The sequence below is a fragment of the Empidonax traillii genome, unplaced genomic scaffold (assembly GCF_003031625.1).
Source record: "Empidonax traillii isolate 1590-97213 ecotype Southwest subspecies unplaced genomic scaffold, ASM303162v1 scaffold69:size3087049, whole genome shotgun sequence".
Classification (NCBI taxonomy): domain Eukaryota; kingdom Metazoa; phylum Chordata; class Aves; order Passeriformes; family Tyrannidae; genus Empidonax; species Empidonax traillii.
The window spans coordinates 985,220-1,090,183 of NW_020955262.1; the positions used below are offsets into that span (position 1 = coordinate 985,220).

General features: G+C 38.5%; 1 protein-coding gene and 1 long non-coding RNA gene across 6 annotated transcripts in view; one reads left to right on the forward strand and one right to left on the reverse strand.

Moving 5' to 3' along the window:
* Positions 1 to 5,028: 5,028 nt before the first annotated feature.
* On the forward strand, positions 5,029 to 64,181 carry PTPRC (protein tyrosine phosphatase, receptor type C). The gene is made up of 31 exons (XM_027880406.1): positions 5,029 to 5,117; positions 5,203 to 5,320; positions 38,035 to 38,061; positions 38,499 to 38,636; positions 39,240 to 39,326; positions 39,784 to 39,813; positions 40,581 to 40,799; positions 41,405 to 41,506; positions 42,344 to 42,511; positions 43,373 to 43,504; positions 44,810 to 44,971; positions 47,806 to 48,002; positions 49,816 to 49,876; positions 50,555 to 50,663; positions 51,840 to 51,871; positions 53,026 to 53,141; positions 53,653 to 53,743; positions 53,840 to 53,916; positions 54,146 to 54,182; positions 54,610 to 54,707; positions 55,645 to 55,770; positions 57,186 to 57,343; positions 57,825 to 57,960; positions 58,420 to 58,569; positions 59,004 to 59,094; positions 59,403 to 59,536; positions 60,401 to 60,535; positions 60,840 to 60,962; positions 61,540 to 61,718; positions 62,392 to 62,527; positions 63,296 to 64,181. Exons 2-31 carry the CDS (start codon positions 5,254 to 5,256, stop codon positions 63,566 to 63,568), a joined length of 3,591 nt encoding a protein of 1,196 aa, XP_027736207.1. The 5' UTR covers positions 5,029 to 5,117; positions 5,203 to 5,253; the 3' UTR covers positions 63,569 to 64,181.
* A 37,394-nt stretch (positions 64,182 to 101,575) lies between these two features.
* Positions 101,576 to 104,964, reverse strand: part of LOC114055851 — a 60,691-nt gene continuing 57,302 nt past the window's right edge. For 3 of the 5 annotated variants that reach the window (XR_003570848.1, XR_003570845.1, XR_003570849.1), the window contains 4 exons: positions 102,845 to 102,938; positions 102,133 to 102,200; positions 101,973 to 102,044; positions 101,576 to 101,888 (listed from right to left, as the gene is read on the reverse strand). This is a non-coding gene — a long non-coding RNA (uncharacterized LOC114055851). Of the gene's footprint in view, positions 101,889 to 101,972; positions 102,045 to 102,132; positions 102,201 to 102,844; positions 102,939 to 104,414; positions 104,551 to 104,964 lie in introns of all 5 variants that reach the window. The other 2 variants (XR_003570846.1, XR_003570847.1) reach the window with 2 other exon arrangements.

The window sequence follows — 104,964 nt, forward strand, 5'->3', positions numbered from 1 at the left end:
ATACTTTGGGAAGGATTGTAAGCATTTTCTTCTTTTTCTGTGTGGGCTCTTTGGGTCCGCAGGTGTTACTGTAGCTTTGACTCATGTTCTTTCAGGCCTCCTGCAAGCATGGCACAACCATGACTTTCCAGATGGTGCAGGTAAGACAGTATTTACTGCAGAGTGTCATATAATAGTGTATAGTTTTGCATACAATTTGGGAAAATTATCCAGCAGACACAGATTTGGCTAATAAGAAGCAATCAGCAAGCAAGTAACCAGTTTTGCTGAAGGCAGGGCAGATTTGGTGAAGGTAACAGGGGGGACCCTGCACAGAGGGAGCTTCTTTAGTCCCTCCAGCTGTAATGGTACTTTGAGTTTGTGTGATTGCACAGAGCACAGCTGCTTTTTAAAGCTGTGGTTGTTTATTTGCTGAGACACAGTCATATGAGTGTCTATAATAATCTAAGAAGTTAGTACTAGGAGAAATGAAACTGTGGGAAAAAAAGAAGAATCAGACTAAGAGAAGGAAAAATCTGCCAGTGTTGAAGAGCTCTTCTAAATGACAGTTCAACAAGGAGTGGTCCATGAGTAGCAAGTATTCAAATAAATGTTGTCCCTCCTTTTCCCTTTCAGAGGGTGATGGAAGAGTACAAAGAGAGGACATCATGGGTAAAAATATTTATTTGATGTTTCATAATGTGAAATGAACTCATTCACTGTGCAATATTTGAACAGCATGTATTAAGCCGAATCCTGAGCTGTTCTCAATGTCCAGCACTCATTCAAAACCAGGATGTTCAGCACAAATCTGACTCGGTGCTTACAGGTATGCTGCCACTGTTTATGCGTGGCACATTCTAAATGGACCTGTTAAAAGGAGCTATTCAAGAACAGTCACATCACAGTGACTGAGCCTAGTGTTATGCTGGAACAATTCTGTGTGTAAGCAAGAAGTAGGTGCCTGGCACTTCTGAGAGCTTATCACAGACTTATTGCTCATTTTGGGCCAGATTGTGAATAGTGCCTGAGGGATACCAGAATACGTTCTCTGTCCTGAGCAGGTACAGCACAGATCATGCAGGCACCATATGAAGTGAAGATGTCAAATCATCGTTGCCTGAGGGTTGGTAGCAGCACAGCAGTATGCTTGCACAAAGAGCTGTATTGTTTACTCTTGACCTTAAAATAATTTGATCCAATATGACATATTAAGTAAAAATGTTTTCTTTCTTCAGGAAATAGTTCTTGGCAATTGCAAACAAGCCTGAAATAGTATGTACAAAATAGAATCCCTAGCAAATATTCAATGAAAAATTAAGAGTATTATAACATATGTTCTCTAGCAAGAACAATGTTTTCAGAGTAGCACTGTCAAATTAGTTTTGCTGGATGAAATGCATTATGCAGGTAACCCCCCGTTGATTTAAACAGAGTTGCCCTTGGGATAAATTTATCCCGTGTCTATTAGTGTGTGCAAAGGTGTGTGCCTTCAGTTTCTGTGCAACTGCCTAATTCTGATATACAGAATATCAGTGTAACTGAGCTGAGCCATATGAGATGACTTCAATGCAAAGGAAATTATACAAAGCAAAGAAAGTCTGCATAACTTTAAGTAATGTATGCTTTGAATCGATGTGTGGAGTCTGCAGATAATTTAATTTTTTTTAATTTTTAATGCTTTTTACTTTAGTCTTTCAAGACCTCTGAAGAAAAAGAAAACACACGTGAGTTCTCAAGAACACATTTCTTGAGAAAACTAATTCATACTACATTTTGTAAACACATGAACACAAAACAGTATTAGGTTTAAGTACTAGTGGAGAACACTATTGCCTAAATTAACCCTCACCCTTCTCCCCAGTAGACCCTCAAACAAACAAATGCAGCCCAGTTAAAATCCTCTGTGATGAATGCCAGTGTGACACCATATTGACTCTGATAATCTGGACTTGGTAGTTGTGTTGTGTGAGGAAGATGAATGCCCCAGTGTTATCAGGTCAAGCTCTTAGGGAAATGAACACGGGGTGAAACTCAAGTGCACAAAGTCATATGGAGAGAGAACAAAGAGAGTGGGGCTTCTCTGACATCTTTCAGTCACAGTTCCTATGCACTGAACACAGTGAGCACCAGAAATGAATGCTTTTGGGTGGCACAGGGCCTGTAGGTCTTAGTGTGCGGGGTAAGTGTGGTTGTTGTTTGATACCTGGTGACAGATACAGAGTGGGGCAATCTTTGGGGGCAACCTGTGATAATCCAACCTGAGACAAAATTTTTTTTGGATTGTGGCTGTATGAAAATGCTGCTCATACCCTGGTTATTGCTACTCTTGCCTTCCTCTCATCTTTCCAGTCTGTTTCCTCCTGGCCCTGTGGTACCAGGCAGAGATGGCGACTGGTCTGGGGAGGACTTTGTGGGGTAGAAAAGGGAAGTGTCAAAACTGTGTTACATGGGTGAGGAGTTCATGCTCTCCCTGCCTGTAGGGTAAATAGTGATGGGTTTTATGGCTGAATTTTCCTTGGCTTTGCTGTTACCTACACAGTGGGCGAAGACAGCCAGGCAGGACCATCACTAAGTAAGGATGCCTTCAGAAGCAAAAAACCTGAAGTGCTTTGTGTAGTTGTACCTGAAGATCAAACCATGCCCAGTGCACTCTGTAATCTGATGCCTTTGTTCAGCACAATTCACAAAACAGAGTTACAGAAACACCTCCTGGTAGAAAGCCAGTTGATGGTGACTGTGGAGGCTGTTAGAGATCTTGGTGTCTCTCAGCAAGCTCTGAGATTGTTTGGGTTCTGGGCAGAGCTTTTGCACTGTCTAAGATCAGTCACTGAGTAACTACAGCATTTTTTCTGATGTGTATGAGAGACTGTGCAGGAAGATGGGTGTGTGCAGTGTTTTGAGGTTCACAGCTGCTTGCTCCAGTGCTGTGGTCTCATTAGCAGTGAGAGAACCAGACCCCCCACTCTGGGTTACCCAGGGGGATGACTGAATAGCCCTAGGACTGACTCAGAAGTGGGAGAGAAAGAGAACTTGGAATAAGCATTGATGATACCTTTATCATTGTCTTCTTAGTCATCAATTATTATTCCTATCCAGGACATCTGAATCATGTGTAAATGAACACAAATAAAAAAACAAGGTGAACTTTTATTGCATCTTTCCATGAAATAATTTGATTTTTCTGTCTCCTTAAATCATCTGTTTCAGAAATCTGTTGTAAGAATAGAGTAAGATTTGCTTCTTACACAGTTTTTTTTATTTGGTTGGTTCTTTTTGGGGACCTATTTTGGCTCTTTTCATAACTTACAAAAGAGAGAGACTTCGGAAGAGATTGGTAGCTTGAGGATCTGCACATTTTTAATGAAATTTTAGAAATACTTATTAATACAAATTGATGTTTCTGGTTTTGATTCTTTCCAGCACAGAGGAAGTAACTGCTATAGTTATGTACTGACATAATCATTTGACTGATTAAAAATTAAAGCTCTGTCCTGAGAAAGGATTTATTTTAATAACCCATTGTTTAATGTGCAGGTAGAACAAATTAATCCTCTCCCATTCCCTCAAAAGGAGGATTTTGTGTTTAACCTTGGGAAGAAGGCTGCAGTTCATGTTTGGAAAAAGACTTCATATGTTCAAATGGAAATACCACACAGTCCACTGTGCGGGAATTTGTCTTGGGGACATAGCTTGAAAAGCTGAGTGGAGGTTGTGTAAAACTGCTGGGGAAGGTCAGGTGGGAATGGAGCCTGGTTCTTTTTGAGAACCTTTATGAGAAACTCTCCAGAGGATGTCATGCAGTCCTTTCATCAGGTAGCACAGTTCAGCCATGCTCTCATCCCGGTTTTGGATAGGATGAAAGGGACTAAGATGTCAGTGCTGCAGACAATGTATGGCTATAGTCCAAACTTATTTGTGACAACTCCAGAATGATGAAATTATTGTTTATCAAAATCAAAGTCGCTGGAGTGTCAGAGTGATATCATTATATCAGTTTTGTTCTGAACATATTTGCAATATAATTATTATTGCAGAGAGTTTGTATAGAGAAGTACTGCTTAATGGAAGCTAAGATTTTGGCCTGTGTTGTAAGACTTGACTCATAGTTGTAGAAGATGGGTTTAATCTTATGAGGAGTTCATTTCACTAGTGTCATTTGTGAATTATTATTTGAATTTGTTCAACTTTTTCCTGTGTGATACTTAGGAAGTCTCTGGAGGACTTACAAAGAGGCAGCACAAAAGAATTCTCTCTGCTTATCTGTCTCATGCCAGGGTTCTGCTATTTCTTTTAAAACTTTTGAAACCTTCAAATAGAGAAGCAATTCTAATGTTTATTCCTTTTGTAATCTGCTATATAATGGACATTTGTTATCAACTTATTAACTTATTTGTTATTTGTTATTTTTTGAGAACTACCTTGGTGCATCCAGTGAGGGAAAATGTCTTTGGTGTACCTTGCATGAACTCCATGAGAAGGACAACAATCCTCTGGCACTATCATGGCAAAGAATTGCAGTGAGCTGCCTAATTAGGTACTGAACATTACAGAAAACAGAAATAGACTATCTCTATGCATTTGTTGTATATAAAATGTCATCCTTGTAGAAAGATTCAGAAGTATATCCCATAGAATCAAAAAATAGTTAAGATGGGAAGGGCCTATGGAGATGATCTAGTCCAACCCCACTTTTAAAGGATTTCATTTAACTATCAGTTACTTCACTTGAGGATGCATCTATTTTTGTTGTGGGTTTAAATGTTCTGTTTCCTGATGGTTTGGGTTTCTCTTTCTCTCAACAGAAATCTCTAGAACCATCCATAACACAGAAAAGTGAATATGAAGACAAAGGATGCCTTCGTTAAATCCAGTCCTCTGAAAAGTTAAGTCTTGTGTAGCTCCCCTGTAGAAAGGAAGAAATAGCTGAAAACAGTCTATTTAATTTGAATTAAGGAAGCTGAGTATTACTGCAGGAACTTAAGAAAAACCCTTTTGACTTCCTGGAAACTGAAAGAAGGTTTTTTTTGAAGAAGTAATTGTCTCTGACATCACAAAACTGCATAGCGAGTTTGCGGGTGGTTAGTTTGGGGTAAGAGAAGGAAGCAACTCCTTCACAGATAAGCAGGCAGGGCAATGTATGTGCCTACTTATTCTCCTTTCTGGTTCAAGTTTTGCGGAGAAATTCTTTTGCGGACCGATAACATTTATTTTGCTTTGCAGAGAGAGACACATGCTGTTTCATAAGGATACGCCTGATTTCCAGAAATAACCATGTTTTTGTGGCTTAAACTCTTAGCATTTGGCGTTGCACTTCTGAGGCAGGATGCTTTTCTCAAAGGTAGGTAGCAACTGATATTTCTTTCTCTCGTTCTGAACCCTGAATATCCTCTGTAGATGTAAAACCAACGGAAAGCTTTGCAAAGTGGAGAAATACCATCTTGCTTCAAAAATTAGAATCCAGTTGGATGCAATGGTATCAGAACCCAGATCAGGAAGGTTGATGCATAATGTGCTGGGCTAAAATGTCTTCCGCATGGTCGTATGTGAGAGTTACACGAACCATTTTAAAAAAAGCCCCCCAATTCGCAGCTATATTTGAAAAAGAATGCATTTAGATCTCTTATGTGAACCTGTTCATTGCAGTCTTTGTTTGGCTTCATCTCATGATGCAGTACTTTGTTTTCCGTGCTTAAATCCTTCAAGAAAAAAAATCTTCCCATCAGTGTTAGCCACTCCCTGATCTCAGAATCTGCTTATAGTTCCTCAAATTTTGATTTTTTTAATTTTTTTTTTCTTTTTTTTTAGTGCGGTGGAGTTAGTTAAAAAAAAAAAAATCTAAATTAGTCTCTACAATTGGTAAATTACTCATTTTGTAAAATAGATGTAATTTATTTATTTTATAAAAACTGCACCTTAAAGAGTCTTCAGAATGTTTAATTACCCCACTGTAGGTGAATTTGTTGCTTGGCTTTTTTTACTTTTAGAAGGGAAAGATAGAGCCCAAGAAGATGATCTTGCAAAACATGATAGATGAGACAGATAATATTAGTAGCAAGAAAAGCAATTAATCTTGAAGTAATACTTCATATAAAGACAAAAACTTATCTATGTTTAAGAAAATAATTTCTTCCGAAGAAAATGCAGCATTCTTACTTGTATGTACCTTCCATCAGTTTAGCTAGTAATGTAATTTGGGATGGTTGATGGCAGACACAGAGGCTTTTCTCTAGGTTAATGTTGACCCTAAAAAGTGGTTTGAAATATATTTTCTGAAATGGCAGTAAGTTATATGCAGGGCTGAAATCTCTTTTCATATACATTGAATTTATGCACACCTCTATCCTCATGTCACTATAGTAACTCCAGGTTTATACTGATGTAAGCAACAAAATGATCTGCCTTTAGTTGATAACCAGCGAAGAAGAGCATTTGAAGCCTGAGCATTAGCTTTCTTGTCCTTCAAAGCCTCTGAAGAGAGGCAGCACTGAATAAATCTGGTTGATAGCTGCTGGATATTATAAGAAAACAGGTGAATGCTGAACTGCAGAGGAAAAGAACAAAATCTCTTTCTTTTCCTGTCTTTTTTTTTTTTTTGTCTGCTGTCCTACTTTCCATTTTATAAGTCTTTCTGAGACTTCCTGCTGCTCCCTTTTCTCCAGAAAAGGCAGGTTACTGTCTGCTCTCTCAACCACCTTCACAGTCAGTCAACATGTCAGCTAACAGAGAGGGCAGGAAGGTGGATAGACAGGTAGTAGTATTTTATTTCAAGTAATAGTTATTTTCTCTGTCTACACACAGTAGTCTAACTAAAGCCAGTTCCTCTCTACATTTACTAAACAGAAGAGCCTCAAAGAAATGCTAAGTTTTAACTCCTCTCTTCTACATTAAGGCAATTAAGTCTCCCGCAGTAGTATCAAGTACTCAACGTCACAGACCTTGCCTTTACCATGCAGTTTGGCACAGAGATTGCTCCTCCTGTCAGAGGGACAGAACAATTGTACTTCTTTTTTGCTGTGCAGATTGCTTTGCCTTCCAACTATGGGACACTGGGCACTCTCCTCAGGAGGGGTTTGTTCATGGAGGAGCAGCGTTTTGAAAAGGTGACATAGGCTTTGGTTTTGGTATAGGCTTTGGTTTTATGGCAATCACTTTTCAGGCACTTGATTGTAAGTGTTTTGGAAGGCATCAGGACTTCTTTTGTTATTACTATAATTATTTTCCAAGGGCCTATTGTACCTAGTGCTTTTGAAAACTTGGCAGGAGAGATGTTAAGGTTGTCCAACTTCCTCCACAAGCTTAGACATCCTATAAAACATATCTTATTTCTTGTAACCACCAAGCCACTTTTAAGAGCATCAAACTACATTAAACCAAACAAAATAAATGAAGTTATAGCCTGCACAAAGAGCTTTTCACTGTGTAAATCCCTCAAATAAAAACCAGGTATCCAACTGATTATCCTGGTAAGAAACAGATGTGTAGTGCTATTTGTGGATGTACCTATACATACCAATATATGGTATATATGTTAATAAACAGCAAACTTGGAGTTCAATCTGTCCTTGTAAACATTTGCATTGCTAAAACATCCCATTAAATTAATCAGTGTTTTGTCCACTGTTAGTCTTTCTGTCGACATGGAGTAGCTAGCTTTACTAAAATCTTTAGTTGCCAGATGTGTAGTTCTTAAAATCTTCAGTGTAAGCTTGAGAATATAACACTTTATAGTATCTAGGATGACTTCCCAATTGAAAAAGTTATCCTGGCATACCTGATAAAATTCATCAATGCCTGTTTATGCAAAAAAAAAACCCAACCCCAAAAAAACCCTTAGCCAATTCAATTAAAAAATCCCAATACCCCCAAAATTGACCAATGCCAATAACCTCTCCCCTGAAAAAATCCAAAAGCAACAAAAAATAAACCAAAAACCCCCAACCCAAACCAAGAAAAGCTTGAAAACACCTTTGTTTCCATTTAGAAAAAAAACAATGCTTGCTGAACAAGCACTTTTTCCATTTGATCATTATTTCAGGTTCCCACCCTCCTCCACAAAAGTATTAGCGATATGACAGCTTTCAAAAGCCTTCACCCATCTCCTGAGCCACTTCCTTTATGTCAGGAAACTAAATAATTGCTCGATGGTTTTGGGTGTGACTTTTTTATTTGCCAAGTTGAAAGTACCAAGCTCCAGCAGTAAGACTGTACTGCTTTTGTCTGGGATTCCATTAATTTTCATCATAGTAGCTACTATGGGACTTTGTTTTGGATTTGTGCTCAAAACAGTGTTGGTAATACAGAGATTTCTTCTTTATTCTTTATCCAATACAACCACATTAACAACCACCTGACCTCCCACCCTTTGATATAATACACAGATATTATTCACTTAGTCTATTGACCACCTCTGCAAGATGTTCATAAAATGCCCACAATATGTGGACATAAAATGTCCATTGAGTCCATTTAGTCCATGACTTTGGCTCCATGTTGTGGTGGTCACTCAAGACAGGAGAGGTGGTTTGTAGCGTGGTTGTTTTGTGCCAAAGCCAGTTCAGGTCTGGTCCCTGCTGCACTTGCTCTGCTTCTTTTAAGGCTTCTATTCCACTGATTTGGATGATTCCTGTTATATTACGTATATTTGATATGTATATATTTATATAATTCCTATATTATACAACTCAAATCATGGGTTACAACAGTTTAAGTGTATTTCTATTACAATCTCTACCCCACTCTCTATCATGTTTAACAGTACAATGAACTCCTCCCTTGCCCTTGGTCCAGCTTCAGCTTATGCATAAACAGTCCCTTAGGGTTGTACTTGCTCCAAGCGTAGTCTTTTCTATGATCCACAGTCTCTTGAGGGTGACAGCTGCTGTTGTGTGGATTTATCCACAGCCACAGGTGCTTTGCGGGGGCACCTGTTCCACCACGGCCCAATCCATGGGCCACAGTGCCTTCAGGGATACACCTGCTCCAGCGTGGCCTTACCCACAGCCACCCTCTCTTCAGAAGTGAATGTGCCCAACATGGTCTTAGCGCTGGCTGTGGTACCTCCGGGGTGTTCCTGCTCTGTTGTGGGCTTATCCATGGCCACATGGTTTGAGGTGCTCTCAGGGTCACCTCATGCACAGTGTGCTTAAAGGTATCTGCTGCAGCGTGGGCATATCCTTGGCACAGTGCCTTCAGAGGTGGCACACTTATAGCCACGAATGCTTTGAGATGTACCTGCTCTAGTATGTGAACTTATTCATGGCTCTGAGAAGCTTCAGGATGTCCTGCTCCCACATGGACTCATCCACAGGATGCAGTCCCTTCAACTCGAGTTCACACTGGAGTTCCATCATGACCAGTACAGCCCAGCACAAACAGCAGCCATGCCCCAGCCATCTGCCAGTCCCTGTGCATCACCATTGCTGATATCAAAATGTTCCCAGGCAGAGCAGAGCGAGGTGATCAGCAGAACAACAAGCAGCGAAAGCAAAAAGCAGCCACTCATGAGCTCAGACCCTCATACACCGTAGGGCAGTCGAGCTTAGGGCAAGCACAAGAGCCTGCCCAGAGCAGGCACAAGAGCCTGCCCAGAGCAGGCAAACAGCAATAATGGCTATAAATTCCATCTAACATATTCCAGTCAAGTCTGCGGTTATCTCAAACCCTTTGAGAGCCATACTGGGGGCCAAAGAGGGCTTGTTGTGGTTTGGCCCCAGCTGACAACTAAACTCCATCCAGCCTCTTGCTCACTCCCCTGCCCCAGTGGGATGGGGGAGAGGATCAGAAGGGTAAAAGTGAGAAAATAAATGGGTTGAGTTAAAGACCACTTAATAGGGGAAGAAAATGAAGAAATTAATCCACTGCTTCCCCTGGGCAGGCAGGTGTTCAGCCATCTCCAGGAAATCAGGGCTCTGTCATGTGTAATGGTTACTTGGGAACACAAAAGTCATGACTCCAAATGTCCCCACTTCCTCTTTCTTTCTTTCCCCGGCTCTATATACTGAGTATGATGTCATATGGTATGGAATATCTCTTTGGTCAGTTGGGGTCCAACTTGTCCCACCTGTTTCCTCTCCCAGATCGTTGTGCACCCTCAGCCTCCTTGCTTGTGGGGCAGTATGAGAAGCAGAAAAGGCCTTGAATGTGTAAGCACTGCTCAGCAATACAGAAAACTTCCCTGGATTATTAACCCTGTTTTTCATCGCAAATCCGAAACAGCCCCATGCTTGATATTGTGAAGAAAATCAACAGCAAAAACCAGCATACAAATGAAATCTGGTCATGCAGTCTCCATGCCCAACAGCTGTGGAGGTTTCCAGTTGGAAGTGTTATGTTTTCTTTGCACGGACATCAGTAAAGCTCATCCTATGGCCTTGATTTTCTGTGAAAATCTTTTTCACGGATTTGTCTGTACCCTTGGAAAGATTCTGGCAGACGTAATTTTTAAGAAGAGGAACTTAGTAATACTGGCTCATTTTATGTGCAGGATAAAGGATAAGGGGAATTGCTCTGGCAAGAGGATGTATATTAAGATAGAAGGAAATGAAGTGGAAACTTTAGAGCACTATCTCTTATATTGCCATCTTACAGATACCCCACTGAAGGTTCTGTTTAGGACTGTTTTTTGTTGTAGTGGTGCATTTAGGGGTTTGTGAAACACATACCCCAGAGTCCTGCACTCAGGGACCTCTTAATCATTTGCAACAAATTGCCACTTTATACATCTTGCACTGTTTGAAAACTTTACTCACAATCAGCTGTGACAGAGTTTGTGCATGCACAGATGGCAGCAGTTTCTCTCACTTCCTGGGCTGGCCAGACACAAGCAACTTCTAAACTGGAAGCTGTTTAGTTTCACTATGGTGTCATACCTAAGCTATGGGCAGGACACAAGTTCATCAGAGCTCAGCAGCACTCTAGCTGAGCTACATGGTTTCTGGACTACACATCTGATTTTCTTTATCCATTTGCCTAGACCTGCACAAACACACCAAGCAGATGGCTGGGTTGTTGATGTGGTGTAGGTATATCTGTTGGTGCAGACAGGGCAAGAGACCTTGGGTCTTTCTTATGTAGTATGGAAAAGATGTTTTCTAGTCATTTTGTGTTCACTCACATCTTTATATTCATATACTAAGAATCTTTTACCAATAAAAAACTGCCATGCAGAGACCAGTTCCAAAGAAAATCCAGCTCTTGGTGGCATGGGATTTGGAACCACTTCCTTTAGTTTCAATATGGTGAACTTATGTTTATATGTTTAGGTTCTGAAGAACAAATCAACAGCAAGAGTATTAGAAACACTACATAATGAGATAAGACAGAAGAAGTGTGGGGAGGAAACAGGATGAAATGACTTTTCAAAGTATATCTACTATCAGGAATCAAGCTCTGTTTTTCTGACTCCCCTGACCTATCTGCAGAATTGCCTGCCAGCCTTGAAAGTGTGTGTATGCATTAAACAAGTGGCAGTTTCCACAGTGAAATTGTGAATGCATCATATATAGTGCCTAAAAATTATTCTGTTTTCTTTTGCTGTGCAGCTGCCTTGTGGTGTGTACACTCTACCATGCCGGGAGCAAGTAAAGGAGAACAGCAGGCCATGAAAATGTTCTGTCCTCTGTTTACATTCTTGATCTAGTTTTAAGAGTTAATATTCATAATCATACATCTGGCCCACCAGGAAGGCAGAACGAATTAACCCACAATGAATTCTCTGCTGTCATGGCTTGACTTCTCTTCGTGCTCAGCCAACCACTTCCTTTAGTTGGCTCGAGTGTCTCTGCCTTGTCCCGTGCAGTGCAGACCTGCCCTGAGCTTTGCCACTGTCGCTGCCCTTCCTTTGGGTGCTGTTGCCACTGTGCTGTCAGTGCTGGGGGTGAGAGCAAGTGCGTGAGAGCACAGCATGGGGGTGGCTGCAGAGCTGAACCCCGAGCCAGCCAAGTACCGAGAGGCGCTGCAGGAAGGCGTGATGTGTGATGTGCTGGGCCAGGCTGGCTAGCGGGAGTTCAGCTCTTTGTGGCTGGGAGTTCCTTTGAAACCCTGGCAAGAGCATGTGTGTCACAGGAGTGTAATGGCTTACGTGGAGCTGCACTGTGTTAATTGTGCCCTGCTCGGAACACAGACCTTTTGAGGGGGCTGCTTGGGCTGTGACTGCCAGTCCTGCCTGGGAAAGAGCCATTGCCCCTGAGCTCTGCTGCTTTCTGCATCATGCAGGGATGTCTGTTGCTCATGTTGATTTATCTTTAGTCACATATGAGTAGAAATCGTGCAGTTTTTTCTTTCAGACAAACTTATGAAGTGCATCCAATATGTTTTGGAGGAACTAGTTGGCTTTCTTCAAAGTTCAGTTTAGGCCCTGAGGCACTTGTGTGCAAAAAAATGATAAAAAGTCTGAAGAGTGGCAAAACTCTGACTTCCTCCTGTAAATATCAAGATTAAAACAACAGATACAGTTATGAAAGCTGTTTATTTCCCTGCAACTTGACTGTTCTTTCAGACTGTGTGTCCTGATGTATTTCCAGGCTATCCATACACTTGCAAACAGATCTTTTTCACTGGTGTTTCAGTAACTCTTACAGCATTTTATCTATTTCCAGGCTTTTTTCCCTTTCAAGTAAAGCAGTTTGGGGCCTTCAATGCCAGGATTTCAGAAACTAGCTGTGAGCACTTCAGTTCTAGCTTATATTATCCATAGTGTTGTATAGCTAACAGGATCCACTTCTTTTCTTTTATACCACTACTTTGCAGTACTATTCTTCCAGTTATTCCCTCAGTGTCAGGGAAGCCTGCTTGCTTAGGTTTCTATTCTTTAGTTTCAAAGACTTCTCTTACAATCTATCTGTTCTTCATTCATAATTCCACTGCCTTGCACAGAGTCTGGAGGTACCTTCTGTAGTGCATGAATGACTTTTTTGTTGTTGCAAAAATGTGGACTCCATGCAGCAATATTTTTAATTGCCATTTGAAATAGATTCTTTTCCTGACAGTAAGAGAAATAATCAAGGTAGCTGTCTAATAGAAAAATGCAGCCATACAATGAAGCTATCTGTACAATATATAAGGAAATAGTAGTTCACTAAATGAAGCATATATGTCCCATATGAGTTGAAAGATTTTACACTCAGGGAAATATAGTGTAATAAAGAACTACAGCTCAGGTGGTATTAAAAATACAGGGCTAGTAATGTCTTTCCAGGTAACCATATACATTGCAGAATATGTGAATGGAATATTTAAGGTAGTATTAGGCCCTGAACTGTTTCTATAGGCTTGTGAGTTAAGACTATGTAGGTGTAAAATAAGGTTTGATAAATGGCAAAGCATACTCAGGTTTCTAGAATAAGATCAGCTGCAGTCTAGGCTGTCTCAGAAACTCCTGGTATGAAGTTTTAAGGTGTTTTCATTTCTCCAGAGCTCAGTTTCGTCATCTGCCAGTTGAAGATAGTAACATTTACCTTGTTGAAAAATATAGAGTCCTAATTCCTCAAATATTTACAGCTATGCCTGTGTCTTGCAACATGTAAACTACCACCAATTAATCTGAAGAACCTGGTTGTGCATTAGAGTATTTTGGATAGTATATTTGAGCAAAGAAAGCAAAAGCAAATGAAGCAAATGACTTGTGCATAAATTTCTGCCTTGTCCTCAGTCCTAAAGCACAGGTGTTGTCAATGGGGAGCTGATACTTTAGTGCTGAGTAAGATCAACCCATACTGTGCTTAACTTCAGCAAATCTGAAATTCTGTAAAACATCATCACATCAACTGTAGTCTCTATTTTAGCCAATATTGGGTGAAAGAGCTGAAGTTGTTTAATGAGTTCTTGTGAGACACGGGAACAGGACTGCACACAAGAACAGGACTGCCAGCTTTTTACTTCCTGTGTCTGTGGATGAGATGAGAAGGTGTGCTTAACAGACCATAGCTGCAGAAGGCTTCATGTTATAAAGTATCCGCCACACTTAAGGGTAAATACAACAGTAGGCCTGTCAGCATACGATTCAAAATCGTACATTCACATAATCAAAGGAAAGATGACCAATGTTGCTACTGCAGCAGTTCAGGTAATCTTCTCTAGATAGACTTTTGATGTCTAAAATGAATGCAGAATCACTTGTGTGTGCTCCTTAGAGAAATCTTTTGGTTTTAATGAGTTTTGGATAGAGTATCTTGAGGATTTCTTTATTTGTTTCACACTTCCTTGGAAGAATTTAAATGATAAAACATATTTTTAAAATTAGTTGGATTTTTTTCCCTTGGTCCCTAATGGCAGTAAGAGATTACTGCCCTATGTCTCTTGTGTTACAATACGCAGTCTCCCTCTCCCCAAAACACTGTGTGTGAATGTGCAGGCCTGTGCAATGTATCTGAGAGAGTGGAAATATAACATTTGTAATACTTCAGGCTGACTACTGACTACACAAAAAAGCTTGACTTTGCTTGCAGCTTCATTAATGCTTCTGCGCTCAACTGTGCTGCCTCAACAGAAGTGAAAGACCTTTCTACATCCTCCACACACCTGCAGTCTAGTGTGTTAGTCTGAAGTAAGAAATGTGGTTGAGGTTTGAAGGAAAGATGTGAAAGAGCAGAAAGAAACATGCAGTAGTAGACATTAGTAGCATTTCTGATTTTGCTGTCCTAGTCTGCTAATAAAATGACTTAGAATTAAATGTTTCTGAGAGACACTCATTACTCTCACTCTTAGAAAAAGTTAAGAATAGCTTCACCCGGTGTCAACTTCCACACCTACAGTTTAGGAGGCTTACAGTGGAATTGTGCTGAATACGAGGGAGACAGTTCAAGGAAATGGATGTGAAACCTATAAAGAGTAATTTATCCTTGACAATAATGGATCAAGGTTTTGTAATACTCAGAGGTGAAACTTCCATAAAATCCAGTGATGTTTGGACATCCAAATTTAGCACTTTATACTTTTCTGAAGATTGGTCAGTTTGGCCATGAGGCTTTTGAAGTGATGAAATCTGTACTAAGATAGTATTTACAGAGGCACACCATTTCTGGAACTCACCTACAGATGCCTTTTGAATCAACACGGGATGTATTGAGTTAATTAGGAACCATATACGAGTTTAGGAGAAAAAGTCACCAAAAAATTCCAAGATTTGTGGCTCAGATTATTTCAAAAGCTAACAAAAAAGTGACAGCTGCATTTGTCTTCCTGCTGTAATTAATGCAGCATTTAAGGGCCTGCTAAAATGCAATTTTGCACTGCCCTGAATAAATGGGCAAGGGTTTGGTGCACTAGCTGGTTGAAGTTTTTGTGTTAATATTGGGAAGAGAGCCATTTACAATGTGGAAGTGGTTCAGCCTCAGAGATGTCAACAAGTGTGTCGTCATTGCAGGAGGGTGCCTTAAATGGCAAGGGAAGGATTGCTCGCAAACCACAGCTTCTAAAAAACACACTCCTCACTGAGACCATGTCAGAAGAAGACCATGTCAGAGAAGCCATTTTTGACTGCTCTCTCTGCAGCTGATGCTGTTTCTCTTCACAACAGATTTGCTGCTTACCTGAGTTTCACCTAGTGGTGACATCAGTGGAAATTCTGAAGAGGCTTCTTACAGGATTTTAATTTTTTTTTAACCTACTGGGGGTCTTCAGACTCCCAGTTCTGATTTCCTATTAGCTGCCCAGAGAAAATTGTTTGGAGGAGACATCCCTGATTTTGACTATAAGCTCCAAAACACTTGGAACTGTTTTTAATTAAAAGAAAATGATCAAATTTTCAGAAGACTTCCACATGTTGGTCACTGAGACAACATGAAAAAATTGTAGTGTGCAGCTGCAAATTAATATTTTCCAAAACTTTTTATGAAGTTGTGAATAATGAATACTTGGAAAGTCAGGATAGAGCTGCTCCTCTGTGTGAGTGTTGACTGTCTGTCTGACCTATGTCTACAGTAGGGTAAATGGTCACAGTCATGATCCAGTGTTCTTGTTGGGCCAGGTGCTGTAGAAAACTAGGACCAAATATGCTCTTGTCTTCAAAGGATTTCTGATCTGGTTCTGGACAGCATGGATATTTCTTAAAAAGGAATGGTACAGAGGCAAGAGGAAAGACAGATAATGGAAAAAGTAATAGTAGCTTACGTGCTCAGCCAAAGAACTTGCATAATCCCCTGTGCTATTCATTTCCTTTTCTGAGAAAGGGACATACTACACCTTATTCAAAGCAGCAGGCAACTGAATAAATTATTCCCAGGATTTAAAACACACTCTCCTACATAGGTACATGTATTAAAAGTATCACATTGAGCTCTTATAACTTTTTTACATGACAACTGGCACAAGTATTCCTGGAAAAACAACACTTAATGATAAAATTGCTGCAGGTAAAAATTTACATTGTTCCAAAGCTCCTCTCTTGCTATATAGAAACATTAAAAGATCAGGTCACATACAAAGGCACTATATTTATTTGCAATGATTATTTTCTCCAGCTGTTTAATCCTTTCATTAACATATTGCATTCTCTCACCAGTGACTGAAATACAGTAAACAAACAACAGAATGTGTAGATGATGTGTTACCAACACACATACACACATTCTCTGTCTTGTATCAGAGAGAATGTAGTCTTACCCTTCTGATTCTCAATTCTTGCAGCAGTTACTCAACCTGCAGGAGATGAACTGACATGAACAGCATCTGGATATGAAAAAGAGGGACCACATTCTGTTCAGTTAAAAAAAATAATTTAGGTTGCACTCAGCATTTTCATATCTAAATGCTCATAAATAGTAATAACAATAATAAATTAATTTTTACCTATAATTGACCTAAGAGATTTATTTAAACTGGAAAAAAAAAATCATGTTTCCTGAATATCAGATGGTGAACTCTGTAGTCTCTAGGGATTGCCTGCAACTAATTCAAGTGGGATGTGAATCCGTATTACAGTACAGAATATTTTTAAAAATATTTATTGAGTACTACAGAGGTTTGTTTTAGGTTTGTTTTGTTTTGGGGGGAATTGATTGTTTTTAATTTGCTGTGTTGGATTTCAGAGTCATAATGACTTTTGGGTTCTAGATAGCTGCAAGTTTGAGTGAAAAGATTGTGTTGTGAAGTGCTAAGGGTTTGGAATGGCTCTGTTTGCTAATGCAGTCGTTGGTCATAAGATGCATCTGTAAGTAGAGCCTTGGATGGAGCTGTATTGTGTAATATGTTTGTAATAACTGTTCAATAATATCTTTCTTTAAAATCTGATCGATCTCTGTTATGGCAGTTTGTCCTTATGATAACGAGCAACCACAGGTAGCAGGAAGCAGGTACTGTAACCCTACATCCTTTTTCAAAATCACTTCAGATCTTTAAGGTAGTCTTTGGAAAGCATTGCAATGATTGGTAGAGTAATAAATCTCATCTGTGGCTGGTGCCAGATCTTTACAGTGTGGGTGGATGCAATCAGTGTCTTCATGGAAAGAAGTTCTGGTCAGATCGTGAAGCCAAATGAGAGGAGATTGATGTTGTGGGACAGGAACTCAGGATGTGATGGTACATGTATTGCTGCCCCAAAGCATGAGGGAAATGGTGGTAAAAGTGCTTCTTTAAGAGAAGAGACTGGATGCTGGGGCTGATGTGGCAGTGGGGAACAGCTGGAAGGAGGCAGAGAAAGAAAGACATCAAAAAGTGATAGGAAGCCTCTGTGTCATCCTGCAAGGCCTGAGATAGCAACCAGTGTCACTGAGGGGATTTGGCATTTTCACATTTGTAGTGGCTTATAATGAATGTGCTGACACATTGATAACTTGTAGTAGCAACTGCAGTCTGGATGCTAAAACAAAAGGCATGGGTTTTTTCCAAAAAAATCGGAGGATTTTTTTCATGTAGGGAGTAAACAAGTATTGAAGGCATTATCACCATTTCACATTAGTCTAAAAAGGATTAAAACCTAATGGCTTTTAATCCTCGTTTCTTCAGTGATAGCATTTTTTCCTTTCTCTTTTTTGTTCTCTTTCCTATTTTTTTTACTTTTTTTTTTTTTTAAGTAGCTCTGATTTGCTGCTAGTCCCTTGTCTCCTGTCAACAGCTCCAAAGCCAGGGAAGAGCTGGATTGGTGGGCCACAGTGGAAGAAGCTGTTAAATCTGCTAAGATTGTAATTCTGAGCCTACTGGGAAACAGTCATGGAAATAATGCACTTCATTTTCTTAGTGATTATATCTGATTCATTTTGAGAGAGAAGCACTAACACTCTTGAATTGATTCATCAAGATAGGTAGCATCTTTAGATGAGTATGGAACATTACCTGACCTTTGATGGATATTTTGATAAAAGCAGACACACAGGCCTAGGCAGAGTCTCCAGGAAGTGTAGGTAGAATACTGTCATTCTTCCACTCTAAGAAAGATTATAGGCAATTCTTAAGGGGGTGTGTGTGGGGAATTCTTGTTCAGAAAAGTAGCTGAGAATGTCTCTCTTCTCTAGAGAGTAAGGATATTGTGCAGAATGAATACAGAGAGGAAGATGCAATATCTAATTATGAAAAATGTATTATTTTTCCAGTCAGAAAGGCATCTCATTCATATCTTAATAATGGTTAGAGCTGCATTACTGAAATGATTGTAGTGTCCCTTCTGAAAATTCTTACCTGGAGAAGCTTTTAAACTATGTGAGAATTTTGCTAAGACATTATAGCTTGTCTTCAAAATCAGTGTTACTAAGATTTTACTATTTTATTTATTTAAATCTGTGCCATTGAGAAAGAAGAGTTATTCACTAATTTAAATTTGAGCCAATTTCAGTGGGGTTCTTTATAGCAAAAATAAAATACATACCTATCAGTCTAGACACACAAGCCACCCTATAGCCACCATTCAGGATTCCCGAATCATTAACAGGATGCCAGTTCTTATGGCATGTGGTTCTATGTACATAAGTAGACGTACATTAATTCTGAAGGGCCTAAAGTAGATTTCTGCTTTCAGGAATGTACCTGAACCTTGATTATTTCACAGACATATAAGTAGTTTTGAGTGAAATGTAATGTCAGAGACAGTCATTTTCATCTTATAGGTGAGGTAAATAAATGTAATTTCCTTAAAAGACCCATAAACAGTTTTTTATTACAATATTACCCTAAAAAAATATTTGTGTCATTAGAGGGAAAAGTAAATATTTGCAGAAATCAGACCACATATTTGTTTTAGTAAGTGCTGCTAAACATTACTGATTAAAGGAAATGCAAAAGAAAAGAGCCTTGAGACACCTGTTCATCGTAGCAGATTGTCACCTCATAGAGCTGATATAAAATATTTCTACTTCACAAATGGACTTCAGTGCACCTTCATAAATACCTTACTGCTCCACAGAGCTCAGAATACTTTAGCAAAGAAAAGTTACTGTTTCCATGTTAAATGGAAACAGATCCAGATAGCCGATTTCTAAAAGGTCACTTGAAAATCTGTTGAACAAAAAGAAATATTCTGGACTTTTCTCTAAGTAAGAAGCAAAAAAAAAAGGAGAGGAAATTAAGACAAAAGAAGAAGCATTTTTTTATTCAAACATTTAAGTTGGTTGGTTGTGACTGTTATTTCATAAAGGAAGTCACATACTTTGTAGCAGACTCAGGCAAAAAGCCGTATTGAACATCCCAAACCAAGAGTGTAACCATGATTATTGTACAAAATAAACCATTCACTTCATCAACCCTGTTAGTCATTGAGCAAAGCGGTAGGAGGCCTGTGTCACCTGAGCTAGTTGCAGAAATCCTGGGCTAACACTGTGCATAAAGTACTTGTCATCAAAACAAAGGGTGGACACAAGAACTTAATCTGATATTCAGCAAAGAGGTGTGCAGTAAGACTTGAGGCATTAACCCTTCTTCCTGGGAGAGGATTGCTGTCAGCTTCAAAAGACAATTTCTGCTTACTTCCAGGCAGGGGTATCAAACTGAAGCACAGATAAAAGGATTGCTTGGACAGTTGGGTCAGATCAGAGGGTGGCACTTTTCAAATGCCCTGGAGCATGAGCAATAGTAAATCAAGAGGAGAGAAATAACAAAAATGCACTAATAATTTTGCAGCAGGACTCAGTGTGTTTAACAGCTGCATTTACCCTTATGATCCAGAATGATTGTGTCACTTGCAGGAGGCAAACGCAAATGGGAATTAACATTGTCATCATGATAGGTTTCAGTGAGGTAGATTGTTGTAGAAATGGCCATCTACATTTCTTGTAAAAGAAATCCAACCCCCAAATCAAAACACATCAGCTGTGCTGGTGATGCAAAGTCCTAACCCCACGTCTTAGGTCACAGTGACACAACTCTTTGAGTCTTGTTTCAATCCATGGACATACAATAGTGTTTTCATTGGAGGTGGAAGGTGTTGCAGAGTGCATGTGGTTGCAGTGTTGGTGCAGTCAGAAAGGCGGATGAGGTGTCTCACTACAGGAAATGTTATCATTAGGGAAATGATCTGTTACAAAATTCATTGTGATGCCACATTTCAGAACAAAAAGTGCTTCAAAGCTTTTAGCTCAAAACCAAATCCCTATGACTCCTTTTCATACAGAGACAGGAGATTTCACTTGTAATAAAGAAAGCTGGGAATGACTGACACTGTGTGATGCTGAGTATTTGAAATGTTGGATGGTTCTTGACCAGAGATTCCATCTAGATGCTTCACAATGCAGTTGCTGGAGAAGAAACCTGATTGATTGCAAATAGATCCTGTCTTGGTCTCTCTGCTCACTATCTTTGTGGAACACTAGCTTTTCATTTGATGACTCTTTGCTAATAATAATTAGATTTCATATTATTTAAGCGTGCAGTGTTTGCAGTCTTACTGGTGCATGTTTTTAGTATTACTTTTGATGAATTTATTAGTGTAATCACCCAGTTGGTGAACACTAGCCCAGCTTGTGCCTTCTTTGTGGGTGAAGCCTTGCTATGAGGAAAAAAGAGGAAGTTGAGAAGATTCCATAGTTTCTCAACTCAGTTGTCATCCGCATGCTATAGGGAAAAAAAAAGGTTTTAAACATCATACAGAACAGATTCTCCAGATGTGGGGGGTTCAAAGGATTCTCTGGACATGCAGGGGTTGCTCATCTTCTGCAAAAACCAATTCTGGCCACTTTCCTGGCTTGCAAAGACCAGAGGCATTTCAAGGACATGTCCAGGTCCATTGCACTTCCTTTGTACTGTCAGCAGATTAATCATTAAACAGAATTACTTTTCTGTTTTTCTTCTGGCATTTTGTATCTGTCTATCAGGCCAAACTTTACTGTAATCAACTGATTTTTTTGCTGTTTTCTAATTTTTGTAATTCTGTTAAGCAGACAGAAGGAATTATTTGGGTTTTTTATGTAAATTAGAGAAATTGTGTTAATAAGAATATTTTTCAAAAGCTTAATAGCGCAAACTATGAAATAAAAAAAAATCCATAAAAATTATAAGGTAGAATAGAAACACGTATGTAGAATCACACTTCGAACACCATTAAGTTAGACTGGAAACAGGGCATACAAAGAAACAGAGTTAATTTATCCAGTAGTATCAAGCTCCCAGTATATCTAACAAAAGAACTTCTGGCACAGTTTAAGGTGTTGGCAGAGATGTACCATGGAGAGCTTTGCCTTGAAAAAAGGTACTTGAAATCAGTCTTATAAAAATATATGCACACTTGGTATTAGAAAGTGAAAGAGGCAAGTATGTTACATAAATATGTTTTATTTCTAATATATATTTATGCCATCTTCTGTGTATAATTTAAGTTGCATCTCTGAAATCCCCAGAGCTATTTCTACAGAATATAAGCACTAGTCTTCTCTTAGACAAGTTGTTTAAAAGTCAGCTCTAGGAGAAGGCATTTTAGAATGTATGGCAAAGAAAATATACAACTGTAAACTGAGCTCCTAGAACCTATAAGGAAATTCTGACAACACACTGTGCATGTGTGTGCCTGAGCCTAAATGGAGAGCAAACAGTAAAGACAGAAGAAAAAAAAAACACCTGGGTTATGAGTGTTTGTACAGGTACTAGCGGTATTCTGAAGCTGGAAATCCATCTGAAGTGATGCTAACTACAGAGTTCTTTTAGGAAAGAGCTCTGCACAAAGCTTATAAGTGTTGTCTTTAGAAAGTAAGTTTCAAAGCTAAATGTTGTGCAATTCCCACAACATTTCTTGAAGGACTTACATGAACTTCCAATAAAAATAAAAAAAAATAAAACCCAGCTGCCTAAGCATCAGTCGCTATGGTGGAGGTAGTCAGTGTACTACAGGAATCATCTTTGGGCTTTAGATCAATGAAGCTTCAGTAATTAAAGAATACTTAAAATAGTCATAGCAGAATCATAAAAGGAAAAATTACTTTGGATGTTTGTGCTGGACAAGTTGGATCATCCTAGTCCAGGACAGCCACTGGATATTCTGTGCAATGCTCATAGAAGGTAAACTACAGTCTTATTTCTTAGATCTATTAGCTCATAGTGCAATGCCCCGTGAGCTTTGTGCTATTGTGGTTGCCTGTGTAGTGCTTTGTAGTTAAAAATGAAAAATGAGCCATTAGGGCAGCAACACTTTCTGGTACTTTAGTTTTGCAGAATTCTGTGTCTTCAAACAATGTGGGCTGAAGTGTTAATGTTTTTGTGCATTGCTACTGTTCACCTTACCCCAATGAGGAAGTTCACTCATTTGTGGGCTGACAGGCAGCCTTGCCTGGGAATGGGACAGTGCTTGCTCACAATGCAATCTGAGAGCTGTTTTGCTTCGTACAGACCAGCGCTCTGCAAAATGGAGATAAAACTAAGGCACCCACATCCTGTCACACCACGTAGTTCTTGCAGGCTGCCATTTACCAGGAAACTGAGAGAAGTCCATTAGCTCCAAACGCTGTTAAAACAGCAAAGGGCTTGATTTCCCTTGTACTGTGTAGAGGTGAAAGCGAGCCCTGTGAGCGAGTCCTTCTGCTGGGGCAGCTCAGTCTCTTCCTGGTGGTGTCAGAGAAGGAGCAAAACCACCTCTGACTACTTGTCAGACATATCAGGTTTGCAGGTGAACATGAGTACATTCTCCTAATTTGTAGCGAATGCAACTTTTCTTGTACATCTGTAATCATTATCTGCTGTCAGTTCCCATGTCTGTTCTTATCCTTGCACAAAACATGGTAAATACAGAGCTTAAAATTATTGAAAAATTAAAATATATTTTATTTTTTAAATACCTGTACATTTCAGATAAAATTCTAGACTAGAGAAATTGTCATTTATTTTTATTATTTTATAAAGTTACTTTTATTTATATTTATTTTTTATATATAAAAATAATATATATAAAAATAAATATTTATTTTTTTATTTATAAAACATTTTATTTATCTTTAGCAATTAACTTAAACAGGGCTGACAGAGTCTGTTTTTTAAGTACTTATTTGGAAATTAATATCTTATCATCTGAAAAGAAACATAGATTTTAATTAAGCTTTCTAGTTTATCAGAAGTCGAACATTATCCCATTGAAATCTAGTCAAGTCTAGGAAGAAAAACATAGTGCCATGGTTGTATGTCACAGGCCTGCTGGGCAAGCAAACCTAAATTACTATCTCTGTAGAAGATTGCACTGATCTTTTTGATCTTATCTCCTCTGAATTTCAGAATTTCTGATCAAGTTAGCAGAGAGACAGCAAGCTGTCGGGGCATCCCTAAACAGGCAACCTAGATGGCAATTCTGAAGCAGCTCTAAGTTTCTAGTCAAAACCTGGTGTAAGAACAGGTCACTGTTTAGGATGTGGAGACTGAACACATCTTTTACATGGGGATTTTTGTCATGTGGAGGCACCGTCATAGTCGTGGGCCAGTTTCCTGCAGTGTGACATAAGCAGGTGCATGATGGTAAGATAAGGAAGGGACGGGCCCCCTGAACACGGGACCACTGCAGTTTAGAGGTTGGCTGTGGAAGCTGCTTCAGAAGAAGGAGGGAATCGGGAGCTTCTAAGCATTGGATGGTAGGGGAGGCAGGAGGCAAAAAAAAAAAAAAAAAGAAACCAAAAAGTAGCCAATCACAAATGGCTTTTGAAATTTTAGGCTTCCCAGCGAAGAGTATACCATTGTGGGGTGGTGGATGTGCAGAATGCAGGACCTGCAGCTATCCCCAGTCCCCTCTCTGAGCCCATTCATCCATCAGCACTGCTTCACAAGCTGTTGTCAGTGTCACCAGTAACACAGAACCTGGGAAGGAATATATGAAGACATTAGTCAGACTTACTGCTAGAGACCTAACAGATTTAGCAGTTTTGTTACTTTTAAGTGTTCAAATAATTCTTTTGCCTCTTCCTAGCAAGGTGGAGCACTGCAGTGGGTTTTATCTATTTTGTGTGATGTCTCTTATATTTCTGCCAAACCTGCATACAAAGAGTGAGCAAAACTTCAAGCTGACCAATGTTGACCTCTCAGTTTTGTGCCCTGAGATCCAAAGTCAGAAATTTAGCAAGACAATGGGAACCCTCCCATGGTTAAGCCACTCAAATCTACACTGCAGTTGATTTAAACTGAAATGGGAGTTTGACCAAATGCCTAACTGTTATGACTCATAGTCAAAAAGGACATGACTACACGGTACAGCAAAGCAAGGCAGAGAGACCCCCGAACAAGCAGTAACATAGGTGGCAGAAGCAGAGTTTTTACAACCACATTTGGGAGCATAGTGCCAAAACTCATTAACATTGATGCAGTAAAAAATGACTTTCATTAGCAACTGCAGTAACTTAAAACTGAAAGACAAAGCAAGCTTGGCAATTAAGCCATTTTAGCATTGTGTACCTTTGCACAAGTAAAAGCACCTGCACTCCTGGCTGGAGAGCAAATGCTCTGGTGAGAGGCCCACATTCCTCATGTAATGTAGATCCTTGTTCACAGGAAAAAAGCCATGGTCAAATATATTGCAACTGTTCTAATTTGAGAAGTACCCTGTGATACCAAGTACAGTGGGATCCCACTCAGCCATCAGTCACTCATCTCAAAAGTTCCATTTCCATTCATGAGAGGACCGAATTCCTTTGGGACAGCTGTCTGCCCCATATATGTGCCAAAATATATTGACAGCCTTTAATTAAATTTTCTTTCACATCATGCTCTGGCCCCGGAGAATTGGCTATTCATTCCCTAAAAGAAATATGTTATATCCTTGGTATGGAGTTCCATTCCCTGATCACTGCATTCCTTATTTTCCTGGAAGTTTAATACTCGTAAACATTTTCTTTGTCCCCGTCAACCTAAGGAAGGCTTTATCCTGTCATCACTGCAGATGCCATTGGTCTGTCCTTAATATCTTTGGGTCTTGGCTATGTAAATGTACATAAAGAACGTGATTTATTTCCAAAAGGAAAGGAAGATCCCATTGTGCTAACAATGCAGAATTAATTGGGTTTGCAGCAGGCATTACAATGGGCAGAGCATTGTGCATTCTTGACCATGGCTTTTTCTACAGTTCCCTACAAAACAATCTTGTGCAGAAAAGTGGAAATTCAGAAGCTAGAATTTTATGCTTTTATAGACTTTTCAGAGTTTCTAGATGTGAGATATTCTTGATAATCTTAACTAAAATGCTGCAGCTTGTTTGTCTTTCAGTAAAGTAATTTCTATTGCCTTGGGCACTGTTGGGCCCATTATAAGTTGTCTTTTGTAATTTTAATATGAATTAATCTGCCTTGAAAGTTTCAGTTTGCAGCATTAAGTATTACCAAAACAGACAAATCGACAAAGAGTTTGGGTGTGGGTTCAGTAGATTGTGCAGGGTTTTGATCCTAGTTCAATTTATCCAAGTACTAACAGTACGCACACTGGTGCAGAGGAGCCCATGGAAATCCAGGTAATTCCACACTGGAGTTGGTCTTTGTGCCCCAAATGAAGCTACAGAAAAGGCTCACGTGCCTTCCTGAGCCAGCAGACCTGAAGGTTGAATTAACCACTGTCAGTCCTCACTTCCTATTTGTGTTTGTTGTTGGGGGGTTATTTAAGTTCTTATGTGCTTATGTGTCATCTGCTAACGTGCCAGACTCTGTAGCAGTCTTGACTCAGGTCATCTTTATTCAAACTATGGGCTTAATTCTTACTAAAGTCAGCGTTGAATTTGGGTGCAAAAGTACTTCTTTGAACACCTACCAAAACTTTTTATCTTTTGTGGTTTGTTATAAAATTATCATATTCTCAAATTTTGTGGGGCATACTCATGAAATGCTAAATAATAGGTGGTAAATAATGTCTTCAAATGCCTTAATCTACACAACTGAGAAATTTCTTACATATTTCTTTAGTTAAAAATGAAAGAGCAGTTAATTTTACAAGGTCGTGTGGTCACATATTCACCAGGATTTCAACCAAATGCTGTAAAACGTGGACTTTGAGAGAGAAAAATCTTACCCACATTTGCACATCCTGTGTCGCTCTGCTTCAGCTTTTCCATCTGTCCTCACAGAAAACAGTCCACATGCTACTTCCAAACTGCTCCATCTATGTGCATGTGTGCATACAAACTGATACTTGTTTTACAGATCCAATTGGGTTTCTGACCTCCCACTTCCAAGTAGTAGTTGTTCTTGTTATTGTCATAAGATGTGTAATGCTACGTCACACGTATTTCTTATTATTAGACATCAGAGATGTTTACAGGTCTGTGGAATTTCCTGCTTGTGCATAGCTGGGCCTATATGAAGAGTGTAAAATTATTTGGAGCATGAAATTGAATGTTCTCTTCACTCTGGCCTGAGGGCTTTCCCTGGGTCCCTATACGTTGAAAGGTCCATAAAATCCTTTTCCTACATAAATTCTTGTCTAGCATCTTTATGTAAGATCTTTGATTTTGCTTTTCCTCCACAAACTTAATATTTTTAAAAATAAAAAAATTACAATTAAAAAAAAGGAAAATATTTTCGAAATACTAATGAAAATTGCTTGCCACATACAAAAGATGGAAGCATAGACTGTTTATGTTCCTTTTGCCTTGAATTATTTCAAGTAGTACAGAAATTAGTCTTGTTCAAATCCCGCAAAACACGAGCTTTAGATTTCAGAGGTTCTTTGCTGGAATATGGGGCACCACAATCCCTGTGAGCAGAGTAAAGTTCTTCCATTCCAAGCCTTTATTTTCATTTCCTGAAACATTCAGCATACTCCATCTTTTAGGAAAGAACAGTCAGCGCAGCATTTAAAGCAAAAACAGATGAACTGTTTTCACCTCTTTTTGCTTATGATCATCAGATGGTTTGTTAGTTAAAGCTGGAGCTCACATCTCATGTTTTTTATAATGATAACAGCAAATAGAGAAAAAAGCAACAGATTTGAAATGCCGTGAATGGCACAGAGTTGGGCACCAAAATTGCTGATTTGATTTCAAAAGAAAAATATAGAAGGAATGGGGTTCAAGAAATCACTTTCACTTAACATTTTTTTTATTGAATTCAGGAGGAGTTGAGTGTACTCAGCTCTCTTCTGAAATCTGTTCGTCATTGCTTCTGACATGACGTGAAGTACAGGTCCCTTCTTGATAGTGCTGGCTCAGCTTCCCTGAAGGGACAGAGCCCAGGTCTTGCAAAAATTTGGAGATAGTGGGAGGCTTTCACATGTGTGTGCAGGGCCCTCTGGGGAGCTCCAGTTCTAGGAGTTTCTCTCTTTGCAGCCCTATGACTGTTCCTGTTTATGCAATCAGACAGATGTGAGCATATTTTTTTATGGCGCTTTCAGATCCCCTGTCTGCAAACTTCATGATTTTAAATGGATATCTAATTGCAATATGCCACTGTCTCCACTTTGCATGGGATGTTACACAGGCACAGAAATGAAGGGTACACCCAACCACTCATGCAGTACGTGACTGAAAATGGGAATCCCTGTGTAGGACTTGGTCACAATCCCAGTTTTTCTCATTCTGGCTGAGTACAAAATGGATTTCAGGTTATATATCAAATATAGGCAATTTTGATTAAATAGTGGTAATTTCTGCTTTTCAATAAAAAATTATTGATAAATTTTAAAAGGCAGTTTTCTAAATGATAATTATATGCTTTCCTGAATGATTTACTTCTCAAATGATTTTTGAATTAGTAATGGTGGTAGAATCTGACTCTTACATGATGCTTCCTATCAACATTTTGTGTGTATATATTACTGTGTTTTAAATTGTACCCTAACAAGCATGCAGTTGATTTAGCTGTTGGTCAGTGAATACTGTTTGTCACAATATTTTATGAATACCAAAAATGTTTTTCAGTAGCATATTTGATGAAGGATATTCAGTTCTGATCATGTTTGCCCTGAATGTCTGGAGGAAAATTTAAAAAGTGAGGATAGTAGCCAAGTAAAATCACTCTCCCTTGAAAGAAAGAGAGTTTGCTGGGTGCAGCTGGCAGCCCCGGGAGGGCGAGGAAGCTGCCCAGCAGGCAGAGTTGGTATGGGAACGGTTCTTCACTGAGCTGCATGATTTTTTTTCCCTCTGTACTCTCTCTCCTTTCAAGAAACAGAAGCTAGTTGTCTATCAGCCAGTGCTGGTTAGGATCTTCTCCTCATACTGGAAGAAATCTGGGTCATAGGAGATGACTGAGACTAGCAGGATAGTTTAGAGCATTGCTGCTTGGAGATGTGAGGCTGGGACTTCAGCTCAGGGAGCAAAGGGACTGCTGAGGGTCCTGTTAAGCTCGGAGCAAGAAGCTGTAGAAATAAAAATGACAGATCACTGGAAAAGGAAATTTTTGTGCCACATCTTTATTCTGATTTGTGCCTTTCTGTGGCAGTTAAGAATCTTTCAAAGGCTGAGACTGTGCAGGCAGAGTAACTGAGCGTAGTGAAACCCAGCACTGTGCACTGGAGGTGCAGAGCAATGGCACACGCATTACTCTACTGTGGAATAAAGCAGCTAGTTTTCTTTAACCCTGAACTGAACAACCATCAGAGAATTCAACTAAAACTTAATTTGGGGAGTAGGTAAAGTCAGATCCTCACTCAGATCTTAACTGTGACTCCAGTGTGCTCATCTGAAACTGTTCTCTTCAAAGACAGCAGCTGACTCCCCCAGCCCCAGCATTTGGCTATGTAATAGAGTTGCTTCAGTAGCACCAAATATCACTGCAATCCAAGAAGTTTTTAGGGGCTATTAAAAGGATGGATTTATGAATTTGCACAATACTAGAATGTTTTTTGGGGATCTTGTTTGTAGAGTAGGTTTTTTCTAAGAATTTGTGCTTGGTTGTTTTTCTTTTAGTATTTATTTTGTAACATTGGAAATGTTCCTTTCCTTTTTTCCATTTTGTCTGACTCAGACATTGAAGAATACTCATATTCCTTCATTATAAATAATATGAAATGAAGATAAGCAACCTGACCTTGAAATTCAGACTTTCATCTGAAACTTTTACTGGCTCAGAATGAAATGTGTATCTAAGGTTACCAGAAAAAAAAAAAAAAAAGGCAAAAAAAAAGCTTAAATGAAATGTTATGGTGTTTTTTCAGAACCCCTGTGTTTTCTTTCCATTTTTGATTGTGTTTTGATCCCATTTTGTAGGACAGCTAAGTATTTGCAAATCCAGGTGATGTCAATTGGAGACAGAGATGTTCAGAGCAGTTGAATATCAACTGTTTACCCTCCTCCCTCTGCTCCCCCAGGCCAGTTAGCTATTTTTATTTGGGTTTTTAACATAGCAGAAGATCAGAGAAAAAAACTATTGCAAAAAGGAATAACTCACAGGTAGATGTCATTTCTTGAAAAAAAAGTTCATTTCCTTTTAAAAATCACTGGCTGAATTTTTTTGAAAATCACTGATTAGAGTCCTCACTGAGATAATGCTCCCAGTAAGTACAGAGCTGTTGATGCAAAGACTTCATGCTAATAGGTCTCTAGCAAACAGAAGATATTTCTGGTTTCAACAGGCTTCATGTTGTCAGTGGCTAAAATGTTGATGCTAGAATCATAGACTCATAGAAAGGCTTGGGTTGGAAGGGATTTTAAAGATCATCTAGTTCCATCCCCTACTCTTCATATGGTACTAAACTGTTTATGCTTTGAAGTTTGAGCTGATTAATGATAATTTAGAGAGATATTTTCAAGTTGTTTCTGTTTTTTAGAGCAAAGGACCCATTTTCTATTGCTAGCAAAATTACATAAAAAGCAATATGCAATCAGGAAGAACTACAAAACCAGATAATGCTTTAATCTTGAAGGGGCTCAGAGATATCTGCCTCTGAGATTCAGAGAAGCAAGTCAGATATTTAAATCAACCATGGTCCAGTGAAAAAGTCTGAGATGAAGAAGTTTACCCCTACCTCACACTCACTTTATCACAGTCATTTCTCAGCTGTAGCCCCTTTTCCTGATCAAAACTCTTTAGAACTGAGTTGCCTTCAGCTGTCCTCCATAGCTCCTCAGGACTAATAGAGTTGGTAATTGCAAAAACACGGGAGCAGGAATTGAGAGGACAATGTAATAGCTCTGAGTTCTTTCCTCCTTCTGCTTGCCATAAACAATATCCATTCAGCAAACCTAGAGGCAGCCTGTCCGTATCACTACCAAAAGCACTGTGGAGATCAAGGAAGGTACAGCAGGGCTAGAAAAATCATGACTGAAGTTAGGGACTGGGTAGCAGACAAGTTTAGCGTGGTAACAACGTGGATCTGGCTCATGACTTTGTGTGTGCACAAATACTGACAATATATAGAGGACAAAGCAAATATTAGCACAGTTTTTCTGTTGTGTGTAGCACAAAATTGCCAAGCAAATATCACATCTTCCAGTCCTCGTGGACAGGTGTTTCTTTATGACTGTGGATAGCAGCCAGTGCTTCATAGTGGAAGTAACTGTTACATCAGGGTTTGATATTCTCCTCCCTTGCAGACAATTCACAGGGTGACAAGTACTCCCTGCAAAGCAGCCTGGACTTTATCCCAGAGATTACCACCCCCCCACCACATCATATTAATGAACCTGTACAACTAAAAATAATTACCCATGCAAATGTGGTGAAAAGGAGTTCAACAGGGAAATTTCATGCCTGCACTAGAGAAGTGGTTTAGCACTAAGATAGGTCTGATTGCTTGAGCATGTGGGTGCTATGGTAACTCAGCTTCACCATTTGGAAGCACTTGAGCTCTAAACCGCAGTAAGCTGCACCCTCTTCCTTTTGAGGAGGGTTCTGTAGAAGAAAGGCAGAAGTAAGCAGCACTAGAGAAACCACAGAGCAGCAAAGGTGTCGTTAGCTGTAGTTGTACAAGTGGGTTACTGCAGTTAAAGTCGTCCTAGGAAGACTGAGGATGTCATTTAAAGTACGGTGCAGGGATATTGTGCCTGCTAAGCATACAATATTCCTGCATATTTATTTTAGGTTTTTCAAGAGGTGTGTACCTGGCAAAAAGGGCTTGATTTGCTGCTTTTGGTTTTTATTCTACTTGGGGTTTATGGTTTTGAGAAATTCTACGTATCACTGGTAGCAAATGTTGCTTCCATTAAATAAATATTTCCTGGTGGAAATGTCTGTTTTGATCTGTGTTTTTATTTTTCTCTGGAAAAATTAAACTCTTATGTTTATTTGGCATAGTCAGAACCAGAAAATTACTTTTTGTGAGTGATCAGAAGTATTTAATTTCATTTCAGTCTAGCTGAGGAAAAATAGTATTTCAGGATTTTCCTTGTGCTTTTTTTTCCTCATCCTTTTCTTAAGACAGGCTCAGTATGTTAGCAGAAGTTACACCTGGTATTAATTTGTTTTAGCTGATGAATGCTGACAAACTTTGATGTTTGTATTTCCCCCTTTTTCCTGAGCTTATAGCATTATGTTCCTCCTTGTATCTGTCAGCTGTAAATTCTTAATTCTGTCTCTTTCTTCTGGCTGCTGCCCTTGTAGTTGATTGCTGGTTAATTTGAATTTTTCTCCTTCTCCGTTGCTGTAAATGCTGATTACGCTTATAGTTGACTCTGAAATAGAGAAGGGTAGAGATAACTCCAGTTCTGGAAGGTGGGCAGCAAGGAAAGAGTCATAGAACAAGCATGAATTTCAGAGGTGAGTTTTCACCAACAATTTAATACCACATTAGCTGTAGTGTAGTCCTGCACTTATTCCTGAGCTGTGCTCTGCAGGATGAGCCGAGGCTTCCCCAGTGCAATTCAGGTCTGAGCACTGGCAAGTGTCTTGGGAACATAAAGGCTTTTTACTCCACATGTTTTAAACACAGATTAAAAGTGGTAAGAAAGAATGCCAGGATCAGGCTCTGAGGCAACAGTGCAGTGTGTTAAGGAGTGGTTATGGGAGACAATTATTAATGAACTTGTACAAAAGGAAATCTTTCAAGAAATCAAATGGAAACTATTTTAGTTATCATTCTGAGGAGTCAGAATGGATGTTGCTGATGCCGAAAGGGGAACAATCAGCATTTCTCAATCAGAACTCTTATGAATTCTGTTAAATTAAAATTTACTGTTCCAAGATTATATCCTCAATATCTGGTGAAAATAAATATTGTCAATGCTGCCCATGGGAAATACATTATAATATTTATTTAATTCTAATTCCTATGATTGGTATAGGGGTATGAAGACTTTTACCAATTAGATTATGGATAACTTTGAAGTGATTTGACGGCTGCATCTTCAGTGACCACAGGAGTGAGGGTTTTTAGGGCCCTCCCAGTTACACAAGAAAATTCTACACTATAAACTCAAATGAGTAGTTTATTTTCTGACTCAGAGCATGCAAAATTTCACATATTTTTAATATGAAGTTTATATGTCATTTTTAAAATCAGTTTTCAAAAAGCAGCAATTTGTCTGGAAACTAGGAAAGGATTTGGGTTTTCCCCCCACCCCCAGAGTCAGTGATAAAGAATCAAGTGTAATTCTGCAGTTTGTGATTATGAAAGCACTTCAGCACACATGATCCCACGTATAACATTTGAGGGGTCCTCTGTGGTGTAGGATTACTCAGATGTTGAAGTGTTTGCTAATCTATTCTTAGGTCTGCACAGATTTGTTTATAAAGTAGCAATGGATCCCTTTATTTTGTGTTTGCAGCAAAAAGAAGCAGTAACATCTCTGGCCCTGATGCTCATTTACTTTAAGGTCTCTTTAGCTGGTTCTGGCAGCACAAGGGAGCCTTAAAGTAGGTGTGAATTACATCCTATCCCACTTGAAGTTTAAAAATAAATCAAAGAAGGGCAGCTGGCAGCAGTTTGTAAGGCTCCTTGCCTTACTCACCCTTCACCTCCCACCAGGAACTGTTCTTTTTTTTGCAATTTAGTATTGGCTTGCAGTGGAGCTGCAATGTCTGTGCTGTTTGCTAGAAGACCCCCTCAGAGAGCTTTACTCCATCTGAACAAGTAGACCACATCCTGTTGCGTTCTGTGCAGATGTGAAGAGCCCTGACCCTGCTGAAGCTGAGCTGTTCAGCTGTAAAGAGAGAGGAGACAGAATCTGGACCTACACAAGCTGTTGGTGTAAAATGCTGCCCGGTGGGGGTTGCTGGGGTCTGTCCAATATGCCAAAGGCTGGAGAGATCCTGGGAAAAGGGCAGTAGCTCTGCAGAATCACTGAGCATTTTTCCTGGCAGCAAAACCCAGCTGCCAACTGTTTTACAGACGCGAGGCCGAGAGGAAGGATTACTTCCTCTGCCCCCTCCCAGCTCTGGCAAAGACACGCGGAGTACAGCTGGATGTGAAGAGCCAGCTGGTATGGTACCACGCTAGATAAAACACCAAATGCACTGTTAGAAGAAGAGGCATCCTCCTTTCCACACTTCTCTATGGTGTATTTTCCAAGGAATGCAATCCTGCAGCAATCCTGTGCTCAGAGGGGACAGCCTGAGCAAGTGCAGTCCCCTGCCCAGCCCTGCAGGAAATACAAAACTGGGTCCACTTTACTCACTGTGCAAATTAAGCAGCAGAATGGAATTAAAAGGCATGTTCCCTGTCATCAGCTAATGTATTTTCACACCTATAAACGTGATATTTTTAGGCTCTTAATGCCAATTCAACAGTATCTCCATCTTATCAGTTGGAGTTTGAGTTATTAATAACATCACACACACGGGAAATGTGTGCTGGCACTTCCTTCTGCTGGAGAAGATCAGACCCTGGATTTACTTGAAATACAGCATCTTTTAACATATTCTAGGGCCGAGTTGTATCCTGCTGAGTCGCTTAGTCCTGCCAAGTGGAAAGCATTTTCCTTAGAGGGCAGCAATAAACTGTCTCCTTATATGACTGTACTTAGATGGGTGTGACCACAGTTCAGTGCAGTGGGTGCAGTCAGTACTGCAGAGGTGATGTAGCAGCTGCTGCACTCCCAAATGGGACCCAGGCAGCCTGCTGTCCTAAGGCTTTGAAGTGATAGACTTTTATTTTTGGCGGCCTGGTTCCTTTGACAGTTTTTCCATTTTCTCTTCTTGTTGAACATTGAAAGGTTTCTTCATAATGCAGTAGTCTCATGTTTCACTCACAGGGCCTGTGTGTCTTTGAGCTTTCAGGTGAGAGTGGTCAGCTCATTTGTGTTTTTAGGTGTATTTTGTTGGCAGCCTGTCATTCCACCTAAAACCTCTCTTTCTTCCAGCAGCTGCATTCTGTCTGCCAACTGGTAGCCAGAGAGGAAAGGGAATGAAAGCAATTAGCCAGATTCCCATCTGCCTTTGGGATGTGCTGATTATATCCTTTTCCAGGGCACCTGCTTATGGCCAGATCTGCTCAAACATTACTGATGAATTGCAAATCTCTTAGTCAAGTCAGCAGGAACCAACTGGTGACCAAATCAGGAGAAGGGAAAGGGAAGTTTAGAGAAGTTCCTTCAGTAGTAGGATCTTTGTGTATGCTCTAATTCTTCCACTTGAATTATCTACACATGCTGTTTTCAAAATGTCCTATGACTGGATGCGGTTTAAATTTTGAGAAAAGGATCCTGTGTAAACTCATACAAACTTGATTAGTTTGGTAATCATCAGGCTTTCATAGTGCACAGCACGTTTTTTGGAGGGTTAGATATCCTTATTAAATTTTAAAAGATATTTTTAGATTGCAGCCTTCAAACTTCCAGAGTTATGTTTTAGAACATAGACATGAGCAGACAGTTTTGTCTTCGAGTTTAACTTTTTTCGCCCGAGGTTGACTCAGACATATTTGTCTCTGCTGTGGGACATTTTTGAAAAAATAAATGAGTTGTAGCAATATACCTTCTAATCTTGGAGTAGCAGAGTCTGCTCTATTGGGATCCTTCTCTAATTTGCTTCGTTTTACCCAGTATCTCTCAATAAGGTCACACAAGGAAATGTATCTGCTTTGCTGTTTGAGAGGATTTTTTAGTGTTCTGGTGCCACCTATTGAATTCTTTTCAACTGCATCCTATTCCATAGCCATAATAAAGCATGTCAGAGAATAGAATCACAGAAGAGCAGGAGACTTTTAAAATGCTTAGAAGGATGTAAAACTGCCATGAAATTTTGGTAAAAATGCCAGTGCTTAATTGGAGGGGGAAAAGGGGCAATCTAGGACTGTTCCAAACTGTTTTAAGACCCTGGTCTGAGAAGGCAGTTGGACTAAACAACTTCTTGAGGTCACTTCTAGCCTGAAATTCCATGATTATGTGTAACATTTAGCATCTGTCACTGTGAATGAGCAATAAACCTCACACTAAACTGAAGCTAGTAGTTCTAGTCTTTAATTTACAAGGGATGGGGAGAATTACCTTCTTAAGGAAGTGAATGAGGCATCCAGAAACAACACTGTGACAAGCTTATGAGCCCACTACTTGGAAGAGGGAACTTTGATGTATGTGTATTTTTGTCCCCATTATGTTTGCATGAGAGATCAGTAAATAGCTTGAAAAGTATTTCTGAATGTTTCACTAATCTCTGAGCAGAGTTTAATTTAGAATGTTTTCTGCAACTTCTAGTATTCTGTTCTTGGAAAAGTTTTCTAAGTGAAAATTGATCTGTGTAGATGCTCACAGAAAATTAATTTTTGGCTTGAGGTATATCTGATGTGCTGAACCAGAGTAAGATTTGGGAAGGAAGGGGAATAATTGATTCTTCAACTTTGGAAATAAACGAATCCCATAATGGAATTTAGAGTGACCAACTGCCAGTTTTCAAACACTGAATTTTAAAAGAAAATGTGAAAATGCATTCAAAGTTAATTGCCCATGACAAATATGAATGGATATAAATGTTAGCTTTTACAAGGTTCCTTGGCATTTTCATATATATAATTAGATTATGCAATTGTTGTAAAGAAATGTTCCAGACAGGAGATTTCAAATGCTGAAGGTACACTGATAGTTCAAAGGATCAGCTATGTTTTTGTTTCTGATCTGCAACACTTCTCAGATCAGGAGATCTGCTAACATTCTGTAGCTTTGAAAAGAATTTGTGATCTGTGTCTCAATTGAGAATATGTGGAGAATGAATTAACATACTAGACCTGTTAATATAGCGGCTTCTAAACCCATGTCATTCTGTCTGTTGTCTGTCTATTACTTTTTTAGACATTATTCTCTAATAATTAGGAGCAATTTTATTTTGACAGTTTCATATGATTTCAGGCAAAGTGTAGGCAGACCATGTCCCCATGTCATGGACCAAATTTTAGGCAACATCTCTGCCCACTTCTGTAAAGAAAGAAATAGCTGTCTCTGCATCAGTGTTTTTAGCTGAGCTTCATTTGACTTCTGTTGATACTTTTTCTGTAGAATATCAGATTACCAGCTTTTTCCAAATTTTAATTTGTAGTAAGAGATCTTGAATAATGTGCAGCCCACAAGAAATTCAACTGCTCACTAGAAAAATATTTACAAGACATTAGTTTTGTTTACATTCATATTCATATCATGGCTTATATACACACTTCATGACAGTTCTGAGCACAAAGAAATTGCTCACTGTCCACAGGGGGATTTTTTAATGGCTCTTGTTGGTCTTCTGAACTGTCCACACGGCTGTTGAGCAGCCAAGACCTGTGCTGCTGCTTGTCAATAAGGATAAAACCTTAGGAGTTCCAGGAGCTCTGCCAATGTTGATCTTCTATGTCAGAGATGAGAGACGTGGTTTTGATGCTGGCAAGTGGACAGGGCAAGAGAACGTGTATCTTTCATAAGTATTGCAGTTTGTCACATAAACCTGATTTTTTTGCTTTAAAGGTTGAAGGAATTTGTTTTCAAAAGAGTAGAGATACAGCAGTTGTGAAGTGCCATGTAGGGAAGCTGAAGTAACAGAGAAATTATAAACAGGGAAGTAATGTCTGAACAACACATGTTCCACAGAAAAAAAGATATATAAATTCCAAGATACAAATATAGTGGGAAACGACTAGTAGAAAAAGAGAGAGAGAGGAGGAGAAAGGAAGGGACAGGTGGGTGAAAGTTCATGGAATAGCCCCAGCAAGGAGTGTATGAATAAGTGGGTTTGTTCCTTGTTGAAAGCATAGCAGGCTGCTTTAGAGGGATATGTCTGGAGGGAACTTTGGGGATGGATTTCAGGATTCTTGTGTCAAAGTGGAAGTTTATAATCCTCAAAATTACTAAAAGATCGTGGCCTTCCAGTACTTAAAGAGGACTTATAAAAATGAGGGAGAATGATTTTTTAAGTGGGCAGATACTGATAGGACAAGGGAGAATGGTTTCAAGCCTAAAAAAGATGAAGGATTGAGATTAGATGTTAGGAGGAAATTCTTTACTCCTGTGAGGGTGGTGTGGCACTGGAACAGATTGCCCAGAGAAGTTGTGGATGCTCTGTCCCTGGAAGTGTTCAAGGACAGGCTGGATGGGACCCTGAACAACCTGATCTAGTGTGTGGCATCTCTGCCCATGGCAGGGGTGTTTGAACTAAGTGATCTTTAAGATCTCTTCCAACCCAGGCTATTCTGTGATTCTATGATTCTATGATCATATACTTCATTTTTTTGGGGGGTCTGGTTGTTGCTACATCCAATAAATATTTCTTAAGAATGTATAATTCCACTGGAAAAGATAAGCTGATAATTGCAAGGAAGGAATGTGTCTTTTTTTATTTTTAGCATATGATTGTGTTTAATGCCTTGAAAGTTTAATTTAAGCTTTCTCTCTCTCTTTCTCTTTTTCAGGAGAAGATGCAGCAACGACCACACCTGGTAAGAAACTTAGTTTACATGGACAGAACTGCATTGAATTTCTTTCTTTTTTTCTGACAATTTCTTCATTCCTTTACCCACACATGGTTACTTCACAGAGTGTGTCATTCACTTCACGAAATGAAATATGCTGTCTTGGTAGGCAAGAATAACAGATAAGTCTGGTTTTGAGTAATGCATTTGAGTATATTTTAAAATGCAACATTTAGCGTGAAAGAGGTACAGTCAACCCCAAAAAGGTTTATACTCACTGGATGTTCATCTGACAACTGTTGGACCCCCTAACACTCTGGGTGTTCAGTGTGCCTTTGCTTACTAACAAATTCCCAGTGTGAGAGTGCTCCAGCACTGCGTTCCTGTGTTGTGGACAGCTCTGTGTTCCTCCTTGGGCGGGCAGACTCCGAGCATTAACAAAACTGCTGTACCTCTCACCACAGGTGTCTCTCCTGCAGACAGCACATACTTCTCCACGCACTCAGGCTCCATCCCTGCCAAGGAACTCATCAATCCACCACACGACAGCACTGCTGCCCTCACCACACGCACTCCCATTGCCTCCGAGAGTCCTTCACCAGGTTTGCCGTCTTCCCTTAGATGTCACTACCCGCTCTCAGAATTATAGGGGAAGACTAAGTAGTTCAACATCAAGGTAGCCTTTTCAGCTTATGGTTCAGCAAATGGAAAAGTTGCCTGCAGTTTGGCACAGGATTATTACCAGGACCTGGTATCTGAAGGCCGAGTCTTGCAGTCACCGCAGCAGTATCAAAATGCCAGCTGCTGTCAACAAGGCTGCTGCCAGTGCAAGAGCAATAGGAATGGGCCTGAAAGAGAATATAGAAACCTGTCTCTGGTTTATAAGCAGGGGGATAAATATTGAGCTATAGTAAGTCATATAGTGAGCAAGACGTGATCTGGCAAATGAGCACTACAAGAGTTCCTTGCACCTCAGAAAATTCATTTGTAAGTGGTATACTCCTAAAAATTTGCTTCCTTCTTAAATACTCATTTTCTATTATATTTGCTATCCTAACATTACTTTCCTTTCAGCTTTCTTCTCCAAGTTACAAAAATCCTTTAAGAGCGGGAAAGGGCTGTGATATAAGAGATTTCTGACGTCAAAGCAATATGAAAAAATGAATTTCACTTTTAATGCTGATACGTTGTTTATTTCCTTACAGATGATTACAATTCAACATCCTTGCACAGCACCACCTCACCAGCCAGCACGCCAGCAAACACTGGGATCACCCCCACTCACACAATAGGTGACAAACTTGCACACAGTTACCACAATTACGATGCTTGAAGCACAGAAAATGTGCTAGAATGAGGCAATTCATTCTGAATTTCTGTTATCAAATAAGCATACAAATCAAGCATACAGCTGTATTAAACTTTAGGGTGCTTTTAGGCATCTGTGTGTGATTTTGGAATATTCTTGTGTAACTTCGTATACAGAAATATTATTAAAGACAGTTTGATTTCTAGTTCAGTGATGTCATTGAAAAATTGTGAAACACACTTGATCTCTAAAATAACTAGTAAACAATGGGGTTTTATATATAGCTGATGTTTTCTTCCCTATTTCAAATGCAAGAGGAGTGCTAGGTAAGTTTACTTGTATTGAATATATTTGATGAAGAGTTTGGGACAGTATTGGTCACCCTTCTCCAGTGCTCTGTGGAAAAAAACAAACCTTCATTTTGTTTCCTTTTCTTATAGGAACCACAGTGACAACTCCATTACCTTGTGGTAAGAACCAAACCTCTTATTCTCTCTCAGTCTTGAAATGTGACCAAATAGTAAAGTCAAATGCAGAAAATTGGTAAAGCTGATAAAATATTAAAAAAGAAAAGAAAAAACTAATCAGTTAGCATCTTGAGTTATTTTATAAAATGTCTTCCAGTTCTAGAAGAAGTAGGAATAAAGTTATTAACAATTCTAGTCTTCTCACTTCCACTTCCAGTTCTCTGGAATTGCCCTGCGTTAACAACTGTTGATATCAGGCCTGCAGAATTGATCAACTTCATCCCACTAGGCCCTCTCTCGTTTTTCCCCATCATGCTGATAATCCCATGGTGTAAAGTGCAATTCATAAGTCACGTAGAACTAAAGTTTAGACATTGATTTATCCCTCTTCAGAATTAGAGGCCTCTGTAATTTTCAAGAATAGACCATAGCCATTATTTACTCAATGGAAACAAATGATCTAACGTTTCAAAACAAAGCATTTCACTTTGATGTAACATTTTAAATGAAAGTAAATCTGTTTCTGGAATGTTCATACTTTTAGTTTTCTTAACTAGAGAATTATTGAAAAGAATATTTTACTAAGGAAATTTTCTGTTTTGACTAAACATTTTTCTTAAGTAAAAGATAAATAAAAAGCAAAAATAAAGATTGAGGAGCAGATAATATTCAGTATTTTCTGATTCTTAAAACACATGGAGGTGCCATAAAACATTTAATTTTTTTAAAAAAAATTGTCATAAAGCCTTTGTTTGCTCTTTTTCTTTTAGGTGGTGGTATTTCTAGCAGCATAAGTAAAGAATACGAGAATAACACAGTTGACGTTGTGCTGAGAAATCTCACAATATCCAGAGAATATGTCATTGTGGAGGAGAACAAAAGGATAATTGCAAGTTCCAGCACCCATACAGTATTGCTTCGGAAATGCATGAAATACACAGTCCAAGTTACAAACTGTCCAGACAGTTATAATTTTACTGTTCCAACAGGTAGGTATAGAAGGGATTTAGTAGGGTTTCTTTTTTTTGATGGCGTTTTTAGTTGGTTTTGTTTTGTGTTCTTTTTTTTTCTTTCTTTATTTCTTTTTTTTTTAATATGTAGTCATTCAGCTTCCCTGGGTTTCAGTATCTATTTTTGTCTCTTTTGAGAGAATCAGATGAAAGTTTTTTATACTTTGTACTTGATTTGCAAGATATTTTTAAGTTGCACATTAAAACCCCTCAGTATTTTCTTGAAGTATAATGTAATAAAACTCGTAATTTTCTCACTGTTAAGGGAAAAAGGAATTAAACTACATTGACAATATGCAGTGTGATAAGCAATAGCAAGACCAGCCACCACTTCAAAGCTGCTATTTATGCTGAAAATTTGGACTAAAATTTCCATTTATTATTTAAATGTCATGGTGTCTTTACCTCGTGTAGGCTTTTTCAACTTTTACCTTCCCTTCCTTGTTAAATTCTTTGTATATTACCCTGTGCCAATTGTTTCTTTATATTGCAGAGCAAGTAAAAAATATAAAAGAGCAAAACTGTTATTTAAAGAATCAATATAAAGAATGTCACAGGGATGCATAATATTAATTCTATTTCAGTTGACAGTCAACCTCTTGAAGTTGAGAACGAAACCAACGTGTCTGCACAGCTATGTTGGAATAGCTCACTTGCCTGTGCTTATGTGAATGCCACCTGCGAAGGTAAGTCCCTTCTAAAATATTATAAAAGATGATTATTTATTTATTCATTCCTTTTTACAAGCAATGCTGATGTTGTCTTTAATGACAGATTTAGCCTTTTGTCAGATTTAAATTAATTGTTCCAGTTTGAGGGAAGGGTAGTTTAGAATTTCTGATATCAGCAGTCTGGGGACTGCCATCCCCACACACTGCAGATCTGGGGAAAGTACAAACCCAGAGAGATCTTTTGCTGAGTTCATCAGCTTCACAAATTGCAGGCTTCTGGAGATTTTGGGTCCTGCTTGGATGTCTGTAGGGGAGCTGAATGTTTTGGAAATCCTGCAGTTGGTGAGTCTGCTGTGAGCTGATCCCTTGCAGGCTGCCTGGGCAACTGGCTGTGCAGGCTCCTGGATGGTGGAAGTCCAGGCTCTCTGCTCCTGGGGCCAGCCAGCATGAGGAGATGCTGGCTCAAAGATAGCTGATGTTATAGGGAAGATATTGATGCTGAATGTCCTCAAGTGTCCCAGAAAAATGTCTAATGAATGTCTGGGGCTGGAAATTTCCTGTTTCAGGGAACTGAAGAGATAGGAAGCCATTCTAGGGTTCTGCCAGACTCCCATGACATATTATGATTTCTGTGGGAAACCTGTTTTCTAAAAAAATCAAATCATAGGAGCTTTCAAAAGAACCTAAAACTAGTCATTGGACCAGTCTGTACATTTTTCTGTTTGGAATATTGTGATAGCTTATTGCAAATTGCATTGAATAAATACAGTAGAGAAAATCCCAGTTGAAATGGGGCCATGCACATTTGGAGTTGTGAAAAAAATACTGACCACACTCTTCTTGTGTCTACAGATTCACCAAACATGATAGTTTATCCAGACTCTATAGCTTCAAATCAAAAGAAATGTAAACTCCTGGAAAATTTATCACCCAACCGGATGTACAACTGCACTGGAACCATGTATTTTCATGAAAATGCAGTTGCCAGCCAAAGCTTCAACGTAACTACAGATTATGGTGGTAAGTGCAATGCTCATTTTTGCTTTACGTTCCACATACTTCTGGGAACCCCTACAATGAGTCCTCCTGTCTGTGTTTCCTGCAGTTGAAGATACATTTTGAGAAACGTGCTCTGCCACACTCAGGTGCTCCTCCAGCTTCTCCCTCATCTCCTCCCTTGTGTTTGTTCTGTGCTTGCAGTCACAGTCTTCACCTCCCTCTCCAGCTCCAGTCTCAGTCTTCCAATCTGGTGCCTTTCTCTTCTCTAATCAGAGATTGTGATTTTTATTTTTTGTTGTTTTGGAGGTTGAGAGCATGGCCAAATATATGAAATTTTGAAGGAAGACACATACAAGTGCAGGCCTAGTCAGAAACAGGTCTTAAGTTCTTGATTTGAAGAGAAGCATGATAGAATAATTGCCAAGAATACCTTCATATAAAATGATATTTTTTTTTTCCAAAGCATTGTCCTTGGAAATAGTTTAGCTTTATTTTTCTGAATTAAAAAAGAAAACAACATAAATCAGGTAACCTACAGATAAAAATGCAGGCCAAACACTGGGTTTGTTAAAATTATAAGAGAATAAAAACAATGGTTAATATTTGGAAATGTTGGACAATTTTAGTAATATGTGATATTGCTGTATTCACCTTACCTAGAATTAATTAAATTTATGAAATTGCTGTAATATGATGCTTTTACATAGACTCAGTTTATATTTATGTATCATTTTTGGAATGAAACAGAGTACGATAAATGTTTCTCATTGTTTGGTATCTTCCTTTAGTATCTGATGAAATTTAACTGATCAAAGTAGGTAAAAAGAGGAATATTTGCATTTTCATTTATTGCTAATTATTGTTACTTTTCTTTTCCGACAGAACCAGAAGCACCAGAAAACCTTAAAGTAAGTTATAGCGAGAGAGATGTAACAGTTACATGGAACGAACCCAGCAACACTTTAAATGGTCCCATACATGGCTACCTTGTGCAACGCTTTGTCTTAGGCCGAGGTAAGTATATTCACGGTTAAATAATTCATTGCGTGTACATAATTACAGAGCACCAAGCATGATGCACGGTCAAACCATATTGGAATCTCTTAAAACTGCCTTTTTTTTTATTTTTTTAAACAAACATTTACATTTCTTTCCTTTGAGGTTTATTCCAGTTGAGCCTTCATTTAAGATTATTCAGTTTCCCATGCCAGGACACAACCCTGTCACCTTCAGTTCTCATTTTTCTTGTATTCAGTTTTAGTTCTGAGAGTTGCCCAATCAGTTTGCAGAATGGTGCTCTCTGTCTCAGAAAATGCTGCTATAGCTGGTCAATATATTCTCTGAGAAGACCAGAACCTGTCTTCTGAGTAACAACAATGTATGTAAAAGCAAGGGATCCTGAGTATAGAAGTTAGTATAAACCTGTTTAGGTGGGTATAGCCAGAGGATTGTCTTCTACTAAATGACCACTCCTTTCAGAAATGCTGGTCTAGGCCACCTTGCATTTAAATGGACAAGTTTGTATTCATTACACTGGGATCACATTTTCCAGATGTGAGCTTCTCTTCAAAACAAGGATTGGAAAATGAGGTTTTTAAATTGAAGAACCTGATAATAATAGGTGTGTTTCAGGTTCAAGCTAGCTCTGACTTAATTCATCCTTTCTGTTCACATACTGCAGGTTATGTAAACCTGGACTGCCAGAGGAACCAAAGGCTGTTATGGTGCTGTGTTCCCCAGATACAAATAATCTCTCCCATTCTCCATGCCCTGATTTTGACTACTACCCAAAAGGGTGGCAGCCCCAGGAAACAGTTTCTGTGGTTGGTTTGGCTTGGCCAGTGTGGAAGACTGAGGTAGTAATGTCTGGGAGCAGGGAGGTCACATCTGAATCAGCCAGAAGGAAACATGGAAAGGCCATTTCTCCCCAGTTTCCAGGCCACCAAAGCCCCATTTGCAATGTGGATTGATAGCTTTGCTCGAGTTCTCCTGCAATTCCTTTCTCTCCTGCTCGCTATCACTGAAAGCACACAACATCTCTGACACCACACCAGTACAGACTCGCTCACTGTGCAGTGAGACCTTTCTACTAACCCCTTCCCAAGCTGAATGCAGAAGAAAGTGTCTTTCCTTTTGTGGTTTTATATTTCTTCCTCTTTCTGAGCCTTCATTGAGTATTAGTAAGCCAGAAAAAGCAACCAAGTAAAAGGCAATTAAAACAGAAATACACATGACAGTGGTTTTAGGTAGCTGTGATGAAGAGTTCCTGTGCTTATAGAATAGATTTAATTAATTTCATTAATTAATTTCATTTTTCAGTTTTTCCTGAAGAGATAAAAATCAATGAGACTCGCTGGACTTTCGAAGTAGATGAACCGTACAGCAACGTTTCTGTGTGGGTGGCTTCATATACATACAACAAACATATGAGAAGACTTGAGAGTAAACATCAAATGCATAACTTTACAACAAAAGAAGGAGGTAAGTCTCTTGTTTGCTAACTATTATGAATGAGGCTGATTATAACACAAAGAATATGTACTCTTCTCTTGTAGTTCATTATACTTTAGACATGGTATTGCTGTTAACCAAAAAACTGATTAACATGAAAATAATTGTATTGACATTCCCATTACTAGTGTCTCTTTTTAAATTTTTTAGTCTTAATCTGGTTTTATTTATGCACTTGGTATTAGTATTATTCTTATATATGTAAGATTTAAAAAAAAAAAAAGAGTTCTTTATTCATTTGCAATTCTTGTTAAGATTTTAGAAAGCATTACGTCCCAATCTAAAGAAAAGATTCAAATTAAACAAAAATAGAAAGAAAAACGTCTGTGTTTTATTTTGCGGTTTGCAAGATACAAACCTATGCAGACTGTACCTTCTCTCTGTAGTTACCTGTTTGCTTGAAGCAGACCTGCACTACCCAGGCTACACCAGCACTGATGTCTGCCCTGGGTGTCGATTAGATTGGTTGTACATGAACACAGTTGCCTTCCAGCATCAGCTTAAAGACAAATATGTGCCAGCCCTTGTGCTGACAGAAAGATCTGTGCAGCTTTTTGGGGTTATACTTTCCAAAGCTTAGCCCTGTGGTCCTGATTCTCTGTTTGCCATGCATGTTCACTTGATAAATCTATGTGAGAAGCCTGAAAACCCCCAAACCAACAGACTTCATGGATATTCTCCTGATGCAGAAAAGGCGTAATAGAGATGCAGTCCTTTTTACTTTGTCGGGGGTTTTCCCCCTTTTAGCCTTCAGATGTAGAGCCTAATCCTATTTAACTCCTGCTTTGAGGAAAAAAGCAACAAAACAAAATCTAAACCTACCCAAACCCTCATATCTATCTATTTTTTTTCCAGTACTTGTTTAGCTCTAGCTGCATCACCTCCAGATTTAGCTAATATAGTTATACAACTACAGGAAAACTATGATGGCTTACACCTCGAAAGATACTAAATTAATATTTCATTTAATTTCATTGAATAAGCAAAAGATTTTTTTTTTAGTGAAAAATAAAATATTATCTTTGTGATAGTGATATAATGATAATTTAAAGTAGTGATTGCTTTCCCCCCCCCCCCCAATAACAGGAGTAATTAAGTCTTTTGTTGTTTCTAGGAATCATGAAAAGTCTGCAGAAATGGATACATAAGAACATTAAACCTGACTGTTCTTTTTATTAAATGTGCTTCTGTAGATCTTTGGGAAATGCTTCTGGCAGGCTATTGTTTTGAATTTGAATCTTATCCCTCTGTGGAATATGCAGAGCTTTTGCAGCCAGTTTTATAGACAATCCATGTAAAGATTAGAACCCCCTGATTACTCTGGGTCACTGAACTAACAAATTTTAGTTTATAGTTTGAGATATAGAGGGACCAAAACTGTCAAAAAAAAAAATCTGGTAAATTAATTAATTGATGAATGTAAACATTTTGATCTGAAGCTTAATTGTAACAGAAATTTTAAAATGGCTTTAATTTTTAGGCAGCCCTAATTTGAGCATGATCATAATTCTTTTCTCTATGAAAATCTTGTTTGAGCATAATATATTTTGAAACCTCCACTTTCTGGGGTTCCACTCATATTTTAATAACTCAGGTGAAGATTACATGTACACTAGAAGTTTACGGGTCTCAGAACAACCTCATGTCCCTTATTTTTTTGAGAAAATGACAAGTTGCTTCCCTTCATGAATTAATGGTATTGATTGGACCTTCTCCAACTGTTACAACATGGTCAAGCAGATAGTGGAAGAGTTTTATGGCTTCTTGAAAAGCACAGTGTATCAGTAGAGCACAACTCCTTGGAAGCAGGAAAACCCCTACATTTTATAAAACGTGTTTTCATCTTCAACAAACACATTGCCTGCAGAAGAGTTCACTTTCTGCTTGTCGTTGCTCTCTCAGTGGTATGTGGAATAGGAATAACAGGCCTGCCCTGTGGATTAAAATGAGCAGATATGTCATAACCCCTCACACTCAGCCAAGGAAAATACCCACGTGAGATATCTGATCTGCTCTTAGCTCTTTATATGAAGAAAAAAGTAGCTGCTTTTTCTTTTTTTTTTTTTTTTTTTTTTTTTTTTTTTTTTTTTTTTTTTTTTTTTTTTTTTTTTTTTTTTTTTAATATACTACTTTGCAAGTTGAAGTTATTTTGAAGAAAATTTTCATGATGAAGTTCTACTGAAATGTGGCCAGTGGGCCTGCCTTATGGAGGAGGTTATCTACTTTCCAAAAGGTTTTATAAGCTCTCAGTTCCTTGGGCTGTGCCCCTCAGTCTGAAACATGTTTACATAAATTTACAAGATTAGAGTTAGAAAACACAGGTTAGACTTAACAGATTCTGTATCGTTAAAAAGTAAAAAGTTGTTGTGGTTTTAGGCCAGCTTTAACACACCAGTAAATTCTGGCAGAAAATTTCACTTATAGAAGTTTTGAACTAAATACTGACATGGAAAACTCTTTGTCCTCCTGCCTTGTCTGTTGTCCCATGTTCTTCAAATGAGAAAGTGATGTCAGATGTAAGAGTGAGATTTGACATCATACTGTGTTCGCAGCCTGACTGTCAGTAGACCTCTGATCTTCCCAGCCTTTTCATTTCCACTTTACATCTTTTCCAGCTCAGATGAGCCTATGGTTAAGTCAAAACTGATTTTACTTATCTTGTTAAATTGGGACTGAATTTTTAAGGAAGAAAATGTATGAAATTTATATTAGGAGAGAAGATAAACAGATGTGAGCACATACAGTGTGAAATGTTGGGTTTGAAATGATGAGAATAGTACCACTAATACTTCTTCTGTGTACAGTACCGCAGAAAGTGGCTGCTGTTGAAGCAAAGTTGACAGCTGATAATGCTGTCTATATTAAGTGCAAAAGTCAAAAAATATATGGACCAAAAGCAATATTTGAATTGACTTGGGAGAACGATGGACAAAACACTAGAAATGAGAGCTGTGAGTTTAAAAGAGAGGATCTTTCATACTTGACAAATTATACATTTAAGGTAAGTAAGCTTATTGTATTAAAATATATAAAATATTGCAGCATTTTCGTTGTTTAGCCATATTATATTTCATTTTAAGAAAAAAAAAGGTGAATATAGTGGTAGGGGAGTTAATCTGTGGATCTGTAGGCTACAGATGTAAAGAAATAGCTATTATTTTGGAATTAAAATGTGTATGTGCCTAACCTATCAGGCAATTCCTCGTGTGCTATTCCACATAGGTTCTGACAACAAGAAAAATATGAGCTGGTTAGATTGTTTGTACTTGGAAAAGAGAGAAATGTTAGATTTCTATACATTTAAAATAGTTTCTTCAATATATGACTGATATCTTAGTGTTTAAAACACATTCCATTTAACGAATATGTGACTGTCATTTCAATCAGAGTATAAACGTGGGGTTTAAGTCTTGAGATAGTTGCTCAGAAATAAATTGTTCAGATTTTTCCACTGTGAAGATTTTGGATGTAAAGCAGTCCAGATCCTTTCGTATGTTCTTACATCAGCCTCTTACAAACCAGTCCTTGTTTCCATACAAAATATGTCAAAAATATGTCAAAAGCTTTGCTTTCCCGAAGGCCTCCTGCTATTTTCTTTTCTGTCAGGCATTTCACTCTTTTGGGGTTTGTTGCTTGCAAAACCAATGGTGTTGTGTGATTCCCTTAATGTGGCCAGTAGGAATGTTTTTTATATCCCAATAGGTCCTCTCAGTAAAGTTTAGGCAAGAAAGTAACGAGTAAGAATGATGGAGTTTTATTGCTATTAGGAATCAGTTTCACTCATTTCCCACAATCTTTCCCTCTTTTCTCTGTTTTTATCTGAAGAAATGCTGTGTCAGAGAACTCGAGTAGTCTTGGTTTTATTCCAAGATTTTGTCAGCATTTTCCTGACAGATTCTGCTCAGAGAGCTTTATATTTGGAAAATACAGATGAAGTCCCATAGGACCAAAAGATTCTTGCATGACCCAATATCACAAGACCCCCCTGAATTCTTGTAAGCTTCTTGTACACCACCTGCAGTGAGCAGTTTTCTTTACGGAAGGAATTTGCTTCTCTGTCTGTAAACTCCGGCTTTTGATTTGCACTCGTTTTGCCCAATTCTTAATGGAAAAACAGAGAAAAACTTATGACCATTGCTGGTAATGAAAGAACTCTGGGTCAAGTTATAGAAGACTCAAGAAAAAAAAAAAATCAGTGTGAAATATTTGAGGTACAAACTGCCTTTTAGATCTGATAGGAATTCTATTAAGGAAATGGAAAAGTTGAAGAAATGTTAAGCATATGAAAAAACATAAACAAAGCAAAACATAGTATTTTAATACCAAAGTACCCAAATTTAATGATGCAAGAAAGCAGCTTATTGAATTAAACTCCTATGAATTACTTCCTGTACAGAAATTTGTATTAAAGTATCAAATTCTGTTGACTATTTGTATATGGACGGTTGAAGCAAATGAGTGTTTTTTTATAAAATGCTTGGCTATTTTTCAGATTTGAGAGACTTGAAAAGATATAAAGTTGATTTTTCCTTGAGATGCATCTGATTTTCATTTTATAAGACGTGATTCCTATTTTGCTGACTTTTTTCTCTGTCATCTCCATATTTTTGAATCTATATCTTGCTGTAACCCAAGCTGCACTATAAATGGTTATACAGAGATATAGCAGATGATGCTGTCAATGAGGTTGATGAATTGAAAATAGATGGATGAATTTCAATATCCAATGTGCTTCATTTTCAAAATAAATTGTATGCAGAAGTTTTTGGTGTTTATATCTTAACATCTCTATTATTCTCACTTGCTGCATACAGATCACAGTGTTTAACAGCAAATATAGAGGGGAGGCAGTATGGGGGAGTATAAGAACCAGATGTAAGTAAATTTAAAAATGTCTTTTTACCTTTATACTTCAGTATAATATAAATAATGTAAATTGTGAATTACATTAAATTGCTCCTAATTAAAAATCCAAATTGCGTGTTTTACAGTTCATAGTTGATCTGCATTTAAAAATATTATCTTCATTAAGTATTAATATAAGAGATCATGTTGACAAGTCATTGATCATAATGTGGAATTATTGCACAGCTGTGGTTTCTTCAGGAAACATTCAAATGCCAGTAGAAATTATTTTCTGTAACTTAAATTATTCAGTTTAGGATTACTTTCCTGAGTTCAGATCCTGAACATCTGTGGCTTGGCAGAGATTCCCAGTGTGCAGGTCAAGAGCAGCTGAGAGCTCCATTGCTCAGGTGAACAGGTCACACAGAGCAGGAGACAAGCGTGGTAATGATGAACTAGTGAGCTGTAGCATTTTGGCAGGTGGACGTGGAGAGTTTAAAGGCAAAGTTTTCTTAATGAAGAAAGAAAATTCCCTTCTCTGCTTTGGAATAGCAAACTTAAACCAAACCACATAAAATTATTTGTTTGGTTCTTTTCTCAAAACAAAACCAAAACCAAGCAAACAAATCAATGAGCCCTGGTTCTCGAAAGTATACAGATAAAAAAAGGAATTAAAATAACAAAAACTTATTCTTTTTCTGTTGCCAGATAATTCTAGAGCCCTGATTATATTCTTGGCATTCTTGATCATTGTGACATCAATTGCTTTGCTACTGGTTCTGTACAAAATCTATGATCTTCACCAAAAAAAGCTTAGGTAAGGTTCATGTTTCTTCACTCCCTTTCAAAAATGTGGGGGGAGGCTTTCTGTTTTTTCCCAAGATTTCTCAGTGGGAAGTGGAAAAATGTTGCAAGTTTGATGTTTTATTAATACTGGGAAAAGATATCCTTTTACCACTTAATTGTTTCAAAAGAAGCTCATTTCTTGGTGTTTGTCTGACAACACAATGAAATAGATATAGAATCTTTCTGCTCTACCCTTGTTCAAGGCACAGAAGAAATGATCTGCTGGAATAAAATGTCTTTTCCCTGGTTTTGGGAAAAAAATATTCAGGAATACCTGGATGGTATTTCCTTCATGATTTAAATCAAAAGTAATGACAATAATACACACTGTCTTGGAATTCTTTCACATGCTTGTTCACCCCAAACTGTATCTAAGGAAAACTTTGTTTATTATAGTAAACTCCAGGTGACTCAGCAGTTCTGTAGGATAGTGGACGATGATGGAGGAGTGGTTATTGCCTTCCCCAGTGCCTGTGCCAGAGTCCCTGACTGCTGCTATTGCTGTGAGGGGAGGTGGTGCCATGTGTGAGGGGCATTTGCTGCTGGTACACACAGAAGACTTTGGGCAACTTCTTCTGAAACCTTTCAACCCCCTGGCAACAACAGAACTTGATGTCTCATCTCTTCCAGTCCCTTTTCCCTCCCAGCTCTTCCCCTTAGCAGGATAGGGAGCTGCTCTTGCTCAGATGCAAACTTCTGTGCTTAGGGAAGCAAAACTAATTTTTGCTTGTACAACTCTGAAGATTCTGACTTGGTTTTGGCTACTTAGAATTTAAACTTCATTATATTTTATGCATGTGTTGGTTTTCTATGGCAAATGAGAAATTAAGATGGTGTGGTAAATCACTCCAGTGAAGAAATTAAAGATGAGTTTGCAGTAGGTGATATGGACAAAATTCTGCAAGTGGCAAAGCTATTTGATATTGTCCCCTTGTTTCTCCCCCTCAGTAGTGCTCAGGAAGACAAGGATCCCAAACACCTCTGCATAGTCCCAGTTGCTGTGTTCTTGTTTCACAGAGAACATATAATGCAGTCTGCTGGCTAAGAACAGCCTTGCTGTTCCCATACAAAACTGATTTTATTTAACTCATTATCATATATATGTCTTACTAGTCAAAGTGTTTACAGATGCTTTTGCTTCTTACAGCAACTCTTCTGAAGACGTGAACCTCGTAGCAGGTGAGTCATTATATGTTTAGCAAGTGGAAATAAAATTAGTCTCAGGTCTTGCTGCCACCTTTGGACTCTTGACATTCTAGGCTGTATACATGGATTACAGATATCAACACGTTAACACCTTATACGGAGGGAAAAACACTTCAGTAAATTTGTAAAAGTATTTATGCTTGAATGAACTGAAAGTTTGGCAGTATTTGAAAAATTCTTAGTTAGTGTTTAATTACAAACTCAGTTTTGTTATCTCAGACACTCTTTGTGGTATTTTTAACACTGAGAGTAAGTCCAGAATCAAATAGAGCTTCAACCAGAATTTCCCTTTTCTGTGTGCCTTGTTCAAAATAAGAAATTAAACATTAGCCAGTTGTTTTTTAATTAAAAATTTTGAAGGCTTTCAAATCCCAAATCTGAAACCAAACATTTTGTGCAACATTTTGGACAAGATTTCGAAGCCTGTAAAGAAAGACAGGATCAGTCAATACCATAGAGCTTAAAGAAAAAATAATTTATAACACTCAAACCCACAGAAACCAACTACATGACATACTGTGCTTAGCTTAGGTACATGGTTACTAAAAAAAAAAAAAAGCAACTTTCCAATGTAAATAAAAAATTAATAAATGTCTAATAAGAGATGTTAAAACTTGTTCAATCATTACTTTGTGATTCAAGATGATGTAACAGGTTACTGCACTCAGAGAATAAATTGGAGGAAATTTGGAAAATTAGGCAATTCGTTGCATTTGTAGGTTGTTTGCACAGTATTTCCCTGAACCACTGGCAATAACTGATCAGAATTGAAGTAGAGGGCAAGGCTGTGTAACTCTTGTGGTGTTTGGGGGTGTGGGTGTGACCTGAAGGTGACAGTCAACACTTTGGTACAAAAGCACTGTTAGTGCAGCGTCCCTCCCTGCACGTGGCCTCCTCCGGAGGTGTCTCCAGTCAGGCAGCAAAGCCAAAACAGTTCTGTTATTCCCATGGCCTGTTCTCTCACAGCTGGTTCAGGCAGCACCAGTTTCTAAAAAAATGAAAATTTTGTTAAAACAAAGAAGCTTGTCCTCTTCCTAATTGACCTGACAGCATGAGAACCACCATTACTGAAATGTGATGTACATTTTGAACATCAGTAACAATAAATGTTCAACTCATTGACACAGTTAAAGATGATGAGAGGCAACTTCTCAACATAGAACCAATACCTTCAGAGCAATTGCTGGACACGTACAAGAGGAAGATTGCAGATGAAGGAAGGCTTTTCTTGGATGAATTTCAGGTTTGTCCTTGGCTCAAAATATACCACAGATTTTTAGCCAGGTGGTTGAAAAAATTCCGTTTGGGAGCATGTTTGAATCACTAGTTAGAAATAAATAAATAATCTAGAAAATTGAGCAAATTCTGTCTAAGGTCAAATAGGCCTCAGTTAATTTTGCTACCATCTTCTCACTGTAAAATGACAATACTTTTTTTTCCTGAAGGTGCTTTTCAGCAAAAATATAAAATAAGCAGTCTAAATACTTGTCATTCTAAAATAACTTTTAATGCATATGTTTTATACTCTCTTACTGCATAGCCATGTGGATAAAAATGATATATAATTGTGGAGATATATATTATGTTGAGGGAAAGAAATTCAGGTATAAGAAAGATATGAAGTAATATCATATAAAGTAGAATGTTATCTTCCAAATTCAGTAATACCAACTTATTTCCACATGTATTTGACTGTAAATAGAAACTTTTTAAAATATACATTTATTTAATAAAAGAAAAATTGTATTTTACAGAGTATTCCTAGAGTTTTCAGTAAATTTTCTATAAAGGAGGCCAAAAAAAGCCATAATCAGAACAAAAACCGTTACATTGATATCCTTCCATGTGAGTATTTGTTATAATTCTGGTGCATTTTATAAATATTTGATTTCTCACTGCCTTGAGATAATATAATTTAAAAAAAAAAAATTCTTTAAACAGATGACCATAACCGTGTAGAGCTCTCAGAGATCCCAGGAGATCCAGGATCGGACTATATCAATGCGAGTTATATTGATGTGAGTGACTTTTACTGAAAAAAAATCTTAGACACTATTGAAGAAATCCTTTAGTCTGTACATTTAATGCATCAATATCTTTAAGTATTTCCATTTGAGTTGTTTCCATCTTTGTAATGTATTCAGTATTATTTAACTTTTTTATATTGAATTTGTTTTTTAAAGTTAAAAATCTTTCAGAATGTTCATGCTTGCTTTCCAAAGGTTGATAACAATGTACTTTTTATAGGGCTTCAAAGAACCAAGAAAATACATTGCTGCACAAGGTAATTTTTAACCTTAAAAGAATATGCTTTCTTTATTCACTCATTTCTTTTAGAGTAGTAAAAGCCTATTATTAAATTTAAAGAAAAAAATGAAAATCTGAAATTTTGAAACTTAATATGAAAGAGTCGTCAGTGAGTTTTTGCTTAGGGAATTTTGTGAAGATTAACAAATTGCACTTCAAAGGCAGATTTCTCACGTTGTATAATTTAACACCAAAAGTTTTCAGATTTTATAGCTATGCACTAAAGATAAATATGACATGTTTAAAATGTAGCCTCACGGCAGGAGTCATAATGAAATCAAGTATGTGGCTGTTATTTGCGCGATCACTTAGTTTTTCAGACTGCATGGCTAAGCTTGCAAGAAGGCAAGTGTTTTTTCATGTGGCTGCACTCTGAAAAAGTCCTTTAAAATATCTCCTGCTAGGCCCCAAGGATGAAACCACAGATGATTTCTGGAGAATGATCTGGGAACAGAAGGCAACAATTATTGTCATGGTGACTCGCTGTGAGGAAGGAAAGAGGGTGAGAAATATCTATCCTTCTGTCCTTCTGTCTATCTTTCTCTCCTTCTTTTGTCTGAAAACAGAGTGGGTTGCTGTGCTGAAATTACATTTTCTTCTTAGTCCTTTGTTTTCCTTCTTCGGTGTTCTGTTGTTGTGGCAGAACCTCTGTTGGAAAAGCATGGCAAAACAGTGTTGCCTTAGGAATTACCAGTATTATCAGAAAATATCACTTTAGTCACATCTGTAAGTAGCAGAGGGTGAGCCTCCAAATTACAATTAATTAACTCAGAAAAGGGCTCAGGGTAGAATTCTGGCTCCTCATAGAGCTGTCATAAAAGGTATGGTTAGTATTTTTCTTCTGTCTCTTCTGATATCCTGCCAATGTCCTCCATAAATCCTAAGTAGAATATTTTTCATTTGTTGTCTTTGCCCCTTATTTAACTGGAAGGTTGGGTGCTTCTGGCTTGCTTTTGTTCCTTATTCCAGGTACAGCAGGAAGAAGGGGATCTGCTGTTTTAAGTGTTCCAAAGATGTTGGCAGCATGCACATTTACAGCACACCCAAGTTGATGTTATAGGCAGGCAAGAGCAACATCCCTCACTGAAGACTGAAAAAAAAAGGCATGGAAATAGCTGCAAAAACGTTTCTACAGCATTCAGGCACCAGCAGCAGTTGCTGTTCACTTTTTCAACTAGTGTACAGGATTTTTTTTTCCCCCCACTTTACATCTGTAATTAAATTCCATGGCCAAAAACTTCAGGTCAGAGACCTGAATTGCTGGATATTTGGAATTATTTACCTAAGCAGTGCCAGCCTTTTCATGAGAGGACAAGACCTGTGAGAAGTTGAAAAAGCTATAGTGAGATGACATCCATTTTAAATCAGACTTTTTTTCTAGCTCTCAGCCCTCTACTACTTTGCTGTTATGCTGCTCACCTAAATTCATATCTTCATAGAACAAATGTGCCCAGTACTGGCCATCAATGGAGAATGGATCTGCAACATATGGGGACATCATCGTGAAGATCAATGAAAGTAAAACATGTCCAGACTATGTCATTCAGAAACTCCACATCACAAATGTAAGTTGATTCAAAAGTGTGAGACTGACTGGAAATGGAGTGTCTGTTTGGAGTCTGTACTTTTAAGAGAGAAGAGTCAGCCATCTATGGAAGATGCTTTGCTGTATTTTCCTCAGCAACATGTAGCTTCAAAAAAACTTCATACATGTAGGTGCCATTCCTTGCAAGAAATACAAGTCAGATATGTATTTCGCAACTTCAAAATGTATTTTCTTTAATTCTCTAAAATCTACATTTAAGATGAAACTACTAATATGCTAAGTATTAAAAAAATTATATATATACACTGTGGTCTCTTTAGATGTTTAGATTGTGCTGTAACACAGAAATTTTGCTGGTTTGTGTGTAACTCAGCATAACCCTCTGCAACTAAACTCAATGTGACTCACAGATCACCATTATTTACCCTCATAATAATTGTACGGTGGAACAATCACAAATTATAGTAATCCCAAGTGCATTTATAAACATAAGTATTTTAAAACTACCATTTATCTATGTGTAGAATCATTAAGGCTGGGTAATTTCTACCTTTTATACAGCTGAAATCATGCTAGCTGCTCTATGTGTAATTGAGAACAAAATTTGCCATCTAAGGCCAAATGCGAATCTCAGGCCCTTTGAAAACTGCTTCAATGAGGATAAACAGAGCATAAATCATAGCTAAAAGCATTAAGATTCAAAGAGTAAATCTGCTGACAGATCTTCAGCAAAGGGAACACACTCCACCCATCTTGATCCATGATTACAGCTGGAAATTCCTATTCTGCTGTCTCATGTTGCATTAAAATTTGCTCATGAAGCAGTCTGATTAAAAGAAAGCTGTAACTTAGTGTGAAGTCAGTGAGAATATCAGGAAGTTAAGAATTAACTATTAACAAAGACATTGCTCCATCACTTGAGCAATCTGACATTAGAAATGAGAGACTGCAGCAGGCTGAGAGCTGACATTTTTAGAGCCGTCTGCTTTGCTCAGCTGACATCATATTTATATAGAAAAAATGGATACTAGTTGTGGGATTTAAGAGTGGTATCTGGCAAGAAAGTGGAGACTTATGCAGTTGTGGTGGAATAGGGATGTATAATTACTGAAACAATGGCAAATAACTTTGTGAATAACTCTGCCACAACTGGATAATTCAACTTCAAATAAGAATTTGAGGGTTCATTACTGGGGAAATGCCCACATAGCCATATTAAATCCTAGCCAGTAAAAGAATTTCATTGAGATGTTTTTCTCATTTTGATTTATAATCCTGGTTATCAAAATCTATGTTCTCTTTTAATCTAGCAGTAACATATCAAAGTAGGACTAAAGACTTTATATGCTTTAAGCTTTATTCTACTGGCTTGGACTTATGTACACATATATATAGAGAGAGCGAGATTAAAACCCCACACTTCACTTTTTCTAGGGAAGAGAAAGAACAGCTGGAAGAGATGTCACTCATATTCAGTTCACAAGCTGGCCAGACCATGGGGTCCCTGAGGATCCACATCTCCTGCTCAAACTCCGACGCAGAGTTAATGCTCTCAGCAACTTTTTTAGTGGCCCAATAGTGGTCCATTGCAGGTAAATATATATTATTCTTTAAAAAATTTTAATGTTAAATAAAAATGAAATGAAACCATTTAAAAAAGGGAGGGGGCAAAAGCGTCTGATCCCAAATCTTTTGACTTGAATACTTGAAAATGAGGCAGCCAAAGGATCACAAGGAGGAGTGTTTTCTGAAGGATATGAAGAATATTCAGGTGGGTAAAACAGGAGGATACACAGACTTTTGGAAAACAGCCAGTGTTGTGCTACTCTGGCTATAAGCATCACATTTGGCAACATTTGCCTTGCTTTCATTAAAAGACACCAAAAATACAAACTCACCACTGTTTGTGTTGCCAATTAATTTACAGCAAGAACTGTCTTCAGTTGCATTGAATTCTTGTTGTTACGCTTTTCCACTTCCCCTCTGTCAAGGACTGCTCCCCTCAGAGTGGAACCGGGAGATGCCATCTGGATTCCCTCTGGATGAACAAATCCCTTTTGTTCCTGTTTGCAGTGCTGGTGTTGGGCGCACTGGGACATACATAGGAATCGATGCCATGCTGGAGGGGCTGGATGCAGAAGGCAGAGTGGATGTTTATGGCTACGTTGTGAAGCTGCGTCGGCAGCGATGCCTCATGGTTCAAGTCGAGGTATGTCACTAAAACTCCTGTCACTTCGAGCTCTCCACTGCTTGGGCTTCATCAGTATTTCTCAGAAGTGCACTGCTCAGCCTTGGGTACTGCTACTCTTCAGTTGAAGTTGTTCATGGAATTCACAAACGCAAAATTGGGATTGCAGAGTCAAACTTAATTTTCAAATTCTAAAAACTGTCTGCCTAAGTGCAACTTTCACTTGAGTTGAGAGTACAACAAAAGTTGTGGTCTGATGCAAAGCATGTTTTAAACTTATTTAAGTATTTTGCAGTTTGAATACCTGTATTTAATACTTGTATTTAATGCCTATTTAATGTTAATGCTTAATATTATTAACACTGATGATATCAGGGGACTAATAGTTCCACAATGGTTTTAAAAAGTGATCTGATTTATTTTTTTTTTTTTTACTCCTTAATAACTTTATGTTTAAACTCTTCAAATGGGAAACACCAGTCACAGTACATCCTTATTCATCAAGCGCTCGTGGAATACAATCAGTATGGAGAAACAGAGGTCAGTCTCTCAGAGCTGCATTCCTACCTTAACAATCTCAAAAGAAAAGACCATCCCAGTGATCCTTCTCTGCTGGAGGCAGAATTTCAGGTAAATAAGCATTATAGTCTGGCTGACCTTACTTCCCACTTCTGTTAGAAAGCGCCTTGCACAATAGTCATGAGATAGAGATACTGTATGTAATAGATCGCTTTGGTGCTATTTTATTTCTCTGGAACAGAAAGAATTTCTTTGCCTTCATGAAAAAAAAACCCTGTACATTAGGAAATTTTATTTCTGCTTTTGGTGTTGGTATTTTTAAGAAATTTGGAGATCACAGAATAATTACTTGTGTTTGCGTGCATGATGTCCTGTGCTATAGTACACGGTGTAGCAGGTATTGTTAAACTGCAGTTGAGATGTGCCCAGAGTTTAAAGAATTAAAGTAAGGAGTGAGATGAAGGCTGGGTGTGAGTGTTGAGGGGAGGCAATGATCTCAGGAACTATTTTATTCAAGCATAATGCCAAACATACTCTTTCTTTAGCGATTACCTTCCTATAAGGGGTGGCGGACGCAGAATAGTGGGAATCGTGAGGAAAATAGAAGCAAAAATAGGAATGCCAACATAATTCCATGTAAGTATTTCCATGAACCTTCCTTTATTTTAGCTGTTATCTTCTATAAGAACAAATTACCTTTTAGAGTGGTATTTGATTAGTTTTCTCAACACTGTAAAACTATGACACTTCTCATCATGTTTTTAAAAAAAGAGAGATGAGGTTTTGACCTGTGAATTATTTGGAGTGTTTATTTTAAACGAGGTGACCTTTGTTCTGCAGTCTGTTGTGAAAGGACTGGCCTTTCCCTATCCCCCCCACCCCGCCCCACTAATGCCACACCCGAGGGGCTGCGTGCTGTGAGGGTGACACTTTGTCTCATGCAGATGACTTCAACCGAGTGCCGATCAGGCACGAAGACGAATGCAACAAGGAGGGTGAACATGATTCGGATGATTCCTCGGATGAGGACAGCGACTGTGAGGAATCAAGCAAATACATCAATGCTTCCTTCATAACTGTATGTATTTAGAGGATCCACTATAAGTATTTCACGAGCTTTCAGCTAAAACAATATTCTAGCTTGAGCTCTTACCCTCTTGTTGGCTTCAAAATAGAATAGGAATTACTTGAATAAGGGAAAAGGTCTGGCAAATACATCTGTGTCCAAAACCACTAGTAGTCTTCAGACTGGCCTCATGATAACTTGTATTTCTATTAGTGGGCATCTGCCTACAAGCTGAACCATATCAATATTTTCCCTGTTAGTGAAATATAAGTATAGTTATTCCCATATACCTAATCCTATTAGTTAGAATTGGAGGCATCATTTTTTTGGTATCATTATATACCCAAAGAAGGAGAGCAGATATTGGTCACTGATGAAGTAATGGATTTTAATGGAATTACTAGCAAAGTTCAATTTATCCGAATGCTTTGAAATTCTGCACAGTTAGGATACCTGTTCAAGGTGAATGTATCTGTATTTTTAGGTTGCTCACTGTGAACCGACTGGTGCACCAACTTTGTGTGGTATAAACACAATTTCTTAGTGGCAAAACTGAATGTCTGTCTAGAATTGAATGTTTTAGCCCTTAAAAATTTGCTTTGCAGAAAATGGCAGGGTGAGGTCTCACCCACTGCAGCATCAGTATACCTTGTTGTCAGTCTGTAAGTGATATTCTTGTTAGGAGGATTGATTTTAATGTCATTTGAACAGTAGAATTCCTGTAAGACCACTGCATACTGTGACAGGCCTATTTTCCCTCTAAACAAAATGATTCATTAGTTTATTTCACTGGGTATTCCTCAAATGACAATAAGTTCTATTGTTTGACAATCGCATTTCAAACGAATTCAAGAAAATAACAAAATTCTTTTGTAGGGTTACTGGGGTTCGAAAGCCATGATTGCAACGCAGGGACCACTGCAGGAAACTATTTCTGACTTCTGGCAAATGGTGTTCCAAAGAAAAGTCAAAGTCATTGTTATGCTGACAGAGCTGAAAGAAGGAGATCAGGTGGGGGCATCGTTTGCACAGTGACATCTGTGCGAAGAAAACACTGCACTGCACTCTCTCATTCCCTTGCTGCAGTTAAGCACGTTTCATAGGATGAGGAATCTGTATTTCCAATACAATTTGTTCTATTATTTACCTACTTAGTTTACTTTCTAGTGAATTTTTGAGGTAAGAGCCCACAATACTATACTTTAAAATACAATGAAACTCCTACTACTTTAAAGTCAGTACATTCTATAAGTGCATGTGGAAGTAAAAGGAGATCTGAATGGTAATCGCTGACTTGTACTTTTATCCGTTTTAGGAGCTCTGTGTGCAATACTGGGGAGAAGAAAAACAAACACATGATGGCATAGAAGTTCAAATGACAGATGTCAACCGTTGCCCAAGCTATACCATACGGGCATTTGATGTTACACATCTGAAGGTAGAAGTTTCTTTGCAAATTCCAAAGGAAGTTTTAAAGGAAGTTTTAAATTTGAAAACAAATTTATAAACTTAGCCTGAAGAAAGAGAAGGGACAGTTTCTACTACAGTTACCTCGTGCTCTACGAAATGGAATTTTTTTTCACAGAATCACAGGATATTCTGAGTTGGAGGGGACCTACAAGAATCATCAAGTCCAGCTCTTAAATGCATGGCCCCTACAGGGATCAAAACCACAACCCTGACATTATTAGCACCATGCTCTAACCAGATGAGCTAATCTCAAGTGTCTCTTCCAGACCAGAAGTTAATTATGACAAACGCTATAAATTGGCTCAAGTTTCCTATTTAGTGAGTTGCTGAGGTGGTGGTAGTGGAGTCTGAAGAGATCAGCTGTATTTTGTATTTTGAGCAAAGCTTGGATGTTTACCTACCTCATATTCAGGAGGTAGAACTCACATTATTCTGCAGTTCCTCAGGAATATAATTCTTCCTTTCTAAATAAGCAGAAGTAGAGGTATTATGTGAATCTTTATTTTAACTTGAACATTGACATCATCTCCACTGCTGTTTTTCAGACAAAAGAAACACAGAAGGTGTATCAGTATCAGTACCATAAGTGGAGTGGCTTTGACATTCCAGAAACCCCCAAAGACTTAGTCAACATGATTGAGAAAATGAAACAAAAAATTCCAGCCAGACAAGTCACCGAGGACAACAGGAGAACCCGCAGTGTCCCACTCCTTGTCCACTGCCGGTGGGTCTAAATGCAGCACTTACATTCAACTAGCTCAAAGTTCTGCATAGACGTAGTAACCACAGTTCTAGGATGCCCACCTTTTTCCACAAGTCTTTCCGTGTGTCTGGAGACTCAGCTCCCCCCAGAAGATTCCTTGAGTTGCTCAAGCTTGACCTTTTGGATTGTAGTGAAGAAAAGCAAGCACACTTCCCCTGGGCAAGCACAGGTGCAGAATAGGTGGTAAGAGCTGAGTGCTCTTGGCTGGCACACCTATTTTCTGGTCAAATGCTAGGTCAGGGTGCATTGTAGCATACACTAATGAAGATCCAGAAGAGTTTTAAGGTTCATTTCTTGCTCCAGTACATAAGTCTGCTTTTTTAGGTTCATTTCTAGGAGTACAATTGCATACCATCTAAACCGAAAGATAGTCCTGCTAACAATAGTTGAGACTGTAAGTCTGAAATTTTGAATTTCTCTCTTCCCCTTAAGTGGCACTTGAGATGCAGGTAGCCTCTAGATAAACTATATACACATAATACACATATACTTAACTGTGACAACTTCAGTCCAGTAAAAAATGCCTTGGAAATGTAATTCATTATGAAGGCTTTAAAATATATCTAACATTAAGTCGGAAGACTTGCTGATTTTACATTGTAAATTTACATGTACATTTTGCATTGTCTTCTAGTGATGGATCACAGCAGACTGGTGTATTTTGTGCTTTAATGACCCTCCTGGAAAGTGCAGAAACAGAGGAAGTAATAGATGTTTTCCAAGTAGTAAAAGCTCTTCGTCGCACCAGGCTGGGAATGGTCTCCACCTTTGTAAGTAAATGTTATGAATTAACAGAAAAAATTATGAGATTACTTACCATGGTCACGAATATCCTCATAACCTTATGCATAATTGCTATATATGGAACACTCATTCTAATCAGAACATTCACAGCCACTCACCACTATTTGGGCATTGGCCCTTACTGATAGGAATGTGAGATGTCCAGAGCTGCAATTCTGTAACACCTTTGGGAAAGGTTCCATAGTGTAAAACTGTAAATTGCATAAACTGCTGTTCCTGCAGTTGCTTTAGGGACGTACATGCAGTGTCCCTGGAGTTCTGCAGTCAGCAGGCTCGCTCCACTGCCCAGGCCACTGACTGTTTGCTTTCAACCACTCCAGAGGAACTGTCTCTGTGGCCCACACTGTGCATTTGCTAACAAACCAGACCTAAGTGTCATCAATTTGGAGCACCTTATTAGGTGATTTTCCTAAACTGTTTACACTATGTGTTGTTCACAACTTAGGTACTCTAAAAACCATATTTTTGGTACTTCATCAACCAAGAGGGTACCAAGTGACAACTTGGAATGTCCAAGGCAGGCAGTTTCAGAGACGTTACATACACATGAAATCAGAGCAAACCACAGGAGCAACACTCTGTACGCCAAAAAATGTGCAGGCTGCTTCATATGCAGTCTAGCATGTCCAACTACAGTCTGTATTTCTAAAATTCAAGGAAACAGAGAAATAATGGGTTTATTCTTGGGCTCTGAGCATTCCAGTCACACTAACTTTCTTCTCTTTATCTTTAAGGACCATTACCAATTTCTGTATGACACCATTGCCAGTACCTACCCTGCACAGAATGGACAAATAAAGAAGAACAGCCGGCAGGAAGATAAAGTTGAATTTTGCAGTGAAGTAGGCAAAACAGATCAGGAAACTGATTTGATCACTATTGATCTTACCCCACCAACACCAGAGGAAAATGAGCCACCTGAAATATGTGATGATTCTAAGGCTGCAGATAGCACTAAGGGAACAGAAAATTCTACAAATGGCCCCACAACTCCAGTTCTAACTTAGGGCTATACTGAAAAAAAGAAACAATGCTTTTTCAAGTGCAAAAAGTCTTAAGCAAAATAAGAAATATAAGATTTCTTCCTCTTCCCACTTTTTTTTTTTTTTTTAAATTTGAAAATGTTTAGTTATATCATTTTTTTCAAAGGTACAAATTTAAAGGAATACTTGAAACCTGTAAAGAGTGACAAAGAACTGTGGAAGCTTAATTTGTGCATGAATTTTCATTTAGTACTTCTTCAGAAACTTTTTCACAATTTTTATACTTTTTTTTTTAAAAATATGTACAGTGTAATACTATGCTGAGCAGTGGGAAGGAAATTATTTTACTTCTGTAACAGGGAGAAAAGCAACTCAGAACAAGATTAGTGTGTTGCAAGAACAGATCTGTCCTCAAAACTAGTAGCAAGTAAGTTAACCTACTTGGTAAGCAAATATTCCAGCATTTCAGGAGTGCTGACCACGCTCTGCATTAATAATACTCTGTGGGACTTGCAGGACTTTGACAAAGACTTTTAGAAGCTTATTGTTTACATCATGTGGCAATTCCAAGGAATTTAGACCTACAAGGAATCTTACTCCTCCCATGTCAAAGCAGAATAGAAATTTTTGCATTTTTCCAACTGTCCGCAAGGTGTCCTTGTTGCTCCACATATTTTTAATCTGATATCCCAATGTTAGACTCCTATAAGAGCCTGGAGATCAGTATTTGAATCATTGCAACAGTTCTGATAGAACACACATTCTGTTTACTCCTAGAGCTTAAAATACTGCGTGCTTGCACATCTATTTCTTATGCTTACTTTTATTTAAAGGGACTACTCCCATGTATGCATCCAAACTCTTTGCAGAATTGGAAAATACTTTGATACGTTTCCTCAAAACCTTGTAGATTTTAATTGGTATAGGATTTTTTTTTTCATAATGAGATTTTGTATGTTACAGTTGTGATATTTTTACTATTTCTTGCTGAATTTTAGCCTACTGTTTTTACAACAAATAAAAAAGTTAATAGTTGACAAGATGGAAATTATTTTGTTCTCTAGATGTCTTCAAACTGATCATTTGCTTCTAAATGCACAAAATCTTGTGTTGTCCCATACAGGAATAAAATTTACAAATTTCAGTAGGAAAACACAGCATTTAATCCTTATGAAACTGTGTGTATGCCCAGGTAAGTGTCATGACTCTCATAACAGAGGAAAGAAACTTCATTTTTCCTTTTGCTTGAAGCCATTAAAGGAACAGTCATGCAACAGATTCAGGGCTCCTAGCTTATCACTGCTTGTTCCTAATTTCTCATTACAAAACATAATTGAAAATACTCAGAGAGCCGCCTAAACAACGTGTACAAGTCACACTTGGTTAAAACACTAATTGAATTGTGCTGTTACTCTAGATCAAATATTTCATTCACAATTATGAGCTCAGACAAGTGCTTCCTGGCAGCCTTGCTTGAATAAGTGGCAGCAAGCAGACACAGAGGCAGAGGGATTCCCCTTGGCTGTCAGCTGAACTGCCTTTTCAGCTCGAGTCGTGTTAGGTGATAAACCAACAAAGCTGAGGGGGTTATCTGTGGAGGAAAAACTCTAATGACTACATGGGAAGAAAATCTGAAAAATATTGTAGGCCCAAAATCTGTTGGCTAGTTTTAGAAGAACATGTCAAAATTGCAAATTTAGCATTACTTGAAGATGGATGGATAAAGAGCCTTGGAAGCAGATTGGCTCACTGCCATTCACTGCATGACACAAAACAATTAATTTGTTTTCCTTCTTTTAAGATTTGGCCGCTGTAAAACCTCTCTAGCTAGTTGAGGTAGTAAAATAAAGAGGCAAGTGCTGCTACCTATGGTAAATATGTGGACACAGAGACTAGTCACACTTTTAGGAATAACTTAAAATGTTTCCCAAATCAAAAATTACACAAAAATTTTCATTTTGTGTTAAATCTGAGGCACTCATACATGTCAATTCCTTAAAAATTGGTTCTTGTGGTTTTTAAGCTCCTGCAGCACCCCATGGTAAAAATTTTGGGGAATTTTGTTTTGCTTAAATTATTTTCTAGAATGATTTCGATGTTCTTTTCATGGCATATTTAAAAAAAAAAAAAAAAAGCCAGGTTAACTCTTGATTTGTGCATGTATTTTGAAAGAAAAAGCCCTATCTTAAATTTTGCTTCATTAGTAGCGTAATCAGAGAAACAGAGCTTTACACTGTAACTGCTCAAATGTGCCTAATGTGAACCACTTGCAGTAAAGTTCCTTACACTCAAAAGGAGATAAACTGAGCTCTCAGCTTTTAATTATTTTCAAATTAAAGAACACTTTGTACTATTCAATCTCATTACATTCCTGTATGACAGTTGAGAGAGCGTGTCTTGACACAGCTCAGAAGTTCTCATTGCTTCTAGGAATTCTCTATGTGTGTCAGGATTGTCCTTTGGATTCCAAAAATCCACGAGGTGGTGACACAGAGCTTGTAGAAGGTGGTCCTTGTGCTGGATGCTCCACAGTCACTAGGCTTAATTTCAGGTTCCCCAGGAACACAGTGAAGCATTTTACAGGTGAGTCACAAAGCCCGAGCTAATAAGTTTTGCTGGGAATTGCTCTGGCTCTGTCAGGGCAAGAACACTTTTGTAGCACACTGGAGACCTGGCGTAGCCTAAAAGCTGAGAAACAAACACTCAAAATGAAAAATATTTGTTTCCTCAAGCAGATCTAAGTTACACAAAGACTGCTAACCACTGCCTCAAGCTGAATGAGCTGCTGGTGGAGAGTGGTTTATAATCTGAAGTCCAGGATAAAAATAACTAAGCAACAGACGAGCTGGGAGAGGAGTTTGAGCAACAAATGAAGGTAATCAAGTGTTTATGTGACCAAAGGGACTGGATTTCTCCAACAATTTTCTGTTTGGAAGCTGACATAAAAAAGGGTATGGAAAGGTGACAGTGGGGTCTGGTGTGGGAAGATGTCTGCAAAAGATTCTGCTCGCTCAGATAACTGCAGTGGAAAACGACTGTGGAAAACTTTTGTTTAGTTTTTGTTTCATTTTTTCCTGTTTCTTGTGCTCTATAATGAACAAGAGATTAAAGACTAAAATCTTTTTCAGAGTGTACATTATGATGCAGCACAAAACTAGGCCAGCACACAGAGCCCTGCTGGTCAGGGATGCCCTTCCAGGAGGTGGTAAAAACCCTGCTGCCCTCCCACACCTCAGCTTCCACCGCTGCATTTGGGCTCCTGTGGGGTATGTTTGTGCCTGCTCCTTTTCCCACCCGTTTGTGCAGCCAGTGCAAGTCTGAGGCACGTGCAGTGCTGAAGACAGGAGTTACAAAGAGAAGCAAAACCCCACCATCATGAGCTGTTTGTTTGTGTGAGATAGCTAAGAAAGTAGAGAGTAGTGGCTCCAGACAGGTGTTTCATTAGGTTGGAAGTTGTGTCCTTTATTTAACATTCCTCAGAAAAACTCTCCAGTAGCAATGCTTATCTCTTTGACAAGGTGTCTTGCTTTTGCAAAGGCTCAGGGTTTTTTGACATTGTACATTCTGCAGATTGCCTCTAAAAGTACATCAGAAATTCTCTGAGGGCTCTACACAGATGTACCACAGTTATTTTTCCATACATAAAGCAACTGTTTGCCAAGAACCAACGTGCTGTGTTTTAGACCAGGGAAAACTAAAACAGAAGAAAAAAAAATCAGTTATAGGATACAGAACATATTTGTATAGAGCAGCTATACTTCAGAAACAACTTCTGAAGAATAGAATCCAGCCATTTGAAAGGTACAGCAACAGAAAAAAGTTTTATACAATGCTTTCTAAGTCAATCTGTCTTTTCAATGCAAAAGAAAGAAAGGTGGTGACTACAAAAGTACTGAGAAAGTGAGTGCTCAGAGATCTTTCTAGGTATAAAAAAGTTATTTAGGAAGGATACTCAGTACAAGTTATTGTAAAATAATAATCTCATTGTTTTAACCTTACATAATTATGTCCTCAGACTCAGGATTGCCAGCATCAGCAATGTATAATGTTACTGATTTTTTTTTAAAATTAACATAACAAACCTTTTTCAGAGGAATAGGCAGATAACTATTTACGGCTGGGCTGCCTCTTGAATCCCACATCTGCACAGTGCCATGGCTGGCAGTGCTAATGTAGTCGTAAGTGTGACTGACAGACACACAGAGGAAAAAATAGAACGAGGTTTACATTGGATCAGTTTTAGCACTCAGAATCGAAGTTTTGGTTTTGGAGATGAACCCTCACGATAGGCTGACCTTACCTGGCAGTGAGCTGAGAGCCAGAGCTCACACCTATCCACGCTTGGGGTGGACCATTTGTATTTTCAGAGCCTCCCGGCAGGCTGTGCTGAAACCCTTCAAATGCCTTTTGCTCTCTTCCGAGCCTCCTGCAGTACATCCAGCTTGCTCCATTTCAGTAACGTGGAGCCATTTGAGGTAATGAAGATGGCATTTGTTTATGCAGCACTGCAGAGTCTGTGCCTGTCCGAGACCAAGCACTAGCTGCGGCTCAGAGTGTGTACGTGCCTCTGAGGGTGTGCGCGTGGATCCTGCAGAGCCCCAAGTGTGAGATGACGTTCCGAGCCAGAAATTGAGGAGCTGTTGATTGGGCAGCTGCTCGGCTTTAAGAAAGAAAAAGAGGAGAAATAGGGTTGGCATGGTGGGCCTGTACTAACTTTTTTTGTGGGGCAGTGCAGCTGATGGGCTTTATAATAGTGGTTTTCAGAAATGAATTTGCAAAAACATAAGCCACAGGTGAGGTACAGGAGACTGCATGCCTGCACGGTGCTCGTGTTGTCACAGATTAAATCAATGCTGGCATCAGTGGCTGCTAAATAAGTATTTGTCAGCTCTCCTGATGTTGCAATAGAAGTCAATGTGTGTGTTCTTCAACTGCAGAGAAAAATGGTAAAAAAATGACAATAGAAAGTTACCACTGGAAAACAGTGTTTTTGCCAAATGTAGACATTTGGCAAGAAGTGTCAATTTTGAATTTTTTTTCTTGAAAAAAAGAATAATGAATAATTTTAATCCTATTTTACTAATGTTAATGTCATTTTGAGAATAATAGTATCTTGTTCTAAGTTTAGTACTGTACTTTCTTTTACTCCTGCTATTTTCTGAAATGCTTAATACTTATTATTTTTAATATATCATTGTGTCGTTGAAACCACTTCAACACTAAAACAGTTCAGTATCGTTAAGTGTTTCCTTTCTCTACTCTGCTTTCTTAATATAATTTCTATTTAGCAATAAAATGAAATTCTGACTTCATATATTGATTTAGCATAAATAAAATTCTCACAGAACAGGAATTCAATTTCTTAAATGGCATTAATAAATTATTCCATAAAGAGTTATGTCTCCTTCCCGAGAGAGCAAGGCATTTCCACTATCAAATAGGGCCTTGCCCTGCTCCAGTCACAGTGCAGGGCAGGCAAGGCTCACAGCCAACCCCTTTGCAGACAGCCTTGCAGACATTTCCACAGTCCAGTTACTTGAAGTCTCCGACTTTTCCTTCTGTAGCTCTTGCTTCAGCTACTGAATTGTGACCTCTTCTTATTTGAATATTTTTATCAGCTTTTTAGGTTTTCTCCTTATTTGGAAGCTCTAGCATTTAATTGATTTGAAGAGCTATCTGTTTCTCACAAGAGCCTTCATCTCCTAGCCCAGCCCTATCCCCATCCTCCCTTCCTTTTTTCCCCCCATCCCAGGTGCCAGGAAGCAGCAAGAGCCAGCTGCCCTGCCAGGTAAGCAGAGCCCAGCTCAGGAGCAAAGCAGGGGAGGCACAACACCTGCACGGGCAGTGTCCCACTGTGTTCAAACAGGCTGAGCACAGCAGGCTGTGACAGTAACCAACCTCAGACAGCAGTCTGACAGACAGCAGGCAAGCGCAAAGGGATGACACAGCTCTGAGGCCAAGGATTCATGATGGTGAGTCAGGCTCAGCCAAGAGCATGGCCAGCTGCAGGTAGACCTACAGCTCAGCAAGTCTAGGCAGGGCTCCTTACCTTACTGCCTCTCCTTTCCTGGCCTGTGACAAGATACAAGTTTCAGTTACATCTTCTTTTCTCACGGTCTTGGACTCCCCTTTGGCATTGCTGGCTGTGTAAAGGGACTGTGCCACCTGGCATTGTGGAGGTTGATTGCTTGTCATCGCATGGGATTTGTCGGAGCTTGTGGCATGCTGACTCATGAAGACCTCATACCAGGTTGGTGAGCTAAGGGATGTCAGCGTGGCCTCTCAGCAGCGGTGCTGTTGTATCACAGTGCACAATTCCATGGGCCCTGCTTTATTGCTTCTGAAGAGTGATGATATTTGAGGTCTTGTATATTCAGCTGGCAAGAAAACTATTGAATCTTGTAAAATCAATGCCATGGGTGCCAAAGTAATATTAGGACTAAAACTCAAAACTTTATTGAGAAAAAGTATCAGTTTGTGCAGAATTTGGAGTTAAGAGTTAAATGTATAGAGATGTGAAAAAAGCTGAGTTTTATTGGCTTGCAGATAGGATGCTCGTGTATATTTTCTTTCAAGGCCCATTTCCATTCTGAGAGCTAAATCTGCATCTTAAGTGAATCCTCCCATTGTCTGGTCAGCTGAGGTTTTATTTTGAAAGTTCATCTTAGATAAGATAGGAAAAAAATAGCCACAAGCCAGATATTTTGTTCTTTACATTTCCATCTTGCAGGAACAACTTTCTGATGGTATTTTTTGAGAACCACAGCTTCAAGCTTGCTAATTTTGAATTCCTAATTCAGTATTCCTAAAGTGGTGAATTGTGCATTGCTGCACAGAAATGTATTAACAAGAACTTAATCTCGTTTTCTGGTCTCCTGTTGGAGCAAAAAGCTGTATAATGTACAGTATATTTGGTGATGTTTTCTGAGGGAGCTGTTTCCCTCTTCTTTCTTTTTAAGAGATGAGAGAGTTGAGATACCAGTTACTTCTTTTTGTGCTCAAACAAGGAGAAAAAGGTTCCTTGTCCCAACATATGTGTGTATCCAGGCAGCATCACAACTCATGACAGGCTACAGTACAAGCAAATGGTTAAGTTTTGGCTATAGTAATTTTTTGGTCTTAAGCTGGTTTGAGTGTTAAAGGCCTTGAAGCGTTTAAAGGCCGCTGTTCTCGTCCAACGCTTAGGTGAGAGGCGCAGCCATGAACTGACGACGTGTGAAATGGAGATCTCAGCCCTGGTCACACGGGAAGAGTCTGTCCTGCTGTCAAGGCAATAGTTCTGCAAATTAGGCTGCTTGCCATACATCCAACTGGACAAAATGAGTGTAGCTTGGTTTCAAGGATCTCAGGGCCCCTTTACCGGGGTTTGTGTACTTGTAAATGTTGTCGTTGGCACAGACACTCTGCAGCCTTCCTGTAGGTGCCTTTTCGTAGTGAGGAGCTTCCTTAAGCCCAAACAGAGCAGGCATGAGGCCAGCAGCAGTGCCAGCTGCATGGCAGGAGGCAGTGCTGGAGAAAGAGTAAGGCAACTTGAACTGAGATGGTCCCACACTCATAAAGAAACGCTCAGGAGTCACCAAATGAATACTATCAGCAGCCATTTCAATCTCCTCTCCCTTTTCTACTCCAGTGTTTCGATGGAGCAGGTGGGTATGGCTTTCCTTTTATTAATGGACTTTTTGTTTTGCTTTGGTTCTTTTCTGCATTGTGTTTCTTTTTTTTTTAATTGCATCCAGCACTTTATTATTTTAAGCTTTTGCTAGTAGCTAAAAATATAAATAAATCAAGAGTTTGTTTAGTTAATTCCTGGTGCTGCAAGTTTTTGCATCCAACTGTCATTATGAATTAGTAATTTCTTGCTCAAACCATGAAGTACAACAGCATCCAAGGTAAATACTTCAGTAAATCAAGTCTGATAAATCAAATAGTTATAACTTCAAAAATCTAAGATAAATAGGATGGAGAGAATATTTTTATAAGGTTTATTCAGGTTTCCTTGGCAAGAGCCTGATCTACAGTAGACATCCCAGCCAGTACTTTCCCCTGCAACCTGATACTCTTGGCTGAGAGACATCACAAACACAACCGAGTGACCATGTGATGGTAACTGCTCTGAACGGCTACAACTGTGTGCTGATGGCTCCTCTGAAGTGGTTCACAGGTGGAGATCACATGTAAAGGGCTGTTAGAAGGTAGCAGGGATAACCCAGCCCAGGAGCCAGAACAGGATATGCCTCTGTGGCAGGGAAGCGGGCTGTATGCAGGACCCAAATGCAGGAGCCCAGACTTCTAAGTTGGAAAAAGGCACAACAGATTTAGAGAGGAAGACTTTTTTTTTTTCTTTTTTTGCAATTATATAATTTTATAGCAGCATTTAAGGGAAAAAATTGCAGCATGCACTAATAATTTCTATGGCAAATTAATAAAATCATGTGATAGGAAGGAACACATTCACTCCCTTTGCTCTCTCGAGCTGGTTCCCTACTTGCTGTAAAACTGAAGCATGCATACTCTACAAGGCTGTCCCTGATCCTCAAAAGATCAAAGCAGCCTCCTCACAGAGGACTGAACTATACAGGGCCAGCAGTACATGCTATAATAAATCCATTGTTTATCAAGGACGTAGGAGAGCAGAAGGTTATATTAAAGAAGAAAAGAGCAAATTTTCCTGCTGTGATTACTTTGAGGTAAAGGACGAGCCCAGTATGTCAGAGTTCAGCACTGGAAAGAAGAGCTCTGGAAACGGAGGATGTCTTTTTCTGTCCAAAGAGGGGATGCTGTGAGTAAGTGTGTCATCTTAGTCCTCTCTTAAAGAGCATTTTTGATGACGTTAACCAGACTTTGGAGGGCAGCTGTTATGAAGTGCAGCTCAAGAAACTGTGCTGCCTCAAGGCCTTGGAGCAGCCTTTTTACTTTTATGTCTTGGCTAATGAATAGACTGCCCTTTGGCAACTGTTATATAAGCAAGAGCTTTTTAAGCCCAATGCATTTCACATTCTCTTGAAAAACAAAAATTCTGACCCAACGGGATAATGCGTAAGCAATTCCCTCAGTTACAGCCTTCTCTGTGTTTTCCCAGTGTGGGTTTTTGCTCCACAAAGCACATTGTGAGCATGAGGAAAGCAGTTCCATGGACAAACTGCTTTTGCAATACTGCTTTAAAAGTGTCCAGTGATGTCAATATGATCACACCATTCTTCTGAGCCAGGACTCTGTCCTACATCAACTGAAATTAGTGGGATTATTTCCAATGATTTTGCTGTGCAGTAAGTTGGGACTTAAGTAAGAGAAGCAAGTGTGAATACATTACATTTAATATGTTTTTCCTCTACCAGAGATACTGACACTCACAAATACTGCCTCTGTGCAGAGTTTCCCCTCCTGTAATAAGCACTTCCCTTAATAAGCTCTTCCACCTCCCCAAAACCAAGGGAATAACGGAGGTCATCAACATAAAAATGTGCATTTGGTGCACTACTGTGCCTTGAAATAATTCAGTTCTTGGATTCTGCTGCCCTGTAAGTGGAGAATAGAACAGGGTATTGGGTGGTGGACTCTGTTATCATTTGTGCTCTCCTTCTTTAAGAAAGAACAAAGGTAAAAATAATAATCTGGTTTAAGTTTTACCTGAGCCCTACTGTCAAATTGGTCCTCAGCCAATGGCAATCTAAGAATATGCTTTCCTGATAATTTGGTTCAGTGTTAAGATCCCTGCCAGTACACAGAGGGGAAACTGTATGTGGTTACCACTGATTCCTTGGCAAATAGGTATGTAATTTGAACAGCCAGTGGGAAATTCCTACTGACCTGGTTATACTGTTGCTCAGAGTCCTACACCTCTTTATTTCTCAGCACTCTCTTCCTCTGCATCAGTTGTGTCCTGGGATTTTTTTTTTACATGTAAAAGATCAAAGCAAGAGGCAACTAGAATTTCCCCACAGAAGTGTCTTCTGTTATATCAAGTCCAGTAGACTAAACATTGGCTTGTAATAAAAAAATCCCAAACCCCACCATCACAGGTGCAACTTCTGGTGCCTCATGGTTTATTTCTGGACAGAGGCAATTACGTGAGCATAGTTGGAGGACACACACGTACCTGTTACAGTGTCAGAGTTATACAACAGGAAAGTGGAATTAAATGTGCTGTTCTGGTGGGCTTGAAACCTATTTGCAATCAAGTGAACCATTGAGTTTTTCAGCAGATTTGGCACTCTCCCCTCAGGAGAGGTCCAGCACTGGGACAGCAGCCATGTTTCACTGCCGCTCCTGACTGAGGTACGCTGACAGAGACATGTGTGGGAGTTTGCACAGGGTCCACTTGCATCAAGCCTTGTGCTGGCCAGGATTAATATTTCATTTTTATGAGCACTAAACTTCACTAACATTTACCCCCAAATTAAAAAAACATCAAATATGAATTACTAAAGCAAGTAGGCTTTGCTTTTTTTGTATAAATAAAGTGGAGTCTTATTTAATCTTTGTTGCCGTGGATGAGGAGAACATGGTGCTTGTGCCAAGCCTCTCATGGCTTCCTGGATGTACCTGATATTAACTCTCTGAGAGGAAAAAGGAAGTTACAAGTCACCCACTGGTTTCTTGATATCTCCCATATAACTAATGCAAAACTTCCAAAAGCTTGAATGCTATTAGGATTCTGAGTACGATATGTGTTCAGCGAATTGCAGTATCTGAATGCTTCGTACAGTGGAGCACAACATAGGAGCTCCCCAGCTAATGCTGAACCAGGGAGCTTGGAGCCATGAATTAGATGCAGCATAAGAATGTTATTCCTGTAGTCTCATCAGAATTAATTAGCCTGGCTGAGAGGCAGGACAGATTTTGCCTGGGCAGACTGCACAGACAGAGCAGCTATACAGCCGGGTACCTGAGCCAGTTTATTTGGGGCAATACGGAAGTGCTGTCAGTGCTGAGAAAATTGTACTGACTAAAATGGTGCCAGATCACACTGTTTATTAGATCAGTTGTCTCAAAGACATATGCAGAAGGCTGTATCTAAAACAGTTTTGCTCCTATGCTTTTCCTTTTTGGTACAGATTCAAGAGAAGCAATAGTCTGAGTATGCCTGCTTGAAAAGCCATTCTCTCTGAATTCAGCAAAAAAGGTTAAGTTGCAGTAAAGCAGTTCCCTTTCCCGTATCATATGCATGTACAAATGTTAAGAATGGAAATAGAAGTGGGAACACATAGATATGTATTAAAGTATCAAAGTAGATATATCTAAGATTGATCCATACATCCACTAATCTATATTAATTCAATTTTACTTTGGTAGAATCCTTTAAATGAATGGTCAGCAAACAGTATGTCTGTGTTTTATTTCTGAAGTCAACATAGCTAAGTAATAGTTAAGCATATAAACTCACATGCATTAGCTTCCTGATGTTAAGACCTTTCCAGGTAATGCGAGCCTTTCATCTGATGGGGTTCTTGTGGATCAGAGCTGTTACTGCCAGGCATGGGAACTCCATCTTTGAGCAGAAAAGACTGACCTGGAGAGATGTCTACCCACCAGGGAACACTGGTGGAGGCTTAGCTCCTTCCTCTGCCCTAGTCTTCCTGTGTGATTCTGGGCAGGTCACTCTGGGAAATAAGATAAAAAGGCTATTTGGAAAGTGAGGTATATAATTCCTTGAAATAGGGGTAAGTGTCAAGATTATAAAAAAAAAAAAAAAGAAAAAAAAAAGATTGTGACGTTTACTTCAGTAAGTTGGGAACAAACAAGCATTTTAGAAAAAAAACACAAACACATTGTAATGTGTCTTGTTTTTGTGAGAATCAAAGAAGTAGCAGGACAAAAATGTGAGTGAGAGAAAGTGTTTATATACACATACATACATATAACTGATGGGATCACTAAAGAGGCATTGCCCTAGTAGGCTAATTCCTGTCCATATCCTTCACATTGTGCAGCACTTTCTTGATACTACAATAAAGTCCCTGTTTCATAGGTGAGACTTCTGTAGAGACTTCTGCTGCTGCATTACAGAGTGCTCAGGGCCAGATGCTGCTGTAGTTTGGCAGAGTGAGAACAGAATAGAAATTAGGACTTTCAGAGCTACCCATTAAATTTACATGTCTGTTTCAATTCAGTTAATGGAATAAAAATCCAAGACTGAAGATCTCAATCAAGAATCCCTGGAGAAATACTAAGTAAGGTTTAGGTAGTTTCAGAAAGTAGCAGATAGTGTATACAGTTTTCTGTGCAAAAATGTGCTGTACAAGGTCTGTGTTACCAAAGGAAAAAAAAAAAAAAGAAAGAACAACCCAAAAAAAGAACAACCCAAACACTATTACGAGAAGCAGCGCTAATGGGGAGACATGTTAACAGGAGTGCTGATTCATATCATTAATGTGGGCAGGCAGGAACTGTGGAGAGTGAAAGAGCTGTTGGAACATGCTTTTCTGAGAACACACCTAAATTAAGAGGCTGTCAGAGACATGTGTTTCACGGTGTTGGCAACCCAGGTGTAACAAATTTCCAAGATGACTGTAAGTGAGTACTAACAGCTAAAAAACCATTTCTAATTTCTTGTTGAATATGGAGACTTAAGTGGAAGAGGGAACTGTAAGCAGCAGTGAAGGTCAGTCGGGATACACGTGCAAAGTAATGGCCATTAGCAGGGAAAACATAAATGACTTCCAGACACAATGGGGTTCAAATCAAGTGATTTGATTCAAGAAAAAGAACCAGGACTGGAGAGAGTGGAAAGATCTTCTCATACTTTCCTAGTGCAGAGTTTTTTACTTTTGTCTTGGGCAGTGGATCTTGGGTCTGGTTTGGTATGGCAATTCCTATCTTCCTGTATTTCTTTTGATATGTTTCAGAATAATTTTAATTGCCCTGGGAAAAAAACACACACACTCTCTTATCGCTTTTATTTACAGAGTGCTACACTGTTTTTCATTTATGAATCAGTTTCTTACTGTAATGGAACCAGAGGCTTGACAGGATTTTATTTCCTGAATGGGACTGATCAATGCCCCAGGAAACTACTTTTTAATTTCACTGGGGCTACTTTGAGAAACAGAAGTGGAAATTAGGGATGACTTTCAAGAATTTCTGTCAACTTTGCTATTCTGCTCCTCAAAATTAGTGGCCAGTCATCTGCAGTGGTAGAACATTTGGGCACATGACATTAAGGAAACTAGATATTTGTGTATTTTTAATAACTTTTAGGTATGTTGCTAGTAAAACATTCAGTCATTTCATGCTTGATTTTGTTTTCTCATTTTTTCATCTGGAAATTCTCTCTGCATTTGAAGCAAGGGTGGTAGAGAAAAGGTAGAACTTTGATGCTAAACATTAAGACAGGGTTTGAGGATTTTGTTTTATCTGTTGACTTGTGATTGGCAGTGTTTACCATGACAAGTTTAAAATAGCACATAGTTTGCTTACCTTCTTTTCAACAAACAGCCCCACTCCCAGCTGCACTTATGGCATCTAAAGATGTGAGACTGCCTCACGCTACTGAATATTAAAAAACATATCCTTGTACCTCAAAGAAGTATTTTCATGATGATTATAAAGTACTAACCCATTGCCAAAGCAGGTCATGAAGGCAGGTGAAAATGGTGACAGTCAGGCTTTGAAAATGGAAGGTCCCCAGATCACATCTGCAATACCTGAAGTACTTTTTCAAGAAAGAACTCCGTAAATCACTGGTGCTGGTACCAGAACTCTGGCCAGCCAGGCAGATCAGGTAATGTAGCTCCATGTTAATCTGCCTGGAACAAATGCTGGTGGTGTTTTTTTTGTTGTTGCCTTTTTTTTTTTTTTTTTTAAACAATCATTCTGTATTCCACACTTACATAATTCTCTGAGTTTTACTGATTTATGATTTTATTGATTTTATGAATCTGATTTATAGCGTTAATTAAGATCATGTTTGGGAACGGTTTGGAAATGCACATTATTTAGGAACTGTGTGAAAAACCTCTGACAGACCAGGGAACATTCATTGCCGTGGGTTTTCCATCTGTCTTTCACGTGATGGTTTGCAATGTTCAGAAATCTGTGGTTTTTCTTTCTGGGGGAGAGACAGCATCAGAAATTAAATTAAAGTCTCTTGTATTGTATTGAGTTTGCATGGCAGGGTTTTGGTACGGAGTGTGTGTACAGGGGTGTGTTCTCTGAGAAGGTGCCAGAAGCTCTAATATGGATCCACTGCTGGTTCGGCCAAGCCCATCAGCAATGCTGTGCAATCACAGATGGAGAGAAGGGAAAGGAGTGAGAATAGGTGAGAGAAGTAACTCTGCAGACACTGAGGTCAGTGAGGAGGGAGGGGGAGCAGGTGTTCCAAGTGCTGGGGAGAGATTCCCCTGCAGCCTGTGGTGCAGCTCATGTATGTCTCTGATCACTTAAATAAAAATAATTTAATATTGTCTCAGTTAGATGAACAGTAGAGAACTTCTGAGTCCTAATCTTTCCTCTACTATAATTTCTAGATAACACTTGTCATGAGTGATTGTTTCTAACATCCATATCAGGCTTGCAGAACTTCATGATCCCACGGTTATTCTTTTAGGTGGACCCACAAATCAGAGTGGGACAGAATAAACTTATTTTCTGCTCCAGGATACAGTGTTATGCTGGGTCTGCCCTGCCCATCTCACTGAAGCTTTCTTCAAACAAAAAGCCTTTGCTTTTCATGGTGTTTTGACCTTTGGGCACAGCAAGAATAAGCAGCTGGAGAAGGAGGCAAAAGGCTAAAATAAAGATAAAGAGCTGCAGTGAGCTCCCTCAAGCAGCCGGAGCTACCCAAAATGAAGGAGAGCCGTCACCTGCCTGTGAGTAAGGAAATCAAAAGTACATGGACCTCAACAGAAGTAAAAGCTTTTGACTATTGCCAGGAACTTTATATTACTTGCTGATTGACATTACATCTGTTGACTGTTTTCCCTAGGACCTTAGCTTCAGGATTTATTCCTCACACAGAGCTCCCAAGTAGCTGTGCCAGCCTTTGCAATATTCACCTCTGCTGCAGGCATAGGCAGTCCAGGAGAGGGCTGGCAGGACACCTAACCCCTGTTGCTGGGCAAAAAGGGGTCAGCAGGCAACATCTAAGATGGGCATGGGTCAGGAGGTGAGGCAGGATCAAGTCAAAGATTGGGAAAGCTTATGCAGGTTGACAGTGGAGCAAACATTATGCCTGATGTTTCCAGTGTGGATATGTTTAGGATGCCCTAAGGTTCTGGACTCAGAAGTATTTTAAAGGGATTGCGTCATTTATCCCTTCTAGTACTTTATGAAGCTATTTATAATAGTTGAATGTCAGGAGTCTGAGATATAAAAAACCCAAACAAACAAAAAAACCAAAGAAATTCTAGAAGTATCCTTTCTTTTCTTCAATTTTGTGGTTTTAAGTCAGATGGGTAACATGGAGGATTCATATTACTATTTCAAATTGGGGGGTTCTATTGAAAAGAGTCAGGAGCTACCCTGTAGTATCTCCTGAATCCAACAGAGGTAATGCAGATTTACACTAACTTTACTGAGAGGAGAAATCGGCCATTTTTGGCCATCAACATTTCCTGAGCAAAGGGGTATGTTGTATCTCCAACAAGGCTTCATAACCTTTCCTCAATGAGATTTATGAAACTTGAAAAGAAAACAGACTGCTGAGCAACAACTTTATTCTTTGCAATCTGTGTAAGCTAGTGGTAAGTAACTTTTGTATTTAATAACAAAATACCTGCCTGGAGCACCTTCTACACTCTTGCTTGTATGTGCATTGTGTCAGAGTATTGTATTACTATTTATATCAGATAACTATGTTGCCTGTAACGTATGTTATACATGAAGAGTTTTTACAATGCTTAGTAAGGCTTTGAGTCCATAAAATTGGATTTTGGAGTTCTCAAGTAGGGCATTCTCTGCAATAACTTTCCGTCATCCCATCCAACATTCTTTGTCTCTTTTGAAAATCATGGCTGATTAAAAGTCTAAAGCAACAGCTGTTTGTGATCATGTGATTGATATGTTTTCTAGACAGATGCTTAGTATTAAATGCAGAAACACTCTGAATTCCTTGAAGTGCTCAAAAAATTTGGAATTGATCTTTTTTAAAGTCACAGTAGGACAGAGCTGCTAGGCAATACAGATTCTTTACATAATTAAAATTGGTATAATTCAAAAGATTGATCACACCACACACAAAAAAGAAACCCCCGTAGGCATGGCTTCAGGAGGTAAAAGTCTTTGCCTGCATGAATCAGAAAGTATCCTGAAAACTTTTAACAACTCATTATGCCATAGACTATTGTGGAATGTATTTTTTTGCTTTTTAATATCAGAAGTGAACTCCCCTTGTGTAAAAGCTTATTCCTTAGCTCACATTAGCTGACCGCTGTGTAAACAGGTGATGTGGGCTGGGACCAGGAGGAGCACGGGTAGGGACAAGGGCAGTTAAACAGTTTGCAGTGTAGGAGACATTAGGCTTTGTAATTGTCTTTAATAAATAAACAAACAAACAAGCAAACAAATAAATAAATGTGGTCAATTAAGAGCCTGCTGCCCTGGTCCTCATCCACACCAGTGCTGAGAGCAACGCCTCCAGGAGCCCTCAACAACACCCACGAGGTGTAGCTCGGGAGATAACCCCTGCACCTCTCATCCCCCACACAGCAAGCTCGAGAAGTTGCTTTAGCAGAGGTTTGAGACAGGGCGTGGCCCTGAGGGCGAGGCTGCTTGGGCTGAGGGGACACACCTGGGACCTGAGGGGACACACCTGGGACCTGAGGGGCTTCATTTGGATCTGATGGGATGCACCTGGACCCAGCCTGCTCCCACGTACCGGCAGAAGTTATATAGGACCAGTCTCCAGCCAGCAGCAAACCTTTTGGGGAAGGTGTCCAGGCAATGCCTCTGGAGGAGCTGGTGCACTCAGGTAAGTTGTTTTTGTTGCCATCTTTCGCAGCCCTGGGCTGCTGTAGTAGCTGTGTGGGTGATGGGAGCAGGGCAGGGGACGGTTTCCTCTCGTCTGGAGGTGACTTGGAATCTGAGGCTTTACAGGCTATGGCTTCACATTCAGAGTAAGGCTGCTGTTCCTGCAGCTGTGTGTGTCTGGGAAAACCTCATGGATAAGTTCAGTCTCCGATTTTGTTCCTGGGCTTTTTGCTTTACTTGGCTGCCCTTCAATCTGGGGACACTGTGGCCATGTGTGTGTGTGTGTGTGTGTGTGTGTGACACACTCAAGTGGGTCCTTGAATGATGTGGATATGGAAATTTGGGAAAGGTTTTGGTGAAGCTGTGCTCTAATCGCAAGGTGAGGTGATTCCCAACAAACGTTTGTGAGGGAAGTTTGAAAGGTGCCGTTATCTCTTGTACGTGTTCTTGGTAAGCTCGTTGTCTCACAAGGATTTGTTTTTCTGGTGCTGTCACAGTTATGAGCTTAGATAAGATAATGTTATACTAAATAGGCCTCAGAAAATGACCTGAAGGTGTTTAATGCTTTTTGAGAGGAGAAATCTTCAGGAGTATGTCTTTCCTTCTGGAAGATGTCTACTATTGACAGTCCAGTTGTATATACAGTTTTTCTATCATGGTACTGAGAAAATTTTCTTATATTGTTCTTTTCCATACCAGTTCTACATGGATTTCAATATTCTTTTCACTTACCCCTGCAGTATGGACAAAGAAATAGAATATGAATGTGGATTTACTTTATCTCAGAGCTGCACCTGAAAGCAGTTACTGGTAGTTGCTTGGATTAAGCAGGGAGGGGGGAAGATGGGGAAGCAAGTTTATTCCAATTTGTTAAATTCTAGCTATGGAATTTTTATACACCAAGACTAAGGTCAAAATAAAGTGCACTTTGAGAAGCTAATTTTGAAATAATCAAAAGCTTACGTAAGGTGGTGTTTATCTAGGAAGATCACTTTTTATTGCTGTAAGAATTCAGTCATGAAATGATTGTTACATAAAAAAAACCACAAAACAGCATATGAAATAGATATTAAAAAAAAACCCTTATTCCATGTCGTTTCCAAGACAAATAACCTGTATATATTAATGTCTGGCTATGTTTCTTCCATAACTATTTTAAGTTTCCCTTCAACAAGAAACTGATTATAAACAAAAACATTCAAAATCTGTGGAGATAAAGACAGATACATTCAGTTTGTGTCAGAATTGCAGTTCCTTATAGTAAATGGGGGTCAAAAAAATTGAACCAGGAAGTATCAACGCACACAAAAATATCTGAAACCAAGTACCAATTTAATATTACATGTTTGTTGTTTACTATAAAGGAAAGCATTCAGATGATCTCAAACACGAGCTAGCAAATATGTATGAACTGCAAGTACCATGTATTAACTGGCTCTTGATATATTTTAAGTTGCTTATTTCCCTATACAGGATGCAAATATTTGTACAGATTCCTAAGCTACAAAACATTCTCAAATTTGGGACTAAGAGATAATTTAATTGAAGTACTCACAGTAAACCTAAGCATACACATCTAAGATTTGCTTAACTAACTGGTCTTGTTTCCGTTTTCTTCAGGTATTTCTGCTCACATTAGTAATGTGCCACAGTTTTCACTCCATTATATCACACACTTATTTTGCCTTTAATACCAGTAACAAAGAAAATGGGCAGCCATGTAACGTGAATGATGTCACTGAGTTTGGGCTGTGTGACTAGAATAGCTTAATTGTAGTCCCTGTAAAGCCAACAGAGCAGTGCCTGTCTTGGGGTTGAGAAACCCCTTTGGAAAAAAAAAGGAGGCCAAGCTGTACAATAACTTACAGAGAGCATAGCTTCCCTGAAAAAATTTCAACAGCATTATTCAGTTTGGACTTTAGCATGCTCCATCAGAATGCAACTTCGTGGCATTACTTTGGGTAGATGAAATACAATAAATTTGGGGCTTGTTTTCTATGTGGAGTATCCACTAATTGTAAAATTCCCGTAACACAATCAGGGTTGATTAGCTGGTTGATTAGGTATCTGCTAAAGGAGCATGGAAACATCTGGGCAAACAGGTGGTGCCTCTTCTAGATGCATCTGCAAGAAGTGCAGGAAAGCTGGAAAGCTGCAATGAATGTGTGCCCTGCTTGAATCCAGACACTTGGACTGCCCATTAGTCTTTTCCTGTAGCTGGTCCCAGCTTCTGACTCAAACAGGATGGTGTCCATATCTGGTACTGTAACTATTTAATATGCCACCCGTGTTCCTGGTGCCATGGTAAGACTTCCAATAGTTAAAACTTGAGAGGCCTCCCCCTAAGAGTTTTCTTAACCTCTAGTGGATTAAATGCAAAATGAATTAAAGCAGGTATTGGATTTAAAACGTGGGTGGACAAGCTCAATAGAAATAAGAGATCCACAACTATGTCCCTATAGGGGAGATAGCTAAACTGACAGGAAATGAAGCATTGTGTCACAAGGCTTGTGAATATGCATTTAAAGTAGTCTCCAATTTATATATGTATATTCTGATATTAGGGGGGCAGATGTACTCTGCCACACAGTTTCCTTTATTTAGCAAATGTGTTTTTTGAGGGAGACCTAACGCTGTGTTCATGAGGACAGCTTTTCTATAAAGCTGACTCTTGGAATTTAGGGCATATGTTTGTTTATTAATGGTGTACTTTGTACTATTATATAAAGAAAGGTCATCAAAAAGTCCATTTCTGTTTTGTAGTTTGAAATGCAGATCTCTTCTAAAGTTTGTTTCTGTTCCAAATATCTGCTCATAAAGATATATGGGTTTATGTGCACCTTAGATATTCTGAGATTAAACTCTGAGGCGAGCTTGACTGCTTTGTTTATTAATGGGCAAAAGCACTGTCTGAAAGTTTTACAATAGAAGAGTAGTTCTAGACAGACAGCAAGGCACCACTGTGGGAGCTGATTGCTCATTTAATTATAGATAACATAGAAGCAATGTGTGAAAGATTGCTTTAAGGGGTGAAGTTTTCTAGTATATGATACGAAGTACCAGTGCCTGTTTTTGAGAGCTGTCGAGAATTAGAAATGAGACCCTGTCTTTAACAGCTACTTAAAGGCACCAAGTGAGAATTCTCTCTTTTTAAAGACCCTTTTTTGAAGTTGTAACAGTTTTTGTTGCCTGAGTGACTTTTTTCTTAATTAGCACCTATCTCAGCATGCCTGATGAGGGATGAGGAACCAGTGAACCCTTAAATAAACGTCTATCAGAACGTTGCCTAATCTGGTATCTGGGTTGATAATAATCATCAGTACTTTGACTTAATCTAATTTTTTTTTTTTATTTACTTTAAATAATGTCCATTTGAAGCCTGGTGGGCAATTTGATAAAGAGCTGGTTTTCCACTCAACCAGTTCAACACACCATGTATTTAGATAATATTTGAAAGCTGGGTGATCAGTATTATATCTGTGTTTTTAACAGGGTCATTTTCTGTGCTTGGGAAATTCTCAGACTTATCAAAGAGTAGTAATTTATTTTTTAAGGGGAAGCCTTACGTAGCATTAAGTATGATTTGAGACTTCAGACTTTAATTTCCATACCTTATTGAACCTAATATGATTAATTCAACTTAAAAACTAAAGTTTTTTTTCCCGAGTCTTGCATAGCATTAAAATTGCTGTAGATCACACTTAAAATAAACTTTACTGTATTTTCTCTTTTCAACTTTGCAACTTCTCTAGGGAAAGGCTGTTCGGGACTATTTTTCTCCTCCAATAACATGTTAAAATATAGGCTTAAGAATAGTGTATGGCACATTTACTGTTTCCAGAATTAACTTTCAGACCTTGATATTTGCTCTTTTTTTTCAGTAGTTCTGTTACTTGTTTGGAGTTCATAATAGTATCATCTATGTTACACAATTTTGTGGCTTCTCCTTGAAAAGCTTCGGAGATTCTCTGACCCGGAGTGCAAGCTGCCAGCTGTATCTCCTGTTGTGGTTGGAGAGCTGACTGGAAGGTCAGAAGTGTAGTGAAGCACTAGTTGTACTATTGCTGGACTAAAACAGAGGTCTTCCAGCAGTGGGGCTGCACAACCGTTTTCCTGTTTTGTGTGGGAGCTGGGACAGATATAGCAAGAGGATGCCAGTGAGCAACATCCTGCATCATGTTCTTTCAGTCTCCGCTTTCGTGAGGTCACTGCTTGCTGTGATTCCATGGTGATGTGTTTTGTTGCCTTTTTTTTTTTTTTCTCCTTGCAAGTTAAATAAGGTGGCTCGTACTGCAGAGTTATGTCCTTAACTCCCCTGAATGCCCAGGGTGTTTGGTTAGTCAGGGCAAACCCAAATCATGTGTCCCACTGATGAAAGCAGTACAGGCACACTCACTCAGAGTCAGGGCCACACTTAAGTCTCAGCAATGAATATAAACAGGTGTTAAGATTAAAAATCTTACCCTATGTAAATTTGGAGAACTCTACAGCTAATTTAATGACAATATGCAACAATTATGCATGACAAATTCTTCATTGCAACCCAGGTTCATGTCTGACTTCTGTCAACTTTTGCACATCTTGTTTTCAGAATGCGTTAAGGAACTAACACTGCTTATTTTTTTAAGCATTGTGTGTTTTGTTTTGCCAAAGAAGCTTTACCTAGAACCTCATGTTAATTGGTTCTTTAATCTCCAAAACCCCAACCCCCTAAAAATCCCCCTCACCCCCCCCCAATCTCACACGCCCCAAAAAATGAACTGCAAGTTCCATTAACCAAGATGTTAATTCCAGTCTGGATTTCTGATGCCAGTTCATGTTCTCTTCTGTCTTCTGCTGTGCAGATTTAGTTGTTCTGTGCTCATATGCACTCTCATTTGGCATTTTCATATCAAAGGTATTCAGATGTAATATTGAATTGGGTATTGCACATAAAGAAGAAAACGTTTTCCAGAAGCAGTGATGAAAATTACTACTGATCTCATTTTGGTTTCCAAAGTTAGGGTAAGGATAACAACTCTGGAATGAGACTGAAAAGGGTAATTTTTTTCCTTTCTAATGTCAAGCAAGCAGGTCATCTCATCAGGTTTGCAGTACCTGAGCAATTACATGGGTTGAAGAAAACAAATGCTGGATCATTGGAGCTAAAATAATGGATTGTGTTTATCTATTGTTGTTTATTTTATTATTACTTGGAATTTTCATGGGTGACTGAGTCATGTGTTCAGTTTTCACTTCTAAAACAACTGCAAATCGTAGCCCAAGCAGCAACAAACGACAAGTTTTCTGTGTCTCATGCACAGTTGAAGTTACCCTGCAAAATATTTCTTAATTTGCTACACCATTTGATTTCATTCTTTACCTAACACAGCCAAACCCTGGTTGCCTGCAAGTAACTTTGTGAGGTGTTTTTCTAGGCTGCTTCTTATGAATGATAAAAGCTTAGCTCATTCTTATAAGGACCCTCCTTTTTATATCTAAAAATGAGCAAATATAGAAAGCAAATTAATTTTGAGCAAGCTGCAAGTGAATAAAAATGCTCCTCTATGTCACTTTGTGCCATGCAACGTCCCCTTAATCTTGAGGATCTATAGCACAATGATAAGATGGTGTGCTGTTTGAACAAGCTCCTCAGATTCAGAGTAAAGACTGAGTCAGGAAGGAGAGACTTGCTTCTCAATGTGCCCTGGAAGTTTTTTGGGAAATAGTTGTGACTGCTGGGGAGGGGTGTGATAATTTATCATGAGTGCCATAATTTATCATGATATTTTCACATTTTGGTTGTAATTGTCTACACATTATACTTGTACTCTATTATGAGTAAATACTATTTTTTTTTGTACACAAAAATCCCCATAGATTCCGGTAATGCTTTGACATGAAGGAAAGTTGAAACATTGCGGGGAATTCTTTCTGCATTGACACCACCTCTTTTTGTTCAGGCTTCTGTGCTTGTGTGTAATGTTTATAAAGGAAACAGACATCTGTTGTCCTTTCCTCAACTGTAGCCTTTGGATCCAATGAAATGGTTGATATCATACAATATTTAATTTGCCTAAGTGGGAATATCTGTTGTAATGTGGCTGTTTGTGCTTGTGCTCTTGGAGATAGTGAAAGTCTGTCTGGGTGACGAAGACAATCTGGGGCTTGGAACTTTCACTGTGGCAGCTTGGGCCCCTTCCTGACAAAAGTAGCAGAGCTTATTGGAGTGCAAGGTGTGTAGAGCGAGCAAGAAAGAGATTCAGTTTTGTCTGAATTTACAGTGCAACAGGTCCCTGAAGTGATGGTTTGTACACTATCAAACTTTCTTTGTGGTGGTGCCCACAGAAAATTAGTACAGGTTCTGTCCCTAGCCTGCCACGTGGGTGTACGACCTCTGACAACAGCTAATGAAAGCCTAACACATTTAAAGATGTTCTTTGCAATAGAATTATGTACTGCTTAGCAAAAAGCTTTGCAGTCTTCCAGTTATATGTGTGCATCAAAGTACAGATGTCAAATAAAGCCGGGCTTTTACAGTTCAGTGATTGAATTAACATGTTTGAAAGGAAAAGAGGGGAAATGGTTTCAGGACAAACCAAACCAGATGGAAGAAGGTGGGGGTTAACTTTCCCATCGATTTCTTTTGAGTGGACTCAAATACATGGTTTGAAGTTAATATTTTACCTTAAGAATTATTTTATATTTGTTTAATCCATATTAAAAGACAGAGGATTTTTTTAGATTAAAATGTTCAATGTTTTTGCTTTAAAATACTGAATCAAATTAATCTCAGGTCCCTATTTTTTCCTGTCAGTTTTGATTTATTGATCGTGCAGTTTGAATGGAAATCACAAAAGACTCGTTCTACTAAATAAATATTTATGGTTAATTTATTATTTTATTTGAGTGGGGGGTAAGAGAAGGACAGGGAAGTCCAGTTATACTAAATGCTTGAACTTTATTCCATGTTTAACTACTTTACATATTTCTCAAGACAGAGGATCTGAAAGAATGATTTCTAAACTTGAGTTGCACTGAATGTCACGTCTGTCCATGAGACAAAATACAAAAAATGAACCTGTCATACAGCCTTATTTTAATTTTCTCCAATGTCTCATTCATGAGAATTGAGTTTTTTGGCTCAATATTCTTTAAAAAAATTTATTGAAATACCAAATTACAGTCTCTCTCCTACATTGTGTACAGTAATACTAGATTTGGAGGCATTAATTTTTTATTTCAAATAGAATTTTTTATGAGAAAAGAGATGTTAAATCTTTCAGATCAGCAGAAATACCCCCTGTAATTCTAATTTTGGAGTCTTGGTTATATGATAAAGGCAATATTCACTCATACTAGTTGATGGAGCTATTTTGATCCTAGTCATAAAAAAAACCCTCCACAGACTGATGCTATATATGACTCTGTTTACCCAGAGGATGATGTGTGTGGACAGTTGGAAAGGGTAGTGCAGTGGTTATGTACTGAATCTTGTACAGGGACTCTGCAAATAGGGATGTAAAAAAGCTACCCAGATTCTTTCAAATAGTGGTGAATACTGTGGTTTTGGCTCAACGCATTTATGCCTTTCTAGATGGAAGCAGAACATAAGTTTGCTAGAAGCCAGAATTTTTTTTTTTTTTATGAACGCTAACAGTCTGGGGGAAAAAAAGAAAATTGGCTTAAAGAAAAGAGAAATGAGATGAAAAAAATTAACTCCTGGAAACCAGTTTTTGCTACATGTAAGAATATCCCAAATGCCTTTATTGTTCTTGTGTTTCTTCGATTTTTCCTAAGTTTTGAGGCAGAAAGCAAAAGCAGTTTGACTACTAATATTTTAGGAGAAAGCGATTTCAAGTGTGTGAAAGAATTTAGCCATGTACTGCTGCACCTTGTTGTCTAAAGCCAATGGGGTTTCATAGGGTGTGCCTCCTGGGTGAGCCCCACCTTCTCATGCATAGTAAAACATCCCAAAGTAAAGAGCTGTTAAAGTCTAACTTGTGAACGCCTCTTAAAACAAAGGAGAGGAGAAAATCTTGATTAATCACATCAGGGAACAAAAATTTTGTTATTGTTTTTGCTGTGGCAGTGCAGGCAACTGCATGTGAGACGTGGGGTCAGCAGCTGTGCATGGGCATAGCTGTCTGAGCACACTGGCAGGAATGGGATGCTCCTCCTCAAAAAATCCACCCAGAAACAAAACATTTCAATAAATAAATAGAGCAATGAAAAGTTGAAGTATTTGATCCCGAGTCTGGCTACAAAAGGACTAATATTGATTTGCCAGAATTCACAATGGCTTTCTCAGATGTTACTTTCCTTCCAATTTGAAAAATATGCACAAGAAGGGGAATAAAAGCTAGTGGTTGTACAAGCAAGCTGTGTTTAAATTTTTGGTTCTTCTAACTCAGTTACTGTTGCAACACTAGGAGTAGGAAAGCTCATTTTGAAAGTGAGCTAGTGAAGATTCTCCTAACATTATTAATATTACCACTAATATTTTCTTCAAGGAGCAGGGGGAGAAGGACAGACGGCTTTAGCTGTGTGTAAGGGAATAAGGCCAGTGACGTGCTAGGTATTGCCAACCTCTGATCCAGTATAAACCTTCCTTTGGAGTGGGTGCCTGATTTGTAGAGTCACAGCAAGGCAGCTCAACCTGACTGCTAACTTACAAAATGAGGTGGTCTGGAAAAGGTGGACACGTGGGTTTGTGGAGCTGTCCCCGCAGAGGTAAGCCCAACTGGATGTCAGTGTGTTATCTTTTTGTAAACTGTCCAAGAGGTTAATGATTGCAAATATGGAAGCAGCAAGGGGGTACAACAGCTACATGCCATTTACTGCATGTCCCTCTGTGCTCCTTTTTTTGAGACATTTGTTGACTTGTTTTTCCCATTCCTGCAAAATGTTTCACCTCTTTTTGCAGAATTATATTTTTTAATCTATACTGAGACACCATCTGATGCTTCTGTATTCTTTCTCTTGTGGCTTTTTTTAAAGTTTTCATTTCACACAGTTTTTCTGAACTTTTTCTCACTGGAATCTGTCTGTGAAGTGCACTTTTCCTATCTGTCAGTATTGTGCTTCCTTCATCCTGACCATGTCTCCTCCCATTCCTGACCAAATCCACACCGTCAACTGCCTGTGTCATCGGTGTCCACAGTGCATAAGTCGCTCAGGCACATCCTTGTTGTCCCAAAACAAGTCTACCTAAGCCCAGCAATGATGCCTGCAGGCTTTTGCACCATACTAAATGTCACTTGTTCCATTTTGCTATTGTTCTGCAATAAGAAAGTGGGTCACATATTTTTGTCTACAAGTTTTTCTTCAATTCTGGTATACTTCTGCTCAAACAATTTTTATTTTTCACTGCCAAGTGTCCTATGCTTACACTGTCAATCATTTGTAAAGCTCTCTTGTTTTTCTCCCAAAATTTTTCATGAAAAAAATTGACTGAAAGATGTGCTGCCAAGGAAAGATTGAAAAGCTTAGTGGAAGACCAATGATGCCTAGAAAGAAAAATCATCTTACACATCTTTAAGAAATGGGAACAGGGTAAGAGGAGTCACAGAATTGTCTGTCTGCTGTCTGAAGTTAAATTCCTTATATTGGAATAAATGGTCCAACTTTTAAAAGTCTCTTGAAATGTGTGGAGAATGAGTCATCATGGATTTGTAGGGAGAAAAGGGCGAAATTTCTGTTAAAATGGGATAATAGATCTTGTAGAAAACAGAGAAGTAAAAACATAGCCTTGTACTAGTAAGGTTCCAGGTACTTACTAGTTATTTGATCTTAAAATGAAAAGCTATAGAATGTTGGTGTGCAAGGTTCTGTCCCAAGTCCAGGACTATTCAACAGCTTCACTGAGAACATGATGCTGAACTTGAGCATCTTGACCGGCTTTACAATTAATAATTAAATTGGGAAAAGTGAACTGCAAGTACATTGGTGGAAATTTAGGAATTGGTTGGCAAGTGTACCTACTGTAGTCAGTGGTAGTAATGCATTACCCAAATTACTTCATAAAATCTTGGATGTGCTGCTTCTGTAGATGCTGAGATCCTTGAAGAGGTCATTGAAAATTTTCTCATGTCAACATTGGAAACAGCTGAGCACTTTGCATAAGACAAGAAAACTGAAGTGAATGTCTTAACATATAAAAACTTCCTCTATGTAGGAAGAGGAAAAATTGTTCTCAGAAGGATATTAGAACCTTAATCATAACATGAAAAATGAGATGGACTTGGTGGGACTTCTCAAATTCCCCTATGGTTTCAAAATACCACATGCTGTTAAAAATGTTAGGTAAAGTAGAATTGTTGGAGGTGAAAACATAATTATAAACATTCTATATGTACAAAATAAAGGGGAAAATTACTACTACAGTTTTTGTTTGCTGTTATAATTGTTGTTTTGGACAACTGAACCCCTACTGAGTGAGAAATATAGCTGGGCATACATGTAACAATTTATGTCCTGTAGCTGAGAGATCAACTACCTTAGATTTAGGCAGCTGAATTAGTGTTTTAAGCACACACATACCCTGGTCTTCTCATCTCTATGGATCTGAAAAGAGAATTCAGCTGTATAGTCACAGCCCCTCTGCTTCTCACTGAAAGAACATATGCTTCCATATTCTAAAAGAAAGTGGATTAATCCAAATCTATAGTCTGAATACCTCTAAAGTTTGGAGTGGAAAACCAAACTGCTATGTTTTGTTGCGGTTTTTTACCCCCAGATGTTTCATGGACTAATATTAAAGCCTTTTATGCTGTTGAATGCATAACTAAAGCTGTAGTTTTATCTTGGGACAGTCCCATGCAATTAAATATCAGAAATTTGGTACTGTTGACCTATACTGTAGAATTATTTCATTTTACATTATAGTAAACTGAATACAACTCAAAATGCTTGTCTTCATATGGGCTTGAGAAGACCTAGTAAATTGAATTATCCCAAACTAATATTGTCTTAATGGTGTTTTTTTTTTTTGGAGAAAAATACTAAAAAATGATGAGGTGATGTAATGATTAAAGAGATAGCATAGGAAGAATTGATACTAGTGATTGTCCCAATAGAAGCACATTTCACATCTGTTATTTATGATGTGAAGTGCCACTGGGGACAGATTCAGTAACTGTGTACATAGTAATACCTTTAATTAGACTAACAGAATAAATATTGCACACAGGCTTTAGGGATCTCATAAAAGCTTTACCCCTGATGAAGAGGAAATTGGTGCAACTGGAGAATGGTAACTCCAACAGGAACTGTAAACTGGGAAGATCAATATCTCCCAAATTCTTGTGCGTTGATTCTTTCAGCACTTATGGGTCAACTTAAGATTCCTCTATGACCTCTCAGACGAAACCTTCCTGTGAACTTGGAAAGCTTAAGGATAGAATTTACTTGTCATTCAAATGACAAATGTCACATGACCTTCTGCTATCGGTGTGCCTATAACAAGATTTCACTTTTTTAAACCAAATCAAATCTGTCTTATAAGCACTACAGAGAGTAGGTTATTGGAGCAGAAACAAATATCTTTACCTGAGACTGGGCTTTGAGACTACTCTCTTCTGGGCTGCACTGCCTGAGGTGGAAAGCTGAAGCCTGGGGTATGAAAGCTTTGAAATTTAAGCATAACAGCCTCTTTGTTTTCTCTGTTTTCCTTGCCATAAAGAGCCCATAACTGCAGTGACAGAGTTCAGTGAATGGGCGCTTTACACGCTGCCCATTGCAACACCTGCCGGCAGTGGGTGTGACACCCCTGCAAACCTCTACCCACGGCACAGGAAGGGACACAGAAACCCCCTTGTTCGGCCTCAAATTTTATAATAGCCAGAAATATATGTGTGGTGGGTTGCAGTTGCCTCCTTGAAGCCAGTTTTTCCACATGTTTAGCCAAAGCAATACCTGCAAACATTAATTTCCCGGCGCAGGGCTTAAGAAGTAACTATGGCAGTGCTACAATTGGACTGTTCCATCTTTTAGCTTGTGGGGCTGACTTCAATGTTCTTAGTGATCTGATGGCATATTTAGGTGGGCAGGATATTTTAATAGTCTGTGACTGTAGATTGTGCATTGTAGCTTGTCTCCATGTTGAAAATAAAAGGCTAATGGGTCAGTCTCCAGAAGAAAAGACAAAATGGGATTTAAAATTGGACCATTTTGCACAGTTGTCACAAATTATGACTTCCATATGAATGCTTATTGTGGGCAGGGTGGAAGGGGAACTAAACTAACAAAAATGGAGTTGAACCTTGTGGATGGGCTGAAAAATGAATGCCCAACACAGTGGAATACCAATGGTTCCTGTTATTGTGGAGGAATAAGTGAGGCCACTTGCATGAATTACAAGACTCTGGCTTGAATTTGTGTTGTTTCTGTGCTCTTATCATTTGCAGGGCTCGGTCTATTAACATCACTCCTTGAACACACTAAATGAAGGCCAAATTGTCTTACAGTACCTCTTTAAATTGCTCTTTGTGGTTTTGGTTGATTTTGTTTGGAGTTGTGGGTTTTGTAGTTTGTTTTTTCAATGTCTTTTCCTTGAAGAATTATGAAAACTGCTTTTACAAAGAACATATAGCACCTATCAGATCTTTTTCTGTTTTTTTAAACTTTCATTTCCAAATGTAAGGCTTGAAAAAGTAGCAGAGCTATAGACTTTTTACGTAGTAGATACCTCTGAGCTATGTTTGATATGAAATAGTTTTCTAACATTCTGATTTTACATCTTAAGAGTAAATAATTTATCCATAAAAGTTCCATATAAAGTGAAAATTAGTGTCTCTCTTTTGCTGTTTAACGGTTTATCTGAAACAGCACTAGTGGCTATTTGCCTGAGATGCAGGCTAAAACCTTATTAAAAGCTACTGCAATATTTCATTCTCTATTTAGTTTTATTAATAGTTGAGAGCTTTCTTAGTGGGAGATGTTATTTTGCTAACCATAACATAAGAAAAAATTCTGTACACGCATAAATAAAACTTTGTGATGAAAAGTAGGTCAGTCCTTCAGTATGGCTTTTAGCTACATCTTAAAGATTTTTCTCTGCAGTGATTTGCTGATCCAGTTATTCTTAATATCATAATCCTTAAATTTATAATCCTCAGTGATAGTTAATGATTGCTAACATGCATAATTTTCCTCATCCAGTGTCAACAGTGCCAGTGATACATTTGGTCGTGTGTTTGGAAGTGGCTGTCTGTTTCAGAATCTGGTTATTTAAAGTGTATCTAATTTAATTACCAAACAGCAAATACACTGCCTGCAAAAGTCACTGACCTAGAATGTTGCCTCTAAGCTTTTGAGCATGGCTGATAGTGGAATGATGTAAAATGACATGAAAGCTGAAGACATAATTGCTCATTGTGAATCTTTTTTTTCAGTAGCTAACATTATTCCAAAGATGAAAAGTGACAGTTATATATTTTTGGCAATGTTTTCCTGTAGGAAAGGAACAGGCAACCTACTTATTTTTGCTACTGGTAGGGCTGACTCAAAATTATTTTCATGAAAAGTTTATTTACTGACATTATAGACTGAATTTTTGAGCAGTCTGTACCCAAGTACTAATTTAGGGCTCTAATAGTCTAGGTATGTAGTCAAGAAAAATGAGCTGTTGGAGGTTTAGCCACAGAATATCACAAGATTATTTCTAGGACCAAATGCTGTGTTTTGGGAGTTTTCAAGAAAATAAATAAAAAAAAAACAAAACTAAAAATGAAGCATTCAAAATTCAGATGCTGTTTCTGAATATCTGGCTGTACAAAACTTAAAAAATGCCATCTGGTGACAGCTTTACCTTCTCCACAGATTCCATCAAACTGCATGTGTGTGTTCCCATTGCTTGCAAATTTACACTTGTAGCTGATGGAAATGGTACATATGTGAAAGCTTGGAAAGCAGTTAGTGAGCAGCCTTATTTTAAAAAGAGCTGATAAAATGTAGCTGCCAACAATCTTAAAGTGAACATAGAGCCTTAGCACATATTGCATTGTTCTGTGCAGGCTCTGTGTTCACTTTAACAGTGGCTGTTACAGTTTCTGATGATGATAAAGGTACATAAACTGTAATCAGCTCAGGAATCTACCAGTCTCGTCTGGGTGTGATGCAGAGATAGCAGCTTTATTTCTCATCAAGTTTGGAGGTCCTGCCTGTTCAAACCCTTCCTGTTAGAGGAGGACAGTGGCACCAGCACACTGAGCTCAAGCACAGCAAGATGCTCATGTAATCTTGTTGATTTGGGAATTCAAGTAAAAACTTTTTTGTAGACTTGCCCTGTAACAGTTCATTCATTTGCGGTAGGAAGATGGCAAAAATAATCTGTTTTAAACAGTTTTAGTCCAACTACAAGGAGTCCTTAAAATGTGGTCTATTATTTTTAGGCATTTTCATTGAATTACCTTTTAGTTCCAGTTCAGCAAAGGCTGGTATGCCCTCCTGGTGAAAAATTTTGTAGTGAGCATCCTGAGTAATCTGATGGTGTCCTCACAGAAAATGAGTAAGGCAGGAAAACTTCGGTTTCAGAAAAATATAGCTCTGGTACCTCACCTGAGTAGAGAGGAGCCACTAGTGCTGGACATTAAGACTGGAGAGGCATGCAGTGAAGTTCTAGCAAAAAAACCCTTCTGTGCAGGTATGCATGTCTTAGACTTGGATTTCTCCTGAGCAGTGCTGCTGACTACCTACCAATAGACACAGTAGTCCCTTAAAATTGCAGTAAAAGGTTTAAAGCAGAAGTAATGTTCCCAGACAGGTAACAACCTCTGTAAGGAGTAAGAAAACAATGGGTTTGGTGCTTCATTTTTTTCAGTTTGATTTGGTTTTTCTCCAGTTGGTATGAAGTGTCTAAGGTGCCTCTCTGCATTCATAAAAGCATTGATGGGGATGGGTGGTGTAGCAATGGAGAGACAAAAAAGAGGGTTTTTTGTGGTGTGTTTTTTTTTTTTTGGTTTTTTTTTGCTTGGTTTCTTTTTTTTGGGGGGTGAGGGGGAAGGAGGTTTGTTGTTCTGTTTTTAGAATTCACTCTTAACGGTCAGTTTGTGGTATGCACTGTGAACAGACCTGGGGTTTGGTTATCTCACTCTTGATGTGTGTCAGCTGGTTCCAGAAGGCACTTCCAGTCAGCAGCTACAACCACTTGCACACGTACCTGCAATACCTAAAATTTTGCAGAACATAAATCATCTGTTGTGAGGGCTGATACAAATCTGAAGTCAGTATGTAGCTCTAGGCCAGAGAGGGATACCAGTAGGCACCCAAAATGAAGAAGCTCCTAGATATTGTGACAGAAGGTATTTTAAGAGATGTGATAATGTTTTGCTTTGATTTTTTTTTTTTCCCCACAAATGCAACCAGTGAATGGCTTAGCTTTGCTGGCTCTGTATGAAAATAATGGATGAAATGATGGAAAGTGCACAGTGTGAAGGGAGGGAGAGGAAATAAGCTGCCATTGCTTCAAGTACATACACTTGTGCTGTGGGAGCCATCGTCAGACAAAAATAAGCTGTGAGCTCTTTCCCACCCACATACCTCAAGCTTCATGAAGCGAAGGAGACTGTCATGTGGTGGCAAAGGCCAGATTATCATAATGTGGGTGTGATGTTTCTGCCCAAAAATACCCTCCTGCCTGTTGTGTTCCGAAGCTCCTTATTTGTACCTGCAAAGTATCAATCTGCACACACATTCAGTGTCCAAGTGCTCTGTGTCCAGGGCCACCCACACTTTGTCCGTGGGTAGAAATGCTCTCTCCGTAGGTGGAAACATGTGTTTTCCAAGTACATGTTCTTTTGTTTCTCTCTTCCCCCTCCCCCAAGAGTGGCATGTACCTCTGCATTTTCCCTCAGTGTAGGGTGTGTGGGACCATACTTGTTTTACAGTTCCCTTGTGTGTTGGCTTATCAAATCCTCAGCTTGTACAAACTGGTGTCATTCCACTGAAATCAATAAAAGTATGTTGACTCCAAAACCAGCAGAGAATCTGAATTTGTTAGCAGACTGTGATCCATGATTCTTGAACAATGTACTGCAATTGTTTTGGGGATGTACAGAGATCTTCCTGTCGAGTCTCTAGAGGCTTCCTTTAAGATACGCTGTAGGCCACATCTGGCTACTGTCTTTGTCTTTTTTTTTTTTTTTTTTTCTTTTCTGGTGTCTTCTACAATTACATCAAGAATGTCTCTCTAAGTTCTTCTAGTTTTGTTATCCCTCTAGTAGTTTATGGCCTCCCTAAAGTGTGTTCCCTGTCCCTGTCTGTAGGAGAGCACATGCTCACTTCATCATGTCTGTCAGTCTGGGAACCAGCAGCATATTGATGCTGAGTGAACTGGGTGGCATTTAAATGTAAATCCATTGTCATGAACTCAGGGCTTATCATGGCTCATTATTTTGAGGCAAACACAGTAATCAGCTCAGGATGTACTTTATGAGAATTAGCAATGTTTTACACATCAGATGGTGATGTTGACTTTTTGAGGGCAACCACCTGGACTCAACTCTCGCTAGCTAAAACTAATATTTTTATATTTCTTTTTGTTTCAGAGTTTCAAAATGCTTGTGATAAAGCACTTTAATTACTGTTTAATTTCTAAATAATAGATCTATGCAATCATTTAGTTAATAGCATGATTATTGGGATAACTTGCACGTACCTATAGATGATACTGTAGTTTAGATACATAGTTTATGTATATTGGTAGTTTATCTTGAGTGCAAGGTGAAACTTCCACTATCTTGATGACCAGGTGCATGTTAGTTTCCAGCTATTTCTCTTCTTTACCTACCCTGGTATCTGAACCTTCTGAACGCTGTTATCATAGATTTGTGGTATCTGGTCCATTTTAAACTTGTTTTTCATCCTAAAGACCTAGCATGACATTTCTAATGGCAAAAATAATGATTATTAGAAAAAAAAAAAAAAAACAAAACACAAACACCAAACAAAACATAACCATATATATCATCAGGTCTCATCACAACTTTTAAGGCTAGCAGCTGTACCTTATGAAGTAAAATTAGGAAAAATCAAAATACATATCATGGGCGTAAAGTTTCTGTTCTAATTTGTGGCTTATGTGGATTAGAGTTTCTGCACCTGAAGTTTTCCTGAAATTTTTAGTATCAGTTCATATCCAAACATAGGAGGAGACAGTATTTTTGTTTCTAATGGCAATGTGAAGGCAGTCTCAAAAAGGGAAAAAGTAGGAAATGGGCATTTCCATCAGTTTTTCTAAGAACCCTATTTGGAAGCTGTGTAACTTGAACACTTGCCCTGTTTCATCCTCAGATCAATAATTCCTGAACTCCAACACAAACTTTCCCTTACGTTTGTCAGAGGTATTTGTGTTCAGTTTGTGATTACTGGTTGTTATGAAGTGAAGGCTCTAACATGGCAATGCAAAATCCTGAGCTTGTAGAAATATTTTGGGTGCAGGCAGCAGGAAGGGCAGTAAATCATTAAGCTTCTATTGCCTCTTTTGCAGCTTGTACTCTTAAAACAAAAATAATGTGAGGTGAAATTAAGTAAAAAGGCAAGTTTTAGTATCGGGGTTTTTTTGTTAAATCATGATAGTCTTCTGCTTGTATTCAAAGTATTTGTATTCAAAGTACTAATACATGCTACTGTGTAATTTTTACCACTAAGTTTCAAAACGTTAATGATGTTTCTGGAGGAGGGATGAGCTATATTTTGAAAAAAAATATAAATCTCTAAGTTCAAGAAATTGCCAGTGTTGCATTTCAAGGGGATGACATAATCTGTTTTAAACTAGGAACGAACTTGTGGACACTGTATTTATGGAATAATGTTAGATAAATTTAAATGTGTTAACTTTGTGGTGCCATTACAAATGCTATTTTTGGCTGAAAAGGAGCAGTGATTGCTTGTAAAATAAAGAGGCATCAGATTATTTCAGCTAGCCTTGGCTGGGCTCTTTGGAATGTGGTCTGCATTGCTGGCACTCACACTTAAGGAGGATGCACAGGAAGGAAAAAATGTAAAGTTAAAATAAAATTATACAAACCTAAATAAAAGAAAGGCCAAGATGAAAAAGTTATTTTGTAGTGGGTGTCACCAGGCAAGTGCTTAAGAAAAAATCATTGGTTTCCATTGTAACTCTGGCAAGTAACAAAGGTATACATTAAGAAGAAAAAAAAAAAAAGTGGTCAGCAAGAAAAACACGGTATTTACATGAGATAAAAGTCAGGATTGCAGATCGTTCTCTTTTTCCCAAAAAAACATCATTGGAGTCCAGTTGTCTAGATACTGCTTCCATTTCAATTATAAACTACTTCTATATTTAACTCTTTCATTTGCAGTGCCACTTTACCATCTGTAAAGTAAGAGATGTTAGTGTGGTGGTGTCAGCTGTGCCAAAAAGCAAGTCTATCATATTCATCCTGCCATGGTTCTGAATATCACAGATTATTTCTATCACAGGAATTCTTTGACTTGTAGTTTTACAGATATAACCAGGTGTCTGCCTGTACTTGCTAAACAGAAGTTATAGCCTTAATGTAGAAGTTGATGAATTAGATGTTTTAATCCATCTGATGCCAGAAGCAAGGGAAAAGAAAGTACTTGGAGATGATTAAAAAAAACAACATCTCCAAACCTTATAACAAACCCTTAGTACCACCTCTGCTGTCTTCAAGCACAGTAACGTGTACACTTGGGAACAGCAAGTGATCTCTTGTGTATGGGAAGTATATTCCTTCTTCTCTCCCTGCACTGCTGGAAAACCAGTGCTCCTATTATGTCAAGGTCCATCGCATTTGCTGCAACTTTGATGTGCTTGACCTAAAAATATTGCTGGGAGTGAATTATTTACAGTGACACCGAGGAGCAATTTTCTAGAATGTTTCCATGGCCTGTGGGCATTGTGCTGAGTACATATGTGTCATATTAACAAAAACCAGGAAAATTACCACGAAACCTTCCCACAGTATTTCACAGCAGTTGTTAAAAAGTTGTGATTGTTCTGTGGCTTTACAGCATAAGGAAAGATGAGTGCAAGCCAACATCTCTTGTGGGGTGTGGAATAAGGGTATTGCTTTCCAATAAACATTATTAAATAACTAGTGTGTAGAGGTTGACTTTAAGTTGTGTGAAATACTATATATCCATACATTAGGAAGACATTTTTCTATTTCTATATGAAAACATGATGCAACTAAAAACTCTGATAAATTTAATGCTAGGCACCATTAAAAAAGACCACTGTTGCAGAATCTCCTCTTCAGAAACCAGTAAAAACTTGTGGTCCAGGTGGAAATATTTTTTTATATTTTTAATGGGTATGGACTGATTATTTGTGCCTAGGTCAATGCTGGCTGAGGTTTCTGCACCCTGTTCTAGTAGGGTGTGAATCATTTATCTTCAATTAGTAAGTCTATGGAAAAAAATTGTTACAAATCAGGGGAAACATGTATTTTGAGAAAAAGTACTGCCTTAGAAAAGGATATAAGTTTATCTTTTTTTTTTATTTATTTTTTTATTTTTTTATTTTTTTTACATTGGAGTCTTTTTCTCCTTAATGCTAATCATCCAGACATTATCAGTACAGAAAACATGTACAGAAACCACTCACGTTCCAGGACACTGGTTCTTTCCAATGTCACGAAATTCCAGAAACATCTGTTTTGATAAGTATTTTCTCTCTAAAAAACACATAACATAGCTATAACTACCATTAATAAATGTATTGCAAAACCAAGACCTAGGTTTTAGGTTTCAGTAAGGAACTTGGGTTTTGGTACAGTATGAATCATAGTTGCTACAGCTTAATTTGAAAATTTCTCCTTCCAGATAGAAGGTATACCTCTGAGCCTTGCTTTTAATATGATCTTTATCTATCTGCAATATGTAAGTCCATAGTAATTCAAATTCCCATTTTTGTAGAAATGGGTAAACCTAAAGATACAGGCTTATCTCTGAACAGCATTGCTGAGAAATCATTCATGCATAGCAACCCTGCCTTTTAATACCTTTCTGTCTCCGACCATGATAGTATTCAGTGAGCAACAGACCCTGTGGGTTCATCTCTAGTAAATATTGGAATAAGAAAAGATAGTCTTCCAAAATATAATTTTTAAATAATGTCCAAATAGTTTCACGATTTATTTTGCTGGTATGATTACACCTTTAAGGGGGCCTGATTTTTTTTTCTATAAATATTAGTTTTGCATATAGCAAAGGACTGATCTCTTTCAGGATTGAAATATATCTTTACCATTTAATTAGACTGAGAGCACAAAGTTCAAGTACAGGTGTTTTGTCCCATGGCAGCCTTGATATTTATATCCTTTTCAGTTGCTATATGGTGAAAAGTAAAAAAAGGCAAGCACAATACACAAGATAATAACTTGCTGTGTAACTTATGTGCTGAGGAAACTTTGTAAATAACCAAACTAAAGTTTTATTTATGAACCCCCCATAATGAGGAACAACAACATGATTGCTATGACATTACCCAACCTTTGTAAGCAGTTCCTACTGCAGAATATTTGAGTTGCACCAAGTCTAAAGACTGAACTTACCTTGGATGATTGTGTGATGTGAGAAATGTAGGCTGGTCTCTCTATGTCTGACCAGGCTAATAAAGGGTTGTAAGGAAATAAGGACAAAAATGTGAGCTTATTTATGCTTTTATTTTCGTATTAGTGTCTGCAATACTGAGAGTGTGACATAGGTACTCAGTTTACAGTAATTTTACAATTTAACTACTTTTCCATTATTATTTCTGGATATACACTTCTCTGTCATCTTTCAGGTATCTAAAAAAGCCAAATGCAATAGTATGGTTTGTCTACTATTTATGTGCTCAGAAACAATTTCGTATCAAAATAATTATTTGATATAACATTTGATCCACAACTTTGAAATCTCATTTACTCCCATTTGTATTTGTCATGACAAGCATAGAAAATTTTTCTTAACTATTCCACAATGTCTAGTTAAAATGACATTTAAATATTCTTTTCTTCTATGTCAGGGTCCTTAGAAGAGGATATACAGAGTCTCCTGTACAGTTATTTATTTCTACACACATAATAAATAAGAGTTTTTATGGTTTCAGTGAGACTGAACCCTGTAAGGACAATATTCCAGAAAAAGGCAGGTGGTGTTTTGTTTTTTTTTTCCAGTCAGCTAAGTCAAACACACTTAAAAACAAGCAAGCAAAAAGTGAATACTCCCAACTATTTTTCTGACCAGTAAAATGTAGCTTATAAGAAGTTTGTCTCTCACTACTGCTTTCAGAGCTGCTGTTCCTCTCAACGGCAACTGTAAAATGTGGGGCCACAGTTGCATTCATTGTTCAGTGAGCTTGTCCACAAAGTTAAACCCACCGACAGCAATGAATGTTGATTGTGACCTTTTTTTTTTTTTGTAAAGCTTGGCAGGGTGGGGGAGAAACATCATATGATGGTTAGGTTGCTATCTTCGGTGTTAAGGCCTGAAAGCATGAAGTAAGGAGGAGGATGGTTAGCTGGAGGGTACAATCAACGGTCGATGGTTTTCACTTTAATTCCAAACTCACCGACAGCGTTGAATGTTCACTGAAGCAACCACTACAACAGAACTCCATTGACTTGACCGCAGCCTCAAAGGTCTGAAAGGAGGGGGTGAAAATCAAAATTCACACAGTGATTTTAATCGTACAGGTGATGCAACTTCAATCATTTTTCTCTTACCAACACCAACACCCTTCTCTGCTCATCATATTTCAGTCTTTGTGCAAGGAGCTGGCAGTTTCCCAAACTTCTTTCTATGGAAAGAAAAGAAATTTTACTTATTCAGGCTTTAATAATAAAGGTTGGCGATGCAGGCACAAGTGGATTACTTTTGTCTGTTATTCCCTGAGACTGAACTTCATAGCAAAATGAAACACAAGATCTCATATATGAACAGAACTGGCTAAGAGTGTTATAAATCAGTGTTGCCAATTAGAGATTGCCCAACTGAGCAAAATTTCTTTTGCTGACATGGTTCAATTGGATTTCAACTTGCTTAGGATTGAAGAAAAATGTATTTTCTTTAAAGGAGGCTTAATTTCTCAAGAAACATCTTACAGAAACAGAAGGCCTTTCTTCCTTACAAATTGTCACACACGCAGAACCTGTTATGATAGTTTTCAGGAGAAATAAATAGTGAATTTAGGCTTAGCCTAAATTTATTTCTGTGTATTTTTTTAGGTGGTGGCATGCTGTGCATATCCAGTACTGCTCATCACACAGTAAAGTCCTTATTCTTAAAAATTCCTACCGTAAGATTATATTTTCCCTAATCAATTGTCTTAGTTATTAATAAAAATAAATAATAATTTAGAAAAGAGAGGTGGTAATTTTTGTGTTGTTAAAGGGTTTTAGAGGCTGGATCGGAAGCTAAAACAAGGTAATGTAGGAATTTTACCTTATTTGCATTTGGGAGCAGAGTTCTTCTGCAGAAGGTGTTCTTGATGCTCAGCTGGTCAGAATTCTTTTTTGCTAGGTCTGCTCTTGCTGTGCTGGAACTGTGACTGATTCATTAACTTCTCTGAATTGCTGTTTGTTTACCTTATCTTTTGGTAAAAGATGCTCTATATTCTCTCGTCAATCTCTGATTATTTATAAGTGTCTGTGAATGTTATGGGATTTGTTTCTACGTTTGTAAAGGGAACCTGCACCAAAAGACTGGAGCTGATAGGCACAATGCCTGTGTGTAAACAAACATCATGACAAGGACTTTGTCCTGTTTCTTTCAACTAATTGCTCTGCAGGTAGAGGAGTTCATTACATCATTGAACAAAACTGTATTTTTTTCTAATATTACTGAAGGACAAAGTCATTAATATAGTCTATTGGAGAACTAGACAAGAGTGGAATCCACTAATTTTCTTCTTTATGGTAGATTAGATGTATTTTATTTAGGAAGGCCACTGTGATTAGGAATATATCTGAATTCTAATCAAATGTGGCAGTGCCTCTTTCTTTCCTGATACAACTGTATGGAATATTTGCTGCCAGTAGTTTAGCTTTGAAGTTTATTTTTCCATTTCTTTGTAGTGGTTTTCCAAAGGTTTAATTCCATGGATATTACGAGAAGACTTCTGTACACCAACATGAGTGATGAGAGGATAAGGCTCTCCAACTCAGTCTTTTGTGCATCTGCATCTGTTCAACATTGTTCTAGCCAAATGAACTGACTTTATGGTTTAGGGCTGCTCATGTTTCAGATCCACCATATTATGAGCTTGCTTTTTGTACATCATTTCTTTCAGTACTTATTCCTATGCTCTTATTCCCTGCTTCCATCTGTCACTTCATATTTCAATGTGGGGTGTTGCCTGGATAGTATCTGGCAATCAGGATGGAGGGCAGGAGAGGAAGAGGAGCTATGTAGAGCTTGTGGCTGGGTGGATTGCATCTTAGAAGGAATTACTTTCACAGGTTATTATTAATGCCTCACACCCCCTATAATGGAAAAACCTCAGGATTTCCTTGGTTATCTAGCCTCTGAAATGGACTGAAACTAAGTACAAAAAGTATTCCTGAGTTCCAGCCCTAATTCCTGACGTGTGTAGGTTATGCAGGGTAAATATGCTGTCATCATCTCTCATCTGGTTTTCTTTTTTTTTTTTTTTTTTTTTTTTTTTTTTTTTTGTTTAATCCCTTACCAGGCTTAGCTAGCTGTTACAAATGCCAGCTTTATGTTAAATTTTATTTCAGATCTGCAAGCTTATGTGAACAATCAGATTGGATGTATGTTGGGGTTTTTTTTATTATTTAAGGTTAGTAGGTCATAAATAAACCAAAGCACTTTCCTTGCTACGAGCAATAGGGTCATGGTGTACATGAAATATCGCTTTAAAACAATTGGAACCTAACGTGAATTGACAGAGGTACATGAGGAAGTAGTTCATCGTGTGGCTGCAAAGGCCATGGGGATTTGGACTGCTAGAGCTGCCAGTCTCAGGAATAGATTAGATATCTTGTCTGATGACCTGTACTTAATTTAAGTGACTGCCTTTGCAAGTCCTTCCAGAGGGCAACTGTGTGAAGTAGAGCATCTCATCTTCAGTCTTCAGTCCTCTTCCTCCTCTTCATGGCCTGACCTAAATTGAAGATATGGGTGTTGTGCTGCACAAACAGACAATTACTTTAATGCTATGTGAACTGCATCTTTGGTTCTAATTAGTTACCTTTCCTGTTTTGACCTTGATATCTTGCTTTAAAAGACTAATGTTCCAGCACTGTTCTGGTTAATGCTGGCAGCTGTAGCACCGTGCGCTCATGTTTAACAACGACCTTATGTAGAACGGGAGCAAAAGCTTCTTCTCCCTACTTAGAAATGGTGGAGCTGTCAAAAACTGCTCTGCCCTGCTTATTGCCCCACCTTTCCCTTTCTTCCTGCTCTCTCCCCCACATAGAAATGCTAGATGGAATATGAATGATAGCTGTCAACCAGATACAAGTCTGGCTTGCAGGCTACTTTAACCAGCTGTCTTAGAACTTTTACCAAATCCTACTGCCTGTACAGAAGGGAGTTTTCTT

Coding starts and splice junctions, on each gene's coding strand:
- PTPRC (XM_027880406.1), top strand. CDS start 5,254: ATGTTTTTGTGGCTTAAACTCTTAGCATTTGGCGTTGCACTTCTGAGG. Junction 54,708..55,644: donor GCTGTGAGGAAGGAAAGAGG/GTGAGAAATATC, acceptor ATATCTTCATAG/AACAAATGTGCCCAGTACTG. Junction 59,537..60,400: donor TCAATGCTTCCTTCATAACT/GTATGTATTTAG, acceptor ATTCTTTTGTAG/GGTTACTGGGGTTCGAAAGC.